This window comes from Anomalospiza imberbis, chromosome 12 (assembly GCF_031753505.1).
Source record: "Anomalospiza imberbis isolate Cuckoo-Finch-1a 21T00152 chromosome 12, ASM3175350v1, whole genome shotgun sequence".
Classification (NCBI taxonomy): domain Eukaryota; kingdom Metazoa; phylum Chordata; class Aves; order Passeriformes; family Viduidae; genus Anomalospiza; species Anomalospiza imberbis.
In genome coordinates, this window is record NC_089692.1 from 8,088,552 (window position 1) to 8,232,730 (window position 144,179).

Sequence of the window (144,179 nt, forward strand, 5' to 3'; positions counted from 1 at the left end):
GGGAGTTTCATGAAGTAAAATCTTTATCAGAATCAGGTTTGGCAGAGCCATGACTTTCTGAAAGCACATTTTGAAAGTGTAAGGTGTAGAATTACTGTGGGAAGTGATACACACCTAAAATTAATTGCTGTGTGGCAAAGCATTTTATGCTACTTGGCTGATCTTTAAACAAAAGTTAGCATTTCAAAAACACTTACTGAAGCCATTAGCTTTCTTGCAGTGCATTCCAGTTCGATAACTTTAATGAAGAGAAGTGACACCTCCACATTAAAATTCTAACAAGGAAAATATTTTCTAGTCATCTCTGACTCCATAAGTTTGGTTTTCTTCACTGAGTTGGGTTAATTTAAAGGAAGAAGTGTCCATCATTCATATACAATATCCTAACATAAACAAGGCCTGATTTATATCTTTCCAGAGGTCTCCCAGCCTGGGGATATTAGCAGGAGATGACTGGAAAACACCTTCTGTTGTACTGTACATCCAGTTTCTGAAAGTCACAAAGCAGCACAAGATTTGGTTCTGCATATGCATTAGTGACTGTTATTGTCTCAGTGGGTAATTATTCTGGCAGTGTTCATTTAACTGCTTAATTCTTGGAGTTACGCGGTCCCGGTGCACATTGCACAGTTGGCAGAGGGGCTGCAGCAGCAAGCAGGGGTTAATTGGCTTTTATTGAAGCAGTTTATAGCTTGCTCTTGTCTTCATCCTTTAGCACTACTCATCCACTGTAAACTAAGATCTATTGGGACAATATTTTTAAAGATGTTTAGTTTTCCACTAAACAGTATTTTATTTGTGTTGTTTCATTTTCTTCCCCCAAGATATCTAATGATAAAAAGGATAAGGTCATTTTGACTGATTCTCTTTTTCTTAAGGTGAAACTATTAAATTCTCTGGCACATTAAAGGGCAGATGTTGGGTTTTTTTCAGAAAAATTTACATACACTTCAGTTTGTGGAACAGAAATTGCAGTGATTCAGGAGGTAGCTACATTTGTTTAGGCTACATAAAGTGTTGTGAAGAGATCTACGAGGATAAGTATTATCCTTCTAAATGATTTTTAAAAATCAAATTTTATTTCAATTAATTCTAATGGTTTGCTAGTAGTTTTTTACTACTATCACTGTTCAGTGTGTTTATGCACAATGAAAGATTTAAATGAAAGTTTTATGAAAAACACTTTTTTTAGAATTCAGAGGATTTTATGGATTATTATTCATAACTTCTGCCACTTATGGAAAAAAAAGCCTTAAACGGCTCCTTTAGTATACATTTAATGAATGACATGCAATTTTATATTAAATAAGATTGGTTTTATTTTAGAAGCTGTGTTTGTGGGAAAGATCTGTTTGCTCTATAATATATAGATCTTTTGTAAAAGATGTAAGACTGGAAAAAGAATGCTAATAGACATTTTAACATTAATGAATGCTTACTGATAACTCACATGGATTAGGTAGATGTAGATCCTTCCCGTTTTCCTGCTGTATAAAAATGATTTTTATAAAATCATTTCTTAAGAAACCAAGCTTGGCCAGAATTTGAGAAAGCCACAAGAGACAGATCTTGGAAGGTATTCTAAGGCTAGACATTTCAAGCTTAAGTCCTCTTTTATTTTTGACTACAGGAAACCCCCATTGCTCTGTTTTGTGCTTGACATTGAACTGGGCAGGTGTGTCCACATAAGGTGCAACAGGGAGGATTTGCAGGCTGGCTTGCTGAAGTGACAGAATTGTGCAAAATAACTGCAGTGGTCTGGCAAGCTTCAGGAAGCAGGTGGATCTGAGGTACCTGTCTCCAAAATCACAATGCTGAAAATGCCTGCCTGCCTTCTGCCTAACCTGGGAGGATAGGACAGGTTTTTTTCTCTACAGTGTTATTCACCAGGCTCCTCTTTTGTACATCATGACATGCCTAGAATTGCCCCAGTCCTGATGGATCTGAGTGGTACAGCTTATAAATTGGCAAAACTGTGATTCAGTTTTATTTGTCTCTGTGTGACTATGGTGTATAATGAATAGGAAAATTTGTATATGTGTATTGGGTGGTATAAATTTACACACTACAAAAAGATGCTGATTCTGATTTTTACTGAATACAGAAAACAAATGAACAGTAGTTCATTTTAGGAGGTTTAGAAAGTCCTGCTCATGTCAAAAGTCCTTGTCAGTTGTCTGGATACAGGTAAACAGACAGTAGGCAGAATTGCAGATGATATTTAATAGGGGTGGGACATAACAAAATGCCTCTGCATCAGTGCAGAATGATCTGGAAAACTTCAGAATCTGGCTGACATAAACCTAATAAATATGAAGAAAGTGAAGCACAACATTTTGTACAGATAGAGATGAAGAACCTGTTGGCCAAGAGACAGCCAGCCCTGCTGGGAAGGATTTGGAGTGATGCAAGACTGACAAGAGCTGCCAGTGCCCCTTAGCATGAATAAGACAAATCCCAAATTGGGCTACAACATATATGTCTGCTCCCTTCTGCTGAGGCTGCTTCTCAAACACTGCACCCAATTCAGGCCCTCCAGATGTAGAGGGAGATTGACAAAGTGCAGTGGATCCAGTGGAGGGTGGCCCAGACCATGAGGGACTCAAAGCAGCAGCCCTCAGGTTGAGGGAGATGCACTTGTGATGGAGTCAATCTCTTCTCGATGGATTACATAAAAAAGGGACAATTTTCATGAATTGTGCCCTGGGATATTTGAATCACACATAGAGGTGATGGGAATGTGCTTTCTATACTCCCATATCCCACAATCATTTCTTTTAATACCTTCAACACCTCAGCTGAAACCTCAACCAGTTTCAATTGCCTTCAGCACAGAATGAGTTTAAACCAGGTGGAATTTCCGTAGTAAGTTACTCAGCTCCTCAGCTCTCTCCTGTGATATCACTCTATTTAAGTCTCATGTGGGAGTATTCAGGTTTTCTTTTTTTTGCATCATGGAGTGAATTAGACATAAGATATCAGCTTGGAATTCCCCAGGAAAGGAATTTTTCAGTTTTCCTAATAGGTTTTAAGCAGATTCAAAGAGGAGTTTAGTTTATGAGTTAGTAGCACAGGCAGAGCATCTGCACTGACCTAGCAGACATTAACAGCTCTGTCTGAAGCATTTAAGTCAGTTGGGTCAATGATTACCTGATTAAAAATTCTCAGTAGTTTTTTTTAAATAATAGACCATCATATTCAATCAAGTAAACCATGAGTGCTTAGATTTGTTCAGAATGAGAAGAACTATTTTTCCTAGAATATAGTGGAGTTATGTGGGAAATAAAACACTAATAGAATTGCCAGAATAATTTACCATTGTATGACATGAAAGTGGCTTAAATCTCTGCTGGCAGATGAGCACACAGAGTAATGGTTCAAAGTGATCATTACTACTTAATCATGACACGTTCTGCTGGAAGAGCAAGTTATAATTCTTCAAAATGAGACATTTATATTTCCTCAACTCTTTCTCAACTCTTTCCTCTCTATGGCATATATCAAATGACAAGGTTCATATGGAATGAAATTTTTTCAAATCAGTTAGTGAATTGGTAGAAGAATGACCATAAAGTAGTTATTTAAACTTTACTCAAATAATGAAAAGCATTTCAAATCACAGTTATCATTGTTATCATCACTGCCTTGAAAATCAGTAGTAAATAACACACTTCTTGTTTTTATTCTATACATTTATATTTTATTTATATGTTTACAGGTGCAGTCAAGTAGCAGTCCACAACACAGTTCCATATCCTAATTCTCATGTTTGGTTTCATTACATTGTTTTCTTTTTGTCCATAAATTGTGGAACACAATTTTTGCTATTTTTAGTTTACCAAATTAACCTTCTTCAGCAAGAACACCTGCATAAGAAGTCTCTGGAAAACATATGAAACTTTTTTTTTCAACATTTTTAAACATTTGTGCTTAATATGTAAGAGACAGTTTGAAAAACTCCATAATAATCCATAAATTATTAAAAATTATGAAAAAAAAAATTAATTACTAGTATTTTGGCTGCCAGTTGATTTGTGCCCAAGGGACAGTAGAAAAGCAACACTTTCCAGGTGTTCTGAGTATATGCTTACTATATTATGCTTAATATATCTTCCTGGAATTATTTTGAATAGCGTGATCAAGATGTTTTTGTTTTAATTGTGGAAGTCATTATCTGGCCAAGCTGGTTGTCTGGATTACTCAGTAGTACCCCATTAATGAAAACCAAGGTTTGATGAAGATGTTTACGATAATTGTACACCATTAGACACCTCAGAGTTGTATCTCTCGTTATGTGTTCCTACAGAGCCAGCACTGTCTTGCAAAGCCCTAAAATTATTATTGGACTTTTCTAGGTAATGAAAGTTATTGAGCCATTTTCAGTTAATGAAAAACACTGAATGATGAATCATTAGGATATTTAAATGTACTCATATGTGAAACTCCAGAGCTACTCAATGTTTTAAATTTAATTAATTTAGTTCTTGGTATTGACTAGTAAAGGTGATTTGCAAGAAGACTGTTGAATGGATGGATCACCCAATATTTTGGTTATAATGGACATCGTCTTGTATTAAAAGGAGACGATGGTACTTAATGACAACTTCCAAAATAACCTTTACCATAGAATTCTCTGTGGGTTCGTTGATAGTTTGTGACAGGGACTCTATGCCTCACAACAGGTCTTCCTCTAACAGGACTGAACCATAGCATTTGAGAGGACACAAGTTATTATTTTAAAGTCTATATGTAAAATGAAAATAGTGAATGTAAGGTTTTTAATTCATACAGATGTTTTTTATAGCTTGACCTATAGTAGAATTAAGTTAGAATTAATTTAACCAATCCAAAGATTTACAAGATCTAGAAAAAAAGATATTTTGTGCTTTTATAAAAACTACAGAGAAAAAGATTTAGAATTGAAAGAGAAAGACAATTACTCTGGCAATATCAGTCTATGATGAGGCTATGCACAAGGGAGAGAGGTATACTCAGCCTGAGTTAAGGGTTACTAGAAATAAGCCTTTAGTGTGAAATTCAGTACTGCACTAAGTGCCAACACCGACGTTTCACATGAAACAAATAAGGACCATCTAAGACTGTTTCATTAAGTGTCTCTTAAATGTAAAACTTGACTAGGTCCCATTTTAAAGGTGACCAAGAAAGATAATAGAAAGGGTTTTCTTTTAAATTACCTTCTGACCAGGAAAAATCTTGCTGAGAAGCTTAAAACCAATCTATACTAACAGAAGGTTAAGAGGTATTCTGTGCTTTCACAAGTCCCTAGCTTATTTGTAATTAGGAGATGCACTGAATTTTGCCCTGCAAGGCTGGAGTCCCTCATAGAACAGCTTGTGAATTAAGTAAGAAAGAGTACTAATTGTTTGTGTGATCATTAATTAGCCATCATGTCTTTCCATATCATCATTTAACTCCATTAAGCTTAATGTTTACACATATACTGTATTAATGATCTCGCATACAGCTAGCAGTGGAATAGATAGTGATTAGTGAAGCAATAATCACATACAGCATTATAAATTTCATCTGTAGTGATGCAAATTCCATAAATTAGCAGCATTATAATAGAAACTGGATCACAACTGGAGATGTATTTTTAGAGAGTATAAATTATTACTAGATAAAATTATTTCCAGGGGAACAAAGCCCCAGAAAAACAGCACTTTGTCTTTGTGGGGTACTCTTTAACTAACAAAGAAACAGGAAAAAAAAATCAAAACACCACCCCCCTCCCCCCACCCCTGCAAAAAACCCCTAAAAAACAGAAAAAAAAACACCAAAAAACCAAAAAAACCCAAAGAGCAGAAAGAGCTGGGTTTCTAGTGAGAACAGTATAATACCTAGAAGTCTTAAAGATTGCATTTATTTTATTCTGCTTTCATGACATCCTGATGATATGACAGTGATCATTTTCAAGAACTGTGTTTCTATTTTTTATAAGAGTTACTCAAAATTTTGGTCAAGACAACTGATGTATAGACTGACTGTGAATGCTCATAAAAAGGTGACAGAGCCCATGAGATGTACAGTAAGATTTACATACAGACCATCTCAAAGACTATAAAGATTCAGAAGTTATAAAATGACACTCCTCTGGATCATTTACCACTTCACAACATGGAGATTCTCATCCTAAAAGGTTTTTGGTTTTTTTGGGGGGAAGAATAAGAAGTAGCAGGAACAGTGATTGGGGTATATTCTGCTTTTCTGGTTTTTTTTTGTTTGTTTGTTTGGTTTTTTTTCAGCTCAGTGCAATAAATGCATCATGATATTAATGACCAATGAATTTAGGACAAATGAAAGAAAATTTTTTATGCAGAAAATAATTAGCCCATGGAAATTTCCATGGCAGATAACCTGTCTGTACACAATGGGGCTGGGTAATGTGTTTGCTAATTCTATTTGTGGTTGTGGTAATGCAGCTCATCAAATCTCATGTGTCAGAGAAATATGCTGGAAAGGGAACACTCCTTTCTTTTTCCTACTGTCATTTCAAAGTCAGTTAGATATTTTATGGGTATATAAAGTTGACACATAAAGTATGAGAGGAGCTGTAGAACAGAAGATGGACCCATTATGACAAATTCTCTATTACTTGCTCTGTGAATACCCAGTCCAGAATACCCATTGTTGCCAAACTGCAGAAAATATTTCGATTGTACGAGTTAGCATGGACAAGCAAAGCTGATAAATGTTAGAGCTAAAATAAAACTATGGAGCAGAACTAAGTGACCCAATAACAATATCTTACAACTTTGTTATTCATGACACCTGATTTATAGTGCTGTAGTTCCCACTGATTTCAATGGTTCTTTGTGATTTACATTACTAAAAATGACAGTGAGATCAATTCTTGCACAAAAAGGCATTTTCAGCTGAGATTTTTCTGTCTCAATGCAATGTTGCACAGGTTTAAGCACTATTTTCTCTTTTGTCACTTTTTGGTCAAGACATATTCTCTGTAAAAGGTTTGGGAAGAGTTCTGTCACATTAATACTTTCTAACTGAAGGCATCGTTTGCCAGAGCCTATATTCAGTGTCACACTCTTTAAATGAATTGCTCTTGGCAACACAGCCTAATGGTATTACAAATCCTGTCACAATATCAATAGTGAAGTGGGAAGAGAGCTAGAAATATTAGGATAGTGCTCCATAGTCATACAGCTTGGCAAAGAATAATCTGACTCTTCTCTTGCTCATACCAATGAAATGTTGTCAATCTCAACTATCCTGATTTTTAGTCTGTTTGGGAGACCACTGGAATCAATCTTCACCTGTCCAAGGGGAACAAAGACTTCCAATTTAAGTGCTCCACAGTGTTCTAAATAAGGAACTTGAACTTGTTGTGTAAATGGATCAGTAGCATCATTGTTGTTTCCAATTTAACAAGGAATTAAAGTGCCTTAGCAAAATATTCTTTTGGATAAATTGTAAAGCAAGATCATATAATCCAGCAGACTCCATATGGGATTTTGTACATCTAGTACAATTTGTCAGAAAGCCACTTAAGAAAACATCAAAGCAGTGTGAAAATCAACAATTTCAGACTACAGACTGTAGCCTGTCACTCCTAATGCCCCACCAGATAATTGGACAAGTCACAACAGAATAAAGTATTTATTTGTTTCTTTCTGCACATTTCTGAACACTAAGAGAATTTCCAATACAGCAATAATCTAGAAAGTTTACAGAATTTCTTATAATTACATGAATGCATTCAGAGGGTGTGTATACCATTACAGATGAAAACCTCTTAGAAAAACCAAATGTATTCAGTATAACAAACTTGATTGTGTATGTCAGAAGAATTTTTAGTGATTTCAATGTATTATTTTATATAATTAGTTTGATTTTAATTTTAAGTCTTAGAAAAAGTGCAAGGTCTTTGTAAGAATAATTGCCTGTTATTATCCACTCTGATGCCACCTTGAAGGTCAAGAATTTCTATGCATTGCTGATATTGCAGGAAGTCAGTAGGAACAAGTTTACCTAAAATGGAAGAAACCTTAATGTATTCAAAACATTCAGTCATTTCTGATTTTTTTTTTTGTCAATTTAAATGAGCTGTTTTAAATGTTTACCGGGAAAAAAGTAAAAGCATTGATGAGCTCAGCCCTTACAAAACTGTTGTATTGTGCAGATGCAATTAGTTTTCCTTCTGTAAAACCATCAGAAAATTTAGTGGCTCCCTAAGGTATATTTAAATATTCTTTGATGAATTTTCTTGTGTCATGCTTAATTGTGCACATGTCACACAACTCCAAAGAATGTGTACAGTGGGAGCAATCACTTCTCCTATATAACTGTGATATGGTTTCATATATAACATGAATAATTTACATACATTGGATTTGAGCAGGAAGAACCATATTTGATGCAATCCTTCCGTGAAATATTCTTGTCAGTCATCTACTCCTGGGCAGATTGTTATCTACAAAGCAAGAATCCAGTCTGCATGTAGGGGAAAGCTTGTGTCTTTTGTTAGTGTAGTGTGCTCAAGTGAATCAGGAAAATTCAAAATAATTCAAGTATTTTTAAGCACCCTGATTTTTATGTGTCCATATATCAACCAATCCCTAAGTCAGGAAGCAAATAGAGTCCTGTATTGAATGCAGAGAATGTTCCTGCCAAGGCTTGACAGCATTCCTGGCAGTGGGAGTTACTCATTACAGTTCACCTGGTGTCACTGCTACCATCTCAAAAGCATCCCTTCTCCTTAGAGCCTTCACATGATTTTCACTGTTCTTTCTTCCTTCCCCCCCATGTGTTATGTCAGCATTGCAAGCCTGGTTAGGAGCACACAGAACTGGATTTCTGTATCCTCTTGATTTTAGGCAGCTGGAAAAGAAAGGAATTTTACCTGTTCATTAAAGGGTATACAAAGGAAAATCAGTATCTTCACCAGTTACTATTTTATGTTTGAATCTGTGACCTGTGGGTACGGAAATGATAATTACTGATTGCTTTTACATGAGGGTTGGGATTCTGGCATCCTTGGGATTTGCTCTCCAGACTGGAGTGGGCACAGGCCATTTCCCCAGGCTGCACTCTCTGCTGTCCTCTGTGGTGTCTCTTCCATCCCACCATTATCTCCTGTGCCCTTTTCTGCCCCAGATCAGTCTCATTTTGTTCAGCTGTCCAGGATGCACAGGCTTCTCTTGCAGCATCTCACCGACCACTCAGCCCCTCTCTCTCCTGCATTCTACTGCCCAGTTCAAGTTCCTCTCAGTTCTATCTTCAGTGTCTTGGCAACAACTTCTGCTACTATCTCTCTGGAATCAAGTGGGACAGCTTTTATTCTGTTCCTGGAAACAGCTGAACTTTCAGAAATGTTTTTTACATTTTTTCCTGATGTTTTCTAAAATCAGCCTGAGAATCTTGGAAATTTCCTAGAGATTTTCAATCTAAATACATCCTTTGTCAAAAAACTATGAGCAATTGAGCAAATGACTTTGTAACGGTAATACTCACAAACCTTAACAGAAGACAACCTTTTAGGCTTGCCTTTTCAGCTCTGCCAAATAACATTTTTGACTCATTGTGCCTTGTTATGCTGTTAATTTACAATATGTGATTTCACTGAAATAGCCTGTTCTTGCTATCATGAAAATTGGTGACAACGTCAGTGCTAGCTATTTTTTGCTGTGTTTTAAAAATATTCAAATAGATCATTGATATCAACACATTAGGTGTTGTACTTCTAAGTTTAAACAAAGTCTTGTAGACAAAGAGAATGTATGACTGGAGGACTGAGCAGAAATAGCATTTTTATTACTACAAATATGACTTTTTTCTTTAAAAATAGGAGGGGGAAATAAGTTATTTGATGCTGATTCTATTTTTAATTAATTTTTAGGGCCATTTAACATAACTAGAAAGTTTGAAGTTTCATGTTGACACTGTACGTTACAATTTAATGACCTAGACTTATTTACACATAAATGAGTTTTTTAATGGTCTAATTAACAAAATGCATCAGTTTGCCTCTTTCGGTTAAGTGGCTCTAAGGTAGTAACTTTTAGTAATTTCAAATGTTTAATAAAAGATGAAAGTCTTCCATTATTTTAAGTGAGTACTTTCCTAACAAACTGTTGCATCGTAACATGCAACTGCTTCTTCAAAATATTGGACTTTACATTCAGACTAAACTTTAAATTAGAAGCAATTATTTTAATTTAAATTTCAGAGGTATTTGATATTTTGGGTAGAAAAAAAAATTAAACTGAAAGTTTACATCTTGATAAACTCCTGTATGAGTTTATCAGGCAAGTTCCTGGCTAGCAGGAATTGCTCTTTTTAGAAGAGGGTTCTGTTTTCCTGTTGAAGTGCAAAAGGTCCAGTGGGTGAAATGAGAGGTAAGCATGTCTTCTCAGCCCTAAGAATGTTCTCTGCTTCTCTCATCTGCTCAGACAGACTTGGTCCATGGTGGATTAAGTCCATTTCTAGGAGTTTGGTTTTATTAGGAGATTTAATTATTACATACTTTTGATTTTTAAGCATTCTTTCCAGCTGTGTTATCTAGAAATCAGTTTACATCAGAAAGAGACAATGTATTAATTTTCTGCATTTATTATCTTTTGTCTGGAGGCTTCCAAGTTCCTTGTAGAGATAAATTCTACCCCTTTTAAAGAGCAGGAAGCTGGGATATAGACTTGCCTAAGATCACAGAGAAAACTGAGCAATAGATCTCTTCATTCTTAGCTGATTCTTAATATTGTGATGCAGGCCAACATTTCTGACGTGCAATAGTAATAAGGGGCAAACTTCAGGTACAAGAGGACCCCCTCTGGCTTCCATGGGGCTGCTTGTATGAATGAAGCTGAGCATCCAGGGAAGGTATATGCAGGATTAAGGCTCTCCATATGGTGGAGAATTGAGCTTTATATATACTTTAAATAGATCCCCAATCCTTTGTGCTTCCCATTGTCCAGTGTTGTCTCTCACTCTGAAATAGGGCATATCAGACAGGCAGGAGAACTGAGCAGACGACTGGAAGGGAGAAGGCTGTCTGCTATGAATTAAAAACTCTAAAGGCTGACCCCCCAAATCATCCGCTTCAGTTTCAATAACTTCCATGGCTTTGATACCAGCACTGTGATTCTATTTTGGTTTGCCTTCTGATTTTTGAACTCCTGGGGTTGGCTACACTGACATCATCTCTAAATTTGGTGGGGAGAGAAAAAGGCAAGCATTGTTAGGGTGAAGGAGCCGGCACAGCAGCAGCTGCTGATTTGCTCAGTCAACACAGTCTATTTTATCACACGGCTTGAAATCGAAGGTTTCTCAACTATATTTTTAGCACCTTAAGTAAAAGCTTGTTTGTTTTTTGACTGAGGTGATTATACCCTTGATGAGGCGCTACTGCTTGTTCTGCAAAATAATAAAGACTGTTAATCTTATGATAGACTCAGGGGTAAAAACAAGCATCACTCTAACCTCTATTATATTATATTCATAGTCAGAATGCCCAGAAAAGAGACCTGCATCTTTTAAATCATTACCATCTCTGCTTTATTGTGCATTGAATTGCTTCCAAAAGAAAAGAAAAAAGTTACCAGGGTCTCCTATTAGTGCTGGTGAGATATGTAGTTTAAGTAAATAACAGGACAGAACACGAGCAAGATCAGAACGGGGAATATGTCTGTTTACGAGCTGTACCTCAGCAATATTTTTAGTCTGTATCCCTTAGAGAGAGGATTTGCAGCAAGGAACACAGTATGTTCAGGGAGTTCACTGTCACCTGAATAGCCCCTGCACTGGAGACCATGGAGTGCTGCAGACCATAATAAATCATTCAACTTACTATCTGTGGTAGGTCAGTGATTTGGTGACAGACCAGTGAAGCTGGGCAGTTTGTGAGCCCTCTCCCAGTTAGCTCTTCTGAGGCAGCTCTGCGGGCAGCCTGTGCAGCAGGGCTGTGCCTGTGTTCACACGGCACCGTGGCATCACAGGCACAGTGACAGCAGCAGGCTCTGCCCAGGCTCATCCCCCTGATGGGAGCAGTGGGACCACACTGCAACTCTGCTTGCAGTGCCAGGGAATTTGGAAATATCACTACAACTCTGCATTGTGTTATGTGTGCAGGCACCTGGTGAAAGGGGAACAGAGGGGGAATCCTGGCTCCCAGTAGAGTCTGCAGGAGTTCTCACGTAACTTCAGCTGCTTCAGGATTATACCCCTCGATGCTTTCACTGGCTTGGGGTTTCCCACCTCCATATGGATCCATCCCACAGCTGGGATCATCACGTCCTATTCATTGCATTTTTTATTCTTCATCCAAGTTGTTTTGTAACTGTTGTAAATTGAAGAATAAATCTCTGGCAATGTCTTGTCTATTTAGATAGAAAGGTCTTTAGGAACTGCCTTTTACTGTCTGTTGCTATAGTGCCTAGCACAATAGGGGCCTGGGTCTTCATTGGAATCAATGCAGGATCCCCATTGTAGGAATAAATGTTCCTGAGGAGATAGAAAAATACAAGAGCTACTCTGTAATGCAGTCATGTGCCATAATGGCATAAAACAATTTGACATCAGACTGGTTCCATTCTGTGTGGGATCACATCCTGCTCTGCAAAAACTTCTCCAGTACTAAAAATAATCCTTCATATGGCACTGATGTTCTTGCAGTAGCACAGGTGATTTTAGAGACCCCCAGAGCTCCCAGTCCCATATACAGATCCCATACTGCAATCTGGGACTAAATTTGGTGAAAAGCAACTACACGGCAGATGAAATGTGGATAATATTTAACAGTACAAGAGCTGCAAGACAGAATGAGAGCTAAAAAAATGTGCTCTGTTAATATGAGGTGGATTTAAATAGGTAAGAAATTATCTGCCAGGATGGAATTTGGCAAGAAGACCAAACTTAATTCTCTCATGTCATCCAAAATGTGTCATGTCCATCTGAATAATGTCTTCCCAAATGGAAATAGGCAGAAACTTTCCAGGAAGCACTACTTCATTAGAAAATGCTGAGTTACTGAGATCAAAAATATATCACAGGAAATTCTATGGGTCTCTGAGCTTTTCTGTTGGATTTTGTATGGCCTTCCTCCAACTCCAGGGCACTAAGCAAGTTTCCTGAAGCTCAGCTAGAAGCTGAACCTTGAAGCTCACATATCTTCCAGGTATCTTTGGTAGAGTTGGAAACCCTGAATTTCTAAGATCTCTAACGCAAGTTGGGGGTCCTACAGCTTTGACTCCTTTCTTCAAAAAGTTGGATACCTTAATTCCTACCCCAACCCCCAGCCAGTGGAGGTGGAAACCTGGAAGCCCTAGGAAAGCTTCCCCAGTAGTGGTTCATTCTTTTGCTCCTCCAGCAGTAGTCACTGTAAATTCCAATATTGCTGGTTAAAGTGAATGTCCATATTTCTGAGGTTCCTACTCTGTTGGTAGGTGAGAAACAAGCAATCCAAGGAACCCTGAGGCTCTCAGTTCTGCTGTTTTCATAAGGGTTCCTGTTTCCAGGTTCATCCAAGATTTTTACAGTTGGCTCCACTTGTTTCAGACAAAATGATCAGCAATAAAATGCTCATTTTTTTCCAATGTAAAATTTTCAGAATTTTAATGCTGTTGCAAAATTTGAGAATCTACTATTTTATTTTCATTCAAAACAAAAATGCAGAGCAGAAATCTTGAATTTGGGTGAAAGCATCTGCAAGCACTCTCTGGGGAATTACTCAGTGCCTGCTCCTTGAACCATATGCTCCATGCTGAGTTGGTAGCATCACTCCAAGCCTGCCTGCCTGCCTGGGGTTTTGCCATCTGAGGTTGTTTGAGTGAGTCATTCTCAGCCTGTGAGATATGGCATATCCAGACTGGGAGGTTGACAATGTTTGGCACTTAATCCTTGGTGCTGTATTGTTTACACTAGAGCCATGAAATGTTCTGCAACCTTCAGATATCCTGTTTTTCAACCATGACTTTTGCAGTGTCAGGCTGTGTTGAAGCACATGAACAGTATGTTCACTCATGGTGTGTGCAGAGTTCAAAGCTTTGTGACTGTTACACAAAACCTCCCTATGCTTTCAAAGCTATAATCCTTCCTCTTGACAGAATCATTAAAAATAGCTGTGGATGTTAAACATGCTCCCTGCAACCCATAACAACAACATTTCATTGCATCAGAGTTAATAGCTGTGCAAGGACTGAGCACTACTGCCTAGTGCTGTGTGGCAAAGTGCTTGCAGGATCAGGATTGGAGAGAGCTCAGGCCAGGATTGGATTGGAAGGATTGGAAATTGTCAATACCCAGAATCAGAAAATTCAGAAAAGGATAGTGAAGACTTTATTCAAGACAGTGTAATGGAATTTCCTCACCAACTGCTTTGCCAAAATTATATTAATAAACAATCTGGGAATTATTCCAGCAGATCATGCACAGAGACATCAAAAAAGAAATGGTGTGGCATCATTTTATGTATAATGAGTGAGATGTCAGCACTGTGCAGTGATTTCAGCACACTGGTGCCTAACAAGAGAGGGAAGGTGTATGCTGGGGGAAAGAGCGAGAAGAAAGCAAAGTTTCAGACAGTATTTGTTTAAAGAAAGAAATCCATCATATGGCTTTTTAAAATGAGGATAAAACTACTCTCTCCAGCTGCATACAAATGGGAGAGCAGCTCACATATTAAAATGGAACTGGGACTTTCAAGTACTTCACTCAATATGCAGAAAATTATACTGGATGTCGACAGCTTTTCTCCACAGAGAAGACAGCTGTGGGGGTCCTTTTATTAGACAACATAAAAAAAATCCTAAAGTGAAGTTTTGCCAAGTATATAGGCAACTATTTGATAAAACAATCAAGTGCTGTTTTTATTTTGCTATTCAGTGTGGAGTTTGTTACATTTCCTGCAAATAATACAGAAAACAAATTCCTTTTTAGGACTGTGGGAAGTACTCACATATGACAAATGGAGATTGGTACACAAATGTGCTGAGCTGGTAATGTCTGTGTTCTCCAGAGCCCATGAATCATCTGACAGTGCCAGTGTGATATTAAAGTAGATAAAAATATTTTCCTTTTCCATTCTGGAACTGAACCAGGGAACCTTCCTGATAATTAGAGATGATGCCCTGTGAAACCAGAAACCCTGTCCATTGTCAAGATCTCTGTCCAGTTCCATGTGTGAACTCTGCATATTCCATGTGTGAACTACACTTCACCCTCACTCTCACTCAGGTACCCCTGGGGAGAGCCAAGACCTGGATCCAGGCACTCAGAATGTGCTAGATTCCAGCTCCCCTGAAACTGCCTCAGCTCCATCTCTCCATGGCTGGGATCAGTGTAGCCCTAAAGGCAAACTCACTGGATTTAGACGCACAGTGATTGTTGTGAAAGTCCTTTTTCTAAGGAATGGCTTCCTGCATGTCCCTACCAGCTGATGGTGAAAAAGCCCATCCTAAAGTAATTCTTCAGGGATTCTTTGAGTCTTCTGCAAGAACAGAGGGAAAGCTGTTAAGGGAAAAAAATTATATTGTTAAAAGTCATGGTTATATCTTTCACAAAATATTTATGATTCTTGTATGAGCATCTGGGACACAAAACAGTTAATATGCAAACAACAGAGCTAACTGGGATATTACAGAACATCAGCAAACATACACAATATAAATTTGACAAGAGAGATAAAAATCTGCCTGGCAGCTTTTAATTTCCATTTCCACTCAAAAGGCAACTTCCCAGAAACAGCTGCACTATTCCCATGCTTTACCTATCTCAGATTCAAGAAGGGCCTTTGCATTTCAGGGAAGGAATACTTCCTCCCTGAAACTTCATATATTAGCTCTCTTGGGTTTTCCTCTCTTAATTGCTTTCAATCAGAGCAGAGGTTTCTTTGTTGTTTGTCTTTTTGTGTTTGCTTGCAGAGCTACAATTAAATACCAATTACAATTTGGATAGGTGACAATGTATTGCCGTTTCTGTTTAACTGTCTTTTTCAAGTCTTGATAACATATGTTTTAATCATAGCGACTGTTATCACATAGAAAGCCAAATGCAACAAATATTGATGCTATTATTCAGTTTAAAATGATTGCCATTTAAGAAAAGTAAAAGGACTGATGGAACTGATATACTGGGGGAGTTTTGTAAATCTCTGCAAAGGCACAGGAATACTTCCCATAGGGCATTGTGAGATATGTCTGCAGCTAGTTCTTCTTTAAAAATCCTTACACAGGTTCAAAAATTCATCCCATTTTATGTCTTTATAATGTGTACTTTGTTCTTCATTTTCTATAGTGGTGGAAATGAAAGGCTAAAATCATCTCCATGGCTTGTCATTTCACAGGTTATTGCACTGTCTCATCCTTCAGCTTTTTGTCACAAAGACCCTTTGAAGCTTGCCCAGTTCTTTCTAACTGACTTTTGTATCTGACCTCCACAAGCACTTAATTGAGGGATATTTGCTAACTTAAGTAGTCAGTATTGCATTTTCTGTCAAATTTCTCTAAAACTCTTTTCTCATGTCTACACAAGGCCCAGATCCTCACCCATAGCACAGCAAGGTGCATAATACAGCTGCTCTTCCCTGACTCACCTTCCTCTATTCCTCTCCTGTATCCACAGAGCTGATCAAGGTGAGACAATTTATTGCCACTACATTGACTTGTGCTACATTCCCACAGGGATTTCAGTGCCACCTGGGGCTTCTCAGTGCTCGAATGACATGAATGTTTCATGAAGTAAATTTAGAGAAGGGAGGCAGGTAGGAGTCAGGTTGCTCAGAAATGTTGAATAATGGGACTGGAAGGAATGCTGCAGGTCGCTGTAAGCAGAAATTCCACATTGATGTCTCTATTCTGTCATTACACAAGGCACTCCATGGTTGTTACTTCTGGTGGGCATTGCGCAGTAAAGATGCATTAGAGTAATTATATGGTAATGACAGAAGATCATGAGTTAAAGATGCTGTGAATCCTGTATACACATCTGAAATTGTTTGGAGCTGATGAGGGAGGTGTATCCACATGGAATTTGATAGCACTGATATTGTAATTAAAGCTGAGGAGAGAGATGAGGTTTGTACTTATTTCATACTGCTACCTGTGAATATTAATTAGCTCATGGAGCCACCTGACCTTAGCAATAATCAGCTCTGTTACAAAGAGCAGAAGGGAAAACGTGAACTGCCCTCTAAATACTTATTAAGAAAGCCAAGATGAAAAGAGCCTGGTTGTTGTAGAGAATAGAGGTTCCTGGAAGCCAAGTTGCCTCCTCTGTGGTGGATGGAAGATCAGAATCTTTCCAGTTTCCTCTGCTTTGTAGAGGACAAGGACACTTCTGTCACAAAACAGGTGACAGAAACATGCCTGGTTTGGCACACAAATGAGTAAGAGAATGTCAGGTCCGCAGAGATTTCTCTGAGACTTTCTATATTCCTTCTTGCCTTCCTACCTGCATGGACTGTATGGAGAAGTGACTCCAGAAGGCCAAAAATGTAAGCCTGAGCTCAAGAGTGTCCCCATGTCTGGACACCACATATGTTAGTTTTTTGAGGGTTTCCCATCAGCCTCAAAGAAAAGGGAAATTATTATTTCATCATCTGTGAGATGAGATGAAAAGGTACATTGGGAAACCCTGCATTTTTGTAGTGGGGAAAGCCCTGAGAATTAAATAAATAGAACTAAAATTCTACTCCCATGTCTTAGGCTGCCTGGCAAAGTAATCCTTTTCTCCATTCCCACTAGTAGTGTAGTCTGGGCTTTGGGGATACCCAGAAAATTGGAATCAGGGAGAAATTTGAATGCCTGGTTTTTACAGATGGCAAGTAAAAGCCGTGGAGAAAAGGAAGATTATATCTATATTTGCAGCATAACTAGGTAGCTCTGTTTCTTTCTCTGTTAGGACCTGGTCTTGTTGTCTGCAGTCAGGAGCAGCCTTCCTAATGGTTTCCTGGTCAGGCCCATTATTGAGTTAATATTTTTGTTCTTCTCACATCTCCCTCATCTCCTCTCACAGTCCCCTCCCCAGTCATGAGGATTTGATCACCTGTGATACACAGACTTTGGAGTCTGTGTGGAGGGACAGGCTGTGTTAAAAATCAGGTGTGTTCTTCATCTCCTCAGGCTGACTGGAAGGTAATTCTCTGAAGAGGTGGAAGAGCACGATGCTGCTGTGCACTGGTGTCTGGCTGCTGCCCTGCTGGAGATCCATGAACAACAGCACGGCAAGTCCTCTTTCTTCTTTCCTGACAGCACCACAGTACCTGTATCTTAATCAGTCAGTGTCAGACAGTGTCACAGTCTCTGAGTGCTGCTCGAAGCAAAGCACACCACAAATGCCTCCCTGCTGCTGGTAGCTTAGGTTACCATTACCAGGCTGAGCTGCCTGATGTAACACGCCCGTGCCCCAGACAGGCTGAAACCCTCACAAGTGTTGGCAGCAACACGTGCTCAGACCAAGACACCTCTAGCCCTGGGCGTGGTGGTTCCTGTGCTCCTGTGACTCTGTCAGAGGCACCACAGCTACGCTGCTGGTGATAACACAGATAGGAAGCAGAGGTGCTGGAGAGGGAGGTGATGAAAGGAAAAATGGTTGCTGGGGTCACTGATATAATTTTAGTTACACATATTATGGGGAAGGATGAATTTATGCATATTTTATATGAAAACATTACATGCCTCTTGGGCTATCTGATTTGTACCTTTTGACTAGCATGGTTTAAATCAGAAAGGATGGAGGGGAAGCCTACCTAAAATGAAATGGTGACACAAAATTTTTAGCAGAAACAATCAAATAGCTGACTAGAGGGAATAATTGTAGCTCCATCAAAGTCAGAGTGGTTTACTGTTTCCAGCAGTGAGTCTGGCATCAAAGGGAATCCTAAACCTGAAATCCTTGGAAAGAAGTGGGTTATCAGCAGATACAAATTGATTCATGTAGAGAACAAAGACAACATTTTGTGAGTGGGACAGCCTGGCTTTTCCCAACTCGGTGACAGCTTTCCCTTCCTGGAGCATGGAGTGGTTAAGCTTGGCCTTTCACCATGTGAACACATTTTCCTCAAGGCCCTGTACCTTCAAGGTAGCAATAAATAAAGCTTTATTTTTTTAAAGTATTATATAAATTACATCTGTTCAAAGGGTCCTGCTGGGAAAGTTTTCAAGTTCTGTAAGTGAGTTAAAGCTGTGGTGTTAATACAGGGGTCTGATGAACTGTGTTCATCCCTGAGCACTGAATGAATATTCACAGCAGCTTTAGTAAAATGGTGCTTAAATGTTTTGCAGAATAAGAGGCACCAAGGATAAACTTCAGCAACTGGACCTTCTGTTTGTTGATTCCCATTTCATGGGCCCTGCTGAAGCTGTATAGGCCTTTGTTGTGTGTGGAAAAGAAACAATTATTTGGAGCTACCCTGCTAGTAACAGCACAGAAGGGAGGTAGAGCTGCTGCCACAGAGCTGATGAAAGGAAAAGACTGTTGTGGTGGCTGATAGAATTCTAGTTGCACATGTTACAGAGAACAAAGAAAGTAAGTTCAGTAAGTGTGGAAATACAGAGTGATGACAGCTTTACACTGGATGTTCCAGCTTGGCTGGGTCAGTCTTCAAAGAGAGGATCTTATGTGAAGAGCAGAGTATTTAGGGTCTCAGATTTATTGTTGAGAGTGTTTCTTCTGTCCCTCTTTTAAAACAAAAGCATTCTCCTCTCCTCCCCCAGTTAAGATGTGCCTCATTGTAGAGACGTGTCCTCCACAGCACTCAGGCAGATGTACCTTGTCTTCCTGCTGGATGACACAATAACAATTCCAGGATGTCTTCTGCAAAACACAAACACAAATGGATGCAGAAATCAGTGGCATATTTTTTTACGAGAACAAGGCCATTCACCCATTTGAGCTCTGGCAGGATTAAGACCTTTTTTAGAAACAAGACATTCAGTAAAAACAGTGTATTCAATTTTCATTTTTTAAGTCCTATAGAGGTTGTAAATATTTTAGAAGTTAGGAAGAATATAGAAATGCTCAAGTACTGCATATTCAGAGGCCTCAGATTTAGTACAATGTTTTATGAGGCTACCTCATCATTCATTTCAGCTGCCCCAATAGTAAGCAGACAGTGGTGTTTCAGGGCCTGATTGCATAGGTCACAACCTTGTGCACACAATATATTGAACAATTCCATCATTCGTGCCTTCAAAGTGAATTTAGACTGACATAGCAGAATAGAAAAAAATGCTTAATAAACTAAGGGTTTTATTGCACACACACAATCTTATAGGTATGCATTCAGCAAAGAGTGGGCATGACTCTATAATAGGTGCACTAAAAAAAGACATCTGTTTGTATAATATCCCCTTTCACCACACTGAGTAAAAAAAACCTTTTCAGTTATTTCATTCTCTATCCTCACCACCTTTACATTTGTTTGACTATAGTATTACCTTAGTAGAGAAACCTAGTTATGGAAAGTGATAAATATGAAATTTAAGAGAATGAATCTTCTATGGGCAGGAGCAGAGGCAGTGCACTGAGCCAAGCAAGGGAGTCAGGAGACTGTGCCCTGGCAAGGGTGGCCTGTGCATGTCCTCTGTGAGGAGAGGAACTTTCCACTGTACTGCCCCTCCAGCCTCCTCCAGAGCAACCAAAGCAGGAGCTTCCAGGGGCCAGCTCATCAGCCCAGATGCTGAATCAGCCCAAGAATATTTAACTACAGCAAAAATGGACCACACCAGAGGATTTTCTCCTTGAAGAGGACTTCACACTGTTCTGATTAGAGATGGAAATTTCTGAGGTGTTCTGGACTTCTTTAAGGGGTCTCAGCAGTTTAGTGGAATTAAAAATGGAGGTCATGGTCACCTTAGGCATAAACATCAGTTAACCCTTGAATGTGATAAGATTTGTAAAATCTTATCAGACCTTCACCACTTTGAAAAGATCCATAGAAAAACTATTTGATAAAACATTCCCAGTCTTTAGCACCCTTCCATTCATAGTACCTGTTACGAGAAAGAGCTTTAGTATCCCTAATTTTGAGATGAGCAGCTGAACTCCAGGAGTCTTAGACCAGTTCCTCTAGAATATCAGAGTGTCTCAAAATGTTTGAAAGCCTAGGCCCCACTGACCCTCTAGAGGCCAGAATGAAGGATGGGAAGCAAAACCTTAAATCCAAGGCCTTCATGCCTTAAATGTTAATCATAAACACAGCACCATCCTTGTGCTATAAAGAAGTTCCTCACCATAAATAATTCCACATTAGAAAGACTTGTAGCTAATTGCTTTTGCTTTGCAGTCTCACTGTTTTGTTATGTTGTACAGCCACAGCGACTCTAATTTTCAGCCATATGTTGTCAGTCATATTTTTGCCTCTTGTTGCATTGCTGTCAGACTCTAAGCTGTTTGTGAGTCCCTGAAATGTGAAATTTTGGTCTTATTTAGTTTTCAGCTAACCCTGTTGCTTAGATGCAAGAATATCACATTTACTATATAGAAAGATTTATTTAAAACCCAATTGTGAGTTACACTGAGGAATCTTCAGCAAACCATGACAATAAATAATGAGAGGATGTTTGCCTGGAGGACCTCCCTAATGAGGTTTGGTCTTAGGCAGGCATTCTGTTTAGAAGTCAAATACTTTGTTCCTTGAGATGTTCATGTTTCTTACTATCTAGCAGGGATTTCTGTGAGGTTTCGTTAATAATTGACCTTGGGGTCACTCATGATTACACATAATGCAAAAAGACACCAGGAACCTATCTAGGGGAAAAATAATTCTATATACAATCCAATGTCTAATATTTATTTCTTTATAAACAAAAAATCTTATCAAGATAGCAGTTTTTTGGAAGTAGGCATAGACTAATATGCTTTAAAAGAGACTATAGATAGCTGTGAGTTAGAAAATATTATTGTGGCCCACATTTGTTCAGAGGAGGGTTTCTGCTCTGAGCTGCACCTTGTTGTATTGTTAGTCTTCTGTAGGTTCTCTTCTCAAATGGATAAAATGAACTAAATGAACTCTTTCACTTCTGTAACTGTGGCATTTGCATTAGTTCACCCTCCAAAAGTCACTTTCCTTTCTCAGTGCCAGCCTCTCTGTCTGCTTCCTCAGTGACACAGAGCATCTATGGTGACATGGGATTGTGGCAGCCATGTGGGGGAATACTTCACCAGTTCAAACCTTCATCTCTCTGTAAGGTACACAGATACACAGTTTTCCACCACGATGTTTTGGACACTGGTATAAGGAGTGACAGGCAGCAGCAGTGGAGGTATTTGCAAATACACAAGTGATGTGTATATGATGCATGTAAAGGAAGAAAATCTGCAGGGACTGTTGTAACAGCTTGTGATGTTTGAAGGAAGTGGGTGCAGTTCTACTGATGGTCAGTGAAACCCCTGGTATTCTCCATCACAAGCCTGTAGATGAATTTCACACCTGTTAAATGTGTTATAGTATTTCCTTGTAGGTTTACTTAAGGCCTGTTGAAAAGAGAGGGAAGCACTTTTTTACTTGAACACTAAGAGACACTAATGTACTTACCCAGAAACCCAGGGTCCTAAGTAAGTTCATTGTGTGTGGAGAATCATTTACTGGATGTTCCTTGGATCCTTCAGAGTAAATGGACATCTAGGTAGCGGGATGGGTAAGTCACCAGAGTTAAGGATTCCCCTGCGGACAAATCCTCACCAATCTTTAAAGGTTGTCAGAATGCATGTGTGGAAGACCACAGTCATCAGGAAGTAATATGTATGGCAAATGGTTCTGGTTGGACCTTTCAAGCTGAAATTCTAAACAAATATCCAGGATGAAGTCTTCCTCCCTAGGTATATTATCTTTGCTCATTAATAGTTCATTCTCATACTGGAAAGAACTCTCCTTAAAGTAGAGCAAAAGGGAAAAATACTATTGTCAGACTCCTAAATTAATAAAGCAGCCCAACCATTTACTTAGAGCAATAAGCAGCACATCCTCAGGTTGAGGTGATGCACAATGGGAAAATCTATCTATTTGCCTCAGCTGCACATCTGGTAGCCCTTAGGCAGAAGACAGGTTTGAAAGGCATCTAACCAGGAACTGCACACACTGCCTGGCTCTTCAGGTAGTGCAAAATTCAGCAGCCAAGTTAAAAAAAAATGCAGGACTCCATTTCTCCTTGCCTCCAGCAACATCTGCTTGTGTGACAAAGCGAAAGCTCAGTAGTTCTGCACTTCAAATACCAGTTTGATGTCTGACTTATAATCAAAGTGCTCACTAACTCCATGCTTTGCTCTTACCCAACTGTTTTAATCTTTCAAAGTGCAAGCAACTTGATAATGTAATAAACAGAAGATTGACAGAGGATGTAGCAAGCTTAACACATCCCTCCAGTTCCTCTACTGAGGAGTGATGGATATTTCAAGTGAAGAATTCCCCTGGTGGCTTCATTGTTTTCGAGGCATCTTTCTCAATGAACTTTTCCAATGGCAAAATCATTACAGAGCAGAAATGCAATCTCTCCAAGGGCTAACTTGGAAGCCCAGTCTAATATACAGTGCTGTTATGCAGTAACAAATCCTATAGGCAAACCAGGACTTTTTGTGAATGGTTTTGTAAGGTGAAGAAATGGGAGAAAATGTTGGGTTGAGTTAGGTCAGATTGCTATGTCTGGCCACCTTATAATTTGGGATGTTACAAACCAAGGTCTCTCCAAAAGCTAGAACCTAAATCCTAAAATGAGAAATCCTTAAACTCTCAAAATGTGAGCTCTAAGTTACATTTTTCAAAATGAAAAAGCAATGCTGAGAACACTGTTGTTCAGGTATCCCTGATATTCAAATCTTGAACTGAATTTAAATTTTACCTCTCAGTGGCAGCTGCAGTATTTTCTGCTTCCATTCTTTCTGAGATTGTTGCAGGGTGCATAATTCCCCAGTTACATGGTGAAAGAGGCTGGGAGTATTTTATGGCTATATCAGAAGAAAGTCCCTTCCAGTCACACTGCAGCTACATCAGACTCTCTGATGAGCAACAAAATAATGCTTTAACATACACCTCGACCACAGGAAAGTAGTGGGAATTCAGGCTGATATCATCCTCTTCAAGATGGCTTATTGGGAATTTTTATAATCAAAACTAGAAAAAAATCTGGCCTATCAGAAAATGAAGCTCAGTGCTTGCTACCAGGACAGGGGATAAGTGAGAAAAACAAATAATGGTCAAAAGGTATATTTCATTTCCAGCATGACAGAGAGGAAATAGTTGTCTAAGTCATAGATTTACAGTGAGAGTTCAGCCAACAGAAGTCTATATAAAGTTTTGAAAATCAGAGACACTTGTAAGAAATATTATTTGCTTTCATGTTAGGAAAACAAGCAATTGCAATCCATTATGTTATAATTACCACATTGGCTTCAAATTATTTGGAAGATTACTTTCTGTTAATAAAGCAGCTTACGCTAATAGAAGATAAAAACTCAGTTTGCCTAGTTTGGGAAATAAGAAGTGCCTTGTTCATGCCATTAATCATATGTGTAACTAACCATAGTGGCAGTTCAGAACAATGAAATTATCATATAGTGGGTATTTTGTCTTTGTGATCAAATTAATAGGGAAAAAAATCAGTTTTCAATTTACTATCAATTGACTCCTTGTAAGTTCTAAAATTTTTGTCTGTCTGCAATCAGAGCATTTCTACTGTCCTCAAAAAGAGAGATTATAACAGGATTCAGTGCCCTGCAATAAACCCTAAAGTAAACCCACCACAGTCGTATTTGGCAACTGTACAAAAAACTACTTCCCAGCAAAGCTCAAAGAAAAGCCCATTATTTACTAAAATTATACTGAATGAGCATCAGGGCTCAAGTCCTTGAATGGAACTTGTGTAGTGTGAAAGGGATTTTCTTTTCAGAAGATTTGATAAAATTGACATTGTGTTTTCCTTTAAAAAAGTTCAATCTGGGGTCATGGAAAGAAAAAGAAAAATCTCTGAATAATTGATAGAAGGGGAGAAGGTAGAAAGCAGAAATTACTCTAAGTTTGTAACTACACCATGACCACTCCCAAAAAGCCTTTTGGGTGAGTGTCTGGGATGCTTGACCAGTGTCAAAGGGGGCAATGAGACAAGGAAGAATTAAAGGTGTTAGTGAGCCATGGTGTTACCTACAGGGAGACAGGGGTCTGCCCACCTTCCCTCAGTGCAGCGAAGAAAGGATATTCCTCTGGCCACCAGCTGACTGAACGGGCCTCAGAGCTGGTTTTAATCTTGTTCAAGTTGCTATGATTTCCTTCCTTTTTATGCAATAGATGTTACACTGCTGGGAACAGTATGTGTCCTCTTCTGGTACTGCAGCAGTCATTATTGGGAAACAGCACATTTTCTATTTATACATATACAGACAATATATAGAAAATTATATATTATTGCTTATACATTTATTATAATTTTATTATTTGTATTTATATATTTTTACTTCTATAAACTATTTATTTATATGCATATTATATATATACCTTTATATCTATTCTTACATTACTTGCATTAAGACTTTATCTAGTGGATGTGTTCTGTGTTTATAGTATATAAATTGCTTTATAGAGTAGGACAATATTATGTGTGTATCAAACTATATTATACATTTTCTCATTTTATATGGTTAGTATATGTCCAAAATGATAACATGAAGGCTTATGGGCCCTTTCCACCTATATAAGTGGGTGGGGAGAGTAGGATAGGTTTTTCTAAATTTTTTTTAATTGAGTCAATAACAGCAGCTGCTGCTGTGTCCCAGGCTCAGGCTGGTGTCCCGGGAATGAGCGTGGGGGATCTGGAGGGAAGGGTTTGATGCAGCAGCAGCAGCCACCTCTGTGCATCAAACTGGTGCTGCTCGCAGGGTCCCCGGTGGGCGGGCGATGGGGGCTGCTCAGAGGCTTTCAGCACAGCTCAGCCGTGCCCCGGGGGCTGCAGGTACCCCCACAACCCCGGGAGCTGCGGGTACCCCGCACAGCCCCGGGAGCTGCGGGGACCCCCGCACAGCCCCGGGAGCTGCGGGTACCCCGCACAGCCCCGGGAGCTGAGGGTACCCCCGCACAGCCCCGGGAACTGCGGGTACCCCGCACAGCCCCGGGAGCTGCGGGGACCCCGCACAGCCCCGGGAACTGCGGGTACCCCCCACAGCCCCTGGAACTGCGGGGACCCCCCCACAGCCCCGGGAGCTGAGGGTACCCCCGCACAGCCCCGGGAACTGCGGGTACCCCGCACAGCCCCGAGAGCTGAGGGTACCCCCCACAGCCCCTGGAACTGCGGGGACCCCCCCACAGCCCCGGGAGCTGAGGGTACCCCTGCACAGCCCCGGGAACTGCGGGTACCCCGCACAGCCCCGGGAACTGCGGGGACCCCCCACAGCCCCGGGAGCTGAGGGTACCCCCACAGCCCCTGGAACTGCGGGGACCCCGCACAGCCCCTGGAACTGCGGGGACCCCCACAGCCCCGGGAACTGCGGGGACCCCCCACAGCCCCGGGAACTGCGGGTACCCCCCACAGCCCCGGGAACTGAGGGTACCCCCACAGCCCCTGGAACTGCGGGTACCCCCACAGCCCCGGGAACTGCGGGTACCCCCACAGCCCCGGGAGCTGAGGGTACCCCTGCACAGCCCCGGGAACTGCGGGTACCCCGCACAGCCCCGGGAGCTGCGGGTACCCCTGCACAGCCCCGGGGGCTGCAGGTACCCCCCACAGCCCCGGGAACTGCGGGGACCCCCCACAGCCCCGGGAACTGCGGGGACCCCTCACAGCCCCGGGAACTGCGGGGACCCCCACAGCCCCGGGAGCTGCGGGGACCCCCACAGCCCCGGGAGCTGCGGGTACCCCGCACAGCCCCGGGAACTGCGGGTACCCCGCACAGCCCCGGGAACTGCGGGGACCCCCACAGCCCCGGGAACTGCGGGTACCCCGCACAGCCCCGGGAACTGCGGGGACCCCCACAGCCCCGGGAACTGCGGGTACCCCTCACAGCCCCGGGAGCTGAGGGTACCCCCGCACAGCCCCGGGAACTGAGGGTACCCCCCACAGCCCCGGGAGCTGAGGGTACCCCCCACAGCCCCGGGCGGGGTCCCGCGGGAGCAGCCCCTGGCCCGGGTGCCGGCTCTGTCCCAGGAGAGGGCCGTGCAGGGCACACCATGGCCTGGCGCTCCACTTGCCCAGCGCAGGGCATGGCTAATAAGGAGCAGGCTTTTGATATTGCAAAATTCTCCATCTGTTCCCGGGATTTCTAATTACAGGCATTAATCTGTGCCCCTCCAATGAGCCATAATTGGTAGGCGTTTGCCTCATTAATCATTCAGGTGCTGAGCCTCTCCATGCACAGCCGCAGCAGCTATGGCCAAGCAAATGTAGCTCTACGGGCTTTGTATGCGGTACCATTGCAATTTTCGGAATTGTGGTGGATTCCAAGGACATTTGCAGTTACTGTAGCTCAGGGGCGTTTCAATATCCTGAAATGCCACAAGATGGCACTGACTGATTCCGAGGCCCCTCGTCCCGGCCGGCCCCGCCGCCCGGGCCGGGCTCTGCCATGGCCGCAGGTGCGCTCTGCGCTACTCAGGGCCTGTGTTACAAACCAGCTGCACTCAGCTGTTCCTGGTTTGTTTTGATGTGGTTTGTTTTAAGCTGTGGCTATGAAATGCTACAACTCCGTGACAGTGACATAAAGCTCTTGGATTTAGGCAGATTTGATTTTCCAGTGTTATATGCAATGGCTGTTAGTCTGTTAAAGGCCTGAGCCAAACTTTACAAACAGAATATGAAGCCCAGGCTGCCTAAGTCCACCAAGAGCTGACATTTGTTGTTCTTACCAAAAGGCAAAACATCACAGCCGTGGGACACTCACAGAGCTCGGCTGGAGGGGTCAATGAATGGGTACTTTGGGTACTTGTAGCTCTGCAATTCGCAGTGTGCCACCATGGCTGCTCCTTTATGAGCCTCCTCCTGCCACCATGTGCCACCATGGCTGCTCCTTTATGAGCCTCTTCCTGCCACCATGTGCCACCATAGCTGCTCCTCTATGAGCCTCCTCCTGCCACCATGTGCCACCATAGCTGCTCCTCTATGAGCCTCCTCCTGCCACCATGTGCCACCATGGCTGCTCCTCTATGAGCCTCTTCCTGCCGCCATGTGCCACCATGGCTGCTCCTCTATGAGCCTCTTCCTGCCGCCATGTGCCACCATGGCTGCTCCTCTATGAGCCTCTTCCTGCCGCCATGTGCCACCATGGCTGCTCCTCTATGAGCCTCCTCCTGCCACCATGTGCCACCATGGCTGCTCCTTTATGAGCCTCCTCCTGCCACCATGTGCCACCATGGCTGCTCCTTTATGAGCCTCCTCCTGCCACCATGTGCCACCATGGCTGCTCCTTTATGAGCCTCTTCCTGCCACCATGTGCCACCATGGCTGCTCCTTTATGAGCCTCCTCCTGCCACCATGTGCCACCATGGCTGCTCCTTTATGAGCCTCCTCCTGCCACCATGTGCCACCATGGCTGCTCCTCTATGAGCCTTTTCCTGCTGCCATGTGCCACCATGGCGGCTTCTCCTGCCATCACACTGGTGAGCCCAGTGCAGCTGCTCCCTTTGCAGTGGTTCATAAGCCCCTCCTGTACTGGAGCATTGGACATTCTTGTCTGGACTCTTCAGGTATCCCCAGTTGGCTTGTAAAGTCTCTTCCTGTTTTCCTATCATGGTAAAGTGTCATTCCCTGCTTTTGCCCAAACTGTGCCTTTTAGCCTGGCTGTAGCCTCCTGAAGGGTGCTGCAGTGGCTCAGTTGATTGATGAGTTGCAATAACTACTTTTGAGTCCCTTTGTTGTGACACTGGTTTTGAGTTTCCCCCTTGTATAATGAATAGCCTAACAAACATAGTGTATTATTTAATTCCTTTATTAAGTCATTTATTATACAGCAAGTCCTTTAACTGAATCAGAAAAGTTTCTGGGTAGAACCAATTTACTGTCACCATGGTGTAACATATGGTTCTTACAAGGACTTCTTTTCAGCAAATCCATACACTGCAGAAACTGCCCAACACTAAAAATATTTTTTTTCATTTAAAAAAACCTGTAGTCAAATCTAATATTTGTTTTGTCTGAGAACTGATTTTTTTCTGATTACTGAAAAGGGAAAAATTCTCTCTTAAATGACCCTCTTGTCTGTGAGAAGATACACACTGGCCACATTCTGAAATACTACCAAAACTCTACTTCTTTAAAAATAAGATGAATCCCACACTTTTTCTAAGTTTGAATCAAACTTTTAGTCAAAAGAAAATAAGAAATAAATAATAAATAATACAGACAGTACAGACACAGAACAGATGCTTACATTTAAACATATGCCATTCAGGAGTTTAAAAAATTATTCAGACACCATCATATCAAAGGCATATTAGTGACATATGGTGTCTGACATGCTTCCACAAATGAACACATACACTGGCTTTGATGATAACCATGCTAATTGTATCCTTCCACATGAACAGTTTATCAGGAACAGTCGGATTTGTGCCTGCACAGCAACACGTATTGTGGATTTCTTGTGGAGGACACACCATGTTGTAACCACACAGTATGTCAAATCAGGGGAATGTGTGTCAAATCATTCTCCTCCTTGTTTCCACTGAGACCCAGGCTGAGACTTTAAAGTATGCGAGGCCCAGCAAGAAGCTCTGCTTGGCAATAAGGGCCAGCTGGCAGCTGGGCTGCTACATGGGACTGCATTACAGCTCCAGGAAGAACTCCTCCTTCTGGGACAGCAACCCTGTCCCCAAAAGAAGGGTCAGGCTAGGGTACCCTCTAAACCAGCCAGACAAGACAGAGGCAAATTTCAGCCAGCCACACCAGGTTAGTTATTTGCCCTCTGCACTGTACATTTGCCCCGGTTCCTCCAGTCCCTCAGAATTTCTGAGAATACAAAACCCAAGCACCGTCTCCCATCAGTTGTCACAACATTTGGTGCATTTGCTAAAACCATTCATGTTACTCATGGCAAAACAGGAGCCCAGGAACAGCAGAGCCCAAGCCCTGCTGCTGCTGCTGAGCTGTTCTCCCAGAGACAGGCAAGCAGAGTGAATTGGACACAGGGCACTTTCTCACTGAGGGCTGATCTCCTTGACAGATGGTCGGCGGTTCCAGCACATGGGAGGTGATTATTTCAGCATAGAGAAATATGTGTTAAAGTTTATTAATATTAGGGAGAATGGTCAGGCTAACATGTCAAGGTACTTGAGTCCTGTCTAGACTTCAGCCTGTTTCAAGGGAAAAAGCATAATTTCAGGTGCTGGAAGATTTATGCTGGCCAAAATTTGAGGTGTCAACTCAGAGACTCTTGAGGCTCCTGGGCTCAGATGTAGGGTTAAGGGAACTTTTAAGATTTTAGCTTAGAACCCCATGTCTCAATTTTGCCTACGTTCCTTTCTAGAAAGTCGTCAGTAGTTGTCGGGGTAGTTGTTCAGTTCAGAGCCTGTAAAAGCAAGAACAGAATAAGCAAAGGTCATACTGAAGTTTACACAAATAGCAGCTGAAGAAGGTCAGGCTGTTGAGAGAGACTTTACTGTGCCCACATATCTAAATAAACAGAGACAGAAAAATCCCAACAAAAGCCCCCCACTTTAAAAACATCTAAATTAGCTCTATAGTTCTCTACAAAACAGCTCCAGCTGTAACACTGATTTCAGTGGGCAGTAGCTTAAGTAAATATTTTTCTCCACTAAACAGCTAATGCATTTCTTCATCAGAATATCCTTGAGACGATCAGTCAGTTCATCATATTAAACAACTGCCATACAATCATGGAAGATCTCCTAAGAATGCAGTAAATAAGGAGATGTGCCAAAGTGTTATTCCTTCTCTGGCTACATTTAGAGCCTAACAGGGTACATGTGCTGGTCCCACTGATGCCTGGACAAGGTTTTCAGCTCATGGCTGGCTCACATCCTGTCACTTTAGAGAACCGAGAGCAAGCTGTCCTCCCTCCCTGGGGACAAGAGTACATCTGTTCCTCAGGCCAAGGTGCTGAAGACAGGCAGCAGCTCACCTGTGTTCAGCATAAAAATGCCAACCAACTTGGGCTAGCCTAAAGATGCAGGTTTGAGTGCAAGAGCTCCGCCTTGACGTTTTCTGTATTTCGGCTCCCAAGCTTACTGCCCTTAAATAAAAATAGTGTTTATAGAATTTCCAGTTTATCAGCCTCTCCTGTGTGTTCTCTCTGGTATAATATATTGCACTTTTCCCAAAACGGGGGGAAAAGTGCAATATATTGTCTTCTAGTCACTAGTTGGTCCTCCTTTAAGGACCTTGTAAGACATTTTTTGTGTATTGTTTCCCTGCATATGTGAGCAGCTTTACTACTTCATCCCCCTTAGGACCACTTAACAACATCAGCAAAGCAATTAAGTGTAGTTTTCAGGAAAATGCCAGAGGCATTACACTGTCTGGATGGGAGTCTCAACCCAATTATTTTCAGCTAGTTGTGAACTGTGGAAAGTGGACTTTACTTCATTATAACTTCAGTTCCCACTGATTAAAAGTCTAGTATGTTACAGGCAGTAAGGAAAAATGAAACAATTAAACTTTCCATCAATAAAATTGCTGCATATTCTTCAACATAGGGGTTTACTTCTCTCCAGAGAAGTGATTAAAATGAACTGATTGAACTATAATTTGATTGACTGAAGAGCTGCAATCCATTGCACTAAAGCTGAAATTCCATCTTATTGCTCTATTTAACTCTGAATATAAAAAATTACTGGTGGTTTTGCAAAGCCCTTATGCAGTGGTCCAGCTGAAATTTCTTGTTGCTCACAGGCTGCAGCAGGTTCTGATCTTTCCCTGATGTGTCTGCATGATTCACAATGGATTGACGTTGAGAAAGACACAACGACACCTAAGAAATTATATTAATACAGCTGTAGAAAAAATAGAAAGGGCCTGTTATATTATCACGTATCTTCTACCTATGACATAATCATTTGGGGATTCTAAACCACAGATAAAGCGAACATAAGGGACTGGAGAGAATAATTGCCAGGTAATATACAGTTGTTGCAGCAAAAATTAGCATATTCTTCTGATGAAAAATGCAGCTGTGCTGCTCCTTCCTGCTGCAGAGCTGTCTTCAGGAAGGTGTGAGGCTGCCAGATGCAGAGGTTTGTAGATGTGCACACATACAGATGACTCCTTCCTCCCAGGGGATACCAGAGTGCCACCTGGGTCTGGTCTCCAGTAAGCTGTGCTGGCTGTGAATTAAGATAACTGAGTTCCAGTGCAAACACTGTTTCTTGGGACTCAGCACAAGTTTTTGTGGTTTCCTTAGACTGTCAGGGCTTTGTTTCCACAGATGTAGAATTCTGCTGCCAGAGCCAGGGGCTCCTATGGCACAGTGAGGGCTAATGAACACCAGCTAAGGAACAAGGAGCTGCTTGCCCCTGTCAGCAGGCTACCAGGGTGTTCTGGTCTATGAAATACCCAGAATATCATTCCCCCTCTGAAGCTTTAGTTGAAATGCCATTTCCTGTTATGAGGTTACTCCTCTGTTGTATGACACCTGCTTCTCTATTCCCACCATGTATTTTGAAACAAGACAGTATTTGACCCATAGTAACATTGGGTAAGAATATAATATCATACTAAGTCACCGCAAGAACACCTTATATTGGTAATTAAATGTATCAGGCTGGGTAAGACATGTGGATACAGATGGGCAACAGCTGGCTCAAGTGCTTAATGCACTTTGTCAGACAGGCAGTTCAAACTCTGGATGAATTCAATACATGTTTTCCCAATAAGATCACCAAGAACCAGGGCATGTACTCCTTGATAATATTTACTACTGAGCTCAGTTTGCTGTGGAGCTTTGAACTTCTGGATGTGCTGATCTACGAGGCTGGCTCATGGCTAATCAGGTGATGGATGTGATTTGTGCCAGCTTCAACCCTTGCATGTTGCAAATCCCAGTTTTACAGCAATACCTGACCACAGTCAAGGTCTATTAATCCACTAAGTTCTTTGGTCTTAATGTTTACACCTAGGACATATCAATTCCTCTTTGTTAGCCAAAAGCTACCAGAACTGCACTGGACTCACTGAGGCAGTATTGATCTGAAAAAATGCCGCCTTCATCCAATTTAGAAAGATCTCCTTTGACAAATTATATTTGGCACTTAATAATTGTCTTGCATTATTGGCCTTTTCTTTTGTTTCCTCTTTCCTTTTGATTATCAATTACTATAAATGTTATCCCCTACTCTGCCTCACCAGAGGTAACTTTGAATAAAGACATGCAGCAATAGGAGCCTTTTAAAGGGAGACGAGGGCAAATACAGAACAAATTTGTAGGTATCTCTGGAGGCTGCAGAATTTTTGCTACATTCCCTGAGCGGAGCTTTATGTACACACAGCAGAGGCACATAGGGCTGCAAACAGCTTAAATGCCTGTTTAATGCCTTTTTAATCTTTCCGTTCTTACACAGGTAAATTCTCTCAATTATAAGGCTTTTGCATCAAAATGGAAGCAGAAGGTGCTGTGCTTGAAGTAATTTGTATCTTATTTTTTTGCAGGACAACAAAATGGCAAAAAAGAGGAGCCCCAAGTGTGAAACTAGCCTTGAGAATTCTCTAATTCCTGCATGAGAAAATGGCAGGGATCTTACAAAGCAGTTATTCATCTCTAACAGCACTCCTATATCCAAGGCAGCAAGCAGAGCCTGGGAAGGGCTTTTTGTCACACTGACACAAGTCACAAGAAATCTGGGCAGTGCATAAACAACATCAAGCGCAGGGCAGGACCTTCTCCCAAGCCCAGCCTTCACTGCCACATGGAGGAGGAGGCACAGACATCTGGTGACCCAAGCAATTGCTTAATGTGGTTCCCCAGAGAAGTATCAGCAAGTGTATGGACAGGAACTGGCAAACAGTTCCACCAGACCATGCTGGCCTGGCACATCATGGAAAAAGTGAAGAATGAATCAAGCTGGATGTGTTTTCTGTACCCATGGGCCTCCTGGCAGATGCACAGGAATAACCATAGCTACCAAACAGAACATCATTTTGCTATGGATGCTGCAAATCACACATGTGACTCCTCTCTCCTTACCCGGTTATGGAAAGACAACAATTTTCTGTGTTTCAACAAGAATTTGATTTCACAATCTCCGACTACAGAAATATACAAAAATATATTTGCCAACAGGTTTTTGTTTGGAAAAATACACAGATAATTAATTGCATAGATAATTAATTATATAGATACCATAACTCCCTATTTTTACAGAATGTGATTACTGCAATTTCTTCATTAGGGAATAGTTTCACTATTTAAGAAAATGTTATTTAAGACGTGTGGTGTTATCTGTTTATCCCACACTGTTAACACCCCAGGAAAACAGAAGCAAACACTTGAATGCTTTCCTCCTAGCAACCAAGGTCTCTCACATCTGAAAAGCAGCATACTTGTTTTTTTCTGCACCTTGTATTGAGCCAAATTTCTAGTTTGTAACCCTTTGGCCATTCAATAACCATCAGATTCTTAGACTTTAGGTGAAAGTCTAAACCAGTAGCTATAGTCACAGGGCCAGATGTTCAGACTTGTATGTATCCCTTACTTCTGCTGATGGAAATATTGCAAAATTAATCTTAGGAACTAAGCTTCTTTACATTTATTAACCTGCTGCATGACTTAACTCTTCAAATTACCAGCAGCTTTTTCAATGTGCTGAGTTTCTGCAAATCCTGCTATGGTGAGTCTAAAACACAGACACTGAGTATTGCCTTGGGATCTCAAGGCTGGGATAATGTCGCTGGTTTTACTGAAGCAATGAGGGGGGTTCACATCTCTTGAAATCTCTGCAGGATATTGGGGACCCAAAAACCCCCCAAAAAGCAGCAAATACATTATCAGAATCCTCTCCTCGTCTACTTCCTTCTTTCCTTACATAAGGGTAAGTTCTCCTTTCTCTCTTTTCTTACCTAAGGGAGACATGGTCTCCTTGCTAACTCTTCAAGAAAAACAGAGGAGCACCTGGGAAATCTATCTTCCAAGGAAAAGATGAAAGATGCAGCTAAGTGAGAGGATGTGTCCTTCTCAGCACTGACAGTGTGGTCAAAAAGACAGCTCCCCTGACTTTTCCCTGAAGAGTTCACAGACAACTGTCCAGAAGAGCGCCCGCTCTCCCGGCAGTTCTGTGAACAGCAGGAATCACTGCAGCATTCTGGGCTGCTGCTGTCGTGTCATTCCAGTGCCTCTGGGGTCACCTGAGTGCATTAAATTAACACTGTTCCCAGGCAAAGCAAAATGTCTGGCAACAGGATGGTGCAGCATAATAATGGGATAGGAGGGGTAGCTACACACCTAAATATGAAATGATTGGAAGGAGAGAGGAGCGCTGATTCTGAGTGACATGACTTAGTGCCAAATGCACGTTCTCACATAGAGCTCCCAGCAGATTATGTGTCTCTTCACCACCACTTAACATTTTTATAGCTTATTTCAGTATTTTTGCATTTGTTTCACCCGTAATAATTTATTTATGAGTTTAAGATTATTAAAAACTTGAAGCTTCATTACAAACTATCCTGAGGGAATCTCACCTGCCTCATCCTATTACATTATTATTACCAAGTGTCTAATTTATATTTGATCAGACATCAATTGAACATCAATAAAATAATAATGAATTAATAAGCTATATCTTCCTAGAAATACTTGTAGCTTAAGTATGTAAGCAAAGGCAGTGCACTGTCTGTGGGTCAGCTATCAAATCTCTCTGAGACTATTTGACAGAACAATTTGGTATTTAGAATATGATAATAAGCCATAAAAATAGTTAATTGCTATGGTCTTCAGCTAATTCTTGTGATAATTATGACCCATACCAACCTGTGAAACTGAGCTAAGAAGTGACCTAGAGTTCCATGTAAGACAGTCATTTCCAACACTGTAAATGCCTAATGGACTCCATGTTCCCACAAAATGAAATGACAAAAGAATTTTGACTTGGGTAAATGCTTAATTTTTCACTTTAGCATGACTTCTTAAACTGAAATTATTTATTTTTCTACACAGAAAAATCAAAAGAAATGTTTTTTAAAAAATTAATATAACATCTGCCTATGAACATTAAACTAGCATAGTTCAACACTGCTGGTTGGGTGTTCTGTTTTAACAAAATATCAGCCCAAAAACCAAGCTTTGGAAAATACTTCTTTGCAGAAAGAAGTGGCATTATTTCAGCCTGGGGAATATCAGTAAAGACCCTACTCCTATTCCCCTCTATGGCTCCACAGTGATTGTCATCCCTAAATAGTGATAAATATCACTAATTGGGGACTACTTCCATGTGTACTTCTCAGGTTTATATGTTTTCCCCTTCCTCTGCTAGGCCTCAAGAGTCAGAGTTTTCATTCTGGATCTTTTTATTTATTCTTCAATTTCCTACTATGTACTTTCCTTTATGGTTCAAATTTTATCAGAGGTTGAAAAAGAGCCCTAGATGCAAAAGATAACTATGTTGTCAGTATTCTTCTCTGTCCCAGTCCACTAAGAATCACACAACCCTGTTCTTCAAAATGATCCCACTGAAGTCAGGAGAACTGCCTCAGCCCCTCAGTTAATCAGATTTACATGAGGGCTTTAAATACCCACCTGTGGAACTTGAGCCAAAAGACAGTATTATCCTTCTATGGCAGTCTGATATTTTTTAATATTCACTGACTCTCCTTTCCTTTTAATCCACAACACATTTGTCTTTTTTAGCTGCTTGGGTTCACTCTGGCTGTCTGTATTACCCAAGCAAGGGTTATAAGGCCAAGTGTCCTCAGGCATGCAGCATGGGCTTGTGCAAAATTACAATCCCATGGAAACCTCAATGCCACTTGGGATATTGAGGAGTCCACCAAGAAGTGCCATTCAAATCTAACATAAAGATATTCCAGTTTAACATTTAAAAATTTAATAAGATCTAAAGCAGCCATCAGACATTCTGGTTTAATCTCTTATATGAGATTTTCTCTCGGTTACTTCTGCATCAATCCCCACAACTCCTGTTGGAGTAAAACACATCCTATTGAAATGCTTCCACTGTTAATCTGTAAATGGAAAATCCATCGTCTCAGTGGCTTACACTAGTATTTATTACTCCACACATTTACTGCCCTACTTCTCAACTGAACTTGTCAGGCTTTTACTCCCACTCACTGACTTGTCCTTCCCTCCATGCAGGACTTTGGTAGCCCATGTTTTGGTCCCAGGGATGCTAATACACCACAGCCTGAATGAGCTGGACTTATCAAAGCTATGGGCAGTTCCACCACTCAGAAATGTGATAGTCATTGCATGCTTATGTTCCATCTTCTTTACCATGAAGGATTCCTCAAAGTTCAGAATCAAGGGCATCTCTCTTCTTCCCGAGCAGACCCAAGTACACTCCTTTTTGGGACACACTCATGAGGAAATGATGACTAGTTTAAAACAGAAAGCACCTTCCCACACCTCTGAGGGATGGTTCTAATGTTTGGGCAACTTCACTTACTGGATTTCACATTTTCTGCCATGTAACCACAGTCAAATTTTGAAAAAAAAAAAAAAAGCCACTCACCTCTCTTTTTAAATATCTTGCACCACAGAGAGCAGTTTCACTGCTCTCATTCAATCAAACCACTCACTGACTTGACAGATCTTTCTCATGAGTAAGAAAGAATAAAGGTCTTCCTTTTCTGGATGTGCTTTGCAATGGATCCTGTGAAAATCAAGATAAATAATGTACACTAATTCATCTTTAGTGAGCACTAAAATAGTCCCCCAGAGTGACAGCTATAAGGTTGTAGCCAGTGAGTGCTGTATAACCCCTCTGTAAACACGACAATGAGTAAAGATCAGTCTCTTACTCCTTGCTTACTCTCTGGTGGGAAAGACCCTTAATTATGGCTATTACATTAATAATGACTTCAGAGAAACCCACATGGCTGAGGCTGAATTATCCTCTGGACATCAAAGAAAATATTAAAACCCTGCCTGGGAAAACTCCTCAGTAACTTCTGCTGAAGTTCATCCCAATCAAGGGTGTTGGGATGAACATCTGTTCTAGACAGAAAGCACATACCTCCAGCTCACTTCCTCCAACTCCTGGGTGATAAGGCAGTAGGCAAAAATTGATACACCATTGAAAAGGGAAAGATTTATGCCTGAAAACACTGAGAGAAAAGGAAACTCCACCTCTCATTAAGCTCTGAAAAACTACTAGAGACTCTGGGTATCTTACCCAGGCCTCTAGATCCTGCAGAGTTTGCCCATCTTTAGTAAGTCCCTGACTGAGTGTTTGTGACACAACAATGCAAAAATAGTATCACAAATTGTGATTGTGTAACAGAAAATTGAAATAGAAATCCCCACTAGGGCCCTGTATCACCAGCATCTATCACTGCACTACAACAGCAACATTTTAATTCTGTATGTGTAGCATTTATGGGCACCCTTCAGGTATAAACATGCTTCTAAAGTCAGCTGGGAAGGACATCTACACAAGACCCCAGTGAGGAGACAACAGGGCAGAATCAAGATTCCGGTTTGCACCAAACAATGAATAATTCATAAACCCTTTACTTGTAGGTAGCTTGTAATTCTTACATAACAATTACTAGAAAATTAATGTAACTGCCTCTCAAGAGAATTACTAGAAAACACCATTATCCTCTGCAGGTATGCACAATGAAGCTAGAGCTAAGTTGATGTAACAGGTGATGACACATCTTGTGATAAATTATTTGGTTTAAACTTGTTTTGGAATATGTAGCAACTTATTGATAGCCAACATCTTACAACATTGCCTATGTGGAAAGCAATGCCTGGCAAATTATCAATGCTTAATAAAGCTCTGTGCTTCTAAGTATTACTGTTGATGCTGCTCTTGATTTAGATTCAGCTAATTTTTGTCTAGACTCAGCACTGTGGCTCATCCATGTTTCTCCATTTCCCTGAGGATTTGGAAATAAAAATTTTGACTTGATGAGCCTATTAAAAAATTAAGAAATGCATATGCAGCACTGCCCTTGTCTGTCCATGAAAGTAAAACTGATTCAGGATGCTATAAAGGCACATATGTGTACTAAAAGCCCTGCCCCCAAGTTGGACACTGTGTTATCTACAAGCAAATTATACTGTCCTAAAACAACACTGTCAACGTGCACTATCACACTCAAGTAAGCCTGGATGTGCCATGCAGGAAAAGAAGTTTTAGACAAACCACATCTGTAAAGGTGTTTCCTCAGAATTTCACAGCCATATGGTGATGCTGCAAAAATAAGCAGAATCAAACAGCTCTCTGCCAAAACTTAAGACCGTTCCATACCTGTATAATCATTACACAGCACACGTCATTGTCAAGAGCTGCTGTAAGCAACACAAATCTCAGTTATAACCTTAGCAGCAACATTTCTTTGTGAATGTTTGCCCTTCCAAATATCTTTTAAACTATGCCATGTCCAGTACTCTGTAAGCCATGATCCTCAGCTGTGGGAGCTCAGCGGTTTGCCACTCATTTAGTCAGCTCTGGGCATTGCTAAAGATCAGGTCTCATGAAATTCTGAGTTAAAAAAGATCTTCTGAAAAAGGAAATTTAAACTATTTATGATCCTTTTTGCAGTTTCAATCCTGTATAATATTTTTGATGGAGCTTTTTTACTTCAAAAACCCATAGTTTAAACTAAGGTCTAAAAAAAAAACCCTCTGATTTGCCTCAGAAATCAATCTTCTGCTGTCCAATTTCATTCTAAATGAAAGAGACAATTCAGAAACCTACAGGAACATGCTTTATTGATTCATTCACAAGTCACTAAAGCCTGTGCCTATGTTCCCTCCAATAAACCTAACCACATAGTGCTTCTCATGCACTGAATTGCAGGGAAAGACAATGACCCCAGATCTGTTCTGCTGCAAGTCCCAGTGAGACTAAACACACCCAATAAATGTAGACACAGCACACCACTAAGTTAATGACAAATGTGTGTAGGAGACAAAGTGACTGATATTTCCTTCCCTTATATTTCCTTTATTACTCCTTCAGCTGAGCCTCTGCCTTCTTTATAATTTATTTACCCAGGGCAGTTATGCCCAGAAGCATACCTGTTTTTTCATGGAGGTCCTTGTTTTTCTCAATTTTGTAAATGAATTAAACAAAGCAGGAGGAGGCCAAACTACATGTGTGAGGTCACAGGGTGACCTGTAATCTGCACTGCAGCAGATGCCCGAATTCATTCAGGTTCAACACCTAATTTGGCATAAACCTGGAGTGTAGCTGCACTGCACTGGATATTTTATAAATATGTCTTTCAATAATCTCCCTCACTTCTTATGAAAGCAATAAGAAGCCATAAGAACAGCAGAGCCTGTATTGGGTGAGCTTTCCTATTAAATTCCTCTAATGCATCTCAGCTGTGACCTGTAGTAATTTGGGTAATCTAATAAGGCTGGATGCCCTGTAAGAATCTGGGATGATACACTGCCTACCTGCAAGACACAAGTACAAGACAGCAGCAAGATACCAGGTATCACCCAGCAGTCAGAACAAGAGTGAACTTAAAAAATAGGTGTTAAAAAATACAGGAAGACACGTTATCAAGAAAATATGCTTTGCAAAGTCCTACTGGTACTTCCAAGTACCACCAAAACAACTTTCATTTCCAATTCAAAGCATTGCATCTACTTGTCCTGCTTAAGGGAATATGCTACACAGATTTAGCATCAGGTTTTATGGTAACTACAGTTAATCCAATTATTCTAGTAGAAATACCCTGAGGTACAGCATTTTTTCAGGTTCATGCAGGTTTTGCCAGAAATCCAAACAGTCTTTTGCCTTCTTTCTTATGACACAATAGATTATAGGGAGCCCATTTCTCATATATAATTCCAATATTCTTCCCCCTTTACATATACTTTTGATAAGTGTGCACAGACCCAGTCAAGAATACCACTATTTACTGCAAAACTTATCTGTCACCTGCATTAAAACTTATTGGGTTTAGTAATTCTAGTGAAGAATACTTTCAGAAAGCAACCTCTGCTGTTAACTGGATAAATAAGGTAACAAGTAATTTAGTGGTGTATAGAGGAATTAAAGTATTTTGTTATGCTCTTTAATTTTCCCCCTAATTCTAAAATCAGCCAAAACTCCAGCATAAAAATCACTTTTCCTTTAGAATTGCCTGTCAGCAGGGTAGTGGGCACAAGTTATCGCTTTGTGCCATACTGTATGTTCAAAGCCATCAGCATTCAATGTGCTAAGTGACACTGAATCCCACAATCTGAAATAAAAATGAAAGTTTCAAAAAGATTTCAGAATTTAGATGAATATAAATAGCTGCTTTGAAGATGGAAAACATTTTACAGATTTACATTTTGGTCTGTTTTGTATGGATAAACAGATGAAAATATGCTTTTAAAAGGAGCAATATGATTTTCAGTTTAACACTTTCCATAATAAGATTGTAAGAAATACTTGGAGGCACAGAAAGAATTATTTATATTCACTGTACAGAGAGCTTATGTTTTGGTTCTGCTTATTACTTGAGCTTCTGAAAAGCATCTCATTTTATAACCTTAACAACTATTAATGTAAGCCACAAGCTTTTTGCAAATGTACATTCCAACTATCACCTTTCCCAACTATGAAGATTCAAAGAAATCAGGGCACTACCATTGTTTATTCAAGAGACTCAGAAGGTTTATCAAAGGTTTTCTTTTCTTTTGAAAGACACAACTAATGTTGCCAAAGAATTCCTACAAACTTAGAATTTAAAATGTTACAAAAAGTGCTCTGAAAGGAAAATTAATTGGAAGGATTCATACTCTAACACTGCTTGCTGTCACTTTGCTCTTAATGACTGAAGTGTTTTTATAGTTTTCTGTGTTCTTCCTTAGTGCTTTATAATTTGATTTCCAAATCCCCTGAGAGCTCTGACAAACCTGCAGGGTGTTTCAAGGATGTAAAGGTCAGAGCTGAGGACAATGGGCATGGAGTGTGCAGAAGACAAATCTCAGAATTTCTTGCTTCAAATCTGTCACTGACACACAAGCTAGGGTCAGTAAAGCACAAAGAGAAATCTTAAAGGAAAATCAACCATGGTGGCAACTTCCTAAGGAAAAACCAACTTTGGTGGGAACCTCTTAAAGATATTAGTGTAATTGCCAGCAGAGTCCAAGTGACATTCCTTTAAAAAAAGGAAAAAGACAGCTTTCCCAGAGATCTGCTGCACAGAAATCAAACAAGCTTCTGAATTTCTTGAACAAAACTCATGTAGTGGGAAGCCCAAACTGTGACTTGCACACTTGTCTCATGTGTAACACTTGGAATCTAGGGAAATCCTTCTGTGCTATATTCCTGGACTCCTTCCCACCCCATCCTCCAAATAAGTGTTTTTTCAGCTAGCTCCTTCCCTGCCCTCACACCAGCCTCTAGTTTTGTGACATGATATTGCTCTTTTGGGCTAGACACCATATGACCTTCCCTGTGCTGGCTGGCCCCACAACTGTAAAATTAGTGCCAGCCAATCTCTATCTTAGGGTTCCTAGCAACTTTATTATCTTTTTTATTGTTTAATTAACAATCACTTCTTAAGAATAACTGTAATACTATTTAGTGGAACAGGTGCTTTAACTAGTAAAAAGTCTATAAAGAGAAAAATCAATATCCTACCAGATGTATGCAGAGGATGTACCTTTCAACATCACAAATTCTCTTTTGGGAACCTGAAAGTATTCTCTGCTGCTTCTGCATGATGTGCCTCAGTTTTAATTCACTTGTTATTCTTTGCTTAATCAAGTTCATTTGTAGTATAAATGTGAGCACCATTATGCTAATTTCTGCACTAGACATGCAAATATATAAACATTTGTGTGCCAAATTATTAAGGTTCTGTCTATAATGTTAGGCCCCTATTTACTATCTATATTTTATGTCTTATGGATTTCTAAACATTTAAATTTATATCAGTGCTGTCACATATCTGCAAGCAGAGACAGTTTTATGAGCACTAAAAAAGCTGCAACACACAGCCACTAAATACTAATGACATAAATGGTATCCACTAATGGTCTCTATTTTTATTACAATGCAAAACTTCAATACATTGCAATTACCATTGCTCTAAGGCTGAGCCATACACACTGTATAACGCCAACTTCCATCTCTATAGCATAAAATGACATTATTTGTTGTTCAGCCCTGTACTGCAGATGTTGACTGAATGCTCAAGTCAGCAGTTGGAGCTAAAATTCACTCTATTTACAAAGTCTTACTGTTAACTAATACCCTAAATTGTCAGATATGCCAATGCATTAGACATTTTTCAAAGCCTGCTGCACTAATAGCATGTAAGTGTAGCACACGTCTTCTTGTAGCTGTCAACAGCCCAGGAACTTTGCAAAGGTAAAGCATGTCAAAAAAGGGAATTATCTTAATATGCTTCTGTGTTAAAAAAAAATCTCTAGTGAGTAGTTTTTCTAAAATATTGCAATACAAAAGTGCATTCTGCAGAGCTTACTCTCTTGTAACTGGGTTTTTTTTTTCACCTTTTCAATGTTAAATTTTAAAGTCTTCATTCATAATTTCAAGTGTCTCCTTTTATTTCAGCTACCAAAGAGACTAAAGCTTCCTCTTAGAACTTTGAGACAGTGGAAATCTCAATGTTCATAAAACTGGATGAAAACAAGTGCATTGCAAAATCTCTCCTACATGAGTAGAGGTATTAATTTCATTTCATCAATGCATTTTGCTTGCCAGAAACTTTCACCAAAATAAAGAATAGCTAAGTTCTTCTCTCAGACTTTCTCAACCTGGTTCACCTCACATGAAACAAGTGCAATTAGATTCCCTCCCATTGACTTCAAGAATAACCTCCAGAATGCTGAAGGTTTTGTTTGAAACAGGAGATATTTTTCCTATTTCCATGCAGCTGGGAAGTCATTTACACAAGGAAAACACTGGAGACAAAGTAGGTGTCAGACTGGGTAGCATTTTACATGCATTTTCTGACACAAGGCAGACAACAGAAACGTGCACACAAAATATTTCCTTCCAAGGGCTGGCGAGTGCAAACAGCAAAATCTAGGAGACCTTAGTGTAATTACTACAGAGTTACCAAATACTCCTTGTCCCTAAAAACAAAATCCAATTATCATTCAGCTTTTAAGCATGGAAAGCTATTTCACCTGAAAGCAATACTTTCTTTCAATTTTCTCACTCAGCTGACAAAATCTGAAGTCACACAACTGACTAGAGAAGAGCACATGATGTAAAATGCATACAGTAATTATACCTAAATCTTAAAACTGGGAATACTGACATAGAATTACTTTTTTTTTTTTCTTCCTTTCTCTGCCAAGAATCCTGAACATAGCAAGTGCTCTCTAATGCAATCTGAACCTACTTCAGTGTCCTAATCTTTTGACTAAATAGGTTTTATAAAGGATCCCAGTTAACTAGCTCTGTTGTACAATTGCAACAATAAAACATTCAAACTGAAAATTAAATGGCAGTTTTCATTTCAGAATCCAGAATTTCTCAAAAGAATAAATTAATTAATTTAAAGAACTGTAGAAAAACACAGCTTTTCTAAATAAGTAAAATATGCTATGCATTTTCTCAAAAAGGCTTTAAAATAAGAATTTTAACATAATAGTTCATTTTTGAAATTCAAAATGTTCAGGGGCAAGTAATTTTTAATCCTCTCTACACATCTTAACACTTGAAACTAACACAAAAACGAAAATTAACAAATTAATGAACACAAAAATTAAATATTTGAGTACGTGAAAAACATTTTTCTTTAATTATTCTCAATTTTTCTTGAAGAAACTGTTGGGTAACTGCAACCAATTTTCAGGAGTATTTTGGACCTTTTTAGATTCCATCTTTGACAATCTGCATTGTTCACAGTAATTCTTTCTCCTTGCTTAACAATCACATGGTAACAAAGGAGGAAGTAAGCTCTTTGTAATAAGACCTTGGACAAAAACTGAGGGTATCAACTTGAAAGAAAATGTTAACTGTGTTTCAGTTTGTAAGTGTAATGCCCCCCTAGAAAAGTAGCAATAGCTCATGGATGGGCTAAAACCAACAAGTGCCTGACCCATATTTTGTGTGTGGTTTTTGCTTTTTAGTGTGGTTTTGTTTGGTTTCCTTTAGTTTCATTCCCTCTTACTTTGTTTTCACAAGTTTGCCCTCATAACTCTCAATGTGACAAAGCCCAATGTCATTCCCCTAACAGACCACACTTGATGAGGTGCCTAATTAAGAAAGCAGCTGCCCTAAGAACTAATATCAAGGAGAGAGAATGAGACACCTGCAGAGGCCGAGTCAGATGTCTGTCCTCGAGAGCTCCCAAGCTCCTAATGCAGGTGTCTCAGGATAGCAGAGTTACACGGTCTGAAACCAGCCCATGACTGAAATAGGGAGTTCTGGTTCAGCCCAAAATGTGTACATTCCATGAGGGCATGAAAGAGAGCACAGGTAAGGGCACAGCTGCTGCCCAGGATCAGACTTCCAAAGCTCTCCATGGGCATTACAGACATGCCCAGAGCAGCAGGTCTGGTGGGTTTCCCGACTTGCCAGATGTCTCTGGGCATGTCTCCCACCCTGTTGCTCCAGTCTCTTCTACAGTAAAAAAGAGCATAAGCTCCTGTGGTGCTCATCTCTACCTGGGTACACGCAGTGAAAACATTCTCCTTCACTGAAAGAATAAAAAAACATGGAAAACAGTAAGAGGCTTTCTGCCCACTTCTGTGGATGGTCAGTTGAGCCCTAAACTAAAAGACTCCTGGCCCTTTTCCCTCCTTGAAGTATTTGGCTATAGTTTTGTTTTAAAGTGTAAAGACACTATTTTAAAAACCACTCTAGGAAGGATGGCTGGCTGTATCTGCATTCCTTCCAAAGGGAATGGGGTAGAGTATTTACACCCAAGGCAATGGCTTTTTAAGGTGTTTCTTCTGATTATACTATAATGAAATAGCTATAATACCTGGAAGCTTTAGACTTCTGCCTTGTAACCATGCAGATGAATAGCTTCAACCTTTGCAAGAAATTGCAGTAGGAATGTCAGTTTTATTCCACAGTTGTGTCTGAACAGACTATTAATAGAATACTGATAAATGCTACAATAGCTATTCTTTTTCCTCCCCTTTTGCTTTTGTGCTGTCGTCAATACCTATCCTTCCCCTGGTGCTGTCAGCTGATGCCTGTCTCATAACTCTTGGGGTAACAGCGTTAGGCGAAAAAGAAATTAAGTTCAAATAAAAATGCCAGGTAGAATCAACATTATGAGATTATGGACTGAATTGTTTTCTGAAGAGGCACATATATGCAGCGCTATACCACTAATGACCTACAAAGAACTTACACATTAAAATTTAATTGCTATATTATTATTTAACAGAAGGGGAAAGATACTAAAGCTGAATTTGTTTCTTTTTCTAGAAGCTCTGCAATTTTTAATGGCAAGTAGTAACTACATCTTCTCTATACATTTCCTGGGGACTGTGTAGGTAGCACCACACACCACACCATGTTCACATAAAATCAAAAGGTGTTATGAAGTCTTGGTAAAATGTGCACGTGGGCTGGTAGGACATTTACCCAGGCCTTTGCCAATCTGTGCCATTCTTGGGCACATGGCTGCATTTGTACAATTCTCTCATTTGTGTTCACTCTTGAGTAGTGAATCTAAAAAGAAAGGGAGCTGCCACTGTTGGCCCTGTAAGTAAAAAGAAATCAGTGAGATTATGGAGAAGAGCACACAATATAAATACTACACAATGATTATGAAGAAACCAAAAAATCTGGATTTCTTGCAACTACTTGCAAGCCATGTAGCTAAAAATAAATGAGTATTTGATTATGATACCAACAGCCTCAAATTATCAGTATAGCATGCAAATAAGTGAAGTTGTTTACCACGTAACAGCAGTGTTATCCATGCTAATGTTTGTGTCACATATCCTAGCACCAGTCAGATCCTTCATCTGGACTGCAGCAGCTGCTATGCAGTCAGAAGCAAGCAGCTCCCAAACTGGGTCTTTCAAGGAAGCCAAATAATGAAGTGCCATGGAGAACAAATATATTTTTTGCTCCCTGAAGCAATGTCTTCAGCGAGTTAGAGGAAACAGCTCTGTCCCAGAGAAGCCTCTAAGGCTGTAACTGATGCTTCAACTGCTTTGAAATATTGTATTTTCCAGAGTTCTCAGACTATTAAGTTTGAAGCAAAAATAACACATGTAAAAGAAATTAAGAGAAATAAAATCCTCTTTTTTTCTCATAAATGCCTAAATAAAGTTGGGAAGAATGAGAAACACCTAGATGTTTGTCCAATCTGAACACAATCCAAGCCAGCAACAAAAGTCTCTAGCACATCCACATTTATAAGTAATAGTTCTACTAAGTAGTAAACATTTATCTTTTAAGATCATGGTGGCAAGTACTGTAGAAACATGCATGCATACATTTTAGGAATAGTTAACATTTGCTCATGACTGGAAAGCCATTTTGGTGAAGACAAACAGTCTTATAAAAATGCTTTAATAAAATCAACAAGGAAACTACAAATGTAGTATGTGTGAAGTGAGATAATCACAGAAAATAAATGTTGTGGTATTTTCAGGAAAGCTGAGTCAGCTGTGGCTCTGATAGTTGGAAATCTGGACAACAACAGATGGAGGAAATCCTGAGTGGTACTCACCAAAAGAAAACTGACTGAATTTCAGTGCACAAAGGAATGGACTGGACCCTATAACTGTAGTAAAACACTACTCTGAGACTGAAAAAAAAAAAAATTAGCAATGCTAATGGCTGAATGCCAGTGAATGCAAAAAGTATAAGAAATTATAAGGATGCAATAGTCATGGTGAAACAGATACCAAAAGAAGAAAAGAGGTCTAAATACATCTGGAAAGGCAGGTAAAATGGACAGAGGGTACCTACAACAGGGGCTGATGGGAAAGAGGGACTGGCAAGGTGCAGAAGAAACAAAAAAGTTGAAACCTTTATCAAGAGACACATATTAGAGGATTTTTTAATATAACTTATTGTTTATAAAATGCAAGGATTTCTGTTCAGCTGGGTTTTTTGTGCACTTATTTGCAGTTTTAGAGACTGTCAGTTTTGGAGATTACATCTTATGCATATTAGTCTTCCAACATATTGAAACTTTTTTTGACCTTTCACAAATAATAAGTGGTATTTTTATGTAAATTAGTCTTCTTCAATCTTTGTTGTGATATCAAATATCTTAAATATTGGGCATGCTTCCCATAGCAGAACTATTTCAAAGAATAAACAAACTGAGATTAAATATGGCTGCTATCTTTAATTATTTCCCCAAAACTGTATTTTAAATACTTGAAAATTTGCAGTTTTCTCTCACAGAAGCAATAGACACAGCACTTTTCACATCTCATAGCCACTCCCATCAATATCTGCTCCAAGAGAACTTGAAACGTTCAGTTCTGCAAAGTCAGGCTGACAGATTTTGCAAGACCCAATGGACCAGTGAAACCCTGAAGTGAGAGCCCACTGGCTAGGACCTGGTTACTGCTCATACTCAGCCTTTCCAGCCTGTGTTTATAACTAACAGGCACTTAGCTGCTATAGCTAACGCTCACCTGGCATCTTCTTCACTTCTCCCTTTCAAAAAACCCAAATATCTGAGATGTCTAACGAGGGGAATGGATCAGAATAGATTTAAAAGTGTCTGCACAAGGAAGGTTAAGAGCTACAAATCTCTCCACACAGCTCTGCACTAAGCAGTAAAGAGCTGAATTAAATGCAATAGTAAAGCAGAGCTGAACTTTGAGATGCATCCCCTCCACTTGCTCTGCCTTTCCTAGTAACAGAGGTTCTGCTCAAAAACATAAAGCCTAACTTGCTGGTATAAACTAACTTTAAATATGCAGTTATGACCTAAACAAAGTTTGAACAGTACATAGCCTCTGGGTAATCTTTTGAGCACATTTTGAGTTTAAATTTAGATTTTTATTGCCCTTGGAATGCTGAAATAAACTTTCAGTCCCACAGGTACAACTCCAGAAAGAGACTATATTAAATTTCTCTGTTCATGAAGGTGTGTGCCTTCCTTCTATTCATTACCAGGCATGCAAGTCACATAATAAAGCTGAGCTGGTTTTATTCTTATCCAATATGTACCTTATTATGCTTGACAGAATTCTGCAAGGTCAGTTCCCATTAGCAAGAGGTATCATGTAAGAGCTGAGCATCCCATCTGGGGTCTCTGGAGTTGGACTCACAGATCTGACACACCCAGGGCCTACCAGGGAATGGTCACACAGCTTGGTCTTTACTCCTCTAGCCTGGGATAGATATTTTCCATTTCCCTGTTTCTGCAGAACAACATTTAGAATTAACTCAAATCCAATCAAACCAATCAGCTTACTAAGATGACATTGTGGAAACACAACAGCAAAATTAAACATCTGAGGTTTGAAAAGGCCAACCTAGAATTTGCTTATTTGATAAGGAAAGAAGTCTTGAATACCCCAATATTAATATTATGCACCAGCCTCACACACATCCTACCAGCAAAAGAAAAAAGTGGGCCCAAGCAAAAGTAACAACCCTGATGTGGGAACAACATGACACACCATAAATTAAAAATTACTGTTTTGTCTGAGATTTCATCATCACTTCCCAAATCAAATCTGTCCTAGATTTAAAATAATTTAGCCAACTGGGAAACAGCAACCCTTCTCTTACAGGAAACTGAAAGATTCCCCATTTCCTTACTTGCTTAGCTGTAATGGAAGCAGCATTCCTTGTTTCCAGCATACCAGTGCCTAATGGAGCACGGGCCCAAGGCAGAACATTTAAGGTAACAGTTGCTAATGCAGTGAAGCAGAGACTGCTACACACAAGACCAGATGCAAACCATCATTTGTCTCAATAAATAAATAAATAAATAAAGTTGCTATGTAAGTTGGAAGTTAGGCAGATTCCTATAACCTGAAAATAGTCTTTAGGATAAGATGATGATAACCATGCTTATGACAAATAAACGAAATGTGGTGTGTCTTTTGATGCAACTTATTATTTTATTGATGTACTCCCATCAAATCTCATTCAGTTCTGCTTTTCTTTCAAGCAAACATCATAAGTCTTCAAGGCACTGGGATCATGCCACAAGCTGTAGGTACACATTGGTGGCAGAAAAAGTTTCATTTGTAGGAAATTTGACAGAGATTATACAAATCTTTTTCTGGTAATAGCAGCTGTAGCTGGTATAAAATGCAGTGTTAAATGAGAGTAGAGCATGGAACATTTTATAATTATAATTCTCCATTGAATTGTTTACTTTTCAAGGTGGCATAGAAGGAAATATTATGGTTTTAATCATGTTCATTACAGCAGAAGAGAAATTGTGATCTAACCTCTAAGAGTAAGTTTAAAGAAGAATCTGTTATTTTGATGGCTCATTTTTGTGATTTATATTTTGTAGTGGTTTGTGTTTTTTTGGTTATTTAAAGACAGAGAGGAAGTCTGAGGAAAAAGCTGAGAGATTGAGTATTTTTAAACACTGTCTGAGCAATATAATCAAATTGTATTGTCAGTGCTTCTCTGGTCTCCTTTACCCAGAGGAAAGTTTGTGGTTATTTTTTCTTTCTGTTTACAATGTAAACAAAAACTGGTTCACCTTCCATTCCTCTTCAGCTCCTAACCTACTAATTTAAACTGCCCTAGATGGGCCTCTCTTCTGCTGGTTTAGGGAAACTTCTTCCATCTTTTGGCTTTATTTCACACCTTTTCAAAGCTGTTGTTTTCCAAATAGCTTGCTCCTTGGTGTTCTGGCCCTTCCTCCTCTTCTATAGTAATTTGTAATTTAATTTTACATCCTTTACAGGGCTTTTGATTTTTTTTTAACTGCTACTGCTGCCTTTTCTTTATGCTTTTATAGATATTGACAACATTATGAATTATACTATACAATACAGAAATAAAGCTTGCTCAAGTTGAAACTTGCTGCCATTTTCTTCCAGTTTCTGAGACTCCCTAGGAATTTATTTTAAAATCTCCTTTAATCCTCCTGCTGCACTGATGTTTCCTTTCAGAAAAGGAGGACACCGTTCCAGCCACAAGAAATGACATAGCATGAAGGAAATGAGGAAAAAAAGTCCCAAGTCATGAAAGCAAAGAAGAAATACAAGTGAAGCAGACTTGAGAAAGGAATAAAATTCACAAACTGGAAGGGACAGAAAAGTAGGATGGAGCTCTAATTGAAAGGAATAGAGGACTGACTCTACATAAGAACTAGGTAGATCAAAGAAGGAGAAGTTGACCAAGGGAGAGCTGAACTAGTGGACACCTCTCACCTTTCAGCTCCCTTCATTATCCTCCCTTTGCCCCAGGGAGAGCTGGGAGCCCTCCTGACAAACCTTTCCTGGCCACAATCAATGCTGAAGCTCCAAAGTAAAGCATTCAGGACAGGAGCTGCTCTCAGAGGGTCACACAAGCACTGCCAGGGTGTGGTGATGGACCTGCCCTCCTTCCAAGGGTGGGATGAATATCTGGGCTCCAAGGAACACAAGTCAGTTCTTGTTCCCACAGCAGCAATAGAAAAGAAGATCTGTATCTAAGGTCTGCAAGTCGATGCATTTTGTGAATAAGTGCTTGCCTTCTTTCCTGCTGCTCTGGATGTCTGACTGCTGTGGAGGCAAAGCCCACTGCTAAGAGCAGCCCACCCAGCAGTGTCTGTCAGCAAAGAGAGCCCCTGAAACAGCCCCTGAAACCGCGCCGCTGCTCAGGGCACCGACCGCACCCTGCGCCGGCCAGGTGCAGCTGGGTGCCCCCCTTTCACCCCTTACAGAGCCAGTGTGGGGTTTTCTCAGGTCCTAAAGCTTCTTTCTACTCCTAAACACTGTTTTGGAGTTTTGGAGTTTTAGTTACTGTTTACAGTAACTAAAGCACTCTGCACTCATCAAAAGGACTGTTACAGTTAAATCAGAGCTCCCAGTTACAGATGCACTGCTGGATTTGCCATTCTTGACCACTCTCTGTAGTGTGAGCCATCAGCACTGAAACAAGAGCTGTGGCAACTCAAAAAACTGAAAAGGGCATAATTTTCTTCAATTATTCCTATGAAATGCATAACTGGAGTTTTAAAAACTATGATCTTTAAACATTCATCCTTCTGAATAGGAAGTTAAAAAAGTAAATCCCGCTGAGCATCACTGCTATACTTTAAAGATGAATCCCACAATAAAAAAAACTTCATATGGATAACTGATACATTTTCTACTAGGTGGAGAGAAAAAAAAAAAAGGATACCCCAAGCTATGACAAGTTTGCTGTGTAGGTGATATATGGTAGTAATTGACATCCTAACAATAGGAGACTATAAAGATACCTTGAAATTATTTTCTTTTCTATTTCTTCCCTATCTGCTTTTCCTCCTCCATTTCTTCAGTAAGGCAGATCTACCAGCAAGACAATTTAATCTTCCAGGGATAAAGAAAGGCTTCCTTGTCTAAGAAAAATAAAAACTTCTACTGGTCAAGGACAGAAAGCCCAAGAGAAGGAATTATCTCCTGACAGTGAGCTATGTTTTTTTATCTCTAGAAACGGAAGCAGCAGTGTTCTGGAAGAAATAACATTGATTTAGCTGGAATGTAAGGAAGACATCTTCTGCTTGATGTATGTAGCCTTCTGGACAAGGGTAGGACAATAGCTTGTATTCCCTGAAAAAAATACCTCCTACTGGGTTTTCTCTATCATTTAGTGAGAAGAATTTTATTCCCTTGTAACATTTAACTCTGAACCACGAGAAACTTCATGCTCAGTCATGAGCCTGGATAGATACTTATTTAATGAGCTACCAATTGGATAATGGATAATTATCCCGGGCTCTTTTGCCATGCATAACTGGGAGAGGGAAGAGTCATTGTCCCATCCAGTATGGATAATAAAGCAAACCACACCAGCCAAAGACACTGGTACAATTCACCTCCTTGGCAAAACAGACACAGAAACCAAACCTCAGCTATTGTATAACTTTACAACGTAGAGCAACTCTTTCCATGATTTTTGCTACTGCACCTCACAACATAGCAGTATGCCAGCCAGGTTCAACAATATTTACTAAAGTAAGTTATTAGCCAAAGAAACAAACTCACTCACTTGGGCTTATATGTAAACACAGACCAAGCCTAACAAGCCTCCACATCTGTCTTCACGAACATACTTCTGCCATCCACCTTAAAAGCACCTGACTGTTGCTTGTGATTCCTTCTAAAGGAATGTTCCACTTTTCAAAAGGCCACTTTTATCTGCTGGCATAAATAAAGAACTCTAGTACTTCTGTTATCTAGCTGAAGGCATACAGAGCTGGCAAGCTTATGCTTAAGTGCTTTAACTTAAAAATCAGGAAGCGCCTTGTTGCTTTCAACTCCATGGACACACTTTCAGCTTCAGTGTTTTGCAAAATGGTGGGGTCCTCAACAGAGTAACTAGAGATATCAGTATCTATCTCCATCCTTTCCTGAGGAGCCAGTCAGAGATGTGGGGAGCCAATATTTCAGCCAGAATGAACATATTACTGGTTTCCAGCAGAGATCCTAATACTGCATATCAACAGGGTTCTTCTAAACAAGAAAAAAAAATTAAGTTAGAAAAGGAAAAGCACAGCATGAACAACCTACAAAGGTAGTGGAGAAAACTGGAAAGGGCTACTAAAGGCAAGAATTATTTTAAGTTAATCTCAGAGATGACAGGAAGTCAATACACACAGGCAGGCACAAACTCAGTTAGCACAGCCAAGAGGCTCTCCTCCTGATTGGCAAGGCTGAAGTATTGGGCCTTTTGAGAAGAAAGATTACTAAACCAGTTAAAACTGAAAAGCTGCCCAACTCATCGAGGAAACTCAGCAAATGAGCAACTGCAACAGAAGGAATATACAAAAAATATCTCAAGATATAAAGGACTGTTGCACATTACTGATGTTGCGGACGTAAACTGCTGTGGCAAAGGGTTTAAAACTCTGCTACACTGGTCACGTGTGGCCAGGGCTTACCTTGCCTGCCCAGAAGTGCTCAGTGCTTCCTACCGTGTAACAGCCCCTTTGCTTCAAGCTTGCAGAAATGTTTCCATGCTGTACAGCTGTAGAAAGGAGCGTCTCATCATCCTCCTCTGCCCTGAGAACAGACACAGGGTTAGTGCAACCTGGTCGTGGTGTAACAGGAGGGAAACTGCCATAAACTGCAGAGGTAAAGGGCTGAGCAAAAAGCATCTGAGTCAGACAGGAGCTCACTCAGCTGCTCAGTGTACTACAGCCTTTGTGCAGAAGCATTCATTAGACACCACTGTAGATACAGTAAGACAGAGACACAGTGTGATGTGATATGCTGTCACCATTAAGGTAGGTTGTGACAGATATATTTGGAAAATATAAAATATATTCACACAGCTTCGAATTGAGAGAATACACATGAAGCCAACCTGAATGAAAAGCCCTGCCTTCTTTGGAATGTGCTGACATTGATAGCACTGATCAGACCAGCTCCTAATTATATCAATTTTTAAGCCATACCCCAATGTTGTATTCGCAACATCTTCAGCTTTTCTGAAAGCACAATACAGTAAATGAATATTAAAACATTAAACTAAAATTACTATTCTGCAGTTGATTTCTGATTATACAGGACTCATCTTCCCAGCTGCTGAAGCATAACCAAAGAGATTTGGCTGCATTTCCATGTTCTGAGCATAAAGCAGTCATGATCAAACCTGTGGGCACTGACTAGCTAGCCTAGAGAACTGCAGCTTCAGTTTGGTGTCAGGAGCCAACACTACCTTACACTATGACCATCTCAGCCACAAAGACACAAAACAGTCAGAAACAAAAATTGTGTTTGTCCTTGATATTGTGTTCTCCACATCTATTGTGAGCACTTCACTCATTTTGTCTTAAAACAACTCCAGAACAGTGCAAGCTATTTCCTTTCCCACACAGGACAAGTGTTCAAATCTTCAGTACCATCTGAAAGACTGCTAGTAAGCAGAGGAGAGGCGGTTTCTTCCTAAAAGCATTGACAGTTTCAAGATAACTATTACTATTTAAACAAATATTTTACTTGATTTGTTAAGTTTCAATGCTTTTTAATGGATTTTTTTTGTCTTCAAAATATACAAATATTTTAAAGAGGAAAATTTGTCATGGGACTAAAACAGGTTATGCACTTAAAACCCTACACTGATAGACATTTACATGGCAATCACCAGTTATCACTGGACCATTCTGTGACATTCCAGTTATTTAAAAAAAACCAAAACAACCAAACAAACCCACCAACCTACCTTTGGTCAACATTTTTTTGGACAATAGCATCATTCCACCATGTGTTTACCAATGAAACTATTGAATATCTCAAGTTATCCAGAATTCTTATATGATCTTGAAAACATGGCCAAAAGAACCCAGTTGTGTTATGTAAGACTCCATGAAAAAATTAAAATGAAATGTGAGAAGAAGAAATATGAAGGTATTTCTTCAAAAGTTCTGGTGATCTGAATAATCCTTGTCTCATGCAAATTTATCTATTGCTTGCAACAATTCAGGAAATGGAACTGGAATGTAATTCTGTGACAGCAGTTTCCCGAGTTCTGCCATAATTTCCCAAAGTCAGAATGAGTTGGAAGAATCTGCACTGCAACACAGCTATGCAAATTTATGTCAGCAGAAAAAACTCATTTAATGACCCACTGGAATAAAAAACCATATTTTCAAAACTGAGCCCTGGCATCTCTACTTTAAAAAAAAAAAGATCCTCCTCTTCCTGCTATAAAGGAAAGCTGATTTTTTTCCCAATGTATTTGTTTCAGAGTCCTTTCTTGTCAATAAAGTCCTTCCACTATGTATATTAGGAAAATAAATATTACTTTCACAGGTCAAAATGCTATGTTAAACCCATGCTTCAAGACAGTGATGCCTTAGTTCTGTAGAGGAAAAAAAAATAATTCCAAGTTTGGTCAGAGATGTGCAATTGTTCATGTACATGATAGGCTAAATGCAAAGCTGGTAGGTTTACCTATACTAATGCTGGTTAATTCCCAGCAGAGCTCTCAATTAGCTTAATCAAGCCACAAGAGGGGCCTAGGAGGAATACTGCAGGAAACTCAGTGAAGGTCTCTGCTCAATGCAGCATTGCAAGATTGGCCATATGACAAAGTGCACAGCTACAGGAATTAGAATCTCTGCTGTGGATATAATAACTGCTGAGCCTCATCTCACTCTTCTGGATAGAGCTGGTCCTGCCATTTCAAAGGAGGTGTTTCAAAACTAGAGGCTACAGTCCTCTGGGTTGTGTGAACAATTGAGCCTTTGGAAAGGCTCTTCGAAGACTAAAATGGTGAGATTAATCACTCAGAAGACAGCAAAGGAACAATAAAGCCAGATTAAAAAGAGAGGCATCAGAAACTTCTCTTTCCCCCCACCTCAACTGACAGAATTGTAGGGAAATTCAGCTCTGTTGTCAGCCAGAAAACACAAAACCAAGTAAAGAAATTATAAAAACATTCAAAAGGGAATTATGAATCCATGCCAATCAATAATTTTAAAGCATGATTCAATGTATGCTGAAGAATTTGGGGAGAAACAAAGTAGGAAGGATAACTGACCCATGAAATCTCAAGTCCCGTGTACCAGATTTTAACAATTACAAAATCAGGAACAGTACCACATGCATGGCAAAGAACAAAATACTTCTCCATTCTTTCAGTGGAAATGATATTTATCAAGTCAACATACCAGGCAGTGTGACCAAGATCCTGAAGAGTTATACAAGAAATTTTGATGGAAAGAATTGTAGAGTGAGCAACATGACATGTTCATAACTCTTTTTTTTTTAAGTCTCAGCATTTTTATTTCATAACAGAAAGAAATATTGACCTACTTTAGTGACAGCAACACCAAAACCAGCTGTCACGCAATTAATGGCACAGGCATTTTATCAACAGAAAAGGTTCAGTACTATGTTAATTTCCACTAAAATATTTATGTTTTTAAAGGGGTTGTTACTACTGGAAAAATTGGAAAACACTGTCAGTATAGAAGCAGCTCAAGGAGGATGGCCCTGACTTGGATGACCCTGAAGCCAAAACATTGAAAGCACATTAAAATTTATTAGCATGAAGCCAAACAATACAGTGAGACTTTCCACTACAAGCTGGATGACTATTAACTGCAAACAAAGCAGGAGTCCTCCCGTGAACCTTTAGTCCTTGAATGAGTGTTGTGTAGACAAAAAAAAAAAAAAAACAAAAACAAAAAAAAAAAAACAACCACACCAAAAAAAAACCACACACACCCTGGAAATATAACTGCACCTGAAGCCCTGATACTTCTTCGAACATATTGCATGCAACACGAATTACTAATGTGAATGACAATTATTCACATCTTTTGTCTTCATTTTGCTCAAACTCTTCCAACATCTCTTTCTTGGGTCTTCTTTCTTCTGATTAACAGAATTTCAGTCAATTAGAAGTCACCAACACCAAGAGTGCCACGAGCAGCATGCTGCATGAGGACTCATGACTAACTCTGAACCTCTCTTTGTTAGTGATGTAGGCACATGAGGCAGGAGACCCTTGGGTGTATTCTTCAAATCTAGATGCTGATGCAATTTAGACTCATTCTCCAATAGCTCCACAATTCCCTCCCCAAGAAAAATTTTACAGACCAGGTTTTTTAGAATCCCAGATACATCCTGAGTTCAGAACAACTGTTTAGCTTTAGGAATCCCATACTGTAAGAACCTAAATGCAGCTGGTGAAATGGGACACCACATCTCCTCAGCTGTATAAAGCTGCACAAAGGCAATGGCATTATCTTCCTCTCTTGTCCAACAAAAGGCTCAAAGTTGTCACAGGGGAGAGCAAGAATGGTCTGCACCCAGATATGCACATCTGCTCACACTGGGATAACCACTGCTTTTGACTTTGGACCACTGGAGCAGAGGAACCCCACTGCCCTGTATCCTAGGAATGCAGCAGGAAGGAAGGAGGGACTAGTGGAAGGGGAAGCACACCCAGTGCAGGCATCACTGCCTCCAGCCCACAATGGATTTTCAGCGAGTGCCCCAAGGCACAGGGACTGACTGTCTCGGGACAGCCTAGCCCGAGACCTCTCCTCCCATGCAAGTCACACAGCTTGTTTCACTCTCCAAAAAAATACAAGGCCTCTTTTCTTTTTGGGCAACCAACAACAGAGGCCTTTTGGCAACTCTTAGCTGGCAGAATACACACCACATTTCACCCACTAGTCCTGTCAGAGGGTGAAACCAAAACAGTTCCACAAGTGTGTGCATGTGTCCCACCCAGGATTTCTGCACTACAGAGGTTTTTCCTCAGAACCTGAGCCTTCCTGCTCTCCCTCTACACATCCCACTGGAGATGCTTCCAGCAAAACCTGATCTCTCCTCGCCCAGGCCACCTTTCCTTTTTAGTGGAAAGGACACTCTCAGGGGTCACCCTCAGAAGCACAGGCACCAGATGGAGTACACAAGCTGCTTCCAGCTTCCTCACGCCCAGTCCTCACAGTACTCTCTCAGTCCCTCCCTGCCTCTAACCCCGCCGTGGCCCGCCCGCTCCACTCCCCGTACCTGTTGCAGCCCTCCGCACGGCTCCAGCCCGGGCTCTCCAGCACCCGCCGATCTCCGTCTCCAGCTCGCAGGAAGGATGCGGGCAAGGCTCTCGCTGCCGGGGGCGGCACTGCCGCTGACAGAGCTGGGCGAGCCGCCCCCGCTGACCCCGGGCAGGGCGCAGCTCTCCCCGCTCGGCAGCGGCGCTGCCTCGGAGCCGCGCAGCCGCCGGCGGGGCTGCAGGGAGCCGGCTGCCCGGCCATGCACGAAGCCCTGCCTCTGCTGGCTCCTCGGGAACGGCCGCTTCCAAACGAACTTATTGGGCTTCCAGATGTACCTGGGGGGCAGACGAAGGGAAATTATGTTTTGCAATGTCGAGTGTGCATTAACTATTCCCTGAGTTAACTGCATTTGACTTGTTCTTCTGTTGGACCAAACTCCCCATTGCCTGCTGGAGTCATTAATCTGTACTTTCTCATCGTTTGCGCAGAAGAGAGTTGGTTTGTTTTTCCCTGTGCACCCCCTTCGCCCCCACACGCCGTCCCTAAAAACCCAACAATTAAAAATGCGGATTTTCCCTTTAATTCCCCTACATTGTGTAATTATATTCACATTAGAAATCAATCAACATTGGTCATTACCATTAGCGATATGCTCATAAAGCAAACACTAGACATGCTAATGAACTGAATGAAACATAATTTCTTGTTGTGTAAACTCATGCTCAAAGCTAATCAGCAATAAATTCAATCAGACATTACATACATCAACCGAAAACACATTAAAGCAGGGTACAGAGCAGCGGCTGCTCATTTCTAGGGGCAGCGCGGCCCCGAGCCCGGAGCAGCCCACCAGTGCCATGGCCGCGGGGACCGGGGACGAGGCCGCAGGAGCCCTGAGGGGACACGGCCTCCCTGCGAGGGACCCCTCGGTGTGGGGCGGTCGTGACTCCCGCCCGCTGCTTACCGGCCGTGCCCGGGCTGCCGGACAAAGGCAGGCCCTTTTCTGTCTCCGGCTCCGTGCAGCCTGGACAGCGGTGCCCGTAGCCGGACCCCCCAGCTTATCCGGCTCCGCCGCTTAAAATAGCACCTTATGTCCAGTTCCTTCGGCTCGGTCACCCCCTCGGAGCCCGTTCTCCGCCCGGGACCGGCTCACAGAGCCCGGCGTTGCCCATGCAGGAAAGTGGCTTTGCCTCGCCCGCTCAGGTGCGGGCGATTTCCAGGATAAGAACAGGCTCCGAGCAGGTGCAACCAGATACTCATTAAACATTTCCCCGCCAAACACGGAGCCAAAGCACCGGCCACGCTTAAGAGACGGCGATGGCTGCAAGCACGGGTGCGACCAGCCGGCCTGGGGAAGCCCAGCGCCCTGTTTGCCCCGCCGGGCGGCGCCAGCCCCAGGGGGCTCGGAAGGACGGCTTCCCTCGGCCGCCCCCCGCGGCCTCCAGCCTGATCGGGGGCAGCTTTGCGGCCTTCCTCTCCCTGTCCGCCGGGGGCGCAGGGATGGCAGAAAGGGGCTGTTTTTAAACACAACACGTCTGCTGAAGTAAATCACCGGGCAGCAGCTCGGACGGACCGCCCGTGCTTCCGATCACCGCTGCCGTGGGAGCTCCGGGCCGAGCCGGGGCGGGGAGGCAGCGGGACCCGCCCGGCCCTCCAGGGAGCCGGGGCGGGGTCCTGGGCCAGGGCCCCAGTCCAGGACACGGGCAAGGGCTCCTCGGCCCGCCGAGGTGGCCGAGCGCCACAGGGGTTTCGGTGCAGCAGCGGCTTTACCTCCTCAGGCAGGACGCCGTAATTCCCGCCCCACCCCGGGGCCTCCGGGCGGCCTCGAGGTGCGGGGCTCGCTGAGGGGAGCATCGCTGAGCGGGCGGGGGCCTCGCTGCGCGGGCGCGGAGCAGACGAGGCTGTTTCAGGCAGCCACGGTAGCGTTTTATAACAGCCGCAGAGCAGCGATTTGCTGTGATCGGAGTAATGTAATATCCAGCTGCACAATATTAATGAGACCAGGGGAAAACTTTCAGCGGAAGGTGGCGGGTTTATTTGTTTCGCGTTAAGGGAGAGGAGGGAAAAGGAAAAAACAAAAGACAAGCATCAGCATCATCAGCCCCCGCACCTACGACGATCGCTGGGATCCCCCGCGGCGGGCCCAGGCAGGAGCTGCTGCCTGGCTTCGGCGCGATGAGGCGGGGAGGTCACAGGGCCGCCTTCCTTTCTCTTGCAACCTAGTAATTTTTGTTCCTTTCACCTGCCTTTTTTGTTTTCCCCCACTACCCACTCCCCGCGGTCACGGGAGGCAAGGGCGGCTCCTCTCGCCCTGACTTGTTCGGGAGAGGAGGGCGCGAAGGGGGCACGGGGCTGGTAGCCGGGAGGGAGGCGGCGCGGTGTGAGTGGCTTCAGGAGAGAGTAATAAAGAGTCTCGCGTTGAGAGAGGAGCTTGCGGCCGGAGAATGAGACGTGTTGGTTATCTTGAGCAGTTTGTAACTCCAGGTGAACGCAGTCCGGCTGCTTTCCGTCATTATTCCTTCTCCTTAGGTCTCAGTTATCCCTCGCACGGCTCCTGGCCAGCGGCCGCAGGTGCCGAGGCTCCCGGCGAGCTGCTGGCAGGGGTTGAGGAGGGCCGGCCCGCGCCTCCCCTGCTCCTGCGGGGCGCGAAGCACGACCTGGGCCAGGCGGCAACCGCGGGCCCAGAAGGCGTTTTGGCCCCTGCGCTGCAGGGTGACAGACGAGTAGGAGCTGGCAGCAGGCTGGTGTATTCCACTTGGAGTCCAAGGGCCGCGGCCATTCCCGACTCCAGCCGACCCCGCTCCCCACCGCCGCCCCTCGCGGAGCGCGTCCCCGCCCGCCCCGCCGGTCTGTTTCCAGGGCAGAACCTGTGAATAAAGCGAGAAGCGTTGCTTATTGTGCTCGTAATAATCCCCCCCACCCCCTTCTTGGAGCTAATTAAATTCCTTCCCGGGAGCCGGGGATTCGCGCGGCTCCGCTGGTGCCGCAGCCGGGGCAGCCCCGCGCCAGCCGCCGCCGCGCCACGCACACAGCCCGGGGGTCGTTTCACCGATTTATTTCACATTAAAGTTTAGATACAATCGAAATCCTCGGTACGCACCTTTTAATAAAAGTAGTAATCTCTTTGAGTACTGCAAAATTATAGCATTTATATCTTCAAAAGACGGTAAACAAATAATACCAGCGAATCAATAGTACCAGCCTCGAGTGCACATGGTCAGGTGGTTTTAGGCAGCCGTATAAAATGCGATCTGGTTCAGAGAATATAATACAGATAAATGCTATAAATAAGTAGATATCAGAGACGGCGTGAAACTTCCTCCTGTCGACGGGTCCGCTCGGGCTGCCGGCACCGCCCGCAGGGCTTGCGGGACCCGTGCGGGGGAGCTGCGGGCAGCGGGGCCAGCGGGCCGCACCCCCCGAGCTGGCCCCGCTGCAGCAGCCCCGGACCCCGCCAAGCCTCCTCCCCTGGCCTACCTGCATTGAGAAACCTTATTTCTGGTTAAGAAAAATAAAAGTCCCATTTAAACTTTATTGAATTAAAGCAAAAATTAATTAATTTTCAATATTCACACATATATTACAGAGTAATAGTAAAAGTTCAATATACTTCCTGGCGTTTAGTTGGGCCACGTTGTACAAGAGCAAAACAAGCATCAAAACATTTAGCAGCCTTAAATTTCACAATCACTCAGAATTACATAGAAATATTGAAATACTTTAGTCAGCCTTGGCTGTGGATAGTTCTTCATGTAGAAATTTTTCCTTTTGCCAGCCAGTACACAGCAAGAATTGCATTTTCCCTTCCATCATGGCATCCATGTATTCAAAAAATACTTTGCTTTTTTCTTCTTTTAAAAGTTAAACTCAGAGAAAGAGTCAAGATTAGCATGTTTTAAAAACAAAACTACAAAATATGCTGTAAAGAACAATGAAAATATCTAAAATCTACTTGTGTGAGGCAGAAGCCATGGGGGAACAATGGCAGATTACACCAATGACACAGAGATGGGAACTAATTTTGTGGGAGGAGAGAGAAGAATATAAATGGGGGTTTGATCAATTATAGTGTCTCCCGCCTGTTGGCTGCAACACAACAAAAATAAGTAGTAATTCTTCAAAGCAGATGTACACAAACTTAAGCAGGATTAAGCTTCTTTAATATTTCAATGTAAAAAGTCTGCTGTCCATGACTCTTCAAACCCAGCTTTGACTTGGGAATTTGTAAGAGATTTCTCCCTTTTCTTGGATGAGAAGTGATTTAAAGCGGGAACACTAGAAATCCAGAGAATGTTGAATACTTCCAGCCTCCCATCAAGTTTCCTCTCTCCAGTTTTAGATAAGCTCTGTCTCCTTTCTCCATCTGAATCAGTACTCCATTGCTAGCAGCTTCTCGGGTCACATCTTGGTCCCCTGCAAAGGCAGAAATCACTGGCCACCCGTTTAGCATCAAACTCACCTAAAGAGCAAGATAAAACAAAGCCCTCTGTCAATTAAAGTCAGACAATGACACCGCTGGGGCTCACCTAACAGGCAAAATGCTTAGTTAAGGAAAGGCCTCTTTTGACAGCTGAAACTCCAGCCCCACATAAAAGAAATACCAGTCTAAAGTCAGCTAAGGTATGTACTCCAAAGGAAGAATTCTTTCACCACTGTTTTAGACCGACAACCACATCAAAACACCCGGTGCATATAAAGCAGGACATTGATCCTATTTTGGAGAATTTCAATAGGGTGCCTGTGTTTTCAGGCTATGAAAAGAGGTCTGCTTGTACTTATTGAAAGGTGGCTTTATGCGAAACCTCAGAGACAGCGAGGAGCAGATTCACAGCCGCCAGAGTCAGGGCCTTTGAAGTGTATTCAAGGGTAGTTTTCCTTTGTTAGGCAGCAAAGACAATATGCCACAACACGGTCAATAAGGTCTGCTAAGCTCGCATTAATGATCCCGGGACTGCACACCCCACATTAATAATGCACTACCTGCCCAAGCTAAAGGTGTTAAGCCACTTGCACCAGAATGGTGCTATACAGCTCTCCATACACCTTTGCAAAGTGCATCACTATACAGTCAGATTTCCCGTCTTGATTATACTATCGGGCTTCAGGCCGGTAATTTATTAACCCTACCTAGAGCAGCATATGCATAGAAAAAGCAGGTACGTACAGGGTAGCTGCACAAACATGCACAAATTCATGATCGTTTCCATGCCATAGGCACCTCCCTGAACCCCAAATCCCTATGAAACCTTCTGTCACAGGACAGTGGGTGAGAAGCCTGCCAGGGACCGCCGTTCCTACGGGATCTGTGCAGGGATGCTCCCGCCAGTGTTCAGCGGCACTGGGCAGTCCGAGGGCTCGGACAACCTGGGAGGGGGCGGCAAGCGGCCGACCACCTCCCATCCCGGGACGGCTCATGCGGAGAGGGGTCGAGCAGAGGCCTGGTGGGACTCCGTGGCCCCTTGGGCACCGTCCCCTCGAGCGGAGAATCGCCGCAGGTCTGCGCTCCCGCGGCGGCTTAGGGACACGTCCCGCCCCGCCGCCCGCACGGCCCCGTCCCCGCCGGCACGTCCACTCCCTCCCGCGGTGCCCGCGGAGCCCGACGACGGTGCTCGGGGCTGACCTGGATGGTTTGCCTGTTGTACACTTTCACCACGTGAAAATTGAAACTGTAAATCCCTTTCCTGGGCGCGATGAAAGTGCTCCGCTCCGAGTCGAAGTTACTGCCGATATTCACTAGTACCTGTAAGGGAAGGGCACCGTCAGCACCAACGCGGGGCCGCTGCCGCCCAGCCCCGCTGCCCCCCGGCTCCTAGCGCCCCCCCTCCGGCGGGCAGGGCCCCGCGGGGCGGCGCGTCGCCGGCCCGGCCCCGCCACCGGCCCCGGCAACTTCTCCCGCGGCGGCGCGCCCCGAGCCCCGCCGCCCCGGAGCGCCCCAAGCCCGCCGCGCCCGCCCCACCTGGTCGAAATAGATAATCATGGTGCGGTTGCTCATCTCGGAGGGCTCGTGGTTGGTGCTACGGATGGCGGAGAAGGCGACCTTGGCGCTGCCGGAGCGCACGGAGATGCCGAGCGCCGTGCCGGTGGGGTCGGAGGTGGGGTTGGAGTCGCACACCACGAGGCACTTGCCCTCCAGCACGATGGGCTCCGTCTCGTTCTGCCCGCACGCCACCCACGCCGCGCCCAGCAGCAGCCCCAGCCCCAGCCCCAGCCTCGAGCCCCGCATGGCGCTGCGCTCCCTTCGCTCCGCGCCGGGCGGCACCGTCCGGGCTCCGCTCCGCTCGCTCCCCTGCCCCGCCGCGCTCAGAGCGGGGCCGAGCGCGCCCCGCCGGGTGGGAAGCGGCCGCGAGGAGGCACGGGAGCGCCGGCACACATAGCGCGGAGCGCTGCGGAGCGGGGGCCGAGCGCTTCGGAGAGGAGCCGCCCGCCGCGCCGAGCGGGGCTGAGGGAGGCGGCGGGAGGCGGCGGCGCTGCCGGGGCTGCCGGCGAGCACAAAGACGGCGCGGGGCGCGGCCCCGCCTCCCCACCGGCCCCGCGCTGGCGTCAGCGCCCCGCGCCCGCCTCCGCCGCGCCCGGCCCAACCGGCGCCCGCCGCGCGCCGCCGCCGCCAATGGCCGCGCAGTCCGCCTGCCGCCGCCCGCCGCCGCCGCTTTTGTGGGGCGGCGCGGGCCCGGGCGCGGGAGCAGGTGCCCGGCAGCCGCCCGCACCGCACCGCACCGCACCGTACCGTACCGTGTAGGTAGGAGCGCCGGGGCGCGGAGGCACCGCGCGGGGCTGAGGCAGGCGGGGCTCGAGAACTCCCGTGGAGCAGCTCGGACCGGGGCGTCGGGCAAAGCCGGGATGAGGGCCCGTGGGGCGGAGCGGGGCCGCGGCTTTCCGCGCTGCAGCTGGGCGAGGCAGGCTGGAAGGGAGCGGGCTGCTGGCGGGGCAAAGGCCTGCCGCCGCCTCCAAGCAGCCAGAGCATCACCGGCTGTGACCCCCCGTCCCTCCCGCCGGAGATCGCACCGAGAGATGGGATGCCACGGGTCCCCCTTTCAGAAGTGTCAGGCTCCGCTGTCTTCTTCAGCCGCCTCGTTCGCGTCTGGGGGAGGAACAAACCGCAAGGCTTCCCGAGCAAGAAACTCCGACAACGTCTAGAGCCTTTCCTGGCCGGCAGGGCGCCCTGCTGACAGGGACAGCCCCGCAGGAGCGCCCCGCCGGGCCGGGACTCCGTGCCCTGCCCCGCATGGGACCAGCCCGGAGCGCGGGTTTAGAGTCGTCGTGGTTTCCTAAAGTGCAAAGATTGCTTTGTCTCGGTGGACGTCTGACCTGTGTTCGTTCTGGATGTGCTGTCAAAAAATCATCACCCGGGATTGTAAATGAAGAGATTAGAAACAAACGACTGGAACAGAGTTGTTTTCTAACTGGCAGATCTATTTACAAAGTTAAACTTCAGAGATAAAAACTTTTATGGAGTTTGTAGCATCTTCTCTGGGAAACTGAATGTCATCCAAAACTGGGCTCCAGTGCAAATCATTATAATTGTTGGTAAATGCTTTACTTTATTTTATTGTGCTGTTCCAATTATGTGATTCGTAAGATTTTTTACCTGGGATCTCTCTCTCTGAAAACTGCTATAAATAAAACTTTATTCATATAACTGCCCTGCTAAGTTAAATGAGTGTCTGTAAAGTTGTTCAGACAGTCTGTGAAGTATTAGCCTGCCCGTGGGTTGGTACTGGCTGGCTGTGAGGGGACGGGATGCAGCGGGAACCAATGGCATCAGGAGCCTCCCAGGGAGAGTCAAAATACCCCGCGCTTCAGGTGCTCAGCAGCGAAGCAGTCTGGAAACTAATGTAGTGGCAAGATGATTATAGGGGAAGAGCAGTGGTCAGAAAGGAGTTGGGGAGATAATAAAATAGAAACAAAAATTCTCCTGAGAAGTAGAAAGTGAGTGGGTGGAGCCACAGCCTGTTGAAAGGTGTGTTATGTTTTACTTCAAGACACGAGCTTAAGAGTTACAATGTATTATTGCTGCTGACAGTCTTAACTGAGTCCGAAATCAGAATCAGAAACTTTAAAATAAAATTTCTATTTCTAAGGGGTACTAATAAGGCTAAACAAATAAAAATTAGTGAAAATGAGCATTTTGCATTCTTGTCATTTTGGTGAAATGACTTGGGGAAATGGAAACTGAAGGGGCACGACTCTGCCCTTTTAATTTTTTGAGTGCTTGACTCAAAGAAATATACATGTTCTTTCAACACACATGACTCATAAAAAATCTTCATGTATTACTCTTGTAAGGCACTTGTGCATAACAGAAATAAATTCTCTTGTTCTATAGAGCTCTTTAGGTGCAGCTTGTGGATTTGAGTCCAAGAGGGTCTGCCAGAGCTGGAAGTTGTTTGGTGTGGTGACCCCTTGGCAGAAGGCTGGGTGGGCTTTCTTCCCCCAAGCTCCTTGACTATTCTGATGGCTTGGTGGATGGAGTTAGCAGAAAGAACCAGAACAGGGGCACCTGGAAAAATGAGCAAATTTGTCACTTTACCTCACCCAGGAGGTGGACAGGCAGACAAGGGGGGTGCCAGGATTCCTGTGCCAGACACCCTCACTGTAAGTGACTTTCATTCTTGCACACTTGACAAACACTGTAGCACCCAGCTTCTGCAGCTCTGCTGTAATAAAGCAACACCTGCCATGCAAATGAGACCTGACTTCATTTTCATTAAATGTCACATGCAGCACTAGGCAGTTGTGTTGATTCTGTGTTGACAACAGTCTCTGACTCCTACTGGGCACAAAGAAGAGGGGCTCAGCAGGAGGGTGTAGGGACTGATACATAAGCACGTGGCATAATTAGTGATGTGTGGCAAAGAGCTCCCCATCTAGGAGTGGAAATTTGCAAATCCAAATGCTTACAGAGGGCCAGGAATTGAGTTACCCCATCTAATTACAAACTGCATTGTTGGTCAATGCCATTGAGATCCAAGAGGGCGATGGTCATTGAGATACAATGGAAATGATGTCAAGGTATTAACAAACTGTAATAGGTGGCGTAGATGGTAGTCTGAAATGGATATATTTGTCAAGCAGAGCTCTTTGGTCTTTGCAAAAAAAAAAAAAACCTGTTGTGGATATGGTGAAAATATGTGAACTGTCCATTGTGTGGTAACTCACCCTGACCTCAATATTGACAGACTGACTGCAGACTATGAGTTTGTAGAACTGCCCTAATTCTTCACCCAAGGTTAAAGAAACAAAACAAAACAAAACAAAAAGCCACCAAAAAAAACCCAACGAAACAAAACCAAAAAACCCCAAAGAAACAACTTGGAAATAATCTGGAGGGGGAAAAATAATTGAATGATCTTCATTAAGTCCCTGAAGCACCACTTCAGGACTAGTTACTATCCTGCTCAGATCACAAGAGGATTGCTTATTTTGTACCAGAAAAAAAACTATGGAGAGACCAAAATAACCATTTTCTTTTACCTCTTACAGGAGCAAGCTTAAAGCTCATAGGTACTGAACTTTTATATGTAGAAACCAAAATATAGTTTAGCCAATAAGCAGCAGCGGCACTACCTGCCCTCCACACACTGTTAGTGAGCCTTAATCCTATTTTAGGAAAATCATCCCTAAAACTCAGTCTCACTACACATCTAACTTCAGCTTATTCATGGAGAAAGTCTCTAAGGGGGACAAGCATAAGCTTCTCTGAAAACAAGTACAGAGAAATCTACTGGAAACCTTTATATTTCCTTCAAGTGAATAATTTAGCAAGAGTTTAGCTCGCTGTGTATAAATTCACCTTTTCACAGACTACTTCCCTTTTGATTTAATCCTTCTTGAATAAGAAATACAAAGTGTGGTCCATAACTGGATAACATATATGAAATGCAGTTTGTTCACAATTCTGAAAATGCAGTTTGTTCACTGCTATATTAGTTTATGAACTATAAGCAGCAAAAAGCAATTCAGGAGTTTATAAATGCCCATATAAACATAAGATACTTGTCTTTCCAAGCATCTGCTGGGATTCTGTACAAAGTCTGAAGATGTGTGAAAATGAGATTTAGAGTGAAACAGCTTTTGCTGATCTGTACTGTGCTCTATCTGGAACAATCTGATTTGCTGTTGTAAGTGAGGTTTGCATGTATTTATGGTGATTTGCTTATGGTGTCACCTTCAGCTTCCACAGCAAGCAATTAAGGTATCGCAAGAGCAGGCTGAGTTCACTGAGAGAGTGCACAGCAGGAGCAGATGCACTGCTAGGGTGCCATCCAGCAGAATTATCTGTAATGCTCCACACTGTAGAATAAAAAAGGCCCAGGACTTGCTGTGCCACTTGCCTGCCTGTGCAGGTCGTACTCAGCAGAAAAAATACATAAAATGGCACAGACAGGTTTGGGGCCAGGGGAGAGCAGCACCAGGCCAGGGATGGACACCCAGAGAGTGCCTGTGCTTTCTGAGGTGTGTGCCTGACAACAGCCAGGTGATCATTTGTTTATATTCCTGTCTCAACCTTCTGTAATTTTATTTGATCAAATGAAACCAGGTTGTTTGCCAACATTAATAATGCACTTTCTTTTCTATAGAAAAATAGTTCTGATTTTTAGTTTTAGATCTCGCTTCTGGCTAGAGAATATCAAACAATATAAGCTCAGTGTTTTCCCCATGCCTTCATGTGTTTTGTAATATTAAAAACAATTGATAAAATGTTGAAATAAAAATTCAACTTTTGCAGCTCACATTTTTGGCAAACCCGAGTCTCAGGAGTGGGAATTTTTGATGGATACAGGTAGTTACAAACAGAAGGTCAAAGGGGAAAGAGTTACACAGTCTTAACCAAATGGGGATTGCAGCAGTAAATTAATGTCAAATTATCTACCTTGGAGGATCCTTGGGCTACACAGGCCCTATACTGGGCTTGTATATTTTGAAGAACAACACAGCTTATTAAGATAACTTAATAATAAATTTCATCTGCTCAATTTTACTGCCTGCCTGCAATACACTATTTGACTTCTGATCTCACATATATATTACATAGAGCAACTTTAGAAATGGGAAAGAATATTAAGTCACTGCTAAGGGCATTTGAAAACTCCATCCCTGAGACAAATTTTAAATGTTCTGGTTGATACAATAGTAAATGTCCCTGCATAGAATAGTACTATCAAGCTTTTTTGTTTTTTAAGTAACATTAGATTTCAGTCTTACCTTGAGACTGTTTTACAGCTGCATTTACTTATGGCATGCACAGCAACAGATCTCTGCTGCTGTATTGACTGATAATGTGAGATAATTTATTACTTGCGTGGAATATCAGCAGATTTTCTTTCAGGTACAAAAATTTCCTAAGTGAGCAATGATGCCAAAGTCAGGAGCTCAATTTGTTTTTCTTGTCATGGACTTCTGTCGAAACAAGTGCATTGTTACAAATGAATAACTCAAACTGGAAATTAGTTGCCATTCAGATAGGTAATTATATTTTAACAGGACAAAATCCCAGCCCAGACTGCCAGAGAATGCTCAGCTAAAGCCAGCACGGGCTGGAACAGCGTGTGTGCTCACTGTAATTGTAAATGGGGCCACCTCAGTCATTCTGCCTCTTCAAACTTAAAAGAATTAAGACCAAAGCTGTCCAAATGTTAACTGAAACTCCTAATAATTAAGGATTATTAGGGGCTGTTGGCTAGCTTTATTTTCTACTGCAGTGCACTTGTATTTGTGGATTCTATTTATACACAGAATTAAGAGCTCTGTTTGAACAGGTAATCCAATCTCCTCTGTGTAATTTAGCCAATGATTTTTTTTCCCTGGCCCTTTATTTTGGCTGTGTTTCATGACGTACAGTGCAAGTGCAATACTAAAAAGAATCTCATTCAATATACTTTATCTGAAAGGATAAATCAGACCACCTTACAAATGCTGGGTAATATTCTGATTTTTTTTTTCTTTTTACTTATGAAGGAAGCCCCAGAGGTGCTGCAGGGAATTTTTCATGTGCATCTTTCCCTCTAGTGGCTGCTCTTCTCAGGGAAAACCAGCAAGACCAACACTTCTGCAGTTCTGTATTGGGTACAAAGGGATGGCAGGATGGAGGGAAGGAGACAGGTAGACAAACTTTCAGGTAACAGGAAATTAAAATCTCATGATGAGCCATAGAAGACAAAGATAAAACAACCATGGATTTGACTACCTTTTCATGGAAAATGCAAAGTGTTCTTGAAATGTTATAATAATTTTGATCAGTTGCATGCAAGACCAGACACTTCATAGTCTCTCACACTGATCCTTTTTGTCAGTCAGTCATACTCCCAGTGCTTGCAGGACTCATGGAGTTGGAAAATATCTCAGTGACAGGCCATAGACCAGCTGTCCCTCATGTATCCATTCCACACCCTTTTCTCCTGTTTGCTAAATACTTTCTTCCTTTTGTCTGTCCTTTCTTTTGTCTGTCCTTTCTTTTTGGCAGCATTAAACCCACAGCCAATGTTCCTGTTCCTTGTGTCCTGGGGTGTTCCTGCTCTGGGATTAGTGCCTATCACACACCCCAGCACCCCTTCCCAAATTGTGGTTCAAGGAATGAGTTGAAGCCACGAATCCACAACTGTACAGAGGAAGAGGTGGCTGAGACAGCAGTGCAGAAATACAGCTGGCCCAGGCAGAAAACAAGGCTGCAGGGGGACAACCACCACGTGGAATATTTCACTAGGACTTATTTCTGGTCTGCATGCAGCAGTGAGTGCTCACAGGCAGTGAAGCCCATGCACTGTATTGCATCTCTGGTCACCTTTTTCAAGTGTTGAACCAGTGATTATGTGGAGGCTAAACACCTCAAATGGAGTAGGCAGAGAAAAAAATAAAAAGACAGAGAGGGAGAAAAAACCTCCTGTAACTTCATTCATAGCTCACATGCATGCCAACCTGAGTTAGTTTTCCAGTCCTTTAGCTGGAGACATCTTTATTCCGCTTTGCTTGCTTTCACCCCTTTGTTTTCTTCCATTTTTGCTAGTTTTACAGCAGAGTTGCTCTCTCCAGCCAGACTCATTTATTCTGGCTCAGAATGGAGTGGTTTAGGTCTTTGTAACCTACAGTAGCCGAGAGATTTCCTTAGCACTTGCCATTTACTGCTCTGACAGTCTACAGTAACAAAGCCTATTAGGTACCTCCCCTTATTCACTGCACATATTGGGCATATGTGGTACCTGGCTCAGAAACTGTCACAGGGCTACCCCAGGGTGCCTCCCAGGGCACACTTCCATCAGAAATCAAATCTGACAGGACTATCAAATCTAGGAGGTTAACTTGTAACCATAAGTCACAAACAATTAAAATCCTGAAATATTAGTATTTCAATTAAGAGCTTGTTCTGAGTAACTTATTTGTTATTCAACCAGTTAAAAATTTCTAAAGCCTTTCCCAGAAGAATTTAGACCAACCCATGGTTAAAAAAAAAAAAAAAATAATAGATTACTTACAAGATCTTTGAATTTCTACTGGGATGGGTCTTCCTGCACTTATTTCTCTTTAGGTTTGAATTGGAAAATGATTAGTAGTTATGTCTATCTTCAGCAAAAAAAGGAAAATAATAAATTCTATCAAACACTTACTACAGCTAGTTTTTATCATAACATTTTACACAGTCCCCACCAATGAGCTCATTACTGTAAATGATAGAGCCTTGTTTCAGGTTTAAAGTCAGCAGTTTTCCTTAGCTACCAAGCAGTCTGTTTTCTTTCATGACATGGTAATGGAGGACCTTACTCCAGAGAGCTGGGAAAATTTCCTCTCTGTTCTTGCAGGGCAGTCGAGTCAGGCTTCTAAAAGCAAGCAGACTGAGTGGGGTTTCAGTACTGTCAGTATCCTTCTGGAAGCCTTTCTGAGAAGGGGCAGAGCCTTTGTAAGGGAGAGAAGCGCACACTGCATCCCAAGCTTGCTGTGAGGAGCAGATGTCAAGGGACGACGGAAGAGAAAAGCTGTTTCTAAAGAAAATAATAGATTCTCCTTATTCTACCCTCCAAAATCTTTGTGGCATACAAGCACTACATGGCCTACACACTGGTGTCCCAGGATACCATCTCTGTGCCTCACCACACACTGGTACCTCAGCAGAGATGGGGACACTGCAGCGTCCTGCTGGCAACAGACACGGCTGGTGCAGGACTCCTCAATTCCCACGAGCACCTGCAGGGCTAGAGGTAAGAGGAACGGCTTGAACTGTTAAAGACACTGACAGCTACAGATAAAGATAAAAATATTCAACTGAAAATGATTACTTCAGTGGCAAAGAGGAGAAAGGATGGGCAAAACCCTGAATACCAAGCAATTTCTCCCGACTTTCACCTGAAATCCCCTAGCCTGGTATCTGTGGGTTAAACGTGTCAGTTTAGCACATGGACAGTGTGCCATGCTGCTGGCTGAACTCTGCTTTGCACGGACAGTGATCTCTGCGTTCATCACAGTGACTCTACTGAACACGGTCCGGGGCTGAGGCTGCATTGTTCAGGACGGGTTCGTTCAGAAAGGGGGACTGGCACCATGTCCAGCGTTCATCTGCTGCTTCCTGAAACCACAGCACAGCACGTTTCCATCTCCTGAGCGCTCGGGGTGCTTTAAAGTTGTTCGTGGCTCTGAAGGAGAGCCCAGCCCCCGCAGCCCCCGAGGCACGGTCCCGAGCGCAGCTGCGGGCCCCGGGCGGTGCCCGCGGTGCCGGCTCCGGGCCACGGAGCCTCTGCTGCCGCCTCGGCAGGGCAAAGCTGCGGGGCACGGCCACTCAGGGGAAATCCGAGAGCTGCGGGCTGCAGAGCCTTTCTCCGAACGCGAGCGCTCTCCAGCAATGCCACAAACAAAATAACGAAGTGGGGGGTGTGGGCACGCGGGTTTGAGTTTGAGTTAGTAAAGGCTGGAGCAGCGCAGCTGTTTGTGCCATTTCTGACGGAAAGCCGCTACCCCTGGAGGCAAGAGCAATCTAGTTTAAAAAACAAAAAAAAAAAAAATCCTGGAAGAAAACCACCTTGACTTGGTGAGGAAAGAATATATCTAACAGAAAACAAAATGTCTTCCATTGACTAATTGGAGCAACATTGTTTAAATATTAAGCTGTGAAACAAAAAGTCTCTATTAATTTCCCTGGGGTTAAGCAGTGAATTCTATCCTCTCAATTCTAGATTTCTAATTTTGCAGGCAGCTGGGCATGTGGTACCCCTCACAACAGCATCCTTTGGTGTGCTGATTCCCTGTAAAGTTCCATCCAAACCCTATCAGGCTCAGAGTCCATTTTTTCTTTCATCTTCTCTCAACCTTGAATTTACCTCACCATCCATGGACTTGAGTGTTTTGTGTCATTTCTGGAACTGCAATTGTGCTACAAGATTAGGGCAGAAAAAGAATAAAGAGAATTGCTTCACATGAGAAGGACTTTTATATTGTGGGTTTTGTTCAGGTTCACAGAGCACAGGGAAGTGCCTGAAGGTTGCAGTAAGCTCTTGGCCTGGTACAAGGCTCAGGGGAATGGTGAAGAGATTTTTTTATTTGCTGAGTGTTGCAACGACCCCTTCCATGACCAGTGTGAAGGGTGTCTGGGATATGCAGGGAGAACTCCTCTTTCATCAAGGGCTAAATCTACTTGTTTTGGAAACTGCTGATATAGATGAACTCCTGAGGAGATAGAAATTGCACTTTGTGTAATTGTCACTGCTACTTGGGCCAAATTCTTATTTACACTGGAGTAATTTTTGCATATATATGAAATACCACAGTGGTGGAAAGAATGGATATGGGTACCTAGTTCTTCATCAACACTGCCTCCAAAGGTACATTTCATCCCCTGAAACAAAAAACAAACAAACAAACAAAAAATCCCCCAAAAAACAAAAAACCCAAGTTAAATCCGCCACAAATATAATGTTTTCTTACATATTCCTTCCTCTAACTATACCCATCAGCAGATTGTCCATCAGTGCTGCAGGCAGCTTGTGACAAGCTGCTGCTTCCGTAATTACTGAAGGTCTGTACCACATTTGTGATGCTGTTCACCAGAGGGGTTCAAACCTAGAAAGACAGACATCATCATTTTTATTTTGAAGCTGAGACCAAGTCTGAGTCACTGGGCTGGCCACTGACTGGCTCAGCAGATCAGCAGTGGCACCAAACATATTGTATTTATTGAATATATGAGGGAAACAATGAGAGGTAGGATGGTAACAGCAGTGATACAAAGGGAGCGAGACAGCGCCCGATAAGGAATCCAGTCAGGTATTGGCCAGCCACCAGCATGAGCATATTTATAACAAAGATCATTTGAGGGTCATAATCAGGACATAAAGGGAATCTGCTTTGTTTGCACATCATCATCACCATTGTTCAGCACATTTTTAAGGTACAAAAATGCACAAGTATTTTCCAAGGTTTTAATTAAAAGTACATTTTTCTTTTTGCACATAACTTCTTTATTATTTTTGCATCTCAAGTAAGCTGGGAGTTCTTCATTTAGGTTATGTAAAATATCTACCTACAGAGAAACCTAGCTGCACTGAATGACTCTGCACCATACCATTTTCTTCCAGGGTCAGCAAAATTCTTAAAGGCTGAAGTGTAAAAATTGTGTTGCATTGCATTTGCGCATTGCCTTCCCTCTGTTCACAGAAACTCACCTCACTTGCCTCAGCCTTTTGCATCCTAGGGTTTATTTACAAATTGGCAGTAAAGTGCTGTAGTCTCTTTGACAGTTTGCAATTAATTGCACACAATCTGTTTAGGTTTCAAGATGCACTGTTCATAAATGATGATATATTCCAAAAGGCAGTCCAATTGGCTGCTTTGCATATTGCATATATTTTTCATATTTCTGAGACAGGACATATGCAAAATCATTTTACTGTGGCACAAACACAGGCAAGATTATTTGGAAGAAAGGCCAGAGGTTCTATATCTAATTCTTTCATTCACCTGCTGCAGACTGTGGGTAAGTCATCTAATATTTCTCTGCCTTTCTTCTGCATCTGCAGAAGGTTGTTTATTCTTTTAAGAGCTGGAATTCAGTGAATGAAACTGTAATTTATTATTATTAATATATTCCAATAAAATGGTGTTGCAGTGCTCTAGCATTGCTTTGAAGTCAGTATTAAAGAGTATTAAAAAAAGAAAGAATTAGAAGAAAAGGTATTTAAGTTCATCTAATATGCTTGCATAGAAATGCTATTTGTGGAATAACATCCTCAGAAGGTGAAACTGATAAAGGCATATGTGCTACATAGATGCCAGAGCCCTGGCAAGCTTCTCTTTTTACTTGTCTTAAGTAAAGAGTGACATGAGTCATGTGTCCCAAACCACTAAAAGCAACTTTTACAACATAAAGCATTTAAATCTGCCACTAAATACCTCATATTGACATCATATCTCTCACCATTCTTAAAATGGGCTCCTATTCACTTTCATTTTTCTCTCTTTTCTCCAACCCTGCCTTCCTGTTGTGAATTATGGGCAGCTCTCAGAAAAGCGACACGCTTTAATGATACATGTAATACTATAATTGAATCAAACTACTTTGTTTCCCCAAAAAGCTATTCTTTATTTCCTGGCAGGCTGCTTGTTTATCCTAACATTGTCAGTCACATCAGGAAAGCCATCTTAGTCATAAAATAGCTATTGTAGAGGAAGCATTACTGGTTCTGTACAGGGCTTTTTAGCAGTAATTATGTACAGCTTTTAGTAATTTTGAGAGTCACCCAAGCATCATTGATACAAACCATTTGCAATGACATGCAATGATGCCTGTATAGTATTTTTACGAGCAAAATAATAGAAGACATTTTGGTGGTAACATGTAAATTAGCCTTGAGGCTTGCAATGCAATGCTCATCAAGTGTGTAACATTTAATTACAAGACCACTGAGCATGAGTGAGGTCCCCTGAGCTTTTCGTCCCCACAACAGAAAGATTCTCCCACTGAACTGATCATTCGAATCCTCTCATCAGATGTGGAGTGAATTTACTGCTCTCTCAGGAGGCCAAACTGGGTTTAAGGGCCTGTTGCGTTTCAGGACCCTACTTGGTAAAGCACTTCATGGGCCTCCTGCTGCTTGAGATCCCTTATTGAATCCCACCTGCCAGGAACTGAAAACTGCAGTTGACAAAAGTAACATGTCAGGAGGAAGGAGAGTTTACAATAATTTGATTTAAAAAATTGATTGAAATTAATTGAATTAACATCAATTGATGACAAAAATCAAATAGAAAACCAATTATCCATTTCAAATTCCCAAAGTGATGCTGTTTTCCTGTAAGAAAGAAAACATTACTCTGTAGGTTTGCTGGAGATAGGGGTTTCATTTTCAGTGTCGATTATGGCAAATAGATTTGCTAACTTACTTGTATAGACAACAACATAGATAATATTATGTGTGTGTTGTCCCAGTTCCTAGATGCTGGAAAATGAGAAGCCTGAGGTACTTGCTGCCCTGCTGATGCGGTGAGGGACAGCTGCTCTTAATATTCTGAAATATCCTGGCTTCCCAACATTGAAGTGTTACCTTTTTATGCAAATGGTAGTGGCAACAGCATGCTCAATCTTTGCTGTTTCATGATTAGTGTTTCCATGTGCAATCAATAAATCCCCAGAGCCTCTCTCAGAAATGACCACCTTGCTCAGCCTCTCCAGTAGGGAGGTCTATTTAGCAGCAGGTTTTCAGCAGACCAAAATGTGGAATCAATACCCAGAGAATAATCTGCCCACTTGTCCTTATGAAATATTTGTATTTTTCCATGCAAGTTCTAACAGACTGAATGATTTTTCCAATATGTAAGGGTTTAGTGCCTTGTATGGAAATGTGTCAACTTCACAATTGCCAGCACATCTGAGAAGATCTCTCAAGGTCGCTACTGGATTGACTGAACAGCTTCAATAAAGCTTTAAAGTCCAGTCATGCAGATACAGAACACCCAGCTAAGTGGTTCCAAACTGCCTGTGAGCTACAACTGCCTGTGTAGGTGAAGGGAGTCTGGGTAGAGCATGGAGCTTTCCTCTCCTGAGCTCACTCCACACCCCTTCTGTTACTTGAGGCAAAAATGGGACCCTCTCTGCAGTGTGCGTCCCTTGCCTAGGGAAGGGACAGTGACTCCAGCCTGTTTTCTCAGTTGTTTTTATCTGCTGCATGGTTTCAGCCCAGTGTGGGACAGCAACCCCTGCCTCAGTCTGTCCCTTGGGCAGAGGAATCCTCTGCCCCCAAAGTATCCCTCTCTGGTTGTAACTGTACCATGACACCATTTTTGCCTTTGAAAAGTAAATACAATGATATTGTTATTAATAATTTTAATAATAATGGCAATTTAGGAGGACTTAAAAGTTATTCACAAATTTTTTCTTTACTTCTTTAATATAGTCACAAGACTACAGTAATCATAATCACATGTCTCTCCTGATCCAGGATATATCTTTCTCATCCTGGCTTTCAAAGGGGAAGCCCTCAGCAAAGGGTATGAGGTCACATTTTCATTTTTAGCCTGGTTTCCTAAGGAAATGAGGGTCATGCCATTACTGTCTGTCTGTCTGTTCTTATTTTTCTGTCAAATTGCCTTACAGGAACTCTTGAGCCTTTCGGTCAACCCCAGTCAGAGTAAAAAAAGCTTTGTAAGTCTCAAGAATAAATACATGCCTGTAAGACTTCATGGCCATTTTTGGCTGGGGAGCAGAGGGACACACAGATTAGAGCTCCTGCTGAGCAAAGGTGAGGAGAACTCAGCCAGGGCCATCTGCCTGGCAGCAGCGATGGACAAACCAGGGCTGGCCACTCCCCAGCACAAGGCTAAATTTGGATGAGGCAGGGCAGGAACAGCTTCTTGGCTGGCGAGGGTGCAATGGTGGATCCAGCTGCTCTCAGGAGTGGGAGGCTCCAGGAGCACAGGGCACCTCTCCCTCACAGGCACATCTCGAGTTCTGTGCTTCACAGTGGCAATTACAAATCTGCCATCAAATTCTGCCTACCCTGCCAAAACAGTCAGGGTGTTTCACAGATTACACACAGTGATACCATTCCTGTTCTAGAGAGATTATCATTTAGGGATATAAATTATGGTCATTCCTAAAACCTACTGTCTGTCTAAATTTTGAGTTAGAGACTGGAATATAATAGCATGGTATCAAAATCATCCAGGAATTCTCAGACAGTGTCTAATCCAGCTTTTCATGTAGCTGAAGTAAAGCTATCACTGAGTTTAGTGATGCAGGACCAAACTTGGGCTGTATTTGTATTTGGTTAGTAGCACTTGACAGGATGAAATAAACAGATTGTTTGTATATACTCCATACGTAGCAGCACTGTGTGGTATGAAAGAGCACTGAAAGAAATCCCCACAAAAATAATTTAAAAACCAAACAACCAATGATAACAAAGAAAAAAATTCACCCTGAAAAAAGCCACAAAATCAATAGATTATGAAAGCTACGCTGAGGCTTCCACTGCTATTATCTCAAGGCTTTATTATCAAATATCAAAAAATCATTACTGCAATATCAAAACAGCCATAATAACAATATAAAAACTCCACTCAATCTGTTCCTGCAGGGAACTGATCTAAAATCCACAAGAAAAAAACCAGTTGCTGTGAAAATGGCAGTTAGCCAGTTCAATCATCCTGCCAGCCTGGTTCTATAATTGTACACCAGTCACTGCACCTCAGTGCCACTACCACAGATAACTTCAAAAGAAGTATTCAAGCAAACAAATTATAACTAAATCAGAGAAAGAATTTGGAAAGGCTCATAACTGCTATTATCAGGTGCTGTACTTGTGGCTTTGGCTTTTTCTATGTAGTGTATCTGATTCCTTATCACTTAGAAATTCTGCCTTGTGTCCTCCTGCAGAAGGCCAGTTCTTACCAACTTAAATGTTCTTCAGGTTCCTTACCTCAAAAGAGAGAGTCACTTCAGCTTGCATGGCAAACCATCGTTCTTGCTGCCTATGGGAATGTAGTTTTAAGGAAAACAAGTTTCTACATAAAAGACTTCTGTTGTTTGAGACTTCCGTATCTTTAATGAGTACTTATCATAGTGTTTCCAAAAATCCTCTTGGAGCCTACATGCAAATAAAGCTTATAGTTCATAATGGTATTTGGTGAGTGGGAGAGGGGAAGTGAATGCCATTCTCCATTTTTTAGTATAAGAAGAAAATGAAGTTTTCTGGTCCATTTTGTCCAGAGTAATTTGCTTCATTCTTATTTGACACCAAAACACCAAGTCTGGCCTGAGATTTATAAGCCCACTCAGCTCTTTGCAGTGTATTGTTATATTTAATGGGTATTTATAAAAGTCTCTTGTATTTAGGAAAAATCATAAATACACACTAGTAACAGATGTTAGTCTTTTCTTAAGCTTGAAATAAGTAAGACTCATTATAATTCCATCATAATTTGCAAAAGTCATACCTTTTTGTGTGGCTTTCTTCTTGAATATGTGGGTAGCAGATGGCCCTTCTGAATTCCAGAAAATGCACAGAGTTGGCTGATTAGATCATAACAAGTTATAAAAACTGAGGGGCGGGCACAGAAATGACAGGGTTAAAGCTTTCGGTTGCACAGGCTCATATGAGCTTACTCTGTGATTGTACATTGTGGGAAAAGTACCCAGACCCCCCAAAATGAGAACTTTGTAGGTGAGGAACATGAAATCAAACCAGCCTGTGAGCAGAGTGCGGCTCTGCTTTACATTCTATATTGCCTACACGTCCTTGGCTTCTCTTCCGCTGCAGGCAGACTGTCTGAAGTCACCCTGCAGCCTTTCAGCCCATAATCTACTTCCTGACAATAACTAGCAAAAGACTAACATTGCACTTGGCTCTGCAGTAGACTCGAAGCAGCCCAGAGGCAGCGAGGGCCAGCCTGCTGCTAGGCTGTTTGTTTATTTTGGTTGACATTTTCCTTTGTGGAGAAGCTGTTCCTTGTTATTCAGTACGTACAGCCCTGCTCATATCCTATGTGTTTAACTGCCTTTGGATAAAAGTGGGTATTTTCCCATGTCAGTAAAAGTTATGGTGTGAAGCTGTGAGCTGGACTCTGAAAGAACCACCCCCTGCTGAGCATCTCACTTTTGCATTGAGTTTTCTTTGTTAATCATGTGCAAAATAAAAAGGCTTTCTGTCTAGCAAAAACCCATCATTAATTTTTCATATGAGCACTTAAATTTTGAACACAATCCTTGAGTGGCTTCAAAGAAAAGAGAATAATAAAACCAAAGAGCTACATTTTAATTTTTTGCATCTTAGTTATTTGATATTTTAAGAAAACTTTTTAATGCAAAATTACATTTCTCTCAGCTTCACAGTGACCCATTCATTCTGAAGGCTACATTTGACCTTCAACTTTGTCCTTCATTAGCAGGATTACACCTAAACACTCCTTCATTTTACTGCAAATGAGACAGATGCAATGTGTATTCTGTTCGGCCCCAGCATTAGGATTATCCCAAGAGTGGCATTTATGTTCTTGTAGTTCCTTGGTATAAATAAATATCAAAGTAGGAAGACCAATCTGTACTCCACTAGGAATAATAAACTAAAATAATATGGCACTGATTCTGTTTGGGTTGTCTAAATGTGTTTTTATGATTGTATATGTTTATGGCTTTCTCACACAGCCACCATGAATTCCAGGCAATTAAAAAGGACATGAGTTCTGAAGCATTTTAAAAGGGGCTTTGCTTTCCAAATGGTGTGTATTAAAGTAGAATATATTTTTTTGACAGAACTACTGCAAAATCAACAGTTGCACATTTGCCCTGCTTCAAACTCTTTTCCCCTTTCCCACCTGAAATAACTAATTAGAATATTTCTGTAAGTTGAATAGAAAGGCAGGGAAAGATTCCTTATGTTTGCACATATATCAGATGCAGTGCTAGCTGAAGACTCAGCCTGGAGGCCCCAGATTTGAAAGCAGCTCAGGGGGGGAATTTAGCAGGTCTTGTGTCAGGCTATCAACCTACCCATACTCTGTACAATCTGCTTTTTTCAGGCTGAACCAGTCCAGTATCACCACAGTTGGGATGTAGAACATTCTGTGCTGCTCACACTGCCTGGCCTTCACTCCTGCTTGACTGAGGGACACACATTTCTCAGTCATGGGTGTAGAGAAGAGCTGTATTTAATTGGACAAATAACCACTGTACTCTAACCTACCTCAAACTGGTCAGTCTGTGTGGTGTCATGAGTTATTGAACAAAGAAGTACAAGCACAAGTAGTGAAGAAACAGTAAGTTTGATCAGACTGATTGATTAAATATTCTTGACTGGCTTTTGTTATTTACATAATTTCAAACACAGGGGAAAGGGCCAGGAGAAGAAACATATTTTTAAATAATTTTCCAGTTATGAACCAAGTCCAGTTTCAAATGTTAATGTTCAAGAAATACTTTGGAATACTACAGAAAACTAATTAGATAGGTACATCAAAAAGGTACATTTTTAAAGGCAAAAATACCTTGTTCCTCCCTCAAGTCAAACTGTCTCACATGATTTCATACATGAGAAACAGTGAATAAATGGAAAAGAAAGGGTGATAAAGCTTGATAGTTTGCTGCTCCACAAAGTGTCCCAAGCTGTCAGAGGAACAATTCATGGACTTCAGTAGTAACAGCACAATATTTCAAAATTTAGAATTGAGAATTAATAAAACCATTTATTGAAGAGTATGGCTACAGCTGTCACTAAACTGTCATGACACATCTGGAACAAGCACCTGGAATTGCTGCAAGGTCTGGAGACATGATGTAGTAGCTCCGGCAAGTGGATGACACACCCTTGGATGAACAGTGGATGTGGGCAAACACACCTAAAAATTTTGGGCCTAGAGCACTGGAATTCAGAATCCACAAAAAGTCATATTTTGTGAGAAAATCACTTGGGATTTCTCATAAGATGTTGCCTCTGCATTGTTCACTGGGCTTTGGTCCATCAACCTGTTGCAGAACTACTTTACTGGGAGCACAGTCATAAAGACAACTATTAGCCCATTGTGCTGAAGTGCAGAATGTCAGCTGTTTAGTGGAAATGTATCATCGTGTCATTATTAAATATTTATTTTGTTGTAGCACCAGGAGACCAATCCTGTCAGGTTTCCTCTGTTCAATTTTTTATGAATGATAGTCCCTGACAAGCTGACAGGAATATGAAAGAGCAGAAATTGACACAAGCTTCTGGTGTTTCCAGAGGAAGGGTGTAAATCCTGCCCAGGGCTCTTGCTTAGCAATGAGATCTCTTCTGGAGATAAAACAGGCACTCCTAGGATAACCTCTGCCAGGAGCAGGATAACCTCTGCCTAGGATAACCTCTGCCAGGAGCAGGGCAAAGAGGAAAAACCCTGAAGAGCCAAAAGTGTTTCCAAAGGCAAGAAAAAGCAATCTAGTCCCTCTGGGTGGGGGTCAGGAGGCAGGGAAAAAAAGGAAGCAGAATGGGGAAGTCCATCTTATTATTTGAAAATGATACCCCAGTTCTGACGGGTTTAATCAAGGCCAGCTCTGAGCCTTGCCCAGCTGGGCACAGCCGGGGCTGGAGGCAGCAGAGCCCAGCCTGGGGGAGCTGCCCTGCAGGAGCCCAGCTCTCCTCCCTGCCTGGCTGGACAGTCCCTGCCTTGTCTATTACAGCAGGAAATGTTTTTAAATCTGAACAATGCAGCAGATCTGAGGGCAGACAGCTCAGATAATGAAAAGAAAAAAGAACTATTACTTGGAAATGATTGTTGCTTTGTCACTTTCCCTTAATTTCCTCAGTAACTGGTAGAAACCGTTCCTTAGCAAATATTTAGGAAATAACATCCATAATACCATTTCCCTGCCTCAGTCTTAGCTATTGTTTCCATCCTTTTACTTTTGATGACAGGTGAGTTTCAATTGTAGTCCTTTTTATGAATACTCAGTGTATAAATTATGCAGATTAAAGTCTCTAATTTCAGAGTAAATTTCAGAGATTCTTTTCTTCTTGTGGTGCATAACAACTGCATAACATTTTTATTTAGTTCTTCAAAGGCTTTATGATCAAAATTTTTGTTTTAAATAATGCTAATAAAGTCCCTACATTCACTTATGAGAGCAGAAGCTGAAAGAATTAAATAACAAGGTTTAATCCTCAGTTAATTTGTTAGATTCAGGTAAACAATACTGATGTCCACACTGTAAAATGTAATTTGGAAGGAAAACAGCTCTTTTTTGTTCTTGAGTGTGGTCCATGGCTAGAACAAACTGGCCATCAGTCACATCTTCACCTGGTGCAAATATTTTTGAAGTTAAGGCAGCAAAAGCAATGTACATCAACAAAGAACTAAAGTACTACCAAGGCTCTGACTCTGAAAAACACCAAATCTTTGTTAATCCAGAGTGAAATTAGGGAGTTTCATGGAGGGGACAAGGATTCAGCTGTTTGAATTCCAAGGCTTAAGGCTCGAGGTTTAGAAGTAATTTCCTGCATGGCCATTTTCATTTTTAAGCCTATCTGTTTCACTGCAATACAATGAAGAAAACCTTCCTCATTCCACAAAAGAAAATTTTACCTATCAAACAAACTTCTTGTCAGACATTGATATGGAAGCGACCTCTCAAAGCCACCAAATCTAATGACAGATACTTCCCTGTAGTTCATAGAAGACCAGTTCTCAATTGTTATTTCTTTACGTACAATGAACCAGCTGGACCAGGAGCAGCAGAACACGGCTCTGGAGCAGGGCTGTGCCCGGTGGCTGGTGCCTTAGTAAGGATGCAAAACTCAAGTATTTGTGTGCCTGGTTAAATCTGGCACAGAGATCTGAACAGCAGGCTCCTGTATTTCTTTCATGAGCTGCCTGACTACTGTGCTGCTGGACACCAGTGCAGGCCAAGGCCTCATTTAATTTCAGCATTGTGAAAATCAGTATTTTAACTCCTACAAAAGGACTCGGGCTTTGAAATTTGGTGCCTTACAGTGACACACCATTTATTGGAATATTCCCAGTTAACCTGACCTGCATGTTTTGCTATTAAAGCCCAAAAAGTTAATATGGCACCAGACCAGAGGAATACAAATCTATCTTGAAAATCATGCACAGCTTCCTTTTGTGTTGGATCACAATAATACTGCAGAAAGTCGGTCACAGCCTTACACTAGGTTTGGATTGCTGTGTATCACATGCCTATTCACAAGCAGCTGACAAATCTCTCTCATTAATGATAAATGACAATCTCACTGGTGCTACAATGCATGTTACATTTAATCAATTTGCTATTTATATTCATTATGTACACCTCCTATTTTGAGTCATGAAAAATTGAAAAGTAATTACAACATAGAAGAGCATCATGGATTACAAATGAGACAAGAGGAGAAAAAGTACTAATAATTGGTCAGTTGTGCTTGTCAGTACATTTAAAGCAATTAAGGCAGGAAATGAGATAAGACAATTGTAAGTCTTTGAAGTGAAACAGAGCATCAGGAAAACCAATGGTATGGTACCCTGGTTATGACAATGCAACCATCTAAATACAGGCTTTAAAGAATTGTTTAACTACAGTTGTTACTTAAAGAAGTCAAAGTAACTTCCCTGAGTGAACTGTAATTGTAATGCCTGGTAGCATGATTCTGCTATAAGTCTGCCTGTCACCATGTCCATTATAGCCCCCACTGTAGCCAGGGGCAGCTAACTCATCTTTTCCACATTTCAGTGGCCTCAAAGAAGGCAAACAAATTAATGACTCAGATGTCTATTTCTGCACTAAACATAGGAAGACACATTAAACTGTTTATAATCAAGAGAATACTAATCAAGAGAGTACCTAGATGCTGAAAAACTTTAGGATTTCAATTGCATTTTCTTGTGAACCAGAAGATTACCGTATAAAATGGAAGTGGGAGAAACTGTGTCTCTCTGAGAGAGAACAAATTGATGCAGTTTTGCACCTTAGAAAGATGTTGAGAAGTGGAACAGCCGCAGTATCTGATTTAATGAACAGCTGCTGAGTTCCTAAGCAGCTTCCTTTTACCAAGCCTATTAGCTTGCATTCCCTCTGTTGCTGGAATACATAAACACATAAGATCAAAGGTCCACTTTAAGAGAAAAATGTGCCTAATTTATTTTTGATCAGAATTTTGAGAAACTGATGTGTCTACAGCTGACACAGCAGTCCTGGGAAGCCCTCTGTGCAGACAGTTCCTCTGGGTCCCAGTCCCTGTGCCAGGCAGGACCAAACTGAGCAGAGTGCCACACCTGGGCCAGCCAGTGCATGCAGCAAGCAGCCCAGGGGCCAGTGCTAATAGGCTCACTGGATTTGGCTTCTTATAATGCTGCTATGGACTCTACCTCGAATTAAAATCTCTAACACCTGAGACACTACTCAGAAGAGTGGACTGTAGTGGGCTGATTACAGGCAGTACTCAGTGTCTGCATGACAGATCTTCAGAAACAAGAAAAAAGAATTAAAATTGATACATCAAGTTCTTAATAACTACATTTTTTCTTCAGAATTAAAATTCATCCTTATATCATGTTTTAGGAGGGGCAGGGGTCAGAGGTTCCTGCTATGCAGAGTCACATGTACAAACACCATTTCTGCTTAAAAGGGGAGCTTTAAGGCTTAATTCAAACAGAAAACAGAGTAAAGACATAACAGAAAAATACATGGCTGACAATCACTTTCTTGAGATAGCTATAGTGACAAGGGAGGGCAAAAGTGCTGAGGAAGGTGATGACTGTATTGCTGTGACATCTGGAAAGTAGAGTTTGGCCATAAAAAACTGCTCAGCATTAGCAATTATGGTAGCTTTGCTTTGACATTGCCCCTGAAGTTTAGAGGGAATATCATTGATTTCATAATGAAAGCCATTCATTTTGCAAAGGTTTATTGTAAAGTGTCATGAGGAAAGGCATCCTCAAGACACTAAGAAATATAATGAAAAACCTGCAAAAAGGTGTAAAGAATTCCAAATCACTGCATTGTCTAGTTATTAATGTGAGTAGGTACTAAATGCACTGGCTGATTATTGCTTCATTCCTCTTAAGGAAAGAGAATTAATAAAACAATACTTAAAGAAATGCAGATGTGAATAAAACCTGTACTAGCAACACAGTGATTACATGGGAAAGAAGACTCAGTAAAGCTAATGGGCTTTCTCAGGTAAGATTTGATCTAAAAATTGAGGGATAAAGCTATTCAACGAGGCCACGTGAAGTCATCATTACCTTCAAGTAAAACATCTTTTATCACCTAAGTCCCTTTCCTGCCCTGTGTGTGTATAGTCTATTCCCCATCAGCATGGGGTGCAAAAATTCTCAGCTTTAAATCATTCTAGAAAAGAGTCTTGGGTTTTCCGGGAGCTTTTTTAAACTGGCTGTTCAAAAGGATTGAAACTATTTATTTGTCACCACCCTGTAGTCAACAAAAATGATACATTTTTTGTGGAAATGTAAGAGTACAAGCTTTTTGAGGAAGATACTGTCCATTTTTGTCTACTCTGAAGGAGGACAAGGATGTGTGTGTGCTGAATACAAGGATTTTTAAATAAGGCTCCAGACAGTTTATCGGTATAAGCAAAGGAGCAAAGGCAAAGCGAAAAAGAGGAAGTGATCTACAGGACAGGATTTTCTAGACTGGTGTGAACTTCAAATTGAAAGAGAAGAGGTTTTTTGTGTTTTATAGGATATGTCCCCACCAGCCTCAGCACAATAAAATGTGCTGGCTCCCATAATTTCACAGCATTTGCTGGGCCAGCAAAACCTCGAGCTGTGCTCTGTGTGTCCAGCTGCTGCATCCATGCAGACCCTGCCAGGCTCTGCAGGCACAGAGGCCCAGAGCTTGTAGGGCTGGGACTGAAGCTGGTATATTTTATATGAAAACACATAACAGATATTCCAGGTACTACAAATATTAGGTGATGTAATTAAGTAACTTAGGACCATGCATCCAAACTGCTAGATTTATTAATATATTGTAGGTCTTGGTTTTATTTGGAAGAAAATTTATGTATCAAGTACTCTGAATAGTGGTATGTACTCAACTGCTATTGACTCACAGCTAGTTGGAAGTAATTATATGATTTCTCAATAACCATCAGAAGTCAACCATAAAGTTCAATTATTTTGACATAAGAGATCAATAACAGGAATCTGAAGCAATTATAGGCTCATGATTCAGAAACTGCTTGACTAAAAACAATCACATGGTGACTCAGTCCCTGACAGCTGCTCCAAGTTCAGTCAGTGGTGTGGTTCTTCACATCAAAGCACGTGTAATCAATGCTTTATGCTACTAACATAAGCTGTTATTATTTTGCATTTCCAGAGCACATCCCACAGCATGGACTGCATCCTGGGCTGAGCACATCCTTTCCCAGGGTAATTCTTAATGTAATATTGAAATCTGTCATCACTGATATCTGTGAAAAGCACAAGAGATAACTGTGTACACCCACTTCTTTTAAATCAGCATCAATGTGCTGTCTCACATTAAATATTAATCAAACATCTGAGTCAACAGATTTCATCACTGGAGCAAACAAAGCACCCTTCAAGTTTCCTGCACAGATGACTATGAAGAAAGCAGAACTTTATTTAGAAACAAGCGGAAAGACTGCGCGTAGACAAACACCTGAGCAGCATAGCCCATAATAAAAATACCTTATGTCTTTTAAACATTGCATGTAATTCTGTTTTATATCCTTAAGAGCTATAAATGAAATTGTTGGTTTTACACTGGTGTCATCACAATAGCAGTATGGTCCTAATCAGGCATCACAAAAGCACGTCTCATTGTCAAGTATGGGCTCATAAACAGAAAGATCAACCTTCTTCAGACCGTGCCTTAAACTGTGGCTGTGTGTTGGTCGTGCTGTGGGGATTTCTCAAACTAGAGCTCTGCTCTGCTATTTTCCCAAAGGCTGCTCCTGTAAGCACACACGCTACTGCCCATTCGGACGTGCGAGGTCACTGCAGCAGCTCCTTGTTTCTCTGGAGCCCTCCTGTGAGCGACCGTGCTGGGAAACTCCCAGGCTCGTTAAGGATAAAGTGTGCCAGCAGCCCAAGCAGCCAGCCAGCTCCTCAAAGGAATCTCACAGGCTTGGCATTACTCGAGTCCTTTGTCCAGGGACAGAACATTTGTTTCTCGAAACTGGAGCAATCAGCGTAACTCCACAGCCAAACCAGGTCTCACTGCCTGGACTCCTTCCTGGCACCTCTGCCACCTCTTTCCAAGCCAAGGCTCATGTGCTCCCTGCAGGAGGGGTTCCAAAATGAAACTCCTTTCTGGCCTTGCCCCAAAGAGCCACTCACTCATAAACTTCCCCTGACCACTGGGGCACAAATAAGGCACCAGAAATGAGACTTGGACCACCTCTGTTAAAAGGACGCAATGCCTCTGTTAAAAGAACCAGCATGCAGGTTCACTGCTATTCCGGGTTTTCTGCTGTGCTGTTTGCTGTTTCATAAATATTCAGAAGTATATTTTATTTGGGAGTTGGTTGTACATTTTATTTGGGGGACGTTGTGGCTAATTTGTAAAATTTGAGGTGAAGATCCTTTGTTTTTTCCTTCTTGGGATCTATGGAAGGCAACAGTGCTATTCTCTTTGTGTGAATACCAAAATCCATCCTTTGAGAGACAACTAATTAGTCACAGGGAGATTTAAGTCTTGTTCCTTAAGGAAGGAGGCAATGTCAGGGCAAAAGCTGTCACATTTGCCTGACCAGCCTGAAGGGAGGAACACTGTTACCACATCAACCAATCCATTTGTGTGGCAGGGAAAGGATACTGACTTATCTAGGGTGGAAAATGTAATAAACTAAAAATATTAAAAGAGAAATTGTCTCCAAGCAGCGCTAACATTTTCAGAGGCAGCTCTCCCTTCCACAAATAAAAGAGAGTATCAGCAAGTGATGGGCAGTTATTTAATGAGTTAATCTCATTAGGCTATTTTAACTCCCAGAAGAGACTCAACCCATTAGCTACATAAGAGCTTGAAAAAAAAGCCTTTCAAAAGGACTGTAAAAACATGTTAAAACGCGGTTAATACACTGTGGACTTAACCAGGCTGTCTGGCAGGAGGAAGAGCAAGAGGTTATTGCTGGTGAGCTCCTCTGTAAGCCCCACGGCCACCCCCAGAGCCCACCAAGTAACATCACTAACAATTTGGATTCATGTTTCTAACGTCTATTTTGCTATTCTGCACAATTCCACCTTGCTTTCCAATTATGAATCCTATAGTTTTACCTGATCTGGATAGTCAAATCTGGACTAGTCTTACTTTGTATATAAAACAAACACCACCAACCCCTCATAAATAGTTTTAAGTCACTTAACCTCACATTCTCCATAGTGATGGAATCCCTTCTAACCCTTTCTCTTTTTTAACTAGAACTTAATTAAAATAAATGCAGACTGTGATTAACTGCACTAAGAACAACAGCAGTCTCATCTAGAACAGGATCTTGTCATTACTTTGATTTCAGTGGGACACCTTATCTTACACAATTGTACCTTTGACATTTACCTTCTATAACTGGTTCTGCTCTTTATATTTACTTATATTAGCTTCAGTAGAATTATTCACATTGCTAAAGTGAGAAGTATTTGACCCTATAACATTAAATGAAAGGCATTAATAGCAGAACCTAGAGAATATCTTCCAGCAATAATTAAAATTCAGTAATTTTTTTTTCTATCATAATTGAAAATGTTCATTTTTCCATTACATTGAAATGTGGATACCTAATGCCTGATTGTCCAGATCTGCTCCACAAAAGCAGTCAAGAAATTTCTACCATGTCATTGCTAATGCTAATTGCATTTAGTCTATGGTTTCAAAAGCAGTGATATGAAAGGTTCTGACTGTTTAGAGTATTGTAAAATGTAACTGGTAAGTAATGCATTTTCAAGAGTTTGGGGAACATTATTAAGGTTCATTTCCATGCTGCAGCTGCAGGAGTTGGAATTATGAAAGTGAAGAAGCTGTAAAATTGAAAAGGTCAGTAATGACATTCATCTATTCCAGCTGTCAAATCAAGGGAATGTTAACAAAACTAGTCTCTGGTAGAAAAGCTAATTGTCTCCTTGTATTTTGGCTGCCCCAATACACATACTCTACTGTGGCTAACCCATAGGAAAGAACACAATGGAACAGTGTATAATTTTTTGAACAGGCCACTTGTAAACAAATAAACCTAATTTCCCTAAATGAGAAAGCTCTAATGATTCTATAACCTAAATTTGTCTACAAGGCAGCCAAAATTTTCAAGTTTAAAGAAAACAGTATGTAATAAAGTTCATATAATCCTGGAAGCTAAGTTTCCAGAGTGCTGAGGGTACAGGGCAAATTTGAAATTTTGCACTAATGCAGTCCTGAAAGCAGCATTTCTAAAATGTCTCCGACCAAGGCATGTTTTATTATAACAACACACAGAAAAGTTTCTTTCACAGATCAAATCTTTCCTAGATGACCTGGATTTAATGATCCCCCAGTGAGAAGGACCTTTTCTTCAACAACGCTTTCTCATGAGGTGAGGCAGTGCAAATGGAACACACCTAAACACAAATCACCAGTGGACACTGACTCTAAGACCTTTTTATTGAATGACAGGCCCCTGCCATGGGCAGCAAGAGCCCTCATCAAGAAACAGTGAGAGCCTTGTGCTTTTTATGAGGCACCAAGTCCTGCCTTATTGAGAGAACGACATTCCTCAGCAACTGAGGCCAAAGAAAAGGGCCCCAGATCTATGGCATGCCACTCATTCAAGAGAATCTTGTGATTAATCTACACAATTTTATTGCAAGCCCCTCTGGCTATTTTCTATTGCTATCTGGTTTTGTATTTTCACCCCATATGCTGCAGCTCTTAGCAGAGGTTTATGCTACAATTGGAAAAGCCTCACGTAGCCAACATTCAGTTTGAGGACAGGATTCCCATTATGTACAACACCTCAGCCTTTGATTTGTCCTATTTTATGTAATACAAATGTGATGGAAACAATCCAACTTGACCAATGACAACATAATATTAGGTCAGTGTGTAGCTTTCTGGGCAACATGTTAAAAATCTGACTCCTTTCCTATGCAGAAGTATTGCAAAAGCCAGAAACAATACTGGCAATTCATGAAATATTCAGGTGTACAGTTGCAATTCTTTAATAAATGGAAGTGACCTTCAAAACAGACATCCCAAAGATTAAGAGAACTTCTCAAAAGATGGCATTTGTCACTAATCAATGACTTACACTCTTCCTAGCAATGAATACAAAAAAAGACCTTTCAGAATTATTCGACTTTAAAAGCAAATAATTCATAAAACCTACACGAGAGAACATAAATGAGCTAGCAAACAACAGATAGAAAACATCAGACAAGGAAATTGAAAGGATAAATCCCCTGTGCCTATCAGTCTCCATGTCTGGAGTGCTGGGAAGCCACTGGCACATCCATCTGCTGTTTCCAGGCCCTGGGTGATGCTGCTTGCACTAACTACATATCTTTTATTATGATATTGTACATCAAAATATTTATAACATTTTACAAGTGGATTTCCTTTGTCACAGTCACCCAGGTGTCTTGGCTCTAACTGGGTCACTGTATGGGAACAGATGTAATCTCAGCAGAATACAGTGGGAAATCTGGGCTACATTATTGACTGATCCAATTACAGTGGAAATCTCTAGAAAACCCAGATTTATTAAGAACCTGGAGATAATTACAATGTACTTCTAGGGATGACCAGATGGACAAGCCAGTGTCAAACTCTTTAAGGACAGTGGAGCTGAACAAGAGGTGCCTATGCCATTGCCTACGTAGCTGGAGAAATTCCCTTGTGAGGATGTGATGAAAAAGCTGGAGGCTCACTGCAGACACCTGGGCAGACTGAGTCTAAACACGTCCTGGCTCACCTGCTGCTCTGAGGACAGGGGGACAGAGGAAAAGGTTTCCAGGAAAGAATGTAGCAGGAATCAAGAAACCTCAGGCAGCTTTTTTTCCAAGGAGACTATTTACACAAAAGACCTCCTCATGATTTAATATCAGGTCGTCTTGACAAGCAACATTTTCTCTCCTGAGTCAGAAATAAGTGCCATCTCCCAGGTAGCAAAACAAACCCAAGCATTGCACCCAAGAAAAGAGAATAAAAAACTTGAGAAATCTGAGTATAAACATCCCTTTTTACCAATGCAAAGGCAGATAAAATTTCATAGCAATTGCTGTGATCTTGATAACATGCTTCATCACAGGAGCCTGCCCTTGTCTCTAGTAAAACTGCAGCTGTGAGTAGTCCCATTAAGGAAATTTGGATCTAAGAGGATGTCTGACTTTTAGCATTTGGTTAATTAGGAATTTGCTGACTCAAGATCTTTTTTTCCAGCTAAATATTTTATCTAAGAAGATAAATTAAGTACTAGAAGATAATGTCTTATTTCTAGTACTTCCTGCCAGCTTCAAACTAGTAAATATTTATGTTTCAGCCACTGATAGTGTGACCTTTCTGTTGCACACTACACCCATGCTATATTTTCCTCTCACTATTAACATTCTTTCCAGTCCATCTTTCATTAACAAGCAGTATTTAAATATATGCAAATTTCCTATTTTAGCTGATGTTTTAGGAACATTTTTAAGGTCACCTTGTTTGATCTATCATACAGACATAGCAAATTTATGCACCATATATCCTATCTCTACTTGTTTTTTACCTACATCTGTCTTCTCTGATTGCATTTGAATGGGATTATTTTCTATTTTAAATAAAAGATTTATGCCTTAGCTGTCAGTTTGCCTTTATTTGAAAATTTAATTTTGTTTCTAGAAGTCTAGATTAAGTTATTAGATTTAACTGTCCCTTGTGCGTTGCAGCAATAGCAGAAGTATATTTTCCCTGGTGGATAGAGAACATAAACAAAACACTCTCAACTTAAAAATAAAGAATGTTATTACTAAGACCAATATAATACAGTCCAGGATACAAAAACTGGTGGTGTCATTTTTAATAATGATGGTGAGGAATGGGAATTGACTAATAAATATGACAAATCACAAATCCAGCAGCCTTCAAAGCTTGGAAAATGCTTTGCAGAAAAGCATGTTCCCCCAAAACGTCCCCTACACTTAGGCTAGTGAATATCCTTTTGTACCACAGCACCACTGGGACACAAAACTTGATCCCTGATATGGAAGAGTTTATTTAAATGAGACAGAAATTATAATCAGCATCATTGTTTCCAGTTAGTCAGAGGGCTATTTATTGATCCAGTGTGGTTTATCCCATCTTCAGTGTGACACCTTTTTTAGCATCTCTCAGCAGTGCTACATTGGTTATATTTTTCTCTCAAGCCCTGGAATTTTAGGGCTTTCCTAAAACAATAACCACATCATTTCAGTTGCAGCCTGTGGTTGCTGCCTTGCAATGCCCAAACCAGTGGAGCTCTCTGGGGCAGGGCAGGGCAGGGGGTGGTGTTTAGGGGAGTGTGATCTTTTCAAATGTGTTCATGTGTTTTCAATCTTTTTCTCTATTTTTCATTTCCAGAAGTACCTGGGCTTCTGACCAGTTCTGTTATCTTCTCTTCACACAGTAGCATCCATATAGACCCAGCCAGAATCTGGTCTTAATCAACCTCTGCACCTTTTATAAACACTCAGACCCTATATCTTGTGATTCTGTGCTCTCAACAATATGCAGAGTGAACAGAGAAAACAAAGAGCTGAAGGATAAATATTTACCTGGCTATGTTAGTAAATCTTCAGTCACAAAGGGGGAACCTTGTCCTGATTCCCTTAGTTAAATACTGAACTTCATGAAAACAGGTCTTTTGAGGAGAAAGGAGGAATTCCTTGTCCAAAGAAAACAAATGCATGTACATGATGCCTTCTGCCACTCACCAACTATCAGCTAAGGCTTGAATGGCAGATATGACTACAAGCTCCCCCTCCCTCCCAATTCAGCACAACACAGCAGCTTTTTAACATAAGCAGTGATGAAGAACAGTGTGGCCACCTCCTACTGAGGGGGGCAGGACAGGGCAAAGCTGAACCTCTTTGGCAAGCTTCAGTCAATGCACCTGAATACATAAAGTGCTATCAAAAGCAAGCAATCCCAGCAGTAACTAGTCAATCTTGCCATCAGCCCAGTAAAAATTAAGTTAAAATATCACAAAGCACTATGTCCAGGCAGAGAGCACCATCAACACGAAAGTGGAACCTTCCTAAGGATTTTCTTGGAAAATCTTGTCAGCTCAGAAATACTCTAAGATACACATTCTAGACACAGTTATGAATATGAGCCTCCTGCTGCCACATCCTGGTGAAGAATTCACCTGACCTGGATGACAACATTGAGGCACAGTATGACCGCACCAGTGGGGTACTGGGCCATCCAGGCTCACATCACCTGCTCTCTTGATAGCAGGTCCCTTTGCTAGGAGCACGAGCCTACTGCTTCTGCTCTGATAGCAAAAATTCATCAAGGATGTGTTACATTAACCCTTATGTCAATGACCTTTCAAAACATCATACAAGAAGAAAGTAAAAGGCTAAGACCTGCAAGGAAGTAAACTCTGCACTACACAGTAAGTAGAATATATTATCATGACAATTACTTTGTCACAGAAAGCACCTTCAAAAACCAAATAAATTGCACAAATCACTACACTAATGCAGCTGAAAAGACTGCTCCTCCTCTCTTTGATTTAACAAGTAATTAATGAATACATAAACCCCGAACAAAACTTTAATCTATCCCAGTGTCAAATAATTAATCATTCGTTCCACGTTTAATCCTGTTCTGATAAATGTAATTAATATTTCACCATGACACTGCAGAATAGAACAGTACCTGGGAGCAGAGAAGGCAGCCTTCCATTCCTCCTTTGTTGTAATTCTGAAGTGATAGGTGCTTGCTCTCACTGACAGGTAATCCAGAACACAGTGTTCCCCCACAGCTGTAAATTAAGGTTTATGCTTGTCATCTATTGTGATTGTAATGAAGCTTTTCTTGTTCTAACCAATTATTTTAAAAAACAAAACAATAACAATAAACCAAAACCCAACAATATGAAAAATAAGTCACCTGAACTTGGTCAATCATTTTTCTGACCTGACAGCATTTGGGAAACCAGAGCTTGCACAAATGTTTTGGCCTGTACCATGTCACTGAACGTATGCCAGGGATGTGGATAGAGAACAAAGCATGTGCAGATTGTCTGCTTCTGTCCACAGAGAGGTGTGCTGTGAGAAAAAGCAACTGGATGAAGATTTAAGTCCTAATTTTACTGCAGGAGAACACTGACATCTTTTTGAAAGCTTGAAGTCTAATGAAGAAATGTGTTGATGTGCACAAAATTAAATTGAAGGAAATCCTATGTTGATTTTTCTCAGGGTGACACATCTCAGGTATCCACATATTTCAACAAGGAGTTTCACAAGGAAGATTCTATAAGAAACAAATTGCCTTGGGATCCTTCTACCCAATTACTCAAAAATAGAGAGGCATACCTTCAGAGTCATCTCCGTGCTCAGCATTCTCCAGTAGGGCCACATATCCTTCTCCCTGAACAAATGCTAAATATGCTGTCATAATTTATTCTCATTCAAATGCAAGAAAAAAAAAAACTAAACCAAATCCCTTGATTGAGAACACCAATTGTACTGACAAGTTTTTACAAGAAATCCAGCTTGTGACACAAACTCCTCTCAGAGTCATGTAGTGATGCTCACACAAAGGCGGCTGTAACGTCTCCTTTTCCTAACATGCTATATCATGCTACTATCCCAGCTGTCATTAATCTAATTCTCCATTATGTCCCAAATCAGTAAGGAGAAAACTTTCAGGTGGGGGTCTCTGGTGGAGCAGGACTAAATAAACCCACATGAAACCAGGCAGTTTTAATTCTGGGACCTGGCAAGTGCTATTTTATCTGCAAACTAATTTGCACACCTGATAACAGCTTATCTGAGGTGACTGATATTTTTAACATCTAGATAGCAATTCTAGCCAATTATGCTGGACATCATTTGCACAGTTACACAGAAATTTGATTTAGAATCATGGTTCTATCAGCTGAGATGAATTTCAAAAGACTCTGTTTTCCATTAGCTCTAAATACTTAGAAGATGCACCTAACTTCTCAATGCTTAATAGAATCTACAGCTGTTAGGAACCTGAGTCATACTCCTTTCTCAGAGCACTTCTCAGTGCTAAAATAAAACCTAAGTATCTGGTAAAGTGCTGGTTTTAGGTTTATAAGGAACACCTGACCTGATTAGGGGCAATGAATCTTTGAGGCAAATGTCCTGCTCCTGGCAGCAGCCAGCACCAGCAACTTCAAAGGAATGCTCTGGCCCCACAATAAAGCCTTAGCTATAGATTTTATTTTTGTATTTCTTGATTGAGCCAACAGTTCTTTTGCACAGGAGACAACTTAAAAACTGATTGTCTATGCCACATCTTTAACTTGTGCTTGCAGCAGTGGGTGATATTTATACCCTTGTACCAATAGTCACACGGATTTGTTGGCCAGCTGCTGCACTGTCACTTCATTTCTGACTCCCACAAGGAAACCTTTTCCATATTCATGAACATTGCATTAATTTCTAAGATCCTGGAAACTCTCTCTGAAGCTCTGTGTTATAATCCAATTGATTTTTTTATTGCTTAAGATCAACAAAGCCTTAATTCACTGCAGGAACAGTGTCATGTGATATTTTGTATACATGCACACATAACATTATATCTTTGCTATCACGTAGATTTTATTTTTATTCATTTATGCTAATTATTTTTAATGGGAAGGATTAAATTATTGATATATGTAAATGTACCATTCTACATTAGATTTGATGAGATTGCATTAGGAAGGGTTACTCTTGTAGAAAAAAGCATATTTCTACTCTATAAGAAAACCAATGCTAAATTGCAGTGGTAGCTATCAGCCAAGGCTAGACCCATTCATGCTAATATGACCTTCAATTAGTGAAGCAGACATCTCAAGACCCAGCTATTTCATCAGACACACAGTATAGGATAAGGAAATGTTGGTATCCTTGAAAAATTCTACTTTGAGGTGACCTTCTACTGAGCCAGGCTCATTATGCAAAACAAAAATAATTGTACATCTTCTTTCTAGTCTCACTTAAGAAGGTTTTTGGCAAATTTCAAATTACAAATAATGATTTAACCCATAGATTTATGCTAATACATAGCAGCTCAGGCAGCACATGCATCCTGTACAATTCCCCAGAGACACTGGTTTACAGTGTTTTCTTTTACTTAGCAGCAACAGATATGAGCTTTTATTTAAAAAAACCACTACACATCTACTTGGGTCCAGATTTTTTAAACAGTAAGTACCATTGTGACATCCTTATATAGCAAAGAACTGAGTGGTCCCTCACTATTGAGTTTTCTCTGCAAATAGTTGCCAAGATATGGTGAAAGTCTGGCTCACTTCAGTGCTTAAGTAGTTCAGATTTCTTTCATTCTTATTCAGAAATATGGCACCTTTGACATGGCAAACAAGTGAATATATATCACATTCAATTTGTAAGCTATAATATACTCAAAGACATTTAAGGCAACTAAAAAAAGTTTATTCTAGTAAGAAGGAAAATCAATGAGATCACCATGTGGAACATTCTCTCATTTTTATATAAGCCTTTTCAGCCACACACTGTAGGCAACAAAGGAGTTCCATACCATGTTTATTTAATAAACAGTCACATTTCTTTTAAGCTAGGTATTAGAATACAGAGAATTAAATTATAGAGAGATGTTTAAGTGCCTAAATAGAAACAACAAACACAGGTAAAAGATTTTTAGGTTAATGGAAAGCTGACTGTTAGGAAGCAACCACCAGGACTATGAACAGTGCAAAGTCCATGAGACTGGAAAGGATGGCAAATCTTCATAAGACCACTGAAAGAGAGAAGAATTGGTCATATAAAGGTGGGGGGGGCTTCCCAAAAAGGTCCAAGAATTGGCAGGAATGGAGGGAAATATGTAATGAGACACAGCTGGTATATATTACCATTACTTATTGAAGTCAGGTGAGACATAACAACCTAGATAATAGCTAAGGATTTGGCTGTGCAGAGCCATAGACAGGATGAGATAATAGACAGGTACAATGGGATCATGTTCTATTCTTGGTACAGAAGAGAGAATCTGAATAAACTTCCTTGTACAATATCTATACAATTCCCTTTAGTTTGCTGTCATATTCTGAGCCCTGAAATATGTCACAATGCTTACTTTTTTCTTTCCAAACTTGTCTTCTCTTCTGAAACTATTTCATATATATTAGTCTTTGGCTGTGCCTGTCATCATGTACATACATACATACATACATACATACATACATACATATATATATATATATATATACATACACACACACATTTCTCCAGTACCCCCAAGTCAGATGAGGATGGAGACATTCCCGAGTCTTTCAGGATTCTCACGCAGGTCTTAGACAAGGGGATTTGTTTGTTTGTTGTTTTGTTCTGGTTTGGCTCTTTTGCAAGGGAGAGGGTGAGAGGACTTTTGTTGATTGGTTGGATATAGGGCAGGAGTTTGTTTATTTGTTTGGGTTTATTTCCTTTAGCTCTTTATTTGTCATTTTCTGCTTAGTTAGTTATTTGAAAACAAAGAGAATTTTGAGCACAGCCTTGTGGTGGTGGGCTTAGCCAAAGTGTTAGGCACACAGTCGGCTAGATTTGAGTGGTTCTTAATATTGCACACTTTCCTTTTCCCTAAACGAGATTAGCAGCCGGAGAAACGAGTCCTTGGAAATATCCTTTGCCCCCTCTTTTGCGTGAACCAATGCAACAGGCAGCCTGGGAAATGCCCCTTTTTCCCCGGCTGGGGGATCCCCATTTTGGCCAGTCTGGGAGATCCCCCCCGTTTTCCCTCGAATGGGGGATCCTCCTTTCCTCTCCAGGGACATCCCCTTTGCTCCTGCCTGGGGGATCCCTCTTTTCCCCCTTTCCCGCTTGGTCCTGAGGGTCCGTGCAATAGGCAGCCCGGGGGATCCCGTTTGCCCCGTTCCCGCTCCGTGCCGGTGCCGGTGCAATAGGCAGCCCGGGGGATCCCGTTTGCCCCGTTGTTTTCCCCGTTGTTTTCCCCGTTCCCGCTCCGTGCCGGGGCTCGGTGCAATAGGCAGCCCGGGGGATCCCGTTTTCCCCGTTGTTTTCCCCGTTGTTTTCCCCGTTCCCGCTCCGTGCCGGCGCAGCGCTCTGCGGGCCGGCACGGGCGGTTCCTGCAGCAGCAGCGCCACCTGCTGTCCCTTCCCGGCGCTGCCCGCCCCACGGCGGAATTTCTCACCCAAGTGTCCAAATAGCCGCAAAGAAATGTTTTATTTTAATTTACCTTTTTTTTTCTTTTCCTTTTTCTTTTTTTCTTTTTTTTTCCTTCTAATCTGGGGACAGGCCAATCCCTCAGCGTACCGTGCAAAGCCCCTGCTGGCCGCGTGGGTCAGTAACATTTACGTGACATTTTCCAGCAGAGCAGTTGTAAAATCCTCACTTTCTCCACATTAGTGGGATAGGATAAAACCAACAAAGGAGAAAGCCTGGTACGATTCTGATTAAGTGCAGCCACTAAGGTAAACACTGAAGTGGAGGCTGTCAGCTTGCTCCCCAGAAACACCCCCAACACTTCTGTTTGAGCGCCTTGGGGGGGCAGGGTTGTGGTACAGGTAGGGCAGCGTATTAACAAACACATAGCTGTGTTTCCTTCAATGTCGTTTCTAAATCTTGTCTTTAAAGGAAAAACTCATCTTCCAAGGTCATGTTGTGTCAATAGTTTAATTTACAACCAATTAAGCCACATTCACTGTTAATTTCACATACACATACACAACTTGCTTGCTTGTATAAGTGGGAATGTCTTTAGGGTTTTTTTTAAGAGCAGCTTTTCATTTCTCTTCAGTGCTGTTTGATAAAAGTCCTTCTGATGGCTTACGGAGCAGTGATGGCCCACAAAAGCAGAATCTGAGAGACAGCCCCACAGACAAAGCTGCAAGAATATTTCATATATCAAATATTTGATTTATTTGATGGGGGCCATTACTTGCTCTTGGCATTGCTCTTTGTTGTTGTTGTTGTTGTTGCTGTGGTTGAGGTTTTGGGGTTTTTTTTGGCTTTTTCTAAAATTTAGCTTGTTCTCATAACATCTGTGGTACATTATTTTTTGTATAAAAACAAAACCATACTTTGTACACAGGTAGTGAAAGCACTGATCTACAAGTGCAATGTATTTCTCAAAGTAGTTGGGTTCATTCTGGCAATGTACTTTATCAAAGCTGCATTTTACCCACAGCCACACAAACTGTGAGCTGTTACAGAGGAATAATTATTTTTCATATTAAAATGTGGCTCATTTAAAATGGCAGCTCATTGTATCCATTAAACCTTACCTATTCTTCAGGCTGGAATCAAGACTGCTTTCAGAGAGTATTCAGCTTGCTACTGAAATGATTTAAATAGATCTAGTGGAACACTGTAAATATGATCAAGGCAAAAAGCCAGTCAATAAAGCTGTCAGTTTTACCCTAATAAAGGAGGAAGGCCTTTGCTATTTCTCTGTAGCAGACAGTTTATTGTCCAGCTGTATGCAATGGCTTCAGGACATCTGGCCACTTAATCACAGAGTATCAAGCCCAGAGCACCAAAGGAGCCGTAAGCAAAATAATCAGTGGTCTAATTCACTCCTGTGCTAAAGACCCTGCACACAGCTCTGACATCAACAGACTGTATGATCTTGGTCTAAAATGCACTTTAACATTCCTGGTAGCTGTCAGACCACAACAAAGAGCCTTGATGAAAAGACAAGTATATCTAAAATCCTCATACTGCCCAGGCTAGGTCATACTATTTATATGGTGGGGCATGAGGCTGGGAAATGCAGGAGCACCTTGAACTCAGGTGGAGCTGCTGGGGCCTTGTCTCAGTGCCTGCCTTAAACCAGCTGGAAGCATCCAGAACATCAGCGCTCCCAGCTGGGAGGCATAACAACCCTCTCAGCTGAGACTGGGTGGCTGTCAGCTGTTCTGCTTTGTAACAAGGTACCTTTGACCTAATCCAGAGGCTTAAAGGATGGGCTCAAGATTAAGCCAAAATGGTGTGGCTAATGCTTGGTGCTGCTGGTAAGGCAGTGACATTCTTTGCTCTAGTTACCCTAAAAGCAGCTCCTGCCCAGACTGAAACATCCACCAAATTATACAACCAACTGAACCAGCTGCTTCCCCCTGCAAATCCTTCTGTAAGGCCTCAGGTAAGCCTGTGCACATTGAAATCACCCTGCTTTAGCAACCACATCAATCTCTCACTTTCATTGCTACAGATTAAGGCTTAAAAATGCACTTGATATCTGGATTTTCTCATTTATTCAACAGAGTTAAATTTCAATATATTGATATGAGCTGTAAGGCTCATTTCCTTCAGGGTGCAATCAAAGCATGTGGATTTCCACAGCTCCAAGTGCGCAACTTTGGTCTGACTGCAGCTACAGAAGCTGCTGTGGAAGCCCACAGGCATCTGATGCAGAATAGACTGAGAGACCGTGTTGGTGGGCAGTGCTGGCCTGTCTGTGTGTTTCCACTTCTGAAAGTGATCCTGCATCCTGTGCTTTAACAAACTTCCTCCAGGATACTTCTGGAAAGCAATTACACATCATGATGGTACCTGCCCTCATCCCCACTTTCTCAGGAAGTATTGTTTCTCCCTGTCTGATGAGTCTAATAGGGATCTGTGTTACCTCACAGAAAGGATGGATTTGGAAAGCCAAGAGGCTCAAGTGATCTTCTTCCCACACCTGGGCACCCAGAGGGTCACTCACAAAGAGGCTGGGCCAACACAGACTGAATTTGCTGAAGAACTGACAGGAAGTAGAAACCAGCTCATTTGTTTAACTGTTGTAGTAAATTGTCTCTAAACCCCCAGGCACCCTCAGACTGTGCAGGTTTGAAAAATAGGAGGGAAACATCATCACATTACATAGACAAAGGACACAAGAGAAGAACACAGGGAGTTACGGGTGAAAAAAGGAATAAATGCCAAATATCTCTTCTTTCCAGGTACCTTCCTTCTCTACTGAAATACAGAGCTGTCCTCTATTACCTGCCATTTTCTTTGTGCTTGTTCAGTTGTGGAGAAATCTGTCTGCTGAAATGAAACACCTCGTCCCAGAAATTAGGTAGCTGCTAAGTGAGAGCACTGGCTTCACACAGTCATCAAGGCAAACGCCTTAGGACTGAGCTGTTCAACCTGCAATGGAAAACAATTTTGGTTTTTTCTTCCCACTGGGCATAAGTCTTCCTTGTCTCTCTGTTGTGCTAGTGAAAGCAAATTTCATTGGAAACTGAATCTATTTACAAATATTTTGACAGATTGAGACAGTTTCTCGGGAAAAATGATTAAATGTATGCAGATAAAATATAGTGTCATGTGAACAGCTGCTGCACAGACCCACAGCCTGTGTGGATGCAATTTTATTTATGCTCTTTAAAGGCTATGTGGGTGTCCCTGTAAAACAGAAACAAAGAGAACATTACTCCTCTTGGTGATAAATTAGAGAAAAATCTCAGATGATTAATCCTCCAAAATGTGTAGTCTTGACTTTTTTTGTTTTTTTTAACTTTTTGGAAAGAAGATATACATGCAAAATTGTACCAGCACTGCTCTTTTATACACTCACACGTCCCATTCCCTAGATCTCATCGGCAACTCCCTTTGAGGCTGTCTCAGTTCCTGACTGGAAGAGGTCATCGTGTGTGTGTGCCTCAATCCATCATTTCTGCAGTATCCTGCAAAGAGATTGCCATTAGAAGCTAGTGCAGTGAAACCAGCTAGCTTCCATCTAGACCATGACTTGCAATTTTTTATTACATCTTATTTTTCTATTTCTAACATTATATTACCTATCTATATTGTTACTTTTCTGTAGGGATAAAGATCATGCTGTACCTGCTTTTCCTGTACCAATTACTGCTATTTTAAGACTGTGTAGAGATGTCTGCAAATAAACATTAGCTGGAAGTTCCTGATGCTTTCCCCTGACACTGTCATTGGAACATTATGACCATAAACACCCTTGCCTATAGCAGTTATAATTGATTTTGTTTCAAATTCTGGACACCTGAGCAATGAAACACTCAAAGTGTTCCAAATACCAGGATCAGTCTATAAACAAAGGGCAACAAATTTCAGATGCAGCTGTTGCACCGAGTGACAAGAACAGACAAACTGCTTCTCCATAAATGCCAGCACCTGCTCTAACCTGCCTTGCCCAGCACTACATAGAGTGCTCACAGTCTGCACAAGGCTGTGATCCTGACTGCAAACACACAGACTTCCTCACCTTTACAGAACCTGAGATACATCTTTTGACACCCAAATTGACACCCTCAATCCAAGACTAGAAAACAAAACATCAGCGGGGGAAAAATAATTCAAAGAGCCTTGCTATCTGAGAGTTCAAATAATCTTTTCATACAGTAAGACTGCAATACCCAGATAAAAACATGCTAGTTCAGCTGGATCTCCACTTAGAAAATGGAAGTGCAGGGTGCTCAGACAGCAGCCATGAAGCAGCCTTGCACAGTCAGAGCCACTCTGCACATGAGCTCCCTCCAGCAGGACAGAATCCTGCAATGGCAGAGCAAGCTCAGCCTGTCTGCTGGCTCCTGCCCAGCCCCAGCAAGCAGGGCAGATGATATTCTAGACCCTCACAGTGCCAAACCAGCTCCTGCTCTCAGACTATCAGTCTTTACTCCTAAACACAAGAAGCGCCACAGCACCCAGCACGAGGTCAGAAAGAACTCAGAGGTGAAGGAGATATGCTCACCCAAAGGTAAATATTGCAAGGATATCTTGGAATAATGCTGAGGGTTTTAAAGAGTGAACCACCCCATAGCAAAAAAGAGAATAGAAATAATCTATAAATGCCTTATTCAAATGTACAAGATGTGTCTTACTGTTTATCATTCTTTGAGCACTTTCCTTGTCAAATCCTACTTTGCAACTGATGAAAAAAAATACCCACAGTGCTTCATAATGACATGGCACAGATACTTTAAGGCTGCTGATGAATAAGGAGGCCTTGAAAACCACTATGACCATGCTGTTCTTTGTTTGCCACATAAAAACAAATGCCAAACCTCTTCATTCAGGGTCTTCTATTCATCAATAAAAAAAAAAAAAAAAAACAAAAACAGGAAAAAGACTGGCACTAGAAATAACACTGCATTAAAAATCATTCTCAAGGCCAGTGCCATCTTACTGGGGAGCTGCTGCTTGTGAACTGGTACCCCAGATTTCAGGGGACAGGAACTATTTGGCTCATATTTTCTTTTACCTTGAAAATTTGGTGAGCAGTTGCATGCATTTAAGAAATCTGCTCATAGCGTTGGCCATCAACAGCTGGATTATATCTTTGTCTTTTTTGTCTTTTGAAACTGTGGTGCATTTGCTGACCCCTGATGGAAAAACATTTTTGGACAAGGGTCAAAAGACAAAAAATACCTACATATCTACACAGGATGACAGGAAAACCTGTTACATCACAGCAAGGAGAACAAAGGCAACAAGAACTGCCTGCATACCTTGGGAAGCTGACACTATTCCAGCAGATACTCGAGTCTGCTAGGTGTGAGGATGGGGCTCAGGAGCTCTCAGAGCTCTGTGAACCACAAAGCACAGTTCATCATCTGGTCCCTTGAGAGGAAAACACTGCAACTTCTAACCTTGCACTAACAGTTTCAAGTTAATTTAAAAGAGAACATTTCTGAACCATAGCAATTTTTTGGCTTGTTTTCCATCATTTTGTTTAGAAATAATAAGCAGGTGTATTTTCCACTAAATTTCTTCATGATAAAATGTATTCCAACTTTATGAAGAGGCTTATACTTCTGTTAATTAAGATTAATAGTTTCAGGAGATTCTGAGAAAAATGACGCCTATTCTCATAAAACTTGATGACAAAATCTGATGTGTTAGAGAGAAAAGTGATTACTCTAATGCATTATAATGCTTGATACATGGTCTCACAGCTCTCCCCTGCTGTGTTTTGTATAAACTATGAAGTCAACAAAGCACTGATAAAGAAAAAATTAAAAGTAGGATTCACATGATTCATATTTCAATAGAGAGGAATTAAAATAGATAATGGCTCCCAGACAAAGAAGGAAAAAACAGCATTTCTTGTATTATTTCATCCCTGATCCCATTAGAACTTTGTGATACTGCAGCTCTATCCTCTCTCTAATTAGCACATGCATTAACTGTTAAGTTACCCGACTTCAATTTGTGATTTATGTCTGCAACATAAAAACATACATTGGTACTGTATTTGAAAAACATGACATCCCTGGTATAAACTGTTTGATGAATGTTTGAGAATCTCTACCTTTTATCAGAAATCTGCATTCTTAGCAAGCCTCAGCCATTGTCCTCAAGCTCCTCCTTGTCTCATGAAACAGCAAAGTAACCTCATTGAATATTTCTTTCCATGGACTATTTTCATCTGCATCCTTCCAAACTCATCTCTCTCAATTTCAAAGAAGCCAGAAACTGAAGAAGTGCTTAAAGAAGTAAATGAAAAGCAGAAAGTGACCATATTAGCAATGCAACACACCAAGAGGAGCCACATCTGCAGCTCTTTGTTTCTGGTAACACACTGGACCTGCCCTGCTGACGGCAGCAACGCGTTGCCAAAGCTGCAGCGGCACCCAAGCCTTCAGTGGGACACAAAAGCACAAACACTTCTGTGAGAGACCTTGGCAGTGCTGCCCACGAGCCCAGGCTTTGTGTACCACGAGGAACAGCTTGCTTCTTTTCTGTACAACCCAAATATTCAGGGCTACCAGCTGCTAGTAAGCATTTGCTAAAGACATCCACTTCACCATTTAGGCAAGATATTGGAAATGCCACAGTAAACTTTTCAAGGGCCTTTCTGAGCTGACTCTTCATAATTATGACAAAATATATTTAAAAAGTCATAATTGTGCTTAAACATATAATTTTTGTATATAATCCTGAGCCTAGTTGTAGCTTTTATTTCTCCTGTTGTCAGCATAAGAAAACAGGATACATTTTAACTTAGTTCACTGTGTGCACATCCATGGTTTGACAACAGGATTCTGCTGAATATGTTTTACATTGCTTAGCTGGGCACAAAAGAGAATAATTGTTCAGAATGTGCTCTCCTACTCCATGGTAAACACCAAAAATTTAAGTGTAAATAGATTTTAGTAAATATTTGTACTGTGTTATACCTGTTGAGTATATGCTCTGTGTTAGGCAAATGAGCTGCCACAGGCTATTATCTTCATGGACTGTTTGCAGTTCTATAAAGCTCTCATCACATCTACTCACTAAAATAATTTGGGATACTGAATATCAATAAGGGCTCCTCAATGCAAACAAGTCAGTCTCCATTGTGCTTCTTGTAGAGTTAGATAGCTACAAGAGCACTTAAAGGAGTTAAACTGAGCATGAGCAGGTGCTCTGTCTTTGTCTTGTGTGCTGAGTACTGACTAGGAGGTGTGCACATAATCTTGGGATAAAACACAGAAACCTGAAACTCTTACAGGCAACCAGCAACTGGAGGCAGCATCTTTGAGGTATCATTCCTTTCAGTTGCAAAGGGAAAGACAAAGCTTGCATAAATGCACAGTGATGTCACTTTGGTGACACAGGCACTTCTTTTCCTCACTCTGTTCCTGGACCTTTCAGACTAATTTCTAAAAAATAATAAATTAATCTAAAATAATGGCAAAGCCACCTTTCCCTGCTTGCCCCATCTCTTTCATGCAGTGAAGTCCTAAAATTAGCCAAATGAAAAATTGCTGTCAGAAAATTGAAGGAGCCAGGTGTAGAGCTGGGGACACTTCATGGGGCAGCCTACTGCAGGTCCTGGGGCTTGCTCTGGCTCTCCTGCCAGGACTCCCTGGTGACAGCAGCACTCTCTCAGTCTGTAGGAACTCAATGGAGAGCTTGGCTGGGGACAGCAAGATGAATGCTTCAGTCAAACACTGCTGAGAAAGGGAGGTGGGTGACTTCTCTCCAAACATGTTCTCTGTCCCAGGCTGCCCACAGGAGAGAGTCCACTCACTCCTGTTCACTAAGTAAGTATATAGCCCTCCCAAATAGCACACAGCACCTCCATCTCAATCTTCTGATGGAAAGGAACAGAAAATGTAGAGAACTATTGTTCAGCTGGAGCCTCATGTCCTCTCTCCTCAAGGCTTGCCAGTGACTTTAACAGCCAGCTGAAGACAATTGTATTTCTGGGAAAACTTGTGGTAATATCTATAAGCAGGAGATGGCCTTTGGAATCTACAGCACTCCAAATCCTGGAAAATAGATGCCAAATCCAAAAAGTAACTGCAACATTTTAGAGTCAATGTTCAAGTGTCCAATGAGAAATAATGGATGATTTCTCTGCAATGATATCTCTTTTTCAGATACAAAAAGGGCACTACTATTTTTCACTATTTTCTTCTTCTATTGTTCTTTCAGAACAATGAGTTATTTTGTGCAGAAAAAGAATCCTTCATTGCTCCCACGAATCACATTGTCAAGAATCACAGAGAAAAGGAATTCTTTAATAAAAATAAAATATTTCTGATACTTGGGATCTGTAGGGGGCTGGTGCAAAAGGCCACTCAAGAAACTAAATATCAGATGACCAAATCAACTAGGGGGATACAATGGCATGCTGCTGTGCTCATATCCAAATGCCTGAAAGGCAAATCTTTAATTTCTACAAGATATTCTACCTTGCACATTCTTGCTAAGGAAAAGAGACACTTGCCATTTTCTACGTGTAGAGGTAACCCTCCACCTCTCCGTGGAGACAGTGCTGCAGGAGGGAAGCAGCCAGCGCTGTTGGTAGGGTAAAAAGAAGAGATATTGCTCCCACAGCCCAGATCTCCATGTGCAAATCTATTTCTGGTTCAGAATCCTTTACCCTGCAGATGATAAAGAACAGAGCAGCAAAGGATAAAGAACTTACATGGCAACAAACAAAAATACACAAGGACTCTCTCTTCAGTATTCAGGTCAGAATCTAACTCTGCCCAAAGTTCAGCAACATTCAGCTCTAGGGGTTTCTTCAAGGCCAAATCTGGGAAAAGGAGAGAATGAAAGATCTCATTATGTGTGTCCATTGCATGGAAAAACCTCTTCAACACACCATGTGAAACACTTTGTATTTTAGAAATCTATCAACCAGATCTAGTGCACATTGAAGTTAACAGAAAGCTTCCCACAGGCTTTACTGGGCTTTGGTTTAGGTTACATGTTTTAATTCTTTTTTTCCCTACAACAGAGAAGCTCAGTAAATTATAGAGGTTCTCCTTGCTCTGTTCCCCTCCAGGCTACAGGCAGCATGCACAGAAGCTTCTCTCCATCTTCTTCCATGTTCATCTTTGATGAGGGCTCCATTAAACTCTCCCAGTTGTTACTGCTCAGAAGGATTTAATGACTGGTGTTCAACACTGATAGCACTTAATAATAGCATTTATGTAAGGAATTTATGCTAAAATGGTTTTATGGCTTGCATGAGAATGTAGGAGCAATAATGATAATAATAATAAACCAGACACAATGTCTTTTTTTAATTCAAACTCTAAGGCAGACATCAGTACTCTTAACAGTTAAGACATGAAAATACAATCTTGAATCATAAGCTCTCATAACATCATTTTCACAATTACAATTCAGAGATTATAAAAGCCGTTTTCTTGTGCTTTTTGTTACAGAGATTATAGAAACATAAATGTGCTGCTTAATTTTTTTGTAAGTTTTACTGATTACCAGAAGAAATCAATGCAAGCAGCATTCTGTTATCAAATCTCAACCTTTCCAAACTTCTGTGTAACACCCTGGGGGCCATGACTCCTGAAAGTATGCAATCAAGCATTTTAAAAGGCCAAAGACCAAAACTTTGGTGATTAAATACCCTACTTAGCCCTGGGAGAAGCATTTAACATATGCTTCTTCTGTGGCATTTTACATTAATTTTATGTTATCACATCCATGGCATCTTTTGTCACTTTTAAGCAGCATCCCCTAATGTATATATAATATATAATTGCCAGACAGAAACCCTGAAAATGAGAACTGATGTTTGCTGGGAGGAGACATCAAAAAGATCATTTACTGTTTTACAGTGCAGTAGATGGATGACCAATGAAAACATCCATTCCAAGGCAGCTTCTTCTTTTACTATGGAAAGGTTTCATTGCCTTGGATGAGGCACTCAGTTGAAAAAACATGCACTCAGTTCTTCAAGATGATGCATTAAACAAGGTTTGGAGTTTTTTTTGTGTTTTAAAACACTTGAGCATTACCAGGTTTCTAAAAAATTTGCTTCTGAGTCATCTTATCAGGGAAGAAGCAGAGACAGTTCCTTTGTTTTCTTACTGTCACAAAGTTTAGTATGATTAAAATGTAAAAGTGCTTCAAGTAGTCCCATAAAGCATGTCCAGCCTCATCAGCATTAGAAACATTGCTCAAATCAAATGTATTTAGGTGTCCTCATGCAACTCTTTCCAGCCCATCTCTCAGTGATCTCTTCAGCATCATGGGACATACTATCAGCTCTGTTCCATGTTTTGGCCATTTTCAAAAACCTCTTGCCAACCCTCCCTCGCTTAAAATTCATCTCTACCCAATTGCTCAACCAAATGCTGCCTTCCCTCCCCTGCTCCATGTCATCTGCCACTGTCCCCACTCTTCTTCTGCCTGCTCAGGGCTGCTGCCACAGCTGTTCATCCAGCCAAGGAGCAGCGGCGCTGAATTTTGCAGGAGAAGAGCAAGTGCAGCCCCTCGTTTTGCTGAGAGACCCTCTGCATTATTTGTTTCAGAGGCAGCCACCTTCACTCTCGGATTTCTAAATGGGAGAGGGGAATTAGGCAAGCAGGCAGGCAGATGCCTGTGTAAAAAGCTCTTTCTTATAAATAAATCTCCCAGATTTTAGTTTACAAAGTAGATTAATAATGCAACTACCAGAGAGATTTCAGGGAAATTATGAACAATGCTTTACAAAAATAAGGTACTTAATCCTGTAGCATATGAAAGCACTGTCTCAGTATTAATGAATGACTCTCACTTTGGCAACAGGAAGAAGTATTGTTTTTTTCATTTTGAAATTACCAGATTCCCATAAATGTGGACTACCACACTCCCTAGCCAGTGGCAAGGTTTATGCCCTCTAAACATCGAAGCAGCTGCGAGGTACTTAAGGATTTATTCACAGGCTGCCACGATGAGGCAGTAGTAAGTTGTGGTGAATTCAGCATTTACAGCACAAATGATGCTGCTGAAATGCTAATCAGTGCTAATTTGACTTGGCCCGTTTTTGACCTCTGACAATCACAGCTCTTCAAAAGCAAGCAGGCCTAGCATATACACATCTAAGGAAAATTTCCACCTCTCTGTTTCCCTATTATGATATTTCTAAATAAAAAAAAGAAATTTAAAATATCTGTGTTTTCCTAAAGTAGTAGTCCAGGCTAGCTGCTGCTACAGATTGATTTCCAGAAGAGAATGTTATAATATATTTGGCTTAATGGGGATTGTCAAAAGTATTAGAGCAAAGCTAGGAAGAAAACATGTCACTGAGCATAGCTTTGAGTGTAGAGTTACATACTTGTTCAGAAGCTAATAAGGAAAATAACTTTCTTTTCTTTTTTTTTCCTTCAGATAAGCAAAAGCTGTTTCCCAAAGAGAGGGTCATGAAGAGAGAAGCCAGTTTCTCTGCTTTCATCCTCTGCCTTTGGGCCCTGATAACTGTACTTGCCTCCCCCCATTTTCACTAGATGAATCAGGCTAGTGAAGAAAAACAGCTTAGAGATGCAGTAGGTTCATCCTTTGAGAAACCTGATGCAGTAAACTGTCTTGATCAGAAATATTTTTTCTACTAAGGTGAGCTACATAATTTGGTTCCTTAAAAAAGAGGACTTTGAAGCTACACTCTGCCTCCAAATACTTGTCATTTGACCCAGAAGGCAATAAGTGAAAAATTCTGAACAAATAAATCAAAAAAGCTGACACACTTTTCCAGGTGGTGAAGCTTTCATGTGCTAACAAAAGGCTTGATTCTCACTGCTTTTGATCTCTGCAGAATGACAGGCCAACAAAAGCACGACTTGGTGATCAACAGTGTAGCAGAACCAGGCCAGCAGAGTCAGTACTCAGAAGAAGAGAGCAACTACTCCAGGGATTTCTCAGGTGGGTGAAACTCTAGGCAATGAACATTTTCTAAAAATTACATTTTAATAATAGTATTAAAAATGCACTTAAATACTTTGAAGACTAAGTAACAAATACCTAAATAATGTTGGTTTGTGTTTGATGCAGTGCTTCTGTGCTTTAGGTCTCCACTATAACAAAAGGAATAGCAAAAATATTAGATAATTTCTGATGGCTGCTCATTTGATCAAACTATTGGCACTAAAAAGGAGTAGCTCTAGCATCTTCACAGGGTGGTGGGAAGTGGTGGCAGGCAGGAAATAAATAAATAAAATTACAGGATGGTGCATTGCAACTTCAAATACATGATAAGCAGGAAAATATTTTTGTTGATTAAAAACCTCCAGATCATGGATTTGAGAAGAAGCAATAAACATACACTGAATTGAAGCAGAAATCATTCAAATGGGACAAAAAAAAACCCCATTAGGAATTATCTAAGGCTCTTATCCCATTTTTTACTGCTAAACCTACCAGAAAATTAAAAGAAAACAAAACAAAACAAAAAAAAAAAAAAAAAAGAATGCCCAAAACTACAAAAGATGCAACAGAAGTGATGTTGTGAACAGATCCTAAAAGATCATTATGTGGAGCTATTAATCCAGCTCCTGTGGCTTTCACATTTAGACGCTGCTCACACGAAGTTGCAGCCTGCACTCACAGGCAAACAAAGCACAGCCAGCCCTTGTCACACCTCAGCAGAGATCACCCCAGGCCTGCAGGGAAGGGGAACCAACAGGCCAGGACACAACCTTCTCTTCTCCCTGGATGGGTTCAAAGATTACTTATGCAATACACCAGGAACTGGCCAAAGACGTCTGATAAAATATTTGAGGAAATGCATGAATACAGACATAGAAGCCTGCATTTACTTGAATTTTATTCTCTCCCTCCTTCCTATATTAATGTTGAATTTTCTTTTTTTAATTTTTTTTTGATGAGAACTATAAAACACTGATAGAGGAAGAATCTTTTTTACATATACACAAACTCACACATGACAATATGATAATGTCCTGGAAACACAATGATATTCTAAGTTTTTCTTAGTGGCTTTTTACTTTTTTGTGTTTACTTGAACAACCAATGCCTCCTAATGCCACACCAGATAAAGTCACACAGCCTGGAAACTTCTTTGTAGGGGATAATGCACTTCAGTCATTCTCCTTGTTTTGCTCTATTCCAGATTTCTCAATTCCTATACTATCTATTTCCATGGTATAAGTATACCTATGGAATTCCCTGATACCAGCCAAGGGTAGTGTTTATTCATAATACTGCCCTTTCTTTCTGGTTTCTGAAGGATGAGGCACCGCATTTCAGTGACTCCAAAATCAATCCAATCTCCTCAAAAAACAGACAAATACTGCAGTAGCAGAAAATCTTAGAAGAAAAAAATGGGTTGTCACCTGTCTTTCAATGACCACAGGAGACTGCTAAATTAATTTCCTTAATGCATTTGATGGAAAGCAAATTTTTGAAGCTCTGTTTTAAAGTTTGCGGATTTGAGGGCTCAGTTGCAGCAGCAATGACTGTTACCACAGGCAACCAAGAGCAGCAGCAAAGGCAAAGTACTTGAGAAGACTTCTACAAAACAACACCCATCACCACCTACTGTTAATGCTCCTAATAGCATATTGGCCTGAGAGTTGGCCTGTGCAAAGCAGCATTGCTGGGACTTGTGTAAGAAAAGTGGTTTTAACTTGCAAAATTCCTGTTGTGACTTAGGGACAGGCTCTTCATCCCTCTCAGCACCAGGGGGCTCCTGGAAGTGAGAAACTGGAGTCCACTGACTTCTCGGGAAAACCCTTTGCAGTGTGTTCTCTGCACAAAGCCTGTGGTGCTGTTTATCTCTGCACTGCAGGAGAGGCACTCTGGGAGCAGGGCTGGGCTCTGAACACTGGCCCAAAGTTTTCATCATTAACTAAATTCATTCACTATGCCCTGCTGCAACGAGCAAAGCCCTTTCTGAGCACACCTGAATAAATTCTCTTTCATCTTCAAACTGGACATTTCAGCAAAATGCCACTTTTAATTAGAACTAAAACTTTCATTGATAAATATCTTACATTTACAGCATGAGACAAATTTACTGTGCTGTTGCTTGTACCAACACATTCTCAGTCCCCTTTCTACTTTTCACTGGTATCTTTTCCCCACCAGTGCTGTGTGTTTGGACAGGTAACACCTGTTTCTAACACTGCTGATGAGAACTGCAGAGCTGCTGCATAGGTGCACTACACACACAAATGCTGACAGCACTGAATGCAGAGGGAGTTGAGTATTGGTTGTCAAAGACGATTAAGAACTGTGTGCAACTCAAGTCAGGCAAATAATATGCTCCATGGCAAATTAAGCTTTAGAATGGGCTGATAAGTGGACATTATTCACAAAGAAAAAGAACAACTACTTGAATTTGGGGATATTTTGTTAATAGAATTTTGAATAAGGACAATTAACCACGAGAAAGCATTTTTTAAAAGCAGAAGCAGCCCAGACAATTCTTAATCCATGGTGTAGCAATCCATTTGCATATGTAACTAACAATTTTCATGCACAACTACCTTGTTATTCAAAATATATTTATGATTGCAATGCATTTAAGGTGAAATAGAATGCTCAGCCTTTGCACGGTCTAGCGCTATTAAACATTAGTTTGCTGAGGTGTTCAGTGATACAATTTTTATCAATGAATTTTACTACAGTCAAGTATTACCCTTGATGCAGCTCCAGGTTGATCAGCCCTGGAAAAGTGTTACTTGTAATACAGAATAAATGATATTTCTAGAGATGAAACCTTGTCACTGTTTCAAATGGTTGGGTTTTTTTAAAACCTACATTTTTAATCCCTTATGTGTGTGAGTGTGTTTTCCCTCAAAATATTAAATAAGCATAATGATGCTTTCAGTCTCTCTTACTACAGTAAACCAGTGACTGAAATAATTTTACTGACCTATTCAAAATGCAAGTTTTGCTTTCATAAGTATCAAAGAACTAGTTTTTATCGGGTCTGCAACAGAATTGACTGCCAAAAAAAAAATCTTTTAGAGCAAAATATATTCAAAATTTCCAATATTTGACATACACATCAAACAGGTTTCCCTAAAACAATCTGTGCATTCCAGCACCAGGGCACCAGCAGCACAGGCTGGAGGCCAGACTCACCAACACTGGGGAAAAAAAGTAGATCTTAACACAATAAAAATATTGTTAAATAATTTTAAGCTAAACATCTTGTGCTTGGATTTTTAAAGAGCTCAGAGTGTGTGTCAGATGGGGGATGATCCACAGTGATACAATTAAAGTGCAGTTTCGGGATGACCTGCCTCCACATCTCTCTCCATTAGAGCAACTTTTCTCTTAAGCTGTCCCCTCTGGTTCTCAAATGCTTTGGAAGAAAGAAAACTGAAAGTTCTTGACAGTGCTATTAAGGCAAGTAACTTGTGCTTCCCACTCCCTTCTCCTCATGCCAGTTGCCTGGCTCACCTCTGGATGTTGATGCACACACAGGAAGAAGTGGTTTTGGTGCTTTCTCCTTCTCAAGTGCTTCTATCCACATCCTCACCGATAAGTCCACACAGCTTCCAGGTCTGACCACACTCTGATGTAAAAGGAAGCAACAAAACTGTGTTACTGTAGTCCTAAACCAGTCCCAGGATAAGTAGTTGAGAGAGCAGAGTGTTAAGCTGGGCAAGCTTGTGGCAGCAGCTCTCTGGCCACAGAAAGCAGGCACAGACTTTCCCAGGCATTTTCCCAGGGAAGGCTGTGAGAAGATCAGAGAAAAGAATGAGAAACAATTCTCATCTCCACTTGTTGCACCTGCTGTTGTGCACATGTGGAATGTGTCATGGAGATTTGTTTACCGAAGGGTGATTTCTTAATTGGACACTGGATGGTGTTTGGATTGATTGACAGTTAGGTCAAGGCTGTATCAGGCTGGCTGTAAGGGTTACTGAGTTTCTTAATGAGTATAGTATAATATAGTATAAGATGATATATAAAGCAATTGATCAGCCTTCTGTAATCATGGAGTCAGTGCTAATTATTCCCCAGCTGGGAGCCCGTGGTGACACCAGCTGACCATGGCTTACAGTTTCTGCAAGCCTGGACAAACACAGGCAGATTTTACTCGAGCAGGACGGGGTTCAAGAGCCCTTTTGGACTTACAAGTGATACACCTCGCCTTTGCAGCATGGTAAAGAAGGATTCCCCTTTTGACACGTGGGAAGGAAAGTACAGCCAAATTCAAGGGTGGATCCAGGTGCCATGGGAAACCTCTGGGAAAGCTCTCACTCACCCTTTAAGCAGTCACTTCAGCTGGCTGCAGTGCCTCCTTGTTCTTCAAGTATTTTCAGACTGCTCTGTAGTATTACAAACAATACCATGTATTCCTTCAAAAACCGCAGTAGAGATTAAGCTGAGAGGTGTTAATAATTTCCCTTTGTACTGTTTCTTGCCTGGAAAAAGAAACCTGAAGACTGATGGCAGCACTCTTCCACTGTCTCCTTTCTCCTCTGAGGACAGGTCTTGTCTGCTGTGTCCAGGCCAAAGGGAAACCCACACTCTTTGCATCTCTGAGTGTGAACACACTATTCAGTCACTAATTCTGAGACCAGCTGTGGCATGGATGCATGGTGAAAGAGTTAACTGCAAAACCTCTCTCTCTGAAGGATCTCCACTGCAGTAACACTTTACACCAGCTCCATTTTGTAACTAATGTTTAATTTGCCCATAGCTTTGACAATAAACCTGATTTGTGAATATACGTGATCATACCTTAATATGGTCAATTTATATTTACATTATAACATTACTTGCTTAAAGAAAAAAGAGTGGTAGATTTGATGAAAGTTTGAAAATGTGTCTGCAAAACCAAGAAGGGCTTGCCAAGGGTACAGGCAGTACTGGTCCTGTGTGGAAGGCTGTATTCAGACGTGGATTTTGATTTGTTTCCCTGCTCTCACCTGTTGAGCAGATGCCTCAGACACCATCCACCTCCTTCCTCCTTTCCTTGTTCAGCTATTTGGATTGCAGACCCGTGAGGCAAAATCTTTCATCCAATGGCAGTAAAACATCTCGCACAATACAAACCATTTACCTTAAACCTGAAGACCCACCTCAGATATACAAAAATGTACAGGAGTGAAGTTATTTGGCATGATGGCTGAATGAATGACAGAATGTCCAAAAAAAGAAATGCTAAAGGCTTTAAATATCATCAATTAATGAAGGAAACTCCTCCCTTCCAAAAGTAATGCATAAAGGAATGCATAAAATAGCCCTCACATCATTAGAAAAACTCTCATTCAGCTGGTACAGTACTCTGCATCCTTGGAAAGCTTAAATGGTTTTTTCTCTCCATGAATTCAGAGAATTTTCTTCTGGATCCATGTGTAATTTTAAATAATTACATGTGAATAAATAAATGAAAATCAAAGAAACTGTGCTTAGAAAACCAGCTTAATTTGGCATGCTCTGCTGCACACTTCTAAATGCTCAGAATCTTTCAGGCCTTGCTTAAACCAAATGCCTCCTCACTGTGCAAGTAATCTTTATTTTAAAAGTATTAAATTAAATTTGGCACTAAGTGGGGTGTGAAATTCTTAAGTTGTCTCCTGAAAAAGCAGTCATCAGGTTCAGATAGGGATGGCCATCCTTGTTGCCTCCAAACACACATTTATTTAGAAACTAAAACTCACCAAAAACCATCACATCAGGTGAAAAATAAATGTTGCCACAAGCCCCCCTTACTCCCTGCAATAGTCCCAGTATGCTTTTCAAACTGTGCTTATGAAATGCACTCATGGCATGGCTTGCACTGATTCAGCCGAGCTATTCCTGCTTGTCCTCTTCCCGGAGCAGGCTGCTCTCCACAGTGCCTCTGCTGACTTCTGCTGCTTTGTGGATCTCCCAGACCCTGCTGTGCCATTTACACTGCCCACTCTGCAAACAGAAAGTGTCAGATTTTACTGATCACTCCACCCAGTTCCTTTTAGTAGCTGTCACTGGACTTTTTTGTAACAGGGCAGTACTTGTGTCCTAACCAGGACAATTTATGGAGGGAGCCTCAGCTCTTCCAAGCCCTTCTTCCCTGCAGCCTGAGCAGGCTAATCAAGGGAACAAGTGTTGAGTCCCGGGGACTCACTTGCTCAGTTTGCCCCCCTGGAAGGGTGTCTCACAGGTCTTCACTGTGACAGTGATGCCAATTCTTTGGAATAAAAACAAAACACAAAGGAGCCAAATCAAACCCCAAAACAAACAATCCCCTAAATATACCCACAGAAGGAAAGGGAAAGTAGTCTAATTTATATAACAGTATACAATTTCTTGCAAATATAAATGCACAGAGCCTGATTTTACCTAAAATCTAGTATTTTTAAAATGTATTCTAAAAAAGGAAATAATTAGCAATTGTCAGTAATCAAATCTAGCTAAACATTAGAAATACTGAACTTTGAAACATTATAAACACACATTATAATGGAGACATGAAGTAGCTCAGAAGTTTTAAAGTTCTACCACTTTCAGGACAGCACTTTCAGAGCAGTCTGAACTGCATTGATTAACATTTCAAACCCACGTGAGCCTCCCTGGGGTCCATGGAACCAGCTCCGTCTGTACAGGGTTTTCTACTTACAGGAACTAAGGATCTGAGGGCCAGACGCTGCATTGGCATGTCCACTTCATTTCAGGAGGAGTCTGACAGTGTGGTATCACTTAAATAATGGAGCACACATCTGGCAGGAGATTGCTGAGGTTGGCTAAGTTTGTACAAGGTCAATTCATCCTCTAAGCTTCTGTATGCTGAAAATGAAGCAAGAAGTTTAGATGGCAATCAGCAGAATCCACCAATTGATTTCAGGGTGAGTTTTCCAAGTAGCATGTCTTTCTTTGTAAATCAGTTTTGATTGTATTAAAAATAGAAGGGAGTGGTATTGCATTGCTCTGAGACGTATTTTCTGAAATGTTTCAGTAGCTAATGCATACCTATTCAAAAATATTATGCTTTTTCTTTTGTAAGGAAGTAGAAAAACTACAATGCACCAGACATGACAAATGGAAAAGTCTACATATCTCTCACAGATCTACCCCACTATTCTGCTTTGCAAGTTTTAGGTTATTTTTACCAAAGGTGGATAATCATTTAAGTAGAAATAATACAGGAACAGGCTTTGAAAAATGTATTTATTTATTACTTCCTCTAATATTCACAGAAGGACAATACGTGCTCGATAGGAAATGTGGACTCCAGTATCCTAACATACTGTTATCAACTTGCTTTACAAAACAGGCATTAGTACTGATAAAAAGTTTCATTTAGAAATTCTTCCTATGTTAAAAGAATAGCTGACATTTTTACAAACTCAGTGTAACATAGAAATGACACAAACAATGAAAAATTACTCATTCAAAAGTCCACAACATCAAAAAAAAAAAAAAACAAAAAAAACAACTTAGTGAGTAAGGGTTGTAGGTTAAATCTGAAATCTCAATGATTTTTCTCATTTTAACAATTATAAAAAGTACCCTTTCTACAGAGGTCACAAAAATCAGCTACCTGCACCTCAGCTCAGTGCTCTCACTGCAAGCAATTTTTCATATGGGTCTCTGGAATTTGAAAAAAAAAAAAACTTAAATATTTTTGCAAGTTTGCTAATTTTCCATGGCCTGAAGATACTAACTTCAACATTTTTGTTGTTGCTGTTGATTTTTAATTTATTGTTGTTGATTTAATGTTGTGATTTTTTTAATGTCTCCATTTGGCAAGCATTGATTTTTCATCAATGCTGCAAGTCAGAGCATGGACCAGCTGCTGTGGACCAGCTGCTGTGGAAGTGACAGAGAGGAGAGCTCACCCTCACATGGGTGCACACACAGACACTGATCAGCAAGATCAGACTCACTCTGTCTCTGAAGGGACAAGGTCAAGTGAATACCAAGGGAAGGGGCAGAAAACACCATCAGATCTCTCCTTCTGGTGGCCCATCACTGCCATGCCAGCACACATCAGGGCTCCATAGCTGACCTCATATTGATGCCTCTCCCTGGTTTTTAAAAATTCAGAGCCAGCCACAGTTAAGGGATAAGGGATTTTTGCCTTGGTATTTTAATAAGGATCTTTCTGGTGCACCGTTTGGCCAAGGTGGGATGCACCACAATGCACACCCCCGATAGAGCGGGTATACAATTTATAGACCTTACAAATTGCAGATCTAACAAGGGTGCCCCAGTGGGAGGCCTGGATGAATGGTGTGACATTTTCCCATCTGAGGAATTCCCCCTGGATGGGCCAAATCTCCAGTTTTCAGGACATGTTCTAGAGAAAGCCTTGGTTTCCCAAGGTAGTGTAGGGTTTTCTGACCTCCTACTACGAGGCCTTTAGGATGTTTGGTCTCCTGGCCTAACAGAATGCCAGGACTATGCTAAGTTATCAGACTTAAGGAATTACAAGTATGCATGCTAATAATACTGGGGATACATAAAAGTTATACAAAAGGCATATAAAAGGAAAGGCAAAAGATCGTCCTGGCATCAGTGTGACTGGGGCTGGCTCCTTCCACAGAGCCACCACAAGTGATGCTTTCTGCTCTTGTTGTTTCTTAGCATCTCTTACCTGGGCTTTTGTCCTGAAGTGACTGAAAAACTGGAGGAGAATCTTAACAGAGAAATCTAAAAAAATATATTTTACTTTCATGGCTTTTTCCACTGGTCTCAGTTTTACATTGCCATCCTGTGAGAAAGGTCAGCCTCCCCTACACCCAGGATACTGTAATAGGCACTTCAACACTGTAACTTCCCATTAAAACAATGGCCTTTTCAATGAGCTGCCTTTTTAAAAGTAATATTAGTTTTATGAGCCAGTTTTTTTTTTTAAAGTAGAAAGACCATGGAAAATTCTGATATGTTGGCACCAGTCCATTATGATACCAAAGTAACACCACAGAACCCAAATATAATTTTAAGTATCTCTCATCCATGATGTGCTTGTTTATCCCAGAGAAGGCACAGAGAGCCTATCAAGACTTTTTTTCCTGTGGGGCTCAAGAGCTTCCTACTTGCCTTATCACCAAAAAGATATTATTCATGAAACACGTTGCCATGGAGAGGAGCTACTTCATGCTTTGCTCATGTTGTACTTCCTCCCTTTGTTTTTCTGCCTTGAAAACAAGGACACTACATTCTTCTATACGTGGAAAGCACTGAGAACATTCACTTTAGCAATACTTCTGTTTATTGTTTTTTCTGTTCAGAGCAGCAAAGGAGATGTACTGTCAGATCAGTTTGTACTATTATTTGATTTCCTTCTTTCCTCTAACTTGGTCAGTCACTATTATTTTGCTTTCTTAACAGATAGACAACTTCTCTTGGCAAGCTTGTTGACAGGTCCATCTCCTCTGATGTCTTTCTTCACTACTACTTGGATGGGGAAAGGAGGTACTATTCCTTTCAAAAAAGGGGTGCCCAAATCTGGAGATACATGCACTGACCATACACTGCAACAGAAGTAAAGCAGCATTCCCACTCCAAAGGCACATAGCCATCCTATAGCCTTGCAGCCCTGGGGACTGCCCTTTTCTGACAGGAGTCTGGAAGCAGCTTTACTTTAGCAATGACTGTCCTGGAATCATTAGCTTAGGTACTTTGTATTGGCTCTTCCATAGTGAAACCAGGGACCTGAAACTGAAAAATCAGGGATTTTGACAGGTGTTTTATCTTTTTGGGCTTCTGGATAGTGGCCAACAACCCCTGGGTGCCCTGTCCATGTGTTCTGGTCAGCACATGCAAATCCCTGGGACAAGGGACTCTGCAGAGTTCTACGCCAGTAGCCACAAGGTGACACACAGAAAAAAACAAGTTTGTCCTGACTGTGGCAGCACCAGAAAACTGCAGCAGTGCCATGAGGACACAGAAGGATATCTGGGCTTTAGCCAGACCCCAAGGGACTGGACCTCTACTTGACAGCTTTACCTCCTAGCCTGCAGCTCACAGCTCATCTGACTGCTGGAGCAGTCAGAGCTGCAGGACTGGGAAAAGACAGCAGAAAGGGTTATCAGGGTGATGGAGGGACCCAGACCCCATCTGATGGGAATGTGGGCTGAATGGCTGCTGCCACCACAGAGTCACCAGCCAGTCTTGTTGTTCTACCTATTGCCTGAAAAAAAAAAAAAAAAGCGCTGGTTACTTATATTTCCAAAGGCTTTGCTTTGGGAATAGCTAATTTTGCACTGAAACACAGAACATGCACACCAGCTGGCCATGGCAAAAGGCACACTGGAGGTAATAAACACCGTTTTTTTCCTGAATTAGACCTAACTGCAAGGAAGAAAACCATGTTCAAGCTTTATCAAGAGAATAAGCCCCAGTTTGCCTTGGTGTTGGATGACATACCCTGCTCCAGCCAAGGATCTCTTGTGCATAGTGTATGTGTGAAATTACTCCAAGCATCTCTTCCCGTGTTGGATTCTGCTACCCAGAAATCTGAGGAGCAAGAAGAGGCTGAGTATCCTGCACTTGCAGCCTGTGTGAGTCAGGAGCAGGACCCAGGCATTCTTACAGCCAGCACTTCACTACTGGCAAAAGTAGTGGGTTTATATCGCCAAACATGATCACACAGGAACAATTATCTTTGGCAATCTCTAACAATAATTTTAAAATGTTCTCTTCAGTATCATCACTGGATTGAAATGGTAATTTTTTTTAAAATCCACTGTCATTCTCCTTTCTAGCTCTAATTATCTGGACTGCATCCACACCATGAAGCAGAATTGTGACAAGAAAGCAATCACCCCAGAGATTTCTCAGAAATTTGCTTTCTAATTGGGTTGAAAATGCCTCAGCTTCCTGCATTGCATTTTGTGCATAACTAGATTTTCTGTGATCACAATCTATGAAAGGCAGAAATGCAATATCTCGATTATTTGTGTTGTCACACCACTGGACCTTATAGTACTAGGTGTTGTACATAAATTCAGGCAAAAAGACAGCTCCTGTGCAATTCAAGAATTGAATACTTGAAGGTAAAATTAAAAAGAAAAAAATACTGGAGAAAGAGGTAAAGAAAATAAAATCACTTGAAATGAATAGGTGTTGTAGTGTAAGCATGACTCCATATTTCTATTGCAAAAAAAAAAAAAAAAAAAAAAAACAAACAAAAAAAAAAAACAATCTTTTGGTGAATCTCTAGAACATTCCAGACTGTTATTTACAGATATGTCACTTATGTCATGTAATCACTGTCTTCCTTATTTATTCATGGTAGAATGGAAATAATACTGCACCTTCCTCATGAAGTTTGATTAAATGTTCACAGTGCTTTGCCATCACTTGCTTGACAACATGGCTGTGAAATACCATTGCTAAAGACACACTGTGTTATATGTACAGCAGATATAGCATTGGCTAAGCTCATCTTTTCTGTTTTTAAAGTTTTAACTAAGCAATGCTTAATGAAATTTGCCAGCCTAACTGCTCCTGTTGTCTCTGCTGGTGATGCAAAAGCAAACGGCTGTAAGTACGGTACCCTGAAGGCAGACATTAGGAGTTTCTCTGTTGAATCCAGCAGAGAAGTTTCTTGCATCTCTGTTGAATGCCATCACGCTGTGATTAGTTAATCATTAAGTACATAGTGCTTTTAATTAACTGCCAACTCTGCTTGGGCATCTGTTCTGAAAATCACATCCGATCATGCTTTTCCCACTCTGTGGCTATGGAGCTCTTCAATAATACGGTTGTTGCTCCATTCTCCAGCTCTCTCTGCTACAAGACAGCTCAAGTCCAGAGTGTCCTACATGAAATGAAATATAAATTAACTATCCTTCCAAGGGAATAAAAGTAAATGGGAATTAAACAAATTTATTTGCCTCAATAGGTGATAAATTCCACTATTAAAAAGCAGAACAGGCCAATTAGCATTTTTTCTGGAAGAAAGAAGAGGATGGAACAATATTTTTACTCTTCAGTATCATCACATAATTTTAACAAATATCCATTTAAAAAAACCCCAAACCACCAATCTTTAACTGCAGAATATATTCCTTTCTATTTTATAAGGGGCAGTGAGACTGAGAATAAATAAAACAGATTCTGCAAAATATTTCACTTGACTTCAAGTACACAGTGTGTAAACATTCCCTTACAAACACTATTTTTCTCCAACTATGTAGCTCAATTTCTGTTGGCTTCAAAAAGCTTAATTTTAAGAGTATTTTTAAATGAATCCTAGAATGGCTTGGGTTGAAAGGGACCTAAAAGATCATCTTGTTCCAACTTCCCTGCCATGGGCAGGGAGACTTTTCCTTATCCCAGGTTGCTCCAGGTCCCATCCAACCTGGACTTGAACACTTCTAGGGATGGCAAAGCCACAGCTTCTCTGGGCACCCTGTGCCAATGCCCCATCACTCTCACAGTTAAGCAAATAATTTCTTCCTAAGATGAAATCAAAACCTTTGCAGCATGTACTGGGGATAAAAATAAGATTGCAAAATATCTTAGGTAGCAGATTCTGTTTTGAAGGAGATAGGAAAAAACCCAATAACATTTGAGCAAGACCACGCAGTGAGCATGACAGTAAGCAGGGCAACTTCTGCTGGTGCTGTGAATCTTGCTGAAAACCAGGTCAAACAGGATCAGAGGATGATCGAGGCCATTTGATGGCACAAAATGAAATAAGGGCAGACACTTGGATCAGATGAGGCCCTGATTGTGTGACACAGGATTAGCAGTCTCAGACTAAGAATTCCCACCCTAGGTAGGCACAAAGGTCTGGACCCTGCAAGAGTTCTGGCCTACAGAAGAACAGATTGACCAACCAGGCTAACAACAGAGCAGGTGTTTTATGGCATGAGAAATAGCTGTGCCAGCAGCCACCTGCTCCAATATCCCAACTGGAGTTGGTACAGCCTGCCAGAAAGCAAAAGTCTCAGCAAGCACTGGTCCAGGTGAGGTACTTGGTCACTCTGCATTTGTGGGCCATGCAGAGGCTCCTGGATTCATGGCAATGCACTGGAAAAAGCTGTAAGAGTGGTTATGTGGCTCATTCTACTCAAAACTTCTTAGGATGAGACATGCAGAAGCCCAGTGTGCCGGACAGAGCACCAAAAACCAGCAACTTCCCTTGCTGCCACTCCCACACCAGTGTGCACCATCTCAGAGCTGTTACTTATCACGTATTAATCCAAGCAAGAAAAAAGGTAGAATTCACAAAGTGCCAATTATTTCTATACAGAAATATATGTCAAGGAAAAGGCCACTCTTTGTCAAGTGCTGAGAATAGAGAAGAATACCATCACTAATCTTTAAACTTGTAGCTCTTTCAGGAACAGAGCTAAGAAACTGGAATGAACTTTGTGACACAGAATAAAACACTCCAGTTAAACAATAGCCAGTCTATAGCAGACAGACACATAGGCACTACCGTTAATGTAAAAACCACTCACCATCAGATACACATTTTACATAATAACCCTTCTTCAACAAGTTCAAAGCAATTCTCCTGTTTTCTTTAAAAATTCCACCACAGATGTCAAGATGTGCCAGCACATAGAAAAGAAGTATTTCATAACAATACAAAAACATGCATTTCTAATTGTTTCCATACTGAACCACACTGAGGGCAGCACTCTTCTATATGGAGTTCAAGGTATTCCTCGGAACAGGCTATTTTCTGATGACATAATAAGAACACTATTGCTCAGGCAACAACTTGCTACTATGGCAACCACAGCCTTTACAGATGCTAAATGCCAGAGAGGTTAAAAACAGCATTTAGAGGTTTTTTAGTTAAAAGTTTGCCAATATTTGATGAGAGTAGCAACAGAGAGTCCACTGCAGATGCACAGCATTGTGCAGTTCTCTACCCATAACTGGAAATCTGAGAACAATCAGTTATACCTTCCAGCCAAGGAGCTCCTGGGGTAATTGCACTTTTAGTTGTATCCTTATAGGCCACAGCAAATAGAAAGACACCTGAACAATGAGTTTGTGATATGGGGGCAGCTGGAAGATAAGGACTGCTACCTCATGCCTAAAAATTTAGAGATTTGAACATCTGGAGTTTTAATACTGTCAGACCAGAGACCACACAGACTGTGAAGACAGTCTGCTATTATATGAAGACATATCTCTGGGAAAGTGGATAATTTATTTTCCCCCCTGACTGCAAAGAATTATAGAATATGAGATAAAAACATCTGGTTTTGTAAACAATTGCTATCTGTTCTGAAACTACTGTCAGATGAAATCAGTCAGTTACAAAATGTTTTAAAACTAAAAGCCACATGTTACTCTTCTGGAATTTTATGCATTTTGCTAACTGCAAGCAAATCTCAGAGGTACTAGAAGGCTGTCAAATTAAACATACCAACCTGGCCATTAACCTGCCCTCTGCAGGACATTGCACAATTTCCTAACTTTAATCACAGGTTTGTTCAGCTGGCTTTGTCCACAAACAGTACAGCAGAGGCTTGTAATCAACATTGGCAGTAAATCAGATTTTCTGAATTATAAAGGGTCACAAACATTCTTAAGGGCCAGAAACCCCTCTTAAGCTTGACTGAATACCAGCAGAGTGTTTTTAATTTTGCAGTAGCAAACCTCAACTCACTTAGATCCTTTAGTTGTACTCTCTGCCAGGTTGGAGAGCTACTTGGGGTGGTCTGGTATGAAAGGGAAGAACAGGAGCAAGAGAAGGGTGTACAGACTTTCCCTTGAAGCTTCTTTTCTTGGCAAGACCATACAGTGAAACTCCTTAACAAAAGCTGTTAAAAAGGGGAAATTTAAACATGCATTCTAAAAATGCAAAACCTAAGGTATACTGCTTGTCAGGAGTTTGCTGCCACATTTGAACTAACTGGCCACTACTGGCAGTCTCAGAGGAATACTGAAAGCCAAATTATAACACTTGTTTGTGGGGTGATCTCAGCAATGGGATATTGAGATGCAACAGCAAGCTTTGACAATTGCTCCTGTTCTGGGTCTGGATGAAAGTCATCTAACTCCAGGGCACTGAAGACAGCTTTCAATACACCCACCTACTTTACTCCTGCGTTTTTTCCAATATTATCCTATTGGGCATTTATAGTGTCCGGGACATTTCCTTTTTAGTGCAGAATATTAAGGCCATTGCTGGGTTTCATTTCCGCACGTTAACCAGCAATCCTGGCTCCTATTGGCAGCAAGCGCCCTCTCCACGCAATTCTCCCCCATCATCTGTGAGAAAAGAGATGTGGAAGAGGCCAATTACCTTTTGGAGAGAACAAAATTACTTGCTTATAATTGAGTTCTCTAAGCATGGTGTCCGCTATTAGAGCCACACTCATCCTCCTACCTCCCCCTGAGAGATGGGGTTTTATTCCTATTTAAGTTCTAATTATTATAATTAGTCTGAAAAGGATTTGGGAGTTAGGGGCTATGATATGCCATATAGACCCCTCAAGGCATTTTTTTGTACTAACTCATTATGACCAGTTCTAAACTTTACCATTTAATCTAGTCATTCAGTACCCAAGGTCACAACAGCTGAGACCCCCTGAGCATCAATCCATAGAGACTCCCACCTTCAGAGAACTACAATTAAAAGGTAAATAATTCCCTTGCTGCCTTCTCTGTGAGGCAATGCTGTAAGTCAGAGAACGGGATCCAGCCTCAGCCTAATTACTGCTTTGGCAATTCATGCGGTTGCAACGAAAATGTTGGTGAATGCTTTTGCATGCGTCCAAAGAGGAACACGAGGCCAGCTACAGTTCATTCCAAACTGGACAACACTCTGCCTTACAACAGCCAAGTTGCAAACTTTGTCTGTATTACCCAAACTCCAAGAAATTCTGAAGATCTTTGTTCCAAGAAAGCCGAATCATTGTCACAACATGCAGGCTGTGTTTTCCACCATGCTGATGAGAGATGCAATCCCTTTCTTTGTTTATGTCGCCACAAAACTCCTATGGAATCAATACATACTAGTTTGAAATTACTTGAATCAGTCTGTGCTTAAAACAATTTGAAACACTCAAAGCTGAATTGAAGCTTGAGCGCGTACAAATTCTTAAAAATACCAATGCCTGAGCTGACAGATTCCAAGAGATTCAACAGATGCTGGTATTTTCCTGAATGACAGCAGCCTACAGGCCTGAAAACTGTAAAGCAAAACAGTTTGTTACAGGGCCAGCAGTTGGAGTCATAGCTCCCAGAATGGCTTGGGCTGGAAGGGACCTTCATCAGTACCATCTCATTCCAGCCTCCTGCTGTGTGTACTTTCTGCTAGTCCAATGGGGCCTTGAACATGCCCAGGAATGGGGCAGCCCCAGAGCACAGTGTCAGTATGCAGAGAAGGACAGAGCTTCAAACAATTCTATTGCAGATTTTTTGAAAGATAAATGAATTACATCTGCAAATCAGAAAAATGCATCCACAATTTTACCAACAAAATACGCCGCACAACAATGTAATACATGACAATTTTACGTGCTCTTAACCACAAGTACAAACTTCAATGGCTGTATTGAATTCCCAGTGAAACAGTGTCTCTCTGAACTCAAATTTGGAAAGTGCAAGTAAGAATGTACAAATGTACTTTGGAAAGTGTATGTAATAATGTAAATTTCTAGGTAAATAAATATAAGGTAAGTACATGGAAAAGTGTATTGATAAATGAATTATCTTCTCAATACATCCTTAATGAGAAAATAACATCTTAGTGCTTTATTAGAAATCAGTTACAATGTAGCATGTGAAGTGTCCATACTGGTTTAGTTGTACACACTAACATCACACTTGAAGACTGCAACTCTAAATCTTTGATTGCAGGCGAATGTATCCTGGGAAAGGGGTTGTTGTATCCTCATTTTCTGCAAGAACTTTGAGTGCTGTTTCTTCATCCCGAAAGCAAGCTAAACCTCTACCCTGGGATCACAGGTGTAGCAACTTCAGCCCTGTTCCCAGCCACGCAACGTCCTCCTAAGCAGGCACACAATTAAGCAGGATAGGCAATCTTTTCTCTAAAGCAGGGTCCACAAAATGAATTCTCTTCCTCCCAAACAACATTAGTATCACACTAGCGACCAATATGAAGAAGTTTGCACTGTTGCTGTCTGAGCTCTGTGTTTGCAGGTGACAAATAGACTTCAATTTCTTATGTTGCTGGGTCAGAAATAGCCTTCTCATTTTCCTAAATTATAATAGGCTAGTGTCATTTTTGTAGCCAGGTACATTAACTACAGAAGCAACATTTCAGCTGCTCCTATTTCTTCTTCTAAGAAAATAAAGTGGGGGACAATGTTGAGGGACAGATGTCGGGGAGTAGGTCAGATACTGACACCCTAATCTGGACATGGTGTTGTAGCTGTTCAAATGCTGAAGTCCCATATAAGAATTGTGGCAAGACTAAAGATTAGTTCTAACCATCATATTATTTACAGTTCCTGAAAGTCATTTTTTTCTGGTGTCCATTCAGCTTTAACTACATTGTTAGAGGCTCACAGATCTGTGGGTGCATCATTTTGGGGACTAAAACCCACTTGTTTCCTTTTATTAACTGAGAAGATTGTGTGTCATGTGCTGCTCAGAGCTTTCCAGCACCATAGACAGAAGTTAATTTCCCATCCTAAAAGATGAGGAACAAAATAATATATTTTGTATTTACCACTGGCAGCAGCAAAACTCCACACAAGGGTGCAGGAGCCCAGGAGGCCATGCAGCAGGAAAGCTCCAGGGGGAGTTGTCAGCACTCTCATATGTCCAAGCTGCTTCTCTCCTGCTGCTAAGGACACCGACTGTGAGAAATTCAAAGCCCAGTGATGAGAGTTAGAAGATGTCCAGGCAAGAACCAAGCTGCCCTGTGCCTGGGATGTGAGGACATGATCCCCAACCCCTTCAGTTGTTTCCTTTTTCTCTTACACCATCAATGCCAGAGAGATGCCTGCTCCTCCTGCCTGACTCTCAGTCAATCCCTCCACACTTCTGCCTTCTTTCCTCCTCAAGAAAGGCACAAATCCCTTTAGCCCCTCTTCCTCTTCTCATCTCATCTCCACAAGATGCAGAACCCACTCTTCTCCCAAGACACAGAGGCTTGTGCTGACAGCCATCTCAGTCCTACCCTGCTTGCTTCCATCCTTCCATTCTCCCTGAACAGCAGCAAAATCATGAACCTGGGGAGGATCTTGGGCTCACTTTCCTCCACCCAGCCCAGCGCTGGTGGCAAACCAGGCTGGACAGAAGCTACTGAGCCACAGCTTTCCTGGGCTGGAGGGAGCACCCTGCCCTTCACATCAGGGACTGCCTGAAAGGAAAGGGCTGTTTCATTCCAGAAGTTGCATCTGAAATGCCCAACACATTGGGCACTCAAGCAGAGTCTGCATTCAAGCAGACTACAATTACAAATTAAAAGAGAAAATGAAGGTGCCAAGGCTTTGATTTGTATTCCTGCCAGCAAAATGTCAATTACATGAAAAGCTGTATTTTGGTTTTTTCCCTTATGTGGCCTTTACAGAATGTTTTACTTTAAACCGGAGACAAAAATGGAGAAAAATCTTCATACTGAAGCTTGTTTATAGTGTGTTTTCCCATCTGTCATCCCCTCTTGTACTTAAAGGTCACCTCAACCAAAACTTCACAGATTCACTCCCAGGTCTTCTTGTGAAGTGTTAAGAGGAAGCTATATCATGTAAGATCATAAAAATACTGCCTCCCTCTAGCAGTGTGGGTTAAGTTCTCATTTAATAACAAATATATTATTTAATCTCTCCAGTCTGATATCTAGCATATCCTATCATCATTAAAAGCCACAAGTCTCTCCCATAAAGCTGCTCTCAGTACATCGTATCCCACAATTGTTAGTTTTTTGATCTTCCAATAGCTCTGTGAAAAGTCCATTGCTATAGATATCTCCATCCCAGAGGAAGCCCTTTTCTTTGAGCTACTCTGTTTCATCAAGCTATTAGATGACCTGAAGTCCCTGGGAGCACCAGATTAGTGAATCTAGACTTTTGTGTGAGCGTTTTATTTCTGACATTCCACCTTCCAAGAGATGGTTGTAGGTGAATAATTCTTCTACTCTGTCAAAAGATATATTGGTTTAATTGAATGCATTTCTGCAAACAGATTCACATTTGACACCCCACCTGCAGTGCTGCACCCAGCTCTGGGAACCCCCAGCAGAAGAAGGACGTGGAGCTGTTGGAGCAGGTCCAGAGGAAACCCATGGGGATGATCAGAGGTCTGGAGCACCTCTCCCATGGAAACAGGCTGAGACAGCTGGGGTTGCTCAGCCTGCAGAAGGCTTCAGGGAGACTTTGCAGCACCTTCCAGTGCTAAATGAGGCCTACAGGAAAGACACAGAGGGACTTTTTACAAAAGCATGTAATCACAGGAAAAGGGAGAATGGCTTTAAACTGAAAATAGGCAGGTTTAGGCTAGATATAAAGAAGAAATTCTTCACTTATGAGAGCAATGAGGTACTGGAAGCCCAGAAAAACTGTGGCTGCTTAAACAAATGTATCACTGACTGGACATGAAAGAAGCTCCACTTTCTGCTTTCAGAAGAGAGGAATATTCTACTATACATCTTCCACACCTAAAATTTCGCCAATTTTTCTCCTCTAGACAATGGGGGCTCGGCTCTGACACAAAAATTACCTGTGCTGTGCCTTTGGTCCCAGTCGTATTCGTAACAAGTCTCCAAAGCCTGCCATTTGTGGTCCACTCTGAACATACAGAGATTAAATATAAATCACCCTTAACATCTGAAAACTTCTCATTTGTGCAATTTTTAAGACCTCCCTAAAAACAGGACTCTAAAAATGCAGAAAATGTCACTTTAATCATGGCCAGCAGCCACACGTTATTTTCTAAACACCAAACCACAGGCAGGAAAGAAAATCTCTTATGTACCCCATGGTAGTGAAATTCTTCTATCCAAATGCTTATGGTTTATGGTGATTCAGCTGTAGATAAGGAGATAATACATTATCTGTCTGTATAAAGAGTAAACAATTTATTTCCAGAAAGGATTCAAAGTATAAAAAGCATTTGCAATACAAATTTGTTTTGAAAAAAGTTTTATAATCTAGTATGTACACTGAAGGCTTTTATAGCTCCTCAAGTTTTCAGTGTGGAGAACACACACTGGGAACCTTTATGAGACAACACAAACAGAAATGTAGCTGATTAAATCATTCCCCTGTTCAAAATGCTTTTCTACAGTAAACAGTTTTACAATTGCCCTCAATTTAATTAAGCTTAATTTAATGGTTAAGCTACTGCCTGAGTTGGAGCAAGCCGCCCTGGTACAGTGGCAATGCTCAGTTAATACTCTCTGTCTGGTTGCTGGGACATGGCTCCAGGGCACAACACAGTAACAGCCAGTGTGTTTCTTCTGAATCCTGTAACTATCCAACACCCTCTCCCCAACCAACCACAACTAGATGGTTCAATATAGGACTGCTAATACTAAATTTGACATAACTATATTACCATTAGGTAGAATCATCACAGTTCAGTTGCCAGTCACCAGCACCAGGACCTGCTGGCCCCAGCTGCCTTTGGAAGTAGCATCTTTTTCTTCTCACCTCTGTGAAATCTGGCTGGCAGGAGTTGGAAGAGTGTTGCCAGCAATGTTACAGGCCAGCTGGACAGGAAAAGAGCGGAGGTATTCAACAATAAGAGTATCCAACACCAGTGAGTTAGCTCAAGCACAGAGTGGAAAAAAATGGGTACTTAATCTTTTCAATATCTAAGCTGGAGTGGAAAGAAGGGAAAAGAGAAAAAAAATTAACTACATTTCTCATGTACATAAGATCTAATGGAAGAGAAGATCTAACTAGCCATAACACATTTGGAATCGTCTTAATCACAGAAATGACACTGGTTATAGCTTCAATTGACTAAATTACACATAAATCTTATTTTTTTTCTCACAAGCATACATAGACTACCCTAAGAAATTGCAGAATGTTTACTTACTAAAAGTTGTGACACTTGTTAGCATTTAGTTTAAGAGAATCTAACTGAGTCTTTGACACTGTTAAGGAGCTTGAATGATGAGCTGATAAAATAGAAGGAAAGAAAAATGAAATTATTCCTTAAAAAACCAAATAAACATTTACCTTTATTATCATATCTGACAAAAATTTGCTGCCTTGTATGTGTTCTTAAGGATAGACTATCATAAGTTCAGTTTTCACAAGTGTAGTATGGCAAAACAGGCTATTATTTTAAAACCCCTTCCCATTGGGAACCAGCCTGAACCTCCACCATGCCTCCTTTTACCCCAGCTCCTAACTCCAAAGAAATACCCAGGATGAGCAGTAACTTCTGGGTCTCAGCTGAGTCTCACTTGGAGCAGGGATAAACTGTGAAGAGTATATTCCATTATAAACCACAACTATTTTTTTTGTGTAGTGACCATTTTGAAATGAGCCAGTCCTTCAATAACTTCCTCAGAGAAATTCCCCCTTTTCTAAATCCATTAATATCTCAGACTCCAAGGCTTTAGAGACAGGTTTCCTATGTCTGAGGAAAGTAAAAACTAGAGAATTCAGGCTTCTCAAAGTTTGACTGGGGTATGAGTTGTAGGCCATTGCTCTAGATTTTTGATTCATTTTTACAAGGATAAAATTTCACAAGAAAATTGTGAGCAGAATCAAAACACAAATGCAGAAGAATGTGCTGGAAATAACTGTAAGAACCCCTAGTGCTATAAACACCCAAACTGCAGAATTAGCCTTAAACTTACAAATAAACAGCTTTACCAGCATGGAAATTAAGTAGTTTGACTTACAGAGAATATTAACTAAGTCCAGTAGTGTGCGTTAACATTTTGGATCCACTAGTGTTGAAACAGAGTTGGTGGCTGTTTTGTAAAATGGTTTCTGTTAAAAACAAAAAAAACACAAAAAAAAGCCACCACCCAAAACTTTTTCATCCTCACTCATTTTTCAGACCTGACCAGAAGAAGATGGCAAACAGCACAGAGTATGGAGAAAAATATTTTTACATAAAATTATCTAAGAAAAGAATTCTATTAATTAAAACTGTGCAGAAGATGAAATCTTCACTTACTGGGGCCAATCCAAAGTTATGCCCTTTGTTCCCTGCACAGCTTACAAATATTATTATTTTACACAAAACAGACTACAGGATTCTGTCCTTAGAGCTAAGATCAAGAACTGTGAGGAGAAAAAATCATTTGACTTGGGGAACTAAATGTTTTGAAAAATGTGCACTTAACTAATTTTAAACCTGTAATCAGAATTAAGTCTCTAGTTTAAAGGGCATGTTCTGGAATTATGAAAACACAATATTATCCACAACTAAAAGAGAGGTCGGTCAACCTTAATTTACACATAAAACTCAATTCATTCTTAATTATGAGACCATGACCAGTTCTTAAATAACACATTTCCTCCCACCCTCAATTCAAGTACACCCTTGTAGCATTTGTTTCTTTTGAGAAATGAATGCAAACTCCTTTCTGTTTGCACTAAACAGCAACTAATAGGGTGGCTGCATTCAGACACTGTCAGTAATGACAGGATTTAAAACACAAGAATAAATTAAAAATCAATTTCATCACAACTGCCCTGTAGTTAAAACTACAGGAGAGGTCTGTACTTTGACCAAGTAATTAATATCACTGTTTGGCACAGGTGAACTTAATTCCAAATTTTGTTCTATTTTGTTCCTATTTGATATTTAAATTGCTTGAAGTAACCATCTCAAATACTTAGTTTGTAATTGTAGGAACTGCTGGAAACTGGTTAACCTTTAAAAAAAATCTGTGTGCTCCTCTGACTTGTGCAGGCAGTGGAAGGTAATGCAAGGTGCCCCCTTTGTGAATCAAGAGGCCAATCCACCATACCTGGCCCCAGGGAATTTCCAGTGGAGCCACTTCAGGGACCATGTGCCCAGCTTGGTCAGCTTGCTGCAGCCACCAGAGGAGCAGGTTCAGACAGGGGAGATCATAGCACTCATGCCATTTTTATGAGAATTGATTTACCAGATTGACCCAATGCAATTACACTGAATCTGAAGAGCATGCTCCCTCTGCTTTATTGACACAGTTGTCTAAATCTAAATTATAGTTTTAGACATTATTCTTGAACAGAAAAATTCTGTCTTTCATTTTAATATAATTAAGAGATAATGTCAATGGAACAGAACCTTGCCAGGAGATAATGAGCTCATGCTGACAGACAAATATTAAGGTGAAAAAAGCATTTAGTGAAAGCATATTTTTTTAATCCAGTAATTGAAATTCCTGCTATACCAAGTGATCAGTGTCTAAGTACAACAGACCAGCAGACTGGTAAGGTGACAAAACTGGTACCATAAATGTCTGTCGATCCACATTCTCATTGTCTTTGGAGATTGTTTGTAGCAGCCAAGAATAATGGTTTCCTCCACCCTGACAGAATGTTGTTCCTTTAACATGGAGGCATCCTTTAGGACACTCCCTTTTGGAAACCTGGCAAATATCAGTAAAAGCTCTCCTAGCTCAATGTTCACTATCATTCCGCTTACAGGATCATTTATCCTGCAGCAGCTGATCCACAGTACTGTCTGATCAATATCAGCAGGATATTTTTTAATATCCTGGTGGAAGGAAGAGTCCAAGATGTACCAGTATCATGGAAAATCAGGTCTTTACATTGAATAATCAGCTTCTGTCATAAAGGACCTAGCAGATTATAGAAAGCAATGATTTATTCCTCTATCTTCAGCCTTTAGTGCAGACCTTGCAATGGCAATATTTCCTCCTCAACTTATCAAACCTGTGGTCAAAGCAGTGGTTTGGCAGTATCTGTGTACATAGTGGATCCTACACATTGTCCACATTTAGGCAGGCACAAGATGGCCTAAAACACTGATGACTAAGGTCAGCTAAAAAAAAATTTTAAAAAGAAACAAAATTGTACAAAAAGCAAATTGAGACCAGTAAGAAAAAAAAAATGCTTAAAGCATAAAGCACGAAATGTAACTATAAAAGTAGAACTAAACATCACTGGCACTTTGCTGTCTAAGATACCCACAAAGGCATAAGAAAAAAAGTACCATTTGGCAGCAGTACACAAAATGGAAGTGTAGAATACTATTAGCAGGGGTGCAAACTAGAATTGGTCTTGGATGAGTTACAGGCAAAGTGAGTATTTAGTAGGCATTAATAGCATTGCCCTGCTTAGCAATACACTACAGCTGGTTCAGGTGCTTGGAGTTTAGGAAAAGTGTTTAAAATATTAGAAGAAATTCAGAGAGGCAATAGAGGAATTAGAGGGAAAGATGTGTGAGGAGAGACTTCGGGAGCTAAACTTACAGTGTCTCAAAGAGAGAAGACTCAGGGGGCCTCAATCACAGTCTATAAATACCTTCAAGGTAATAATATAAATGAAGGAAGGGAATTCTCCAGTCTCAGAAGATAGCAGGACAAGGAGCAGTGGCCTGGAGCTAAGGAAGCAGGAGCACGGGGTAGGTTCCAGGGAACAGTTCTTCACTCTGGCCTCCGCTGTGCTGGATGAATCCACTGCAGGGAGGAGGAATTGCTCTCCTTCCCCCGGCTCGCGGGCACGTTGCCCACACACATGCACACGCGGTGCATCCGAGACTGCTCCAATCAGCCGAAGTCCCACAACCTGTGCAGCTCCCACCGTCTGCATGGACCCACAGGCCTCCTCACAAACACACGGTGATTCCAGAGTGAAGGCTTCCATTAACCCAGCACCACTTCCGTGAGCAGAGCAGGGACATTGTGTTTCTCCACGGCTGTATTTCACATTATACCCTGGGAAGTTTCTGGTCTTAGAGCATTGTTACAAAGGCTGGTTTTGAACATTCTGCAAAGGGTGAACAAAGCTCAAATCACAATATTAGCAATTGTGGTGGTTTCACTTCCATTTATCCACTTGGTTCGGTGGAGAACAAAAACTCAAACATTGCACTAGCTAAGCAGAATGAAACCTTGTGCCACATGTCTACCCCTAGGATATATCCATGTCCTCAAAGAGCAAAAAACTTCCCTCCTCCATTTTTCAAAAAAATCTTTTTGCCAGGAGAAAAGACTGTCCCAAGATTTTCATCTTTTGCGCTAGTTCATAACCAAATCCAACTTCAGTTTCTCTGGCAATTTTCTTATCCTCCAATCTACATGAAATTGTGATGGCGGCAATTCAGAAGCCTCAAAGCAAAAAAGACTCTGAATTCTGCAGATGTAGAGAGGTACCTGCATCCAGCAGAAGCCAAAGCACTGAGAATGAGGAAGGACTAGAGTGACTGAAACAATAAATTGAAGTTTCTGAAGTGGTCTGACTGACTGGCATGGCTGGTGGCAGAAGAACGCAAGCAAAGCCCAGTAAAAAATAATCATAACAACAGTCTCAAGTGCTGTGCAAAGGGTTTAAACCAGAAGAGTAAATGGACATACCTCTTACCCCAGTGACCCACAAAGAATAGTCACTGTTGTTCTTGTACATTAAAGAATGGCTTCCTAAAAAATCAGCTAATCAGTTCCTATTCCAGGGACTGGAAGAAACAAAGGTACTTCACTTTATAGAAAAACCCTTTCAGTTTTACTGCTGTCCTAATGTAACCCTTAAACACAGAACAAAACAAAGGCTCTGGCACTTCATGACATCTTGACTGTCCAATCCGTGTATGCTGCCCTTGCTCTGATCACAGCGAAGAATTTCAAATGAAGGGATGTGATGTGTATGCTGAAGGCACTAAGAATAATGATTTTATTTAACAAGCATTTTCCTGGTTCAGAAAAATACCATCACTCCTTCATCAAGCTCCCCACCTACTAAGCTATCATGTTAGCTGGGTGCCAAAGAAGAATCCAGGTTGCAGCTACCACATCACAATTTTCTAAAGAACCGAATCACCCACTTGTAACCTGGTAAGATACGTTCCTCCTTAAATTGACAGTAGAAAGAAGTCAGGAAATGCTTTGGATTTGTATCAAGCTGGCTTTTCAAGCTTCTCTACATTTTCTAATTCAATATGCCCTGAAATGGTGCTTTATGTTTGCAACCTTGCTGGGAGCTTGCATCTTGCCTTAGCCCAAAAGCCACCATGCCTGTTAGCACAGATTTATATTTCAAACCACCTAAGCTGTTATTAACATCAGACAACTTAATTACAGTTGGACACTTCACATATGGTGCTTGGCACCTCTAGAAAAAACAGGCCTCTCAGCAGGGCTCTGACATACGTGCAAAAACTCCATAGACAGACTGTCCTGAAATGGTAACCTGTGAAAGACTCATTGCCTTGTTAAACATAATCACCTCCTTCCAAAAGGAAGTCAGAAGAGAACTCCAGTACAGAAATCTGTTAGTTTTAAAAGGTGGTGTTTGTGCTACCGTATCCCCCAAGAAAATACTGTTACCATAAAAAAAAATATTTTATCTGCTGTTAAGACAGATATGTTTGAGTGTTTCAAAAACTGTTTTCAATATTTATAATTGAACATACAAAGCAGCATCAGCTCCAGTGAGGGCTTCTCAACTCATATTTGCATCTGCGAGTTACAGCTTAAATGTACTAAAGCATATATTTGTGTAAGCTACCATACCACATATTGACTGAAAGTCTAGGCAGCTCTGTAAATAAACACTGAAAAAATCATCTGTCTTATTTGTATGTTGTCAAGAGACTGGAACCACTTCTGGGTACATAAGATACATTTTTAAAACTATCTAATTATGTACAGTATTTAACTTGAAAGACCTGTAGCCATTTTGGCCTCTTAGGAAAAAAGAGCATACATGTTTTATAACTCTAAAATAATGATTTCTAATGGAATATTGGAAAGTATTGCAGCCTTAAAAATTGCACAGTCCAAATTAGTCTACATCAAGCAAGGCATACTTAGCATCTATAAGAGCTTAGTTGGTGACACTAGTTTGCACTGTGAATTGCTTCTGTGGTAGCAATTATTTTACTCTTTGTTTCCTTTTAAAGGTAGCAAATAAAGCAAAGTAACTTTTGCTTTATATATTCAAAAGCAGTGAAAGAAAATTTCTGGTTTGGTATCTATCAGAACACAGTATCAGTGACCACAGTTAACATTTACACTCAGCAAGCTCCAGAGTTTTCAATACACACAAAACACATAACTCAGTAGTAGCTCTTAACAAAGGGCAATTTTATTTTTTCTACATACCAACCACTGAATACTTGTCTGTCTTAAGTAGGTGTTCTGGAAAAAAAGACAGCAAGAAAGCAAGCATGCATTTTAAGGTGAAAAACATTGACTCAGTATTAGAGTTCTTTGTTTTATTATTATGCAATCCTGCTTCCTTACAGCAGGGATCCAGAGGCTATTGAGTGATGCAAACTGATACAAAACTATGTCACTGTCCTTTGACATCCATTTCCATCCATCCTCCTCCTTGGAGTGGTATCCTCTGTGTATCCGGATTGGATTTTTATTGAAGACACATTTTTAAATTGACATTTATAGTCAGAGACTATCTGTGTCTACTGTCTACAGTGTAGGGCACATTTCTGAAAACTGAGGGGCAGAAAAAAAAAAAAAAAAGAAAAAGGAGAGGAACGAAACAGGGAAAGGGAGACACAGAGAAAAAGAATATGGCACAGTATGTACTGAGGGAATCTCAAGCTCTGGAGAGATGTGTTCAACTCTCTGCTCTGCCAAATTCCCTGCATAATGCAAGGAAATCAATTAGTACCTTATCTGTGAAATGGGGATACTCAATTACACACAAGGGGATTATGAAACTAAATAAATAGTCACAAATTTCAAGTGATTTAGTCAGCATAGAAGTAAAAGACAAACAGTACCAAGAGAGAAACATATTAAGATTTCTATTCTACACACATACAACACAATTACTCCAGTGATTCTTTCTCTGCAACAGAAACCAACTCCACTACACCACCAGTTGCAGCCAGCATTTCCAGTGGCCCAGCAAGCAGCTCTCACATTGTGTCCCAGATGGCCTGCACCTCCAGGATGAGTATCAGCATCAACCAGTTTGAACAGGGCTAAGAGCAGCTTACCCAAGCAAGAAGCTACAGCAATGTTTCCTTCCTTGCAAGCATTACCAGGAATGGGAGAGTCACCTCACCTTCCTAGGCATGAACAAGCCTGCATCTCCAGCTGATGAAAGCTGAAAGATTACCTCTGAAAGTGCTTGCAGTGAAGACAGATTCCACCAAAGACCAATCTGACCTGGAGAATTACTGAGCTGCAGGTTAGACTATTGTCCCTGTACAACTAGAAACATCTCAAAGATTTATAGTGAAAAAAATAGGTATAACGGGTGTCATTAACAGATCATGAGCTCCTAACTGAGCACACAGTGTCACATGAGCTACTGTGTTTAGCTTCTGGAGTTAGCCTGGGAACCCACACAGTGCCATGTGCTGCTGCTGGCAAATGATCTTTTAATGGCAGCAGCTATATGGGGTAGCTTCCATTCAGCTACTTCATTCCAAGATGATGATTAATGATAATGAGAAATCATTACAACTATCAGAAGTATTAGTAAATATTCCTACTGCTTGGTATTATGAATCTAGAGAGGTCTTTGAGACTGATGTCAAACCACATGATGCACACCATGCACTTAATTTTACATTTGATAACTTGAATTTTGGGAGTAAATTCAGCACTACTAGAAGAGGAATCAATTAATTCTTTAGAATGTCATAAAAATATTTAAGTTATCAATGAAGGAACTTTAAACATGTGATACAGTACTATCTTGACAATAAAAAACAGTTAAGGATTGCTGCAGTGTGCCAATTTTTCTTTCAAGCAATTTTTGTCCTCTTGTTCTGTCACTCCCTCTCTGATGGCAGAAGCACACCTGTATTTTCAGTAACAGCTTTTAAAATCATAGAAACATTGGATAATTTAGGTTAGAATGGAACCCTGAAGAACACCTATGGACAGACAAAGAGTAAGCACATGATCTCCTGAAAAGATTAAACTAAAACCAACAAACGAACCACTTCCTCAACCTTGAATTCAGCTCGTGAATTTTAGGGAGGCACAGTGAGGACCTGGCCTGGTCAGTGCTGCTTCCTGCTGCAGCAGAGCCATGGAGAGAGAGTGCTGGCCCTGGGCTTGCCCAGGCTCTGCTCACACCCTGTGCTCTTGGGGCACACGTGGGATGCAGTGAGAGCACTTTCCAGATGGCTGAAAATTTTTTCCCTTAATAGTGTTGTCACTATGGTTTTAAATCTAAAGAGCCTATGTACAGGATCTTTTACCTGCCAAGAAAAGTAATTTATTAGAAAGAAATCAAGGAATTACATTTTGAATTTTTCTGAGTTTTTTTTTTAAGAAGGTGCCAGATACTGTTGACAAAATGTTTCCCTTTTTATTTGTGGTGGGTTTTTCTTTTTCCTTTTTTTTCAGTCAGCTAGTAAATTTTGCAGAGTTTTGGGTTTTTTTTTAGTAATCTGACTACTCATATTAAAATAATATGAAAATATAAGTCAGAATTTTTGAACACAAATAATTCAATCCAGGCATATTAATAGGTTACCTTTTTCTCCAAATACTGTTGCGCATGCTGTAGGCAGTCATCAATTTGAAATTATTTTTATTAAAGAAGGATGTGTGTGCCTACAGCACACAACTCAAGAAATGTCTCTAATGCAGCAATATGAAACCATTTAGTGACAACTATGTTTGAAAAAGAAAAGCAAAAATTAGAAACTACTTGCAAGACACATTATGGCATTTTCTTGAATGCAAATATCTGGACCTATCTCAGAGTATTAACAACAACGCTACTCTCTCTCCTCAATACCTAGTATGACTCTAAAAGCTTAAATTTTCTCAACTGGCTTTTGCTGCCTTTAGATCAGATTTTAATTATCTGAAGTTATAACAACATAGTAAATGAATTCACATATCTTTCGAGCCTTGAAAGAAACTCATGTTTTGATTGTTCTGTTATTTTAAGAGTGATTACCTCTCAGTCCATTCCTACAGGGCTCTGTAATCATTCCTTCAGTCAGAAGAAGCATGTATTTGGAAAACACTATTCTTACCATCTAAATTTGCAACAGGTTTTCAAACTATAATAATTATTAAAAAAGGACAATGTCCATTTAGACTGGGATATGATGTAATTAGCCAAAATTAGAAATACTTTTTGTAACACTGTTTTTCATTTACTCCATGTATTTAAAAATAGTTCTCGAAATTGTAACAAATTTGAAATCAGAAAAAAATTTGGACTTGTTTATACTTCTTTTTCCCCTCCATAAAAAAACTCAAACAACAACCACCATCAAAAATATATGGGTTTGTGGATATTTTCAATTTCAACAAAACTTGTATTTTCCCACATGATACGGTTTTGATGAAAATCATCTTGCAGGGAACCATTCAGAAAAGCTAGGGAGTATACAAGGATAAACAGCCAAACTTAGCCATCCCTCTGTATACGGTGCTGCATAACTTGTCAAAGTTTTCATAAGCTCATTCTGGTGACACTCAAAATCCTCTAAGCCAAAGACTTACTCTATGTGAAGGTCCTTCATTCACACTTCCGTGCCCACTATAAGCCGTCAGTGAGATCTGTGTTAATGCTTCTGTAATATTTCCATTGTTCTCAAAAATCTTATTCTGTCAAAGGAAAATTTATCCTGCCTGAAAGATTACACAGTGATTCAAGTTTAAATATTTCTATAACATTTTCCAAACCACACCTTCCCTTTCCCTTGGTCTACTTCTTTTCCTGCTAACATAACATCCATCATTTAATTAGTTATTTCTTCTCTTAGACTTGATTGCACCCACCCTACTACTGCCCACCCATAAAATTCCTTTAAACGCATGGCAGTTGCCTCTGCAAAGCAACATTAATTCCTTCTGTCCACCTCCCTCTTCTAATTTCAAATTTTCTCCTTGCCATGGGTTACAACCACCTGGTGTTTCACAGCTCCTTGCTGTTACAAAGAAGAGCTCCAGTTTTAACTGCTATCAATTATTGATTTAAAGGCAAACTAAAACTTTATACACCACTGATGCATTTACTTAAGTCTAAACCAGAAGTGGTCAACTTTGACCCCTAGGAGAGACATTGGTGTTATTTTTATTTTTAGGCCTAAAATCTTAATGAAAAGCAGCTTTGACTACACAGTTGTAACCACCACAATTAACAGTTCATAAGCAATTCCATTATATAAAGAACACCTAAAAACGTCCATTTTCATTGCAATTATGTTGGGTTTACATGGCAAGGTCAAAAGAGAATGGTAAATACTGACATGGAAACAAGTCTCTGTGACATATGTTGAGTGCTGCAGTGTGAAATCATTTCACTCAGCCTAGTCAGAATTGCAATCACAGCCTCCACAGCCCTCCAGCAAAGTGGGAAAAGGGTTAAGTTTACACAATTTGTACAGAGCAGGAAGGTAGTGCTGAAGGGAAAAGAAGGATCTCATAAAATCCCCATACACAAAGCTTCATGAAATAGCTTCTCTGCAGAGATTCACAGCAAATTCACAGCACCAGACACCATTAAATGGACTAAATATTAGTTCAAGTGGGGGAGTGAAAGCCATAACTCAAACTTGACTTAGCTGTGACTCCATTTCTCAGCTTTTTAAAATGTTCTCAAACAGAAAACCCCTTCAAAGTTTTTCAGAAGAACACCACGAGCACTGGAAGAATTCCTCAAATTGGTGTTATAATTTATAGGAAAAGCTGAAAGCCATGCAGGCCATTAACAAAAATTGGAAAAGAAGAATGTGATTTAGCAGGAGCTAACAGAACTATCATAGAAGATCTAAAAAAGAGCAGTTGGCACATTACTGATTTAGACTGTGTGCCCAGAAGATTTCTCAAACTTTTTATACATAACTCAAGTATACAACATCCATTTCCTCTTTGCTAAAGGAGTTCAGCCACACCTCTCCCTCTCTAGCTCTCTCTAAAACATCAGGGGTAAACACACACAAAAAAAGGAAAACTGAAATATTCAGGCTCAGAAGAAAGGATGCCATATTGAAACAAGCAAAACCATGAGTGCATTGTTAACTTATACCTGGTGAAAGAAGCACAACAGTTTGTGATAATTAAGTTTTTTCCAGGAAGTGTTTGATGCCACCAAAAGAAAAAAAAAAATCCTATTCAATATTGTTTTTCTAAACTGAAGAAACTGTTGATGTTTATTTGAATCAGAAATGTGGGGAAGGTAGAACACCACAAGCATTTGCAATAAAATTCAATCTTCACAAAGGACAAAAGACACAGCCTGTCCGCAAACTTTCCAAAAATACTTTTTTTTCATTCTTTATTAAGATATAGTCATTAGTTTGTGCTGAAGAGCTGAGTATTTTAAAGTATTGTGACTAGATTGCACATAAATACATATATATAATTTA

At 41.1% G+C, this 144,179-nt stretch overlaps 1 protein-coding gene and 7 long non-coding RNA genes across 15 annotated transcripts in view; 1 reads left to right on the forward strand and 7 right to left on the reverse strand.

Moving 5' to 3' along the window:
* Nucleotides 1-14,814: 14,814 nt before the first annotated feature.
* On the reverse strand, nucleotides 14,815-27,906 carry LOC137481140 (uncharacterized). Of its 3 annotated transcripts, none has more exons than XR_011003343.1 (5): nucleotides 27,797-27,906; nucleotides 22,508-22,843; nucleotides 18,342-19,785; nucleotides 16,565-18,238; nucleotides 14,815-15,480 (listed from the first exon to the last, which is right to left on the reverse strand). It is a non-coding gene; the product is annotated as an uncharacterized lncRNA (long non-coding RNA). The 3 variants fall into 3 exon arrangements; XR_011003341.1 differs by lacking the exon at nucleotides 27,797-27,906 and adding an exon at nucleotides 27,363-27,791; XR_011003342.1 differs by lacking the exon at nucleotides 27,797-27,906 and adding an exon at nucleotides 27,363-27,791 and having other exon boundaries at nucleotides 14,815-15,460; nucleotides 16,565-16,683; nucleotides 18,233-19,785.
* LOC137481139 (uncharacterized) lies at nucleotides 27,066-38,872 on the forward strand. The gene is made up of 2 exons (XR_011003340.1): nucleotides 27,066-27,258; nucleotides 33,549-38,872. It is a non-coding gene; the product is annotated as an uncharacterized lncRNA (long non-coding RNA).
* Nucleotides 28,860-40,523, reverse strand: LOC137481141 (uncharacterized). Its single transcript, XR_011003344.1, has 3 exons — nucleotides 40,105-40,523; nucleotides 37,583-37,723; nucleotides 28,860-31,875 (listed from the first exon to the last, which is right to left on the reverse strand). It is a non-coding gene; the product is annotated as an uncharacterized lncRNA (long non-coding RNA).
* Nucleotides 40,524-62,125: 21,602 nt separating this feature from the next.
* CBLN1 (cerebellin 1 precursor) lies at nucleotides 62,126-66,181 on the reverse strand. 2 transcript variants are annotated; one of them, XM_068202653.1, is made up of 3 exons: nucleotides 64,570-66,181; nucleotides 64,234-64,353; nucleotides 62,126-63,072 (listed from the first exon to the last, which is right to left on the reverse strand). In XM_068202653.1, exons 1-3 carry the CDS (start codon nucleotides 65,572-65,574, stop codon nucleotides 62,875-62,877), a joined length of 1,323 nt encoding a protein of 440 aa, XP_068058754.1. In that variant the 5' UTR covers nucleotides 65,575-66,181; the 3' UTR covers nucleotides 62,126-62,874. The 2 variants fall into 2 exon arrangements, with proteins under 2 accessions (XP_068058754.1, XP_068058755.1); XM_068202654.1 differs by having other exon boundaries at nucleotides 62,757-63,026.
* Nucleotides 66,182-74,473: 8,292 nt separating this feature from the next.
* LOC137481144 (uncharacterized) lies at nucleotides 74,474-96,491 on the reverse strand. Of its 3 annotated transcripts, none has more exons than XR_011003348.1 (4): nucleotides 96,221-96,491; nucleotides 96,063-96,128; nucleotides 95,404-95,509; nucleotides 74,474-74,651 (listed from the first exon to the last, which is right to left on the reverse strand). It is a non-coding gene; the product is annotated as an uncharacterized lncRNA (long non-coding RNA). The 3 variants fall into 3 exon arrangements; XR_011003347.1 differs by lacking the exon at nucleotides 74,474-74,651 and adding an exon at nucleotides 83,798-83,846; XR_011003346.1 differs by lacking the exon at nucleotides 74,474-74,651 and adding an exon at nucleotides 85,973-88,134.
* Nucleotides 96,492-100,715: 4,224 nt separating this feature from the next.
* LOC137480962 (uncharacterized) lies at nucleotides 100,716-104,351 on the reverse strand. Its single transcript, XR_011003213.1, has 2 exons — nucleotides 103,261-104,351; nucleotides 100,716-102,830 (listed from the first exon to the last, which is right to left on the reverse strand). It is a non-coding gene; the product is annotated as an uncharacterized lncRNA (long non-coding RNA).
* Nucleotides 104,352-106,300: 1,949 nt separating this feature from the next.
* LOC137480963 (uncharacterized) lies at nucleotides 106,301-115,386 on the reverse strand. Its single transcript, XR_011003214.1, has 3 exons — nucleotides 115,308-115,386; nucleotides 108,087-108,535; nucleotides 106,301-108,055 (listed from the first exon to the last, which is right to left on the reverse strand). It is a non-coding gene; the product is annotated as an uncharacterized lncRNA (long non-coding RNA).
* Nucleotides 115,387-117,717: 2,331 nt separating this feature from the next.
* The window catches only part of LOC137481146 (uncharacterized), a 91,785-nt gene continuing 65,323 nt past the window's right edge, over nucleotides 117,718-144,179 (reverse strand). For 2 of the 3 annotated variants that reach the window (XR_011003352.1, XR_011003349.1), the window contains one exon: nucleotides 120,441-121,502. This is a non-coding gene — a long non-coding RNA (uncharacterized lncRNA). Of the gene's footprint in view, nucleotides 118,626-120,440; nucleotides 121,503-144,179 lie in introns of those variants that run through there. The other variant, XR_011003351.1, reaches the window with a different exon arrangement.

What these genes read in the sequence shown, in the direction of transcription:
- CBLN1 (XM_068202653.1), bottom strand. Translation starts at nt 65,574, where the DNA reads ATGCTCTGGCTGCTTGGAGGCGGCGGCAGGCCTTTGCCCCGCCAGCAG. An exon ending in TGATTATCTATTTCGACCAG is followed by an intron (nt 64,354 to 64,569) that starts GTGGGGCGGGCG and finishes CTTCCCTTACAG; the next exon opens with GTACTAGTGAATATCGGCAG. An exon ending in ACAACAGGCAAACCATCCAG is followed by an intron (nt 63,073 to 64,233) that starts GTCAGCCCCGAG and finishes CTTGCTCTTTAG; the next exon opens with GTGAGTTTGATGCTAAACGG.